The sequence below is a fragment of the Nomascus leucogenys genome, chromosome 13 (assembly GCF_006542625.1).
Source record: "Nomascus leucogenys isolate Asia chromosome 13, Asia_NLE_v1, whole genome shotgun sequence".
Classification (NCBI taxonomy): domain Eukaryota; kingdom Metazoa; phylum Chordata; class Mammalia; order Primates; family Hylobatidae; genus Nomascus; species Nomascus leucogenys.
Window position 1 is genome coordinate 99,040,236 of NC_044393.1, and position 137,960 is coordinate 99,178,195.

The window sequence follows — 137,960 nt, forward strand, 5'->3', positions numbered from 1 at the left end:
ACAGAGCAAGATCCTGTCTCAATCAATCAATCAATCAAGAATACCATAGACAAAACTAACATACAGAAGCCTGATTAGAAAAAGGCATTTGCAATGTCTAAAACTGACTAAGTATTAATGGCCGGGCACCGTAGCTCATACCTGTTATCCTAGCACTTTGTGAGGCCAAAGCAAGAGAATCACTTGAGATCAGGATTTCAAGACCAACCTGGGCAACATAGTGAGATCTCGTTTCTATTTAAAAAAAAAAACAAAACCGACTAAGCATTAACAGAACATACAAGAAAGGAAAGCTAATAGAAAATTAAAATTACATTGACAGAAACATTTAATCCCATCAGAATGGAAAACCTAGGAAAGTATATATAATTGGCATCTGTCATTCATGGCTCCCCAAAATCTTTTGTCTTTTTTTGAGACAGGGTCTCTCTCTGTCACTCAGGTTGGAATGCCATGGTGCAGTCACAGCTCACTGCAGTCTTGACCTCCTGGGCTCAAGCGATCCTCCCACCTCAGCCTCCCAAGTAGCTGGGAGTAGAGGGAGGTGCCACCACACCCAGCTAATTTATTTTTTGTAGAGACAGGGTTTCACTATGTTTCCCAGGCTGGTCTTGAACTCCTGGGCTCACGTGATCCTCCGGCATCAGCCTCCCAAAGTGGTGGGATTACAGGCATGAGCCACCATGCCCCCAGCCTTCCCAAAATCTTTTTTTTTTTTTTTTTTTTTTTTTTTGGAGACAGGGTCTCACTCTGTCACCCAGGCTGAAGTGTAGTGGCATGATCTTGGCTCACTACAACCTCTGTCTCCTGGGCTCAAGCGATCCTCCCACCTCAGCCTCCTGAGTAGCTGGGACTATGGGTGTGCTCCACCACGCCCGGCTAATTTTTGTGTTTTCAGTAGAGGTGGGGTTTCACCATGTTGGCCGGGCTGGTCTCAAACTCCTGGCCTCAAGTGATCCACCTGCCTCAGCCTCCCAAAGTGCTGGGATTATAGGCATAAGCCATCACGCCGAGCCCCCAAAATCTTTTGAACACCTCTTCCCCATGTAAACGTTGCCTTCCTAACACTGGAGGGTGGGGAGGAGCCCACATTTTCGAGCCTCACTTATTGTTAGGGAATGGACATGGGATTTAGGTTCCACTAACCACATATGGCCCCACGACACTTGGATTTAGACCTGAGTTATGTGGGGAAGAGGGAAAGTGCAGAGGTCCCATTGTAGATGTTAGCAGAAGCCGTGCACTGTTGGAGCTGGTGGCTGATGGGGCTTCCTGCTCTAGAAACTCCTGACTGAGGCAGAGGCAAGGGGATGGTCTGCGGTGTCACACGGGAAGTCATTCTTGGAAGCTCATTCTTGAGTCTGTTTCTTCCAAGCTCCAAGATCCTGTGATCTACCACAAACCCCGAATCAATCCTTTTCTTCTTAAACTGAGTAGCGGGGATTCTGCAGCTAATAATTTTATCAACAGATTTGCTCCTACCAGGTGTTAATGAGAATTCGCTTATTCAACAAATATTTACTGTATGCCTTCCAGGGAGACAAAATCTTTTTTCACTAGGAGCGTCTAAGTTTGTGGAGACAGACAATAAAGAAACGTGTGTGTGTGTGTGTGTGTGTGTGTGTGATGTCAAGTGGTGGTATGGGCTATGGAAAAACATTTTAAAGCTCAGCAGATGAGGTCGCTATTTTATATGGGTGGGTCAGGGAGTCTTTCACAAGGTGCCCTTGGAGCAGAGACCAGAAGGGATGAGGAGAGCGCCATGGGGACGCCTGGAGAGAGAGCATTTCTGCAGAAAAAAGGGCAGAGGTAAGAGAAGGCTCGCCTTGTTTTTGGACCGGCAAGGAGGCCAGTATAGCTGGAACAGAGAGAGTGAAAGTTACATCGCTCCCACTCATCGGAAAATTCAACACACACACACACACATATGCACACACACACCTGCCATACATGCACACACACACCTTGCTATGTGCACACACATATGCACGTGCACACACAGACATATGCACACCCTGCCACACACACATACGTGCACCCATGCACACACCCTGCCACACACACATACGTGCACCCATGCACACACCCTGCCACACACACATACGTGCACCCATGCACACGCCCTGCCACACACACATACGTGCACCCATGCACACACCCTGCCACACACACATACGTGCACCCATGCACACACCCTGCCACACACACATATGTGCACCCATGCACACACCCTGCCACACACACATACGTGCACCCATGCACACACCCTGCCACACACAAGGGCCTGGGAGCTATCCTCCCACAGATGTCTTAGGAAGTTGTGCACGTGCCTGAGCTCTTCAAACTAGATGTCGACAGGAACGAGCTCAAGGTGCAGAGGAAACCTTGGGGGCCATCAGCCCTTTACAGGAGGAGAAACAAGGAGCCAACAAAGGCGACCTGGAAGAATGGTCGGTGCAGAGAAGAGGAAGGGAATGGAAGTCATCTTGCAAGTCAGGCGGGCACTGACTGCGCTCGTGGAGCTGGAGGAGGTGGCAGTGGAAGACGTCGAAGGCTGGAGAGAACACAGATTCCAGGTCCGGGGGGGCAGTCAGTGGTGTGTTTTCAAGACAGTGCAAGAGCTGAGCCAGGCTGCGCATGAAAGAGCGCATGTGTGAGAAGCAGACAGGATTGTGTGTCAGGAAATTACTGTCAGGAAATCCGGTGAGAATTGGGAGGGAGCCTAGGGCAAGCTTCTCACGGTAAGGGGGGCACTCATGAAGGGGGCTTCTTCGTTACTCAGAGAAGCTGAATAATTAACACATCCAAAGAGACAACGTGTCATGAACCAGAAGATGTGGGAAGATTTGGAATCTAATCTCCCTTTCCTCTAATCCAGGAGGAAAAGAAGAAAGTGTTGACCTGCCAGGGACACTTGAGCCACCCTGCAGAAGTGGCAGGCTGGGGGATGGCCCCTGCCCATTTGCTAATTACAACATTTCCTCCACCTGTGAATGTGCGGATTTTGAAAACCATCACTAAATAGACCAGTACTCCAAGGCCTAGGAGAGCCTGATCCCACGAGAAACTTAACGAATTTTATTAATATAACAAGTGAATACAATGGGCACAGAATGTTCTTCAGCCTCATGTCTTATATTGCTTCTTTAGAAAACGTTCAGTGCTGGCTACTGTACAGTATCTCTGTTACAAGACAGAGGGAGCCAGCTTGGCAATTCCCCTAATGAGGACAGAGACACTGAGATCCATTGTGATTGCTGTCAATCAACTTGGGCGAAAAGAAGGGGTGCAGCTCACCTTGGAGGAGGAAAGCAGGACTGGGTTACAGCCACAAAGTCCCTGTGGATGGCTGACCCTCCCCCTAAGTTGGGGAGGAGGGGGACACGAAGAGCTGGGTACAGACGAGCTCACTGTACAGAGAGCACCCTGCAAAAGGGAGGCTGAACGCACTGGAGGTGATGTCTCGGCACCCACTCAGGGCCTTTTCTATTGGAAAATAAAAGGATTTTGTAAAGAAAATCCATTGGGACTAGTGCTTTTCTTAGAAAGCTAAACTTTTTGCAGAGTGCCTTATACACCGAGCTCAAATTTAGCCTAATTTGGATCTTCAAAGAAGGAAATCTCCCTGAGAGTGGTTCCAGAAAGGTAGGACTGGGGGGCTTAAGAAGTGGGACGGGAATTAGAATAGCTGTCATGGGGCATGTGTCAGGGCAATGGCAGTGATTACACTACTGCTGAGCTGTCTTGGGTCCTTTTGAACCAGAGAGCGCAGACATGTAGAAGAAGTCAGCAAAGCTGGGACCATCTCCAAAACCATCCCACAATGCAGGAGCAGGGACCTCACAGCAGGAAGCAGCTCAGGCCAGGGAGTGAGAGACCCTCGTGCCTGCATCCCTCTGAGCCAGCAAACCCACTCCCAGAGATGCTCCTCGGGAGGCCATCAGGAAGTTCTCAAAGACATTCTCCCAAGACCCTGCACAGCAGCTCTACACATAATACCAGAAATTCAATACCCACTGAGGATCGATTGGCTAAATTATAGTACAATAGATTAAATAATAGTATTTAAGTGTGAAAAGAGCTAACATTAATAATGGAGATATTTTTTCAATCAAACAACATTCAGAAGGGATTTTCTTAACAAAATCACTAGAAAGAGGTCCACAATACACTGTTGAGTGAATAGCAAGTTTCAAAATGCAATCCTATCTATGTTTTTAAAAATGCGTTACCTATATCGACTAGACCCACAGATATCTCTGAGGACATTCACTACTGTGTAAACAGTGGTTATCTCTGGGTGGTAGGCTTAAGGAAATTTTTTTCTTTATTCTTTAAAATTCACTGATTCATCTGAATTTTCACTAAGTATGTGAGCTACATTTATCATCAGAAAAACACTGAGAAGTATCCGAGGGGAAGACCACCAAGGACCTCGCAGACGCATCACCTTGTGCACTGACTACATTGTAGGGTCCTGTCTCAGCTCTGCTAGTCCAGAAACTGCTTAGCACCTGCATCAGTGAAGACCACCACCAACTCTGGCTTAAACAGACGGGGGCTTATTTTCTACCATGTCCAGAGCAAGGCAAGTGGGGGCTGGGGCAGCTTCTCATGGATATCACCAAGGAGCCAGAGCCTCTTTCTCTCTTCTTCCTCTGACATCCTTGAGTGTGGCTTTTGTCTTCATTGTCGCTGCTGCACTTGCAAGCCTCACAATCATGTTCTAGGTAGAAAGAAATGGGAAGGGCAAAAAGGTTTTCTCCAGCAAGGCTTTACCTTTGTTATCCTGAAAAAGGATACACTCCCTATAAACTTCCACTTACGTTGCATTGGCCAGAACTATGGCACACAGCTCCCCTGAGCTTCAGGAGGGTCTGGAGGGTGAGTATTTTAGCTGGCACATGGATTCTACTAACAGGTAAGAATGGAAAATAGATAACAGTGGCAACTGTCAGTGGCGCACAGCCTCTGTGGGGGATCGCTCTAGCAACGAATGGTTCCCGCCTGCAATAGACCGATGGATGAACCAGGCTCCAGTGGATTCGTTCCCACTCCAACCACCAGAATGACCTTCCCACCAGAACACTGTCCTTCCCAGGATCAGAGAACTGGGACGTAAAATTGTTAAACTAAACATTGCCTGTGAACATGGAATTAGGTCCATGGCAGGTGCTAATATTGGAGGGCATCTCCCCAGCGCTATGATCTGGCCTGACGACTCTCCCTGCCCGAGACATCTGTGCTCCAGCATCCCGGATGCTCACGACACTCAACTTCCACATCCCCCGGACAGTGCTGGGCAGACACCATCAACACCCATCTCTCGGACTCCCCATTTTGTGGGTGTCTATCCCCAAGTCGCCCTTCCTCTGCTCGCATTATTTATTTAGCTTTATTAAAGTCACCTCTGATTTACTTTTGGCCTAGAAGGCAAACTGTCTCCCGCCATTGGCGTTGATTCTAGTAACCAAGCTCTCCTGCGGGCCTTTCTTTTGTCCCCACAGGGGCAGCCAAGGGTTAAGCTCTGCAGACTCATGAAGCCAGCGATGTTGGGCTAGTGAGGGCTCTCTCGCTGTGTCTTGCCAGCATCTCAAAATTCTATCCTCCCAGGAGTGGTTGCAGTGTTAAGGTTTGTTTTGCCCAGAGAAGAAAAGGTTGAGGGGACCCGAGTATTTGCCTAACATATCTGAGTCATTGTCAGAGGCTGGGCTTATGGAGCAGCTGGAAGGAGAAGCAGGACCAACAGATGGAAGGCACTAGAAGACAGATTTCACCTGCAACAGGCACCATCCAGTGAAGTCAAGCATGCTCTGTTCCTGGACAGGGGTCCATCCATCTGGGCTGTGGTGGAGGGGATTTTAGTTTTGCATGGATTCAAAGGAACATTCTAGCAGTAAGGAAAGTACATTCACCACCAGTCCAGGTTTATTCCCCCAGAGTTTTAAATTTCTCCCGTCTTTTTTTGGTTTCCCTTCTCCTTCTGAGAAATTTAGACATCTTTTTTTAAAATGTCCTTACTGCCGGCCTCACCATCACGTTCCTGGTCCCAATCCGGGCCTGAGTGTGAAAGTGTGAACCCTCTTTCCTAATAGGACATCTGAGGCCACCGTGGGATTTGCTAAAGGAATTGTTATGGGGTTCTCATTCAAAGGAAAATGCAAAATGTTGTCATGTTTGTGGAGTAAAGAACTAAGATACGTGAGTCAGCCCGTCAGTCTCCCTCATGTTTCCTGGCCTCCCATGCATTTCAATGGGGCCATGAAACTGGCTCCAAGCAAAGCTCCAAGCTGGTGTGTCTCTTCTGTCTCCACGTGGCAGCCACTCTCCACGTGGCAGCCACTACAGAGGCCACCTGCTGAGAGGGCAGAGTCACAGGATGTGAGCCGCTCGACCCCTGTCATGGCAGGGAGGAGTGCTGCCTGGGACCTTGCCCTAATGAGGAATAAACCATGGTTGAGGTTTATTTCTGAACCATGGTTAAGGTTTTGGAGGTGGCTTACTACAGCAGTGAGCGTGGCTTAACCTAACTAAACCCTTGCCAAGCTTTTTACATATCCTTTAAATTGCATGACCATATATGGGGAGATCCTGTCACTACCACTTTACAGGTGCAGCAAGTGAGGTCCTTTAAGCAATGACTCTGAGGTCACACAACCAGCACATGTTGGAGCCCATATTTGAATCCAAGTCAATCCAACTCCAAAGCAAATGTTTCCCCCACTCTATACTAACTCCCTTTCTTCAAAGAGGATAGTCCCAAATTGATTCTCTTGGCTGGGGATTCTTTTTCCTCCCCTAAACCCCGTCTAGAGAACTCAACTCAAAAGAACTTCTTTATATGTTCAAAGCTCTCCTCTATACCTCACTCCTGTCCACTCTGCAATCCCCTCAGCCAAGAGAGAGCTGGAGGAGCATCCTCCAGCTAGAGAAAACATGACCACGCACCCAGGCCCAGGCCACGCATGCCCGGGCCCCTTGCTTCACCACACAGAAAGCTGGAGGCTGTTTCCCACAAATACAAGTTGACCTAGACGACATGTAAGTCCCATTTTAATGTCCAAGTGCTAGAATTTCATGAAGTAGCTGAAAAGTTATGAGGGCTCAAATGTAGCAACAACAGTGGGATGAACTGAGTCAATCAGGGAGGGAAGGACACCTGGATCTGAGAACGCTGATCAGGGAGGTGAGGGACAGGCTGGAGATGCAGGCAGTGCTGACCAGTGGGGAAATGCCAAGTCTGGGGTCTCAGAAGCCTGATGCAGCTAAGGCCAAGACAGGATGGAGTTTAGGTACGTCTACAGCGAGGTGGAGATGGAAGGAGCCTGCAAGTTATGCTCACCGTAATGTGTGTGCCCCAGGAATGGAGTGACAAGAAGTCAGGATCATCCAGGAGAGGGGGCAAGGCCCAGAGAGCACCAGCCACATAGCTTGTTGGGACTGTGTGTTGCAAGGGATGGCGTGCCTTTGAAGTGCAGTGGCAGAGGGTGGGGTGCCGGAGCCAGCGCAGGTCGCAGTGCCTCCTGTCCTCCTAGAGAGGAGAGAAGGTGATTTTCCAAGAAGGGGAGAGGGCAGTTTGGATCCTATGGTGTGAGACTGCTTCCCCCTTACCTTCTTGGAAATTGCCCTGGACCATCGAGCAGAAAGGAAAACCAAAACACAGTGGCCATACCTGATGAAGCTAGCAGACGGATAAGTCTGAAAAATATCCTCTCCAAATGGAGTGAAGACTGCGCATGCAGGATGAGAGGAGAGAGGCCTTGGCAGTGGCAGCTCAGGAGGATGAGGGTGCAGCCCGCAGAGAAAACCTGGGACTCCTCACTTCCAACAGTGGAGGCAGACCCCAGGGGGCCTCCCGAGACCAAATCAGATTCCGAGAAGCAGAGGCGGGTGAAGGTGCAGTCACATTGATGAGCCCTCTTTGTAGGAAGCAGTCTGTCCTGGGGAAGGGGACCCATGGAGATGCACTACCCAAACCCTGCTTTGAGAAAGGGCCTGTCCCACCTTCTGCAAGTGCCATCAGGGGCGACCTCGAGCTGTCAGCCTCGCCAGGGCTTCTTCAGATGAGGACCACTGCTCATCCAGGTCACACCAGCCTGTGTGCAACCCATATCCAAAGACTGATGGAAGCAGAAGTATCAAAGTTCACCGCATCTGCCCAACCCCAGACAACTCTCTTGTTCCTTTCGGCCCCGGCCTCCTCATGGGTGAGCAGAGGCTGTCAGGCTGCAACCCAGCCCAACAACTGCCTCTGCCCATTCCTGCTTCCCCTCCTCCCTTCCTCAGGCATTGACCCAAGGGCACATAGAATGAGCATCCTAATCCAGACTGTGACCCCTGAGGTAGCAGAAGAGTGCCCCTGCCAAGATGTCCTCATTATAATCCCCAAAACCTGTGAACACGCTACTTTACTTGCCAAAAGGGACTTCACAGGTATGATTAAATGAAGGATCTTGAGATGCTGAGATTAGCCTGGATTTTCCAGGTGAGCCCAGTGTAATCACAAGGGTTCTTATGAGTGGCAGGAATGTCCAAGACAGAGAGATCTGGAGATGCTGTGTTTATGCATTTGAAGATGGAGGACCAGGCCATAAGCTAAGGGATGCCGTTGACCTCCAGGTGCTAAAAAAGACAAGGAAGTGGATTCTCCCCTGGAGCCACCAGAAGGAATATAGCCCTGCAAACATCTTGACACCACTTTATATCTTACAGTTCTGGAGATCCAAAAGGGGTCATAAATCATTTTGCCCACTATGACCCCTTTTGGATCTACAGAACTGTAAGATATAAAGTTGTGTTATTTTAAGCCAAATGTGCATTATTTTAACTTTGCAGTGTTTGTTACTACAAATACGAAAGTAATACACACCCTACGGCAACAGGAGAAGAAAGACTTTGCATTGCAGACAGCTCCATACCTTCCTATCCCTGCTGAGTGGAGAAAAGAAAAAGTTAAACAAATTCCGTTTTTTAAAATATATATATAATTCACAGGTTTATTTGTGCCAGCCTAGAATGGCCCCGGCCCCTACCTCTTATGAACTTCCTGCAAATATCTGGTCCAAGAAAAACTTGTCTGCCTCAAAGAAGGATAATATTTAGATCTATACACAATCTATACAAAAATATTATAGCCTAAAAATGAGAGAAAATGGCAGATAAAAAACACTTGTCAAAAATGTGTTGCAATGAACAGATGAAAAGCATATCCAAATATTTTGCCATGAATTTTTTAAATTTAATGAAGCAACAGTTCAAGAAAGAGATGGTGAGAAAACAGAAGGATATGAAAAGAAAGCTGGCAAAACCCAGGAAAGAGTAGAATCAAAATTTAAATCATCACAAAAATGAAGACAAAACTGGAAGCAGCACGAGAAAGTACTTCGGAACCCAGAAGGGGGAAACGGATTAGACGGGTGAGCGAAATGAAAGGCAAACAAAGAGAGAAAGTGACAGCTATGAAGGAAGGCAGAGGAGCTGCAACTCCCACAAAATTGGAATGCGCGAAGAAGAAACGCAGCCACAAAACAAATATTTTAAAAAATAATTCATGCACAGTTCCCTAATGAGACAAGGCACTTTTTCATGCTTCTTGGCCATTTGGCTGTCCTATTTTGCAACGTGCTTGTTCTGTTCTTTTACTCATTTTTCTATTGATTCCAGTGCCTTTTTCATGTTGCTTTGTAAGGACTCTGTACATTCTGAATAGGAGTTTTTTGTAGGTTATGTGCACTGCACATTATCTTCTTCCCCTCTGTGACTCAGCTTTTTTTCCCTCTCTTAGAGATGTTTTGTTTTGTTTTGTTTTTTGTTTTAGGCAGAGTCACTTTGTAGCCCAGGCTGGAGTGCAGTGGCGTGATCTCGGCTCACTGCAACCTCCACCTCCCGGGTTCAAGCGATTCTCCTGTCTCAGCCTCCGGAGTAGCTGGGATTACAGGCATGCGCCACCTCACCCGGCTAATTTTTGTATTTTTAGTAGAGACGGGGTTTCCCCATGTTGGCCAGGCTGGTCTCAAACTCCTGATCTCAAGTGCTCTGCCCGCCTCAGCCTCCCAAAGTGCTGGGATTACAGGCGTGAGCTACCCCACGTGGCCATACAGATGTGTTTTTAATAAACTTCTATCTTGGAATAATTTTAGATTTACAGAAAACTTGCAAAGATAATGCAGAGAGTTCCATATAGGCTTCACCCAGCCTCCCCTGATGTTAACATCTTAAGTTACCACAGTACATTTGTCAACACTGAGGAATTGACAGTGTTGCAATACTATTAATTAAACGAAACACTCTTCACCACTCTTTCCATTCGTGTCCTTCTCTGTTTCGGAATGCAATCCCGGACACCACGTTTCACTTCATTGTCAAGTCTCCTTAGGTTTCCTCCTCCTGCGTGTGACCATTTCTTAGTCCTTTTTTAGGATCTTGACACTTTTGAAGATGAAGTATTTTGTAGAATGTCCCTTATTTTGGGCTTGTCTGGTGTCTTTGGACGATTAGACTGGGCATATGTGTTTAGAGGCGAACCACAGATGAGAGGCGCCCTTCCCCTCACTTCATATCTGGGGCACGTGGTCTCAGCATGGCTCATCATGGGGAATATTAGCTTTGAGCATTTGGTTAAGGCTTTCCCACTGTAATGTGACTCTTCTCCCCTTTCCATATTCCGTTCTTTGGAAGCAAGTCCCTAAGTCTAGCTCATGCTGAAACTCATATTTCTGGAGGGAGGAGTGTCTACCTACTTTAGAATTCTTCTGTATGGAAGACTTATCCCTTCTTCCCATTTTATTTACATACACAATCATGCATTTATATCAGTTTGTACTCATGGATACTTATTTTATTCTTTAGTTTATAATTCAGTACTATTGTTATTTACTTTACTGCTGAAATTGTTCCAGCTTTGGCCACTGGAAGCTCGTTCAGGCTGGCTCCTGTATCCTTGTGACATGTCCTCGTCATTGTGGGAATTTGTTTGGGTACTCCCTAAAGATGTCTCTTGATAAACAGAAATTCTTTATTTCAGTGTAGTCATAGGAACTAATGTTTTCCTTTAGATTTAGTGCTTCTAGTTTCCTGCTATTACTTTCTAAAGGTATTTTTGTTTTGTCTTTCACAGACAGACTGTGATCAGGAAGCATCACACAGGAGCTTCTGGGGGCAAGTGAGTTCGATTTCTCAACCTAGATGGTGGTTGTCTGAGTGAATCAAGTATGAAAACATGGGCACACTCACCAGCAAGAAATAGGACATGAGCAGCTAGAAGTGCAGGTGCAGGCTAAAGGAAGAAGAAGAAAGGCACTTGTGGCATAAATGGCAGGGGTGTGAAAGGCAGAATCACAGTGGGCTCTGCTATGCTCCAGCGCCCCAGCTCTCCTTCCTTTCGGAAATTGCCCCTCACACAGCTTTGCATGGTTCAACTACCCCACAAAGGAAGAATCACATGGCACGTGCCTGGTCATCCTAGATTAATTCAAGAAGGATGGGCACATGGCCCAAGCAGGGCCAATTTTCCATTTGATGCTGCTGATTTAATTTTATTTCTTTTTCTTTAGAGACAGGGTCTCACTCTGTCACCCAGGCTACAAGTACAGTGGCACTATCATAGCTCACTGCAGCCTCAAAAACTCCTGGGCTCAAGTGATCCTCCTACCTCAGCCTCCTGAGTAGCTGGGACTACAGGCGTATACCATCACACCCAGCTAATTTTGTTGTTGATGGTGGGGGTAAAGATGGGGGGTCTTTATGTTGCCTAGGCTGGTCTCAAATGCCTAGGCTCAAGCAATGCTCCCACCTCGGCCTCCCAAAATGTTGGGATTAAAGATATGAGCCTCTGCATCCAGCCTGGTTATTCTATTTAAGAGAGACAGGGCTTTCCTCATGAGAGCTGCATTTGTAAAGATCACACCTGGAGCTACCAGTCGCTTTCATAAACCCACAGAAAGATACTGCCAGAGAATGAACCCAGCAAGAGCGAAGCAGAGCCAAAGTTGGAGACAGACTGACAGACTGAGCTCTCAGGGCATCAGTTGATCATGTAAATCCAGCCCAACCTAAAACCAGTAATATCCTGCCCTTTTCTTTATAGCAGCCAACAGATTCCCTTTTAGCATAAGCTAGTTGGAGTTGGGTTTCTGCAACTTCCAACATAAAGTGCCTTGTCTAATAAAAATGTGTTCAGAAGACAGAGAGCAAGGCTTCAGTTAATATGGAGGCAGAGTGAGGGGAAGAAATGAGTTGACCTTGAACTTTACCACCCATAGAACAATGGTTCATAGGACACACTGGGGAGTGAAAATTTTAGGGAGCTGGGAAAAGAGAAAATGCCTAAGACAGATGGGGCAGAAGGGGGTAAGAATAAGGCTCAGGGGAGAGCAACAGCCTGGGCCTGTGACATGAGCAGGCCCGTGCCTGGAATGCATCTCCAACAGGCCAACCCCTCCATCAGGCCAGCACTTCAGGTGATCTGAGGACATTCCCAGACGGTGGAATCCTGTGAATGTCCCTCCAGTGTCCCACTCTTTTGAAGTAAAATCACTTTCTTGGTTAGAAGTAATTTGGATGTAATACTGTCATGGTCAAGAAGACACTTATTAAGAAGCTGAGGCCAGGTGCAGTGGCTCATGCCTGTAATCCCAGCACTTTGGGAGGCCAAGGTGGGCAGATCACCTGAGGTCAGGAGTTCGAGACCAGCCTGGCCAACATGGTGAAAGTCCGTCTCTGCTAAAAATACAAAATTAGCCGGGCATGATGGTGCACACCTATAGTCCCAACTACTCGGGAGGCTGAGGCAGGAGAATTGCTTAGAACCCAGGAGGCTGAGGTTGCAGTGAGCCAAGATCATGCCACTGCACTCCAGCCTGGGCAACAGAGGGAGACTCCATCTCAAAAAAAAAGAAGTTGAGCACGTAGTACTAGCAGGATGCAGACCAGACTTGGTGAGGGAAAAATCCACAGCGTTGAGCCCAAATCTGGGCCTCTGTGTCTGCTGCCACAGGCATTTTGTACGTGGGCCCATTGAGAGATCACTGGGATGGCTGGGGGAAGTGGAGGGGAGGCTGACCAATGTCCACAGACTGGGTCGCGTTTACTGAGAGCCTCTTCTGGAGTATTCACATGGAACACAAATATCCTCACATGTTCAGGGTCCACCCACCTCCCTCTTCCTCCGGTTTTTCTATCACCAATCATCCATCTGTGTCCCTGCCAAGCCTCTGAGTCTCTGGCCAAATATTTTCCATTGCCCATGAATTACTGTTGAGCTTCACTCCAGCCCATCCATTCTTCCAGGTAAAGTGTGCGTGCCCATAGACTAGATCTCAAAACTGATTTAAGTAGGAAGAGAGGCAGCAGTGTGGAAAGCATCCATTTTCCACCAACGACTGTGACAACAACATTTTTGCCTGCAGATTGCAATGAATGGTGTTGTGTTTGGGGAGAAACAGGCATAGCCATGGCTTCCTGATCCTGGATTGCAGCTAGTGGGTGATTCTGGCATCCGCTTCCTGGTTGATGGGAGAGGTAGCAGTTCCCTTGCCAGTTCCTTGGTGGTGTTCTGAGAGTGGGTCTGGAAACAGTCTTCCAATTTGGCAACAATTTTATAGGCACTTAATTCTCTGTATTAAATCCTTTTCTGATTTAAACAGCTAGAGTTGGTTGTACTGTCTGCAAGTCAAGTCTGCCTGATACCCCTGTTAGAGAAAGGAATAGAAGGAAAGTAGACTAGACAGATCTCGTTACCAGACGAAAAGGAGAATTAAAGAGAAGGCCAGTAGGAGAGAAGGACATATGAAAAGATACGCAGAAATAGAAAGATGCATGCAGGGACAGATGCAAGTACAAAAATGACTCAAATTGCTATTCATTAAGTCCCAAGAGGATGCTCCACATAAAGGTAAAAGGCTTTGCTGGGGACAATGGCCTGTGGTTGAGAGATGACCAGTTGGTAATACGAAATTGGGAGGCTGACTTGCGAGGCTGGTGGGAAGTTGGTATGACGTTAGTGGAGAATGAATGGAAAGTTGTTGAGAATGGTGGAGGATAGTGTGCAATAGACTGGACAACTGTGACCTTGGGGGAATAAACAGCGAACTCTATCCTAGCTTGGGTCTCAAATATCACAACTTCACTGTGTGTCCAGTAGAATTAAAGTTCCTGGAGAAGCTCCTCAAATCTTTTAAAAATGATACAGAAAGACAAAGAGCATATTAATCATTCATAGGACCATGCCAGCTAGCTAAGAGACTGTTCCATATTTATTGTGAAGCAGCTACTAATGTTCTGAAGACATAAAACACTGTCCAGAAATGGTGAGTTGGAATAGGGTTGCTGCTTTTGTTCATTGTCATTGTTGTTAAAATACACTGATGAGATGTAGGCTTGGTGGTAGAACAAGGGTGGCATGTGTGATTATAAGAATTCTATTTATAAGTCAGAAAAGGTCCCTTGGGATATTTCTAGACTGCCAAGAATTTGGCAGGTGCCCATCAAGAGCTAGGACCCTGAACCATGTACATCCAATTAATTAAATAACCAATGCATCCACCTGGACTGGTGAATGTGACTGATTTACTTTGAGCTGCCAAGTATGTGCCTATAGGCAATGGAATAATGACCCCAGACAGAGAAAATTTATAGCTCTTGGCACCTATTCTGACTCGTTTCCTTCTCAGCCTACAGGAGGGTTTCAGGCTTCTAAAAAGAAACTCATTAATAGGGATTCAGTGGTCATCTTGCTGATGCCAGAGGTTGGAAGAGCTGAGTCTAGGTCTCCTGACTCTTTTTCTGGAAGATTTTTGTTTCTCTTTATCTAGGAAGTCCCCCTATTATATAATTACCTAACCTAAGACCCCTGTACTGAGTTAAATCATGTCCCCCAAAATCCATGTCCAGCTGGTCCCTGTGGACATGGCTTTCTTTAGAAATAAGGCCTTTGCAGATGTCATCAAGAAGCCAAGAATTGCTGGCAACCACGAGAAGCTGGGAGAGGCAAGAAGACTCATCCCTGGACCCTTCAGAGGGAGCATAGCCTGCCAACATTTTCAACTCCTGTCTTCCAGAACTGCCAGAAAGTCCATTTCTGCCACTTAAAACTACCAGGTTTGTAGTACTTTGTTATAGCAGCCCTAGAAAACTTAATTCAACCCTGAAATCCTTATTATGTTTACTCAGTCTGTGCCCTTTGGACACATTGCCCTAAATAGGACATTTCCAGCACATAGGATACAGTAGTTAACTAGCATTTCATTAACATCACCAGGTATACATTACACTTAAAAATTTCTTAATAATTTCAATTAATAAACAGGACCAGATATGAATATTAATGGCCAACTGTTGCTTGTTTGTTTAATATCCTGAAATCAATGCTGGGCATGGTGGCTCACACCTGTAGTCCCAGCTACTCTGGAGACTAAAGCAGGAGGATTGTCTGAGCCCAGGAGTCTGAGGCTGCAGTGAGCTACGATGGCACCACTGCACTCCAGCCTGGGCAACAGAGTGAGACCCTGTCTCTAAAAAGAAAAAGAAAAAAAATTATATATATGTATATATATCCCCAAATTGCCACATAAAAGAGAACAGAACCAGAATAGCAAAACCAAAACCCTTCCTGAAAACTTTTCCTGTTGTAGATCTGTTGAGAATATCTACAACAAATCTGGGTGACAAGGTGTCCCCACAAACTCACAAACCCAAAATATGAATGTGTCCAGGCAAACTGCTGATAGCTTCAAGAGCAGCGTGACGTAAACAGTTGTGCAGGAAGGAGGAAGAGCAGGAAAAACAGCTGGGCCTCTGCTGGGTCCGGGGATCATAACAGCACAGCCCGTCTGGTGCGTGTCCAGGGACTCCCTGCAGGCCTGTCGGAGCGCAGCCACCAACACCGGGCAGGGAGTGTGTAGGTGCCGAGTCAGAGGTGAGAACAAGGGGACCTCAGTAAGATGGAACTGTGCTGGAGTGACCTGGACCCTGGGAATTCGGCACACTGACACACCACAGCTGCCTTCTGAGTCCAAATCCCACACTGGGGAAAAACTGCTGAGAAAAGAATGTGAATTGATTGGGTTGGGGCCAATGGGGACAAAGAGAAGACAAGGCCCAGTTTAAAGTGAGGGAGGAGATCAGAGGGAGAAAGTGCTCAGAATGTGGGGTTCGTATCTTCTAGCCCCGAGTGAAAGAACAGAAACCAGACTCTAGAGTCATAAAGTCCAAAAAAAGTTATCCTAGCCCAACCTTCTCCCCTAAAAGTACAGAAAATTCATTTAAATTAAGCATGAGCAGTGGGAAATAATTTCACATAAATATCATTCTAAGTTAATTTGAGAAAAAAGCGATGAGGAGCCAAATCCTATGCTGCAGACAATGAAGGCTCACCAAGCAGAATGACAGCCAAACCACAAACCAACACTGGCCCTTCAGAGTTCAAAATGAACAAAAATACACAAAGTGATGGACGCTATGAAGACCAGCATGAGTCAGAAGTAGAAAAGATCCAAAATAAGGAAATAAAACAATAGTATGAAAAGAGAGAAGAGACTCAGATGTGAAATAAAAATTATTTTAGAAATGAAGTCTAAGTTAGAAGAACTGTCGGTGCAAATAGACATAGTGGATAATGTCTTAAATGAAATAAAGGATGAAAAAAGAAAAAAGTTTTAGTTAAAAGGTATGAACAAGGCAATGAAAAGAATACAAGAGAAAGTAACAGGAGGTGGACTAAGAAGATGAAGTATTCATATAATAAAAATCCCCGAGAAGAAAACAAAAGCCACAGAACAGAATAATATGGAAAACTAAATTTAGAATTTTCCTGAAATAAAGATACTTAAAACTGCATACTGTATTGGATATGGAAGCATATTGTACAGTTAGGAAAGTCATCACAGGACCGCCAACTGGGACATATGCTAGTGGGACTATCACACTTTGAAAAGAAAAAAATCTTTGGATGTCCAGTTTAACAGATCAAGTTACTTACGGAAGGAAGTGGAGGAAAGATTAGGTTGCATTTAGATTTTTCAGTGGCCATGCTTTATGCCAGAAGACAATGAAGTAAAATATTTAAGTACTTAAGGAAAGACAATGTGAGCCAAGACAATCTTTAAGTGGAAAGGCTATAGACAGATCTTAGTTATGTCTGCAAATGTTCGAGAACTCAGGGAGTGTCACTCTCATGCACTTTTACTGAATAATCCACCAAAGAACAAGCTTAAAACAACACGAATGATTGGAAAGCCGTTCATACAAGGACTGGCTGTAAGTTCAGTGCCAAGATGAAATGATAATTAAAAGGGCAGTCATGTAGAAGGTGATGGCTGTGTTCTGACACTGTAGATAGATTGTAACAGTCAAAAATCTGGGAGGGAGCCCAGCATGGTGGTGGCACCTGTGGCCCCAGCTACTCAGGAGGCTGAGGCAGGAGGGTCACATAAACCCAAGAGCTCGAGGCCACAGTGAGTTCTGATCACACGACTGCACTACAGCCTGGATGACAGAGAGAGACCTCATCCCCTGAGAAAAAGAAAACAGGGGAGAGAGTGGGGAAGGTAGGTAAAAAGTAAAACAAGCTTGCTGGTTGCCTTACAGGTGGAAACAGAAAGTCAAAGAGTATCGCTTCAGAATATATGCCGGAGGAGACAAGGGAGGGAGAAGATGTTACTAGCCAATTTTAATATTGCTTGAAGTAGGGAACTAACAGAAAATAACCAAAACTAGGAAGCTAAAAGTGTCATATAAAGGTATTAGAATAAAGGTAGTCATTAGAACAAAAATTCAAACCTTCTAAATACCAAAAGAAAGCTAATAAAATTGATCACATTGGTATATCAATATAGATATAGATATATGTATACAATGGTATGTATAATAAAACAATGTGACAACTGAGGTCAAACAAATAGATCAGATCAATCAATATATTGGGGCTTAACTCAGCTGTTAGAAGAAAAAGGTATCCATATTGGCAAAAAAGGAAAAATCCAATATTATACTATATATCAGAGGCAATACTAATTCAAAGAGATTGCAAAAGTTTAAAAATAAAAGGATATCAAAATGTTCAATATAATTGAAAGATATAACAGGCAAATAAAAATTAAAAGAAATTATGAGTCACCATCTTGACATCCAACAAGGTAGGATTCAGACCAGAGAGCATCAAATGAGACACAGAAGGAGGCTACAGAATCCCAAAGTCTGCAGTCATGATGGAGATCTAACAGTAAGTACCACTTACATGGCAGTGGCTTAGCAACAACTGTCATGAAGCAGAAAATATAAGAGATTACAGGAGAAATATACAGAAACATGTTGTTTTTTTTAAAAAAAAAAAAAGAATATTTAACACACCTATCTCAATCTAAGACAAATCAACTAGATAGATGCATAAATAGATAGATGATTAGATGATAGATAGATGAGAGAGAGATGACAGAGATGGATGATTGATTGATTGATTGATTGATACAAAGATAATTGATAGATGATAGATGGATGATTGATAGATATAAGATAGATAGATACATAGATAATAGAGATAGGTGATTGATAGATAATAGGTAGATAATTGATAGATGATAGATACATAGATACACAGATAGATTAAACAGATGATAGATAGATGATAGATGATAGATAGATAGATGATAGATAGATAGATAGATAGATAGATAGATAGAATGATAGCCTGTAGAAAACAAAATCATTAAAGTAGATATTATAGGTAAATTAAGTGATGAGGGTGGATGCTGTGATGTGCCGCCCAGATTGTCCTTCTGAAATGAATGTCATAATCCCTACCTATGATGGAAAGTGCCACCAGAGGATGGCCCTCTGCTGTCAGCCCTCCCATGGATTTGCCTTAGCAGGAAAAAAACTGCCTCACCGAAGGTCACACCTCCTTCCGGAGCAGCCCACACTGAGTGATGGATTAACACGGGGATAGAACAGCCAGGCCTGTCATTCCTACGCAGCATCTCTGAAGGGCCCTGCCAGCCCTAGAGGTCACTGTGGGCTCAGCTGGGCTCTCTGTTGAGGTTGAGTCACAGACGGACTTGTCCCTCTACCCAGTCCTCCCTCTTCTCCCTCCTTCCAGTCTCTGTCTCAGAGTCTGCTCCCATGGAATTCAACCTGTGATGGTAGCATACAAATTAAAAAGACACAGATACCATTTCTCATCTATCAAATTGGGCAAAGATCCAAAAGTGTGACAGCATAGTCTGTGGGTGAGGTTAAAGAAAGAAGTATTCCCACATTGCTGGTGGGAACTTTAGCAATATCTTACAAAATTACATATGCATTAACCTTTGACTCAGCAAATCTTGGAATTCCTCCCAAAGATATACTAGCAAAAATGTGAAAAGATGTATGCACAAGGCTATGTATTGTAGCAGAATTTTGTAATAACAACGAAGGACTGGAAACAAATGACAAACACCAGGGGACCGTTTGAGTCAGCTATATCCAAATGATGACATACTACACAGCTGTGAGGGAATGAGGTGCGTCTCTTCTTACTGATGTGGACTCCTCTCTGGATACTAAGTGGATCAAGCAAGGAAGAAAAAAGTACGTATGGATGCTTTCATTCATCTAAACAACACAAGTAGGGAAACTAGAGGCATACATACATACACTTGCTTATTTTTAAAAATGTTGAAAGGACAAACAAAAATACCTTAACTGTTATCTATGGGAGAGGAGGGGAGTAGACAGGCATAGAAACGAGACTTCTTTGAATATACTTTGCTTTGTAGATTCAACTTTAGAATTAAACTTAAAATGCAAGTCCTAAAAATGAAAAGGGAAATTACACAAATGAACCATAATTACGGAACATAACCATGCAAGAAGGAATTATTCCAACCAACTTAAACACAGCAATTTCACTATACATCCCTAGTGGGATATATTAAGGACAAAAAGAACTTCAAAAATATCACAAAGAGATTTCCAGTCACCATAGTGTTAGTTGTGGTGGTTGGTATTACTGCTCTGAGACTATTGTATGTGTGTTTGTTGTGAGATAAAGCCAATGAGTAATGATGTTGGTGCCATTAAGAGTCAGGATTCTCAGTGTGGGGAAAAGGGGATAAAGATGTAAGATCAATGAGATTAAATTAAAACTCTCTAGTTCTGAATTAGAATTAGTGATAACAGCATGAACACATTATATAATGTCTTAAAAGGAATGCTTATTTCCTAGCTATAGCCATTGAAGGGACCCAGACCAGTCTAGTAGTAATGAGAACTCCTAGCTATAAATACATTTCCTGTTAAAAAGAACCAAGACTCGTCAGAGAAATGGCTGTTTCCAAGATCAGGACAGGAAATGTACAAAATGATTTGGTTTGGAACATCTTGTAATATCATAAAACAAGGAAGCTATCAAGATTGTATGCTAAGTACTCTTAACACACACAAGCGCCCACAAGGAAACTCTGGGAGGTTTTGGATCTTTCACCCTGATTGTGGACATGCTATCATGGGCATTTGCATATGTCCAAACTCATTAGATTACACACATTAAATATGTGCAATCCTTTGATTGTCAATTACACCTCAATAAAGCTGTGTTTGGAAAAAAAAAAAAAACCTCCTAGGGTCATGTCAAAATAACTCAGGAACCAACCTGAATGTAAGTTCCCACTGACCAAAGATAGAAACATGTGAGATCAATAAGGATAATAACTAGGAAGGGTTGAAATACATTGTCTTTTTTTCCAGCCTATGAGTTTATAATACCACTAGAGGAATCTCATTCTTCACTTTGGGGAGATGTCAGAGAACCATATTTTGAAAGGTAGCAAATAAAGGGAATGAACTGCATGTTTATATTGCCTTTACTATATGAACTTTACCTCTGGGTAACCAAAGAGTTGCTGAGAGTTCATTTCTCACTATAAGAGAATTCCAGCTACTAAATGAAAAAGGAAGACAGAATTAGAACATCACTATTTTTCAACCTGTAATGAATTAATAGATTTAAGCAACTGTCGTTTATAGCTGCTAAAATCACAAGAAGAGAGGCAGCCAGCTATTTCTGTGTCTCCTGTTGGAATAATACACCACTAACTAGGGAATAATCTTGCCAAAAATTGAAGCCTGAGTCTGATAAAGGCTCTAGGTTTAACTACCAACTTATGAGAAATACGGGTGACAGAGAAAAATGCAGAGTGACCAACCATTCTGGTTTGCTCAGGACTTCCTTGGTTTTAGCAGTGGGTAAAACCAAGACCTGTTGGTCTTGGTTGAGCCACATCATAAGGATACAATCAGCAAAATTCAGATTGTAGAAAACTCTAAAGAAGGAACAACCTAGATTCTTCCATCAAAACCAAACACAAAGAAAAATATGGGGGAGGACCCCGTAGAATAAAAGTACTGAAGAGTCATATCTACTCCTTACAATGTATGAATCTTATTTGGTTTCTGGTTCAAATAAAGAAAACTATTTCAAAAACATATGAAGCTGGATGCAGTGGTGCACACCTGTATTCTCAGCTACTTGGGAGGATGAGGCAGGAGGCTCACTTAAGCCCACAAGTTCAAGTCCAGCCTGGGCAACATAGCAAGTCCCTGTCTCTATAAAATATATGTATGTGTGTATATATACATATACAGAGATATAGATACATGAAACAACTGAAGTTTGATTGCTAACGGAATATTTGATGATATCAGGGAATTACTCTACCTTAGATGTGGTAAGCTATTGTGGCTATGTATTTTTTGAGTCCTCATCTTTTAGAAAAATTGAAATATTTACAGATGAAATTATATGGTGTTTGGGCCAGGCGCGGTGGCTCATGCCTGTAATCCCAGCACTTTGGGAGGCTGAGGCGGGTGGATCACGAGGTCAGGAGATCAAGACCATCCTGGCTAACACGGCGAAACCCCGTCTCTACTAAAAATACAAAAAATTAGCTGGATGTGGTGGCGGGTGCCTGTAGTCCCAGCTACTTGGGAGGCTAAGGCAGGAGAATGGCGTGAACCCGAGAGGCAGAGCTTACAGTGAGCCGAGATCACGCCACTACACTCCAGCCTGGGAGACAGAGCAAGACTCCGTTTCAGAAAAAAAAAAAAAAAAAAAAAGAAATTATATGGTGTTTGGGATTTGCACCAAAATAATCTGGTATTGGGGAGTGGAGGGTATGAGGAAACAAGATTGGATATGAATTGATCATTGTTAAAGTTATGTGATAGATACCTAAAGGATTATTAGGCTGTTCTTAGTGCTTTTGTATGTATTTTAAATTTTCCACAATAAAAACACATTTTAATTCAAAAATGAAAAAATACAAGGGGTGAGGCTCACCTGGAAAGCCGAGCACTTTCCTCCATGAGCCAATTATTGGCCTTTAGCCCTGACGCCCGCACTCCTTTCCATACTTCCCTCTGAATTGTAAAAATTACATTTCAGACTCCCTTACCAACTGGGTTCTGGCTGAGTTTCACCAATGAGAATCAATGACAGGAGAGGAGAGGAGAGGAGGAAGAAGCCACTAAGCTTCTGCCACAACTGCAGCAGGCTACTGTGGCTGTTAGCAGCGCTGATGGCTTCACGGGGACCACAAGAGCAGCTTGCGTTCCGCAGCTCTCCAGCAGCAGCAGTGAGTGTGTGCTGTGGGCTCTCTCCGAGGGGCAGTGGCAGCTTCCTGACCTATTGGCATCACCCTTTCCTCCTGTTCACTGTGACAGCTCTTCTTCCACATGTGTAGCCCATGTTTCCAATAGTCCCTGAACTAAATCCTCTTTGAAATATCTGGAGTAATGTCTGCTTTTATGACTGCACACTGGCTGATACATCATGACACCAGATGACCAGCAGCTATAACAGGTGTAGAGCTGATAAGAAGCTTATGCAAAGAAAGATTGGTATGGGATTGCCAGGAGCTGAGGGAAGAGGGGCTAATGGCCATGAATTCAGGGCAGAATGGCCATGAATAAGCTCTGGAATTAGTCCCAAGCATCCTATGAATGCCAGTGGCTTGTGATTAATCCACAGACCCAGAGAGAGTTCCCTTTGCCTTCCTCTGCTCAGGGGAGAGAAAAGGGTGCTGGAGAAGGGAGGCAGCGTGGCTGGTCCCATACACCCCTCTTCCTACCTCTCTTGACTGCCTCGGGCCAGTGGGCAGCAGCTGCAGCGGTCAGCACGGTGTGGAAGCTCTTCCATCATTAGAGACCTGGGAGCTTTTGTCCATGTGGCTCATCCATCTTGAGAGTGACACCTCACGCTTCAGTCAGCCGGGAGAAGGAGAGGTGAAGGAGAAACTCTCCTCCCTTAAAAAGCACTTCCCAAAAGTTACATATGACACTTTCACTCCCATCCTACTGGCCCAAGCTTAATCACAGGGCAACACCAAGCTGCAAAGGGGGCTGGTCAATGGTCCTTACTCTAGGAAGCCATAGGATGAGCTCAACATTGGAGGTTCCATTACTGAAGAGGAAAAGAATAATGGATATTGGGGCAGGCAATGAGCAGCTGTGGTCACAAAGGGTTGTGATGATATATGTAACCCATGTGTCTACTAGGCCCTCCCTAGACATACGATGTGGAGATTGGCCTGTCTGCCCCACTCCTCCCAGCAAACCCCTTAAAAAGTCACCTTCTGGCCGGGCACCATGGCTCACGCTTGTAATCCCAGCACCTTCAGAGGCTGAGGCGGGTGGATCACCTGAGGTCAGCAGTTCGAGACCAGCCTAGCCAAAATGGTGAAACTCCATCTCTACTAAAAATACAAAAGTTGCCCGGGCATGATGGCGGGCGCCTGTAATCCCAGCTACCCAGCAGGCTGAGGCAGGAGAATCGCTTGAACCCGGGAGGCGGAGGTTGCAGTGAGGTCACGCACCATTGCACTCCAGCTGGGTGACAGAGCGAAACTCTGTCTCAAAAAAAAAAAAAAAGTCACCTTCCATGGGAGGAGGGTGCAGACCAAAAAACTATCTCTCAAGTATTACGCTTATTACCTGGGTAATGAAACAACCTGTACAGCAAACCCCCACGACATGCAATTTACCCACATAACAAACCTGCACATGTACCTTTGAACCTAAAAGTTTAAAAAAATTAAAATATAAAAATTTTTGAAGTGAGGCTGGACACGGTGGCTCACGTCTGTAATCCCAGCACTTTGGGAGGCCAAGGCAGGTGGATCACTTGAGGTCAGACATTCGGGACCAGCCTGGCCAACATGGTGAAACCCCATCTCTACTAAAAACACAAAAATTAGCTGGGCATGGTGGCGCACACTTGTAATCCCGGCTACTCAGGAGGCTGAGGCAGGAGAAACGCTTGAACTCAGGAGGTGGAGGTTGCAATGAGTCAAGATCACGCCACTGCACTCCAGCTTGGGTGACAGGGCGAGACTCTATCTCAGAAATAAATGATTAAATAATTAAATAAAAATGTTTTTAAGTCACCTTCACTAGCATATCTGGGGGCCAAGGGAATGTCCTAGCATCACCCATGCTGGGAGCAGACTGCAGCCATGTGGGGGTGTGGCCGGCTCCTGCCCACCTCCCTCTACCCTGCCCCTGCTCAGTATGCAGCTGTGTCCTCCAGGAAACGTCCCCTCCTCTACTGCCCCAAGCACCACTAACAAACAGCAATGTGTGTGACAAGCGTTTACTGAGGACTAGGAGGGTAACAGAACCACTGGGGAGAAGTAACCTAACACTAAATGTCGAACATCAATTTTCCTAAATATTCATTGGCCATTTCCCACCAAAAAATACTTCCTTGCTGTCCGCAGGTCTTCATAGGCCATGGAAGTCTCTGGATCCTTCTGCCTCTCACTGCTGGGCCTCATCTCTCCCAGGATGCCCTTAAAGACTCAAAAGTGTGCCAGGTGGGGTGGCTCATGCCTGTAACCCTAGCACTTTGGGAGGCCAAGGCGGGCGGATCACTTAAGGCCAAGAGTTCAAGACCAGAGGGCCAACAAGGTGAAACTCTGTCTCTACGAAAAATACAAAAATTAACTGGGCATGGTGGTGCACACCTGTAATCCCAGCTGCTGGGGAGGCTGAGGCACGAGAATCACTTGAACCCAAGAGGCAGAGGTTGCAGTGAGCCGAGATCATGCCACTGCACTCCAGCCTGAGCAACAGAGTGAGACTGTCTCAAAAAAAAAAAAAAAAAAAAAAGACTCAAAAATGATTCCTGGGGTACCATCTCTGACCAGCTCTCACTTACCCAGGCCCCTCTCTAAGGACCTCATTGTTAAAAACCAAACAGACTACAGGGTGCTTCTGAACAAAAGGAGCCATCTCTTCCTCACAGGAATAATCTGCCTTTTCTCCCAGGACATTCAGCTTAAACTACAGTCGGCTTTTAAAAATATTTTTTCTGTTAATATGGAAGACAGAAATGGCTGTTTCCACTTTCAGTGAGAAAATATTGAGGTAGGAGGTGAAACCAGGCCCCGCAGTGGCTTGCCATCGTGTTGCGTAGGGGAAGAAGGCAGCTGGGAAACCCCTCTTCCCAAAAAATCATAAAGAACAGGCCTGGAGCGGGGTTTCCGAGCCTCAGCACTACGGCCATCTGGGGCTGGCTGATTCTCTGTTGTGGGGGCTGTCCTGTGCCTGCAGGATGTTACTGGCGTCCACCCACTGGATGCCAGTAACAACTCATCTACCACCACCCTGAAGTGGGACAACCGAAAGTGCACAGACATTGCCACACATGCCTGGGGGGCAATATCACCCCTGGTTGAAAACCGTGGACTGGAGGAAAGACATGCCTGCTTGGACATAAGAGCAGGACAAGAGAGCCTGGCTTTGTTCCTTCTGACCTGAGGCTGTCCTCGCCCTCCCTTGAGGTCCAGGCCTGTGACTGGGAGCCACTGGCAGGGAGCCAGAGAAGTGGAGAGATGGGTAGGGCAAGGGCCTGGGAGCTCCAGCCAGATGGTAATTATCCAGATAAATATTGATTGAAACAGATTCCACTGTTTCCCTCTTCTCAAAGACATAACACCTTCTGGGGAAATGGATGGGAGCAGCTGAAGGGCTCCGCACCATCCCTCTCCAACCCTGGAGAAAGAACCCCAAGCACAGGCCGCCCAGCACATCAGAAACCTTCACACCCAAGAGGAGGCCGGGCCAGGCACGGTGGCTCATGCCTGTAATCCCAGCACTTTGGGAGGCTGAGACAGGTGGATTTCTTGAGCCCAGGAGTTCAAGACCAGCCTGGGCAACATGGTGAAACCCTACAAAATACAAAAAAAAAAAAAAAAAAAAATAGCCAGGTATGGTGGTGCTCACCTGTAGTCCCAGCAACTCAGGAGGCTGAGCTGGGAGGATCGCTTGAGCCAAGGGAGGTTGAGGCTGCAATGAGCTGTGATCATGCCACTGCACTCTAGCCTGGCTGTCAGAGGGAGACCCTATCTCAAAAAAAAAGAAAAAAAGAAAAAGAAAAATCTGGGTTTTACAAAGCTATGTTCCAACGGTTGGGAGCATCATAGTTCTGCATTTGTGGAATTGAGGGGCCAGAGCTGTGTCCTAAACCCGGCCCTGACTCTATTTCTATGGCCTTGGGCAAGCCACCTACTCCCTCCGGGACTCCATCTCCTGCTCGGCATGGTAAATAGACGGAGCCCTGTGCTCTCAAGAGCCTCCCAGTCTGCCGTTCTCAGCTAACCAGCACCTGATCCTGTGCCCCTCCCAGCCTCCAGTGATCTATCGCTTGATAAGTTTTCTCAAAAGCCCACTTTCCAAACCTGATATTTTCAAGTAGCCAGTCAGCTTTCACTGAGCTCCATGACAATGACAAAAATGGACAGAATTAAAACCCCAGGTTTCTATTTCCAATCCTCAGGGACGGGGATATTCATGAAGACACCTTCGGGCAGTGTCACTCTGCTGCTGGTCCTTCATGCACACCTCTGGAGAAAGACTTCCTCAAACAGACCCTCACTTCATCTCCACCGCAATCTCAGCCCTGGCTGCAAAGAATTTATAGTCGTGTTAGGTAGACAACACTAACACCACATTTCTAGTTTATTTCACCAAAGGTAAAATATTCCACAGTCTCCACAACAGCAACCAGGAAAATTTATCCCCAAAATAACATGTTTTATATCAGGTCTGTTTCATAATTTTAACCCTTAACCTGTGCTTTTAAATTTCACTTTAAAATACAAAAAGATCTGGCCGGGCATGGTGGCTCATGCCTGTAATCCCAACACTTTGCGAGTCAGAGCCAGGAGGATTGCTTGAGGTCAGGAGTTCGAGAGCAGCCTGGCCAACATGGTGAAACCCGCATTACTACTAAAAATACAAAATTTAGCCAGGCATGGTGGCGCACGCCTGTAATCCCAGCTACTCGGGAGGGCTGAGGCAGAGAATCACTCGAACCCGGGAGATGGAGGTTACAATGAGGTGAGATCACCCCACTGCACTCCAGCCTGGGCAACAGAGTGAGACTCCGTCTCAAAAAATAAAATAAAATACAAAAAGAGCAAATCCATCATTTACATCTGGGCCACAGTGTCCCTCCATCTCCCTCTGGCCCGGGAGCACATGGCCATCTGGTTGTGCTGACTGTGCTGGGTAAGCTGACTCGTATATCCAGAGTCCATCCTGGCCCCTCACACTCCTCCAGGTGCTGGTGTCAAGACACCTGTTATTCCCTCCATGTCATTCCCAGGAGCTCCCATGGCTGCATCTCCAAGAGCCAAGTCCCTGCCCCATCCTCCAGAGTCAGTTTCTAAGGACTCCACCTCCATTCACAACTGCACCATTGCTGTTATGCAGCAATTAATGACTTAAGTTGAATTTTCATCAGCCTGGTCCTGTCTGAGAACTTAGCAGGCAACGGGGACCCTGCCAGTCTCAGAGTCTCATTTGTGGATTCCTCCTCTATGTGGGTCAAATGTGTCCCTGAATGATTTCTGAAAATGAAAACAACTCGATAACGTGTTTAGGATATGAGACTACCGAAGCCCCATTGGTAAGTTCCTTAGACCACAGAGAACACAGTATCAAAGTCAGGCTGTGAGCAAGAGTGGGCATCCCTCCGGTCCAGACAACCCTGCCCCTGTGGGCTTTGCAGTAAGAACTGAAAGTTCAGTCCTTTGGGTTTTTAAAAATATTTTTTCTGCTAATATAGAAGACAGAAATGGCTGTTTCCACTTTCAGTGAGAAAACATTATCCAGGTGTGGTGGCACACGCCTATGGTCTCAGCTGCTCGGGAAGCTGGGGCGGGAGGATCACTTGAGCTCAGGAGGTTGAGGCTGCAGTGAGCCATAGTCGCACCACTGCACTCCAGCCTGGGCAACAGAGGGAGACCTTGTCTCTTAAAAAAAAAAATTAATTAATTAAGAAAAACTGTTACAGGGCCGGGCACAGTGGCTCACGCCTGTAGTCCCAGCAGTTTGGGAGGCCCGAGGTCAGGAATTCATGACTAGCCTGGCCAATATGGTGAAACCCCGCCTCTCTAAAAAAATACAAAATTATCTGGATGTAGTGCTGCATGCCTGTAATCCCAGCTACTCAGGAAGCTGAGGCAGGAGAATCGCTTGAACTCGGGAGGCAGAGGTTGCAGTGAGATCATGCCATCGCACTCCAGCCTGGGTGAAAAGAGCAAAACTCCATCTCAAAAAAAAAAAAAAAAAAAAAAGTTACAGGATCGTGTGGCATTGCGTGTCATGCAATGCCACAGAGGATCGCTGTAGACTGACAAGGGTTCATGGACAGGCTTTATGGAGAGGGCTGCCAGGAGCCAGGTCTTGGAGAATGAGGAGGACTTGAATAGGAATAAAAGAAGCTCTGTTGGGCACTTCATAAAAGTGGGACCATGGTCATTTTCTTTTATTTCTCTTATGTGGTTCCAGCTAAATTATGAGCTACTGAAGGGTGCGGTTGCATCCCATCCAGCCTGCAGCAGGACGGGAAGTGAGGGGCCATGCTGCTCTGGACACTCCCGCCTTGAGCAACTTTGAGCCTCATTATCCTCCACTGAAAAACGACAGGGTGGACTGTGCTGTCTCAGAACTTTTCATGACTTTCTGTGATTCTAGGTGGGGCTCAAGGAAAACATTTTAAGTGAAAGCTCTCCTGCCCTGGGTTGGGGTATAAAGTCTCCACGGGGGATCCCAGGCATGGTAAGCACCCACAAGGCCCAGTCTGCTCTGCTGGAGTGAGGCCACCTGGACAGGAGCCTCACCAGCACTGGATCCAGCTGCGGGGCTAACCCAAGACCAAGGACCAAGGAGACGCCACCCACAGGGAATGCTGAGGAGAGAGGCGTGTCTGTCCTGCTGCGTCAGTTACGTCCAACCCGCCAAGCACTTCAGCCACAGCAGCTGCCTCTTTGCTAAAGTCACCTTCAGCTTTTCTGCACTTTTTCCATTTCTGAAGCACAAATTTGGCAGTTACCCAGAACATTCAGCGTTTACCGGTTGGTGAAAGTTAGCAGGAAACTTCGAGGAGTTTGTCCTCAGCAAGCAACACTGTGCCCCAACACCTCCTTAGTCATGTCTGGTGTGACTTGAATCTCTAATAAGCAATGGCACTTGCCAACCCCTCCAAACACTGATCCTTCACCTGATGCCTGAGGTTACAAGAGGATAGGCTGGGCTAAAGCAGCAGCAGCTGCCTCGGCAAGTGGGAAGCTAATTGGCTCAGGAAGGGATATTCCTAAGACCTCGGCTTTGCGAGCCCTGAGCTGAACAGCTCAGCCTACGATCACGCACCACTTCCTGTGCCCCTCTGGACTGCCTTTGAGGGCACCATGACAGAAGCCACTGAGCCAAGCCCAGCCCAACCCTCAGACCTGCACCAGGCTCTGCTCTCCCAGGAGGTTCTGTGCCTCCCGTTCAGCACAGTTCCTTTGCAGCTTCCTCATCCTCGCCAGCTCCACATCTCTGCAACATGCTGCCTCATTATGATGGCTAATTATTATTATAGGAAAACTGCTTGCTAACCAAGACAGAAGCCATACTGCAGCCACTCCTCCCTTCCAGGGCCATGTTTTAATTCCTCCCTGGGGTTCATCAGATGCATCTGGATAGCATCCCAATGGCTGCGGGAGGACTAGGAAAAAGGTCACCAGTGAGGTGGCACTGACAGGGTGGCTGAGAACTTAGGGCTTGAAGGTCTGGGATCATCTTTTAAGTTGTTTTCTGGCCTGTATCATGAGGTAACTTCCCCAGTGCTCACAACGGCCCTTCACAATTTTTTTCTTTTTGGAGACAGGGTATTTTGCTCTGTCGCCCAGGCTGGAGTGCAGTAGGGCGATCGTGACTCACTGCAGCCTCAACTTCCTGGGCTCAAGGAATCCTCCTGCCTCAGCCTCCCAAGTAGCTGGGACTACAGGCACATGCCACAATGCCCAGCCGATTTTTTAAAATTTTTTTTAAGAGCCTGTTGCCCAGGCTAGTCTTGAACCCCTGAGCTACAGCAATCCTCCCAGGCACAGGAACCAGCTGCATGCTTAGGAGCCAGTGCCTGCTGACTCCAATGTCTCACGTGCCTTGACTCAGAACATAAGCCTCGCCCCTGCCCCTCAGGCATCCCCAAAGACATGGACTGGCACTAGGCACATAGGTGCAACCCATTTCTCAGTATCTGAAAGAAAAAGCTCCCCCAGTGCCAGAGGATGGAGGACAGCTGAGTCCCTTCACTCATTGCCATGTCGCCTAATCCTCATTCCTCCATGCTCCTTTCTCCAGCCTGAGAATAACTCTTCCCTAAGGTCACTTAGAGCCCCACAGAAAGCCAGACTTCCCAACAGAAGAGTCATAATCCCAGGGCACCCAGGGCAACTTGACATTAAATAAAGCCCCTCTGCTAAGACTTCCATTCCACCTGGGCTGCTTAAGACCAGGAGACCACCCTAATTTGACCTTCCTGGTGTCCCTAATCAGCAAGTTCCATCTGATTATCTGGCTGCCATCACCTGGTAGAGCAGAAAGGGGAAGCGGAGCTGTCACATATGGTTGTGTTGCTGTGAGAGCCCTCTCCAGACTGTTTCCCTAATGACTGATTTTCTTGCCAGTTAGCATCTAAGTCTTTTGCAGCCAGACCTTATGCTATTGCTAATTTTAAAATAATGGTAAGAGGATCATGCTAAATTCTTCTGCTCTGGTTTCTTAGCAATGTCTCTTGCAGACTTTCAACTCACTTATAAGGTGTGATTATTAACATAAAATAATGAAGCTGATTATTTAAACAAGTGCCTCAGAATGCATTCTCTTTTTCTTTTTTTGGAAGACAAAAGTTAACAACAACAAACTTGAATTGTACTTGGATGTTTAGTAATTCAAAGGGATTAAGAGGCACCTTCTTTAAAATGCTACTGTAATAAAAAGATCAAGATAAATTGAGTTTTGGGGGTGGGAGGGTTGGGTTTTTTTGAGACAGGGTCTGGCTCTGTTGCCCAGCCTAGAGTGCAGTGGTGCGATCTCAGCTCACTGAAACCTCCGCCTCCCAGGCTCAAGCTGTCCTCCCACTTCAGCCTCCCAAGTAGCTGGGACTACAGGTGCATGCCATCATGCTGGCTAATTTTTGTATTTTTTCGTAGAGACACAGTTTTGCCATGTTGCCCAGGTTGGTCTCCAACTCCTAATCTCAAGCAATCCACCTGCCTCGGGCCCCCAAAAGTGCTGGGATTAGAGGCGTGAGCCACCGCATCCAGACTTAAAAATTGAGTTTTCATCGCTTAATACCATGCATATATGCAGCTTTAAGAAAATAGTTACTATTTAATCTTTTACTAAATCAATTTTCACACTAACCACTCTTTAACGATATACAATTATCTAAAAAATGCCTCAAAACAGTCACTTTGGAAAGCCCTGCGTTTTCCATTTATTTCAACATCGTTGAGCACTTGAGAGACACTAACACACCACATGTGTCCTCTTATGGCCCTTATGTTGTCAAGCTGCCAGGACTCCTACAAAGAAATACCTCTTCCTACAGCAGGGTAAGCTGTCACTGAAAAGCAAGTTCAATCAGGTTTCAGTTTCCGGAAGACTGTCCACCACCAGGGGAAAAGGTAGATCCCACGAGCCTGAATCTGGAACTTCAAAGCCCTCGGTGTAACCTCCCTCAGCCTTGACCATCAAAGGACAAATGAACAGCCGCCCAGAGGACGGTGAGCTGGAGCCCTCCACTCAGAGGCCACCTGGAAACTGGAAACTGGGAGCAAACCCCCCTGCAAAAAAGTATCCCCAGCTCCACCTCGGAGGCATCCCAGAGCACGGGAACAGGGTGGGGCCCACAAGCCTCCAGACTGGGGCAGCCACGGACAGGCCCCAACATTCATTCTACAAAATGAATGGTCTTGAGGCTCTCAGTCCAAGTCTCTGGTTTATCCTCCCCACTGCTCCCATTATTCTCTTTCAAATATTTAATATTTACCTTGGTTGTGCTAAAGTAAAAAAAAAAAGATAAGCATTTGTAGCCACATTGCCAGTGAAGGAGTGGGGCTTGTGCTCCCTGGGGAGGCGGGCGAGGAGGCAGCCACAATCCAGAGGCCAAGCCTTTGGGAAGAAGGCGACCTCCAGGGACAGAAGCAAATTTTAGCCCAGCCAACTCTGTCCAGAAGACATCTCCCTTTTCTGTGCAAAATCCTCAAACATGGGGTCTTGTGGGCTTCTTAGTGGCCACATCAGGTGCTAGGCACTGCGCTAGATGCTGGGTGGGAATAGACGAAAAGATGACCAGCATTCAGCCCTTCCCCTTTATGGAGGACAGACGAGCAAGCAGGCAGGATGTGGGGAGCCCCTAACACAGGTGCCAGTGAGTGCCGCAACCGGCTGAGAAACCTGCGGAAGGCCTCAGGAGCAGCAACGTCCACGCTAGGACTGGGAAGACAGAAGGGTCTTTCCACACCAAGGGTGAGGGAGTCTGCATCACAAGAAGAGAGCAAGACAGGGCAGATGCAAGAACATGGTGAACAGGACGGAAGCTCGCATGGCTGTGGCACAGGGCACATGGCAGGGAGGGGAGAGGGCAGGTGACTCTGGAAAGAAAGATGAGAACGTCTGTGCAAAACTGGCACGGAGGGCTTTGCTCTGCAGCCAAGGGGGAGAAGTCTATCTGTCCCTTCAGGACCAGCAGGCGTGTGACTCAAACCACTTGGGCTCACATTCCAGCTCCACTTTCAGGAGCGGGGTATGCTCGGGCAAGTCACTCAGCCTCTGGGGCTTTGGTTTCAGGTGGCTGGAATAATGCTTGCCGCAAAGGGCGTGCTCAGGAAATATCCACTGCTGTTATTTGTCAATGAAATGTGAGAGCTGCCACCACCCAGCTGAGCGGGGATGAGATCTCAGGTAAGGACAGATGCTGGAGACCAGATTGCACCTGGACAGGCAGGCTGGGCATCCCTCCGCGCCTGGGGCTCTGAGCACGGAGGTGGAGGCGAGAGAGGCCGCGCTACCCTCCCACTTCCGTTCCTGCTCCCAGCCCCTGACCAGACTCCAGCTTGGGGCCCTGCGCCAAGCTTCCACCAGGTGGTGACAACCACGTGGATCCCTTCCTCTCTTGCCACAGCTCCCTCCAGCTCCTGTCCTACCCTCTGGCTCTCTTGGTTGGGGAAAACCCTCAGCTCTGGATGAAAGGCCCTTAACAGCCAGGTGCCTAGCCCTGCGGGAGGGGAGGGACTGCACCACCACGGCTTGCCCTTGTCCTCACTACCAAACTTCCTGTCGCTCTGGGAGCCCAGATGAGGGCAGGAGCCAGGAAGCAGGCCTGCCTGTGGCTGGGCAGTGCAGGCCGGAGGATGGGTGGGGAGAACCTGAAGTCAGACGCACCTGCCACCAACTAGGGATGTGACCTCCAGCCAGTCACCGGACCAGCCAGAAACTGACTGTCCTCATGTGGATGCTAACATGCCCTCCACCGGGGTAGGGATTCAGGACACAAGGGCAGAACACCCAGCTGCAGACCGGACCCAGGGACCACCTGGCAAACGCAGCCACTGTGACTGCTGCTCACCCACTCTCCAGCCTTGGCAGGGGAGTCCTGGCAGGGACTTGACAAGGGGCATCTGGGCAACCTGGCCCATCCAGACTGAACAACTGACTCCGGGACACCCATGTATTTCTATCGAGGACCAGCATGGACAGGTTGCCCTCTGCTGGGCCCAGACCCCATCCTGAGCACAGACACACGCACACTCACACACACACATTCACTCCTCAGGAGCACCAAAATCCACACCAGACCTCCACCGCCCAGGCAGGGCCCTCACCTACGGGAAGATAGCTGACCGTGGTGCTGGCATGGTGCCACAAAGAAATAACCGGTGGCACCTCTGCTACAAAGCCAGGAGGGGGGCAAAGGCCCTTTCTTTCTCTCCTCTCTGTGCCCACCAACACCCAGCCCGGCTGCTGAACACGGAGTGGTGGGCATCAGGCGGACTCCCAGGAGGAAGACACTCTAAGGACAAGGGCAGACCATGACAAGGATGAGCTAGCACCAGGGAGCAGGGACTTGGCTCAGCTCACAGCCCAGCATGCAAAGAGCTTTGAATTTCGTGTGTACCTTCACTGCTCCCCGTAAGCCGCTGCCTGGGTCTGTCTCCTGCCCTGGGCTCCAGAGTGCATAAGGAGAGCCACGCCCCACTGACAACAAATCTAGGCCACCCCAGCTAGACCCCCACCTGCAGTGACAGTCACATCAACCAACCAGGAAGGCCTGTGTTAAACTTTCAAACCATGAGCAGAAGCAAGTTCACACTCACATGTGCATGTGTGTACATGTGTGAGACAGATCCTGATGTGCGTGTGTGTACATGTGTGGGACAGATCCTGATGTGCGTGTGTGTACATGTGTGGGACAGATCCTGATGTGTGTGTACATGTGTGGGACAGATCCTGATGCACAAACCTGTCTTTTCTGCCTGGCATCCCTCTCTGTCACCCCTCTCCCCCTCTGACCTGTGGATCCCTTCCTTATCCCTGTCTCTCCCAGGCCCTGGAAAGGGGGAGATCCCTTCCTTCTCTCCTCCCTGCTCTGGGCACAGGGAACCTTCCAGGCTGCTCAGAGACCAACACCCACCCCACCCAGGCATGGGCAGTGAGAACGGCACAGTTGTCTTTAAAACAGTCAACAGCCGGGCACGGTGGCTCACGCCTGTAATCCCAGTACTTTGGGAGGCTGAGGTCGGCAGATCACAAGGTCAGGAGATCAAGACCATCCTGGCTAACACAGTGAAACCCCATCTCTACTAAAAATACAAAACATTAGCTGAGCGTGGTGGCAGGCACCTGTAGTCCCAGCTACTCGGGAGGCTGAGGCAGGAGAATGGCGTGAACCTGGGAGGCGGAGCTTGCAGTGAGCTGAGATTGTGCCACTGCACTCCAGCCTGGGTGACAGAGCGAGACTCCATCTCAAAAAATAAAAAATAAAAATAAATAAAATAAAACAGTCAACAAACCCACCTCCAAGGGTCAGAGGTTTCAAAGACTCAGTGAGAAGCTGCTCTGAGGTCTCTGGAGGCCTTTGGCAGCTCCCTGCCTGCAAACCGGCCCAGCTGGGCACAGCCTGCCCGCTGCCCATTGGCTCTCCACACCAGCCGCGGTCATTGCACCGCATTCCTCCGGGGGCTGCATGTCCTCACAAGCCCAGCAGCACATGCACACACATGTACACACACACAGGCACTTGCACACACACCCCTCACTGTCCCCAAGATGTCTGCCTTGCCTTGCTCCCCGGTCATGGGAATGAGTCACCCTGAAGGTTGTACCCTCTTCAGGAAGCTCCTCTTGAGATCCAGGATCACAGCGGACCAGGGTGATACAAGTGAGGTCCATCTGCAGCCAGACACCAGGTGAGCTCTGGTCAGGGTTGGGGTCACCAGTGTGTCCAGGGCCCAATTGTATTGGACAAGATAAGGCTAAGTTGTGGGTGGGTGGGGCAGCCAAGACTCAGACCAATTTCAAGTTAGGGTCAACGCGGGCTCAGGAACTGGGTGAGGGAGACAAGTGCAGGGCTGCTTCCACAGTCAGTGTGAAGCCAGCTGTGGGAGCCAGGGTGCCTTGCCCAGCAGAGGCACATGGCCCTCAGGGGCTAGACGCCAGGTCAGTGCCCCATCAGGACTGCCTCTAAATGCACGTGGTTCAGGGGGGGTTTTGTTATCTTGAATCCAGGGCCCTATAGAGACAAGATTCTGTCTCCCTGGAGATGACCTGTGTCAGCCCCCAGGGAGCATCCCCACTGCACACACCCAGACCTGGATATAGGGGCAGCCCTGTGGGCCTGGGCATGGAGACAGACCCGGATTCCTGTGCAGCCACACCTGTGCATGTCCAGACATGAATACAGGATACAGCAAGTAACATTTACACCCTCCCAGCACCACTGGAGTCTCCTCAGGATAATTATTTATTATTCATAGTCATCAGCATCTTCATTAATTATTCATATGATCCTTAATTATTATCCTTAACAATAAGAGCAGTAAATAGCAGAAAAGTCCTTGAGGTGCCTAAGGCCCAGGGCCGGGTGCCTCCGGGCAGTTAGACCAGCTAATGCCCTCAGGGCAGTGGGGGGACCACAGGCCCCACCTACTGCCGGCCCTGCCCCTGCCCCTCTCACTGGGGCCCAGGGGACTGCAGGAGAAGATGGTCCCAAGGGCTGGGGGAGGAGCTGTGCTTTCGAGTTCCTCTCCCCTTCCACGGTCAGGGCCTCCTGAGCAGGGCCTCCAAGGGGAGCGGCCCAGCAGCGCCTTGATCCCTGGGTGAGCCACATGTCCACACTGGGCAGCCCCACTAACTGCCTGGGTCCGAGCCGTGTCTGTGCAGGGGCTGGGAGGTGAGGGCCCCCAACTGGCCCGGTAGGGAGAGGCGTCGCGTGGGGCCATCTTGGGGAAGCTCTGGGGCCCCCGGGGGCAGCTCCTCACACGCCATGAACTGGGAAACCTGCAATACACACAGAGCATGGGCAGGCGAAGAGGCCATGGAGGAGGAGGAAGGGGAGGGAAAGGAGCAGGAGAACCCGGGGACACAGGATGGATGGGAGGACAGGAGGGCCGAGAGGAGAGTCAGGTGGGCAGAGAAGCTGGAGGGGACAAGAGCCAAGGCAGCGAGAGCAGGACAGGGGCCACCAAGGGGAGGCACCAAGGTGGGAAGTAGAGAAAGGCACTCTCCGAGAGCAGAAGCCAAACAACAGAGCTGGGAACAGGGAAAACCCTAGGCCCTTGTCTCTTCCCGAGGGAATGTGGCCGCTGAGCCCAACCCAACCTGGAATAAGCAGTCTCTGTGTTGGGACATAAGCTGGGACAGAAAAAGAGACAAGATTCCTTCCCGCAATCCAGAAAGAACTCGGGGACCTAGAAACAGAGGCAGGCTGGCGGCCAGGCATCTGAAGGCCAGGGAGAGGGCCAGGGCAGGCGGGAGGGGTTTGTGGGTACTGAGCGTCTGCTGGTGAGAGCTCTGCGGGGGCGGCTGCGAAGGGAGACTGGCACATTTGCTGACGTGGGCCCTGGTGTCTGCAAACAGGAGCAGGCAGCATATGGGAGGGGGGAGCGGATGCCAAGGGAAGTGGGGAGGGAGCAGATCCCAGGCCGCCTCTGGCAGCCAGAGGAGTCCCCATCATGGACGCGGAGGTTGGCACAGACACCGCCATCCTGCAGAGGCCAGGAACATGCAGGTCCACCCAGGAGAGGACAAGGGGCAACTAAGGCCCATCTCTAGCAGAGGGGGCAAAGCAGGCCCAGGAAGTCCTCCCCTGGAGGCTTGGCCTCTGCACCCTGGGAAATGCCAAGCGCCCTCAAGATGACCCTGTGACAGCCAGTGCCAAGGGCAAGGATGGGCAGGACAGTGAGACCAGGCAGTGTCGCTCAAGGAAGGGACCCGGGACCCTGTCCCTAGACACTCTGGTATGCAGCCTCCACCGCCAGGTCTCGGGCTCAGTCAGTTCTCCTTGGAGAGCACCCGTGGCCGTGACACAGGCGCCACAGTTGGAGCTGGCTCTTCAGGTGATGCTCGGGGGCCTGGCAGTGGAGGCTGTGGACACTAGGGGAGTGAAGCTGCGGGCCATTTAGCCTACAGATTCCCTGCACCCAGCTGTCTAGGGGCTTTGGACGGGGGACTCTCCTGCCCTACCCTGAGCCTGCAGCTCCTGAAGCAGCCTTCCTCCAGGAGGACAGGGGTGGAAGGAGGGCAGGAACAAGGTTCAGGGAGTCTGGGCCACAGAGCCCAACAGAAAGGCAGCAAAGCAGGTTTGGGCTGGAATCAGGGAACAAGTGGGTAGGGGTACATTGAGGAAGCAGGGCTGGAGCTTACCTGAGAAAGCGAGTCCAAGGTGAGTGTGGGGAGGGGGCTGCCGGGCAACAGTGGGGATGTGGAAGTGGGGACAGGCCCCGGGGTGGTCACAGCACTGTAGGCGGGCGGGACCAACGTCATCTGCCTCTGTAGCAGCTGCAGGACGGTGGCCATGTCTGCACTCAGCCGGGTCTCCAGCCTGGGGCAGGAAGCGGGGGATGCTCAGGGAAGTGGGGACACCAGTGACGGCCTCCGCCGGCAGTGGGGAAGGGGAGGGGAGAGGGGCAGCCGGTCAACCCAGGCCCTCTGCGTAGAGGTGTGGCAGCCCCCAGCTCGGCTCAGAATGGAAGAAGGGGATCCAGCTGCTGCACACACAGACAGGCCCTCTCCCTCTACCCGACAACACTGCCAGGACCTGGACCACACTCCAGGGCGTGCCCCCCCACCCCACCTGCACTCCCTCACCTGTTGAGCTGGCGCTGGAGGGCGTCCAGCCTGCTCTCCACATCGCCCCGGGGCCGCCGACCCGGGCTGGAGAGGGGGATGTTGAGGAGACTGGGGGTGGGGGCGGGGCATCGAGGGAGCTCCTGGTACTGGCGGCCCCGACTGTCCCCCCAGAAGCTGAAAATGTTGGACACTCCCGAGAAGGCGCCTGCAGCCAGAGAGCAGAGCTGGGTGAGCGAGGTAGAAGCCCCGCCGCTGCCCCGCCCGGTCCTCCCTCGCCCGCCACCCGGGATACCTGACAGGGGGTTGCAAGTGTCGCTGCTCTTCTCGCAGTCCTCCATCAGGGGCTCCCCACCCGGCGGCTCTCCGGGGGGCCTGGGGCTGGAGAAGGGCATCAGGCGGAGGGGGCTGGAGCTGCGGCCTGGGCCCTCATCCTCACTGCTCTCAGGGCTGGAGGGGCCACTGGATGGGCTCTCCCCCCACGGCCCCCCCGGCCGGCCCCGGCTACTCGGCCCTGCCCCCGCCCGGCCCGGCCCCAAGGCCGACACCTCCCCTGGCTGCTCCATGTCTGTGGGAAACAGAGAATGGGCCTCAGAGAGGGGAGGAGAGCGGAGAGGAGGGGGCGAGGGTGGAGGAGGGGACAGGAGAGAGCCTGAGAGAGGACTGGGCAGGACGTCCTGGTTTGTCCCCAGTCGCTTCTTCTGCTATCTTGCACCCACTGTCAAGCCGACCGAGAACTCCCGGGACCCCCTGACTGCCCAAGCACCGGCAATGGTGCTTCAGGGGTTGGCGGATCTCTGGGACTGTGGGGCCTCAGTCCCATCACTGGCTCCCTGGCCCTCCTTTGTCCTATGTTCTTTCCTCCTCATCAATTCAGGGCAGTGCTCACAGAGACCCCAGCCCTGTGAAGTCCAAAAAGCCTAGGCTTGCCCTGGAGGGTGGAAGAGGGCTTCCTGGAGGAGGTGACAGCTGCAGGGGCCCTGAAAGATGGGCAGCATCTGGACAGCTGCGGTGTGGAGTGGGCACACTGGAGGAAGGGATGGGAAGGTCTGAGGCCTGGGTAAAGCAGACACGGCCCACCCCGCCTTCCGGCTCCCAGCCTCACCTTGGCCCCGCCCTCCCCCTTCCTCCCCTCCGCCGCCTCACCCTTGTCCGTGCGCCTGCGGAAGGACAGCTTGTGCTTGCGTTGCCGACTGAAGCCACCCTCTAACTCCGTACTGCCGGGGGAGCCCGGGATCATGTTGGTCTGGAACCAAAATCAGTATCAGGGCCCTTTGGGTGCTCTCCTGCCCCACCAGGGTCAGGCCCCAAGCTCCCTCCTTAACACAGAAAAAGTAGGGCTGGGCACCCCAGCTCTGGGGAAACCCTTCCCTGCCCCCAGTGTGACTCTGCCCCAGGCCAAGACTGAGTTTGGGACTTTTGTAGCCTGCTCTATGATACCATTTGACAGACAGGGCAACTGAGACAGAGAAGCATCACATTCAATGTCACACAGCAAAGGGGCAGCCACACAGCTGGAAGCAGGAGGATGGGCTCCAGCTCAGGGCAGCCAACTCACATCTCGCAGGTTGAAGGTGATCTCCAGGCTGGACCAGAAGTGGTCGGAGAACTCAGGGTACATGTCCAGCACCTCCAGCAGGTCGTCCCGATGGATCTTGTGTAGGTCACAGTAGGTGAGGGCCCGCACGTCCCCGTTCGACTTGCCAGGCCTTGCATATAGGTTCAGAGGCTCCCCAAAGATGTCATTCTTCCCTGGAGGCCATGGAGAGGACAGGGAGCTCAGCCCCGGGGGGGCGGCATCCAGGCAGCAGGCACCTTCTCCCGGCATCCCCACCCCAGGCAGAGCATGTCCCCTCAACTGGGTCGCCTGCCAGCCGGCCCCCAACTCACACAACCAGGGAAGGAATCTGCCAGCCCACCCTCCTCAGCTCCCAGCAGGCAGGACAGTGCCAGAGGGGCTGGCAGAAGGGGTCAGGAGCCCAGAGTCTCCCAGCAAATGAGACCCAGCCAGCAGGACTACCCCAAACCCCAGGCCCCAAGCACCCTCTTAGCCAATCACTGCACCCTCATAAGCAATGTTCTTCAAACCAAAGATCAGAACACAGTAGTGAATCAAAACCAGCATTTTTTTTTTTTTTACTGAAAGAACATACAGTAGTATAGCTTAGCACAGCACAGAACAGAAATGCTAGAATGAACCACATGCAGTAAGGCCCAGTGTTATGTAGTGAAACTTTGATTTTAGTTGTGTGGGGGTGTGTATTTGTGTTTGTACAGAGCTGAGAAACAAAATCTAAAATGTCCTACCATCAACTATGGTCGAAAGAGTTTGCTATATCTGCCCTGAGGCACACAGGGCCGAGGGAAGGACAGGCAGAGGGGAGGAAGTCCTCAGTGTCCAGACACACCAACCCACCCACTGTGCACAGGCGGGGTAGAAAGGAAGTGGGGGGAGGGGGCAGGACTCCCTTTGCTTTGGATATGTCAAGGGGCCAGGCAGGAGGCTGCAGGGAACCACATGGCCCTTAGTGAAACCAAATGCCGAGCTTCCAGGCTAGCATTTCTTCCTCTACTGCCCAGGCTAGAGCATCTAGATTTGATCCTACTTTAAGGAAGCAAAAAGTGTCTGTTTGTGGCGGATCCTGAAGGGAAGGAGAACGTGGAAACCCCAGAGTTCAGCAGCCCCACCCCACGTGGGGCTCCTCTCCATGGCCCCGCTTGGAGGGCCTGAGTTTAGGTGAATTAAAGGAGCCCAGTGACCCTGCAGGCAGTCCCAGGTCCACAGCCCCGGTGACTGCATATTCAGAAGGCTCGCACCTCTTGAGGCTGCAGAGGGCATTTCCAGTCCAGTGCCCGCCCCCCACCCCATACCCAGGATGGCCACGACGACGTCGCCCCGCAGGATCTCGATGGAGCCCCGGGAGATGAAGTACAGGGCGGTGAGCAGGTCCCCAGCATGCACCAGTGTGTCCCCTGGCGGTGCATGTGTGGTCTTGAACTTCATGGCCAGCGCCCGAAGGCAGCCCTTGGTGGCCCCTCGGAAGGGTTTGCAGTGCTGCAGCAGTGAGCGGTTCAGGTGCAGGCAGATGTCAGCCTGCAGGCACTCAGGGAAGCCCTTCAGCACCTGGGGGCGGGGTGGGGGCAGCTCAGCACACCCTCCCTTGGGAACCCCCAACCCGCACTCCACTCCACCATCCCACCCCTCCATGTCAGAGAAATCTCAACCTCCAGGCCTGGGAGATCTCAGAAGCATCAGGGGGCCCAGTGTCTTGGGAAGGACCTGGGACCCCACTCCAGCTTCACTACCCCTGGCTGAGCACCCTTGGGCTCTAGACCTCCATGTTCTTATTTGTAAGGCATAGAGACCATTCCTGCCCTGGGCTGTCATAAGGATGTAACCCCATCGCCTATGTGACATATACCTCCCACCCCAAAAGGGGAGCTCTCCAGGGAAGGGGTTCCAAGGGCTTCCGTTTCCTCACAGGCAAAAAGGGGCAACGTGCCTCCAGGGTCCTTACTACTGACTGTGACCGCCTGAGACTTGTTTGCTGTGCCAAGAGGCTCCCCTCTGCCACCCCACTCTTCCCAGCCTGCCACCCACTGACCACGCTCTGGTGGCCTCACCGCGTTCATGTCGATGCCGTTGGTGTAGGACCAGGCGTGCTGGAAGTACTCCTCGAGGCGCTGGCGCAGGGGATTGGGGATCTGGTGGAAGCGGATGAACTCCCGCACCCGCAGCATCTGTGTGTGGTAGCGGGCTGTGCCCGAGTACAGCCGCTGGATGATGGCCGACACGTTGCCGAAGATGCTAGCGTACATGAGGGCTGGGGGCGTGGGCACGTGGGGCCGTCAGCCTCTGCAGGGACCCCACCCACCCACAGGGACCCTACTCAGGCCCCGCACCAGGTCAGTGTCTCAGTCTCAGCGTCGACATCCCCTCGAGACGCCCTTGTACATCTGCGCTCCAGCACACCCCGCCCTTCAGTAGTCCCCGCCCTGGTGACCCAGCCCCCACACCATGTCACGATGGTGGCCCCTGGAGTCTCTAAGTCCCAGGGGCCTCACTCTGGCCCGGCTAGCAGCCTCAGTTTCCTCCAACTTGGGTTCCTCCACCGTGGGCTCTCCCCGCCGCCCGCCCCTGGGCACACTCACAGCCAATGAGCATGACGCAGATGGAGAAGATCTTCTCTGAGTTGGTGTTGGGAGAGACGTTGCCGAAGCCCACGCTGGTGAGGCTGCTGAAGGTGAAGTAGAGCGCTGTCACATACTTGTCCTTGATGGAGGGGCCGCCCAGGCCACTGCTGTTGTAGGGCTTGCCTATCTGGTCGCCCAGGTTGTGTAGCCAGCCGATGCGTGAGTCCATGTGCGGCTGCTCCATGTTGCCGATGGCGTACCAGATGCAGGCCAGCCAGTGCGCGATGAGCGCAAAGGTGCACATGAGCAAGAACAGTACGGCCGCGCCGTACTCTGAGTAGCGATCCAGCTTCCGCGCCACGCGCACCAGCCGCAGCAGCCGCGCAGTCTTCAGCAGCCCGATCAGCTGGGGGACAGGGAAGGGGCACATTCCGTTGACGAGGCAAGGGGGGCAAAGGAGGAGGGGAGGTGCTGCGGCCCTCAGAGCGGGCATCAGAGGTCAGATCCCCAAAGACTTCCTAGACCCTCCTCCTAAGAGTTAAAGCCCACGCTGGGCCCAGCACAGGTGTCTCATTAATCTTAGTGCTAGCTTTGAGACAGAGGCAGCCCCCAAAGTGTGGATGAGGAAACAGGGGCACTGACAGGTGCAGTGATCACCCTAGGGTGCCTGCCCACTCCCACCAGCTTCTAGGGCACTTTGGTGTTGCCACAAAATAATGGCCCCTTGGGGTGGACAAATTAGAAAAAAAGTGTCCTGTGTGGCCCTCTGCAACCTGCGAGGAGCTTGTATGGAGAGAAGGAGCATAGGTTTGCTGGGGTACCCACCTTGCCTCTGCAGCTGCCTTGCCACTCTCTCCCACTGTCTTTCTCTCTCTCTCTCTCTCTTTTTCTCTGTCCTCCTCGCCATCCCCTCCACCCCACTACCTCCCACCATATTCCTGGCCTCTCCTCTCCCTGCACCATCTGCCTTCTTGCTGACCCCACCTCCTCAGAGCCAGAGCCGAAGATGAGCAAGTCGAAGGGGATGGCGGCCACCATGTCGATGAGGAACCAGCCCTTGAAGTAGTGGACGGCGATGCGGCCGGGGTGGCTGACCACCTCCTCGTTGGCATTGACGTAGGTGGTGCGGAAGTTGATGAGGATGTCCACAATGAACATGATGTCCACGATGAGGTCTACCACAGCCAGCGGCTGGCAGGCGTAGCCACACTCGGTAGCAGGCGGGCCTTCTTCCGTCTCCTTCAGCAGGAAGGCAGCCGAGTAGGGTGTGAAGACAGCCGTGTAGATGACCAGCAGCAGGATGAGCCAGTCCCACACAGCCTTGAAGGGGCTGTAATGCAGGATGGTCCAGCGGTGGATGCGCGGTGCCTGCAGCTTGTACTCAGGCAGCACGTCGGCGCCGAGGGACAGGACCTGCACCCGGGGAAGGCGGAGGTGTGGGTGAGGAAGGCCATGGGACTTCGGGGGCAGGAGCGATGACAACTCTGCCGGGGCCAAGCAGAATGAGGAAGAGGCCAAAAAAGCTTAAATCAGAACGCCCACCCCTCTGCCAAGCGACCACAGTGAATGGCCACCCCCAGGTTTGGGAATCATGGTTCCCAAAATGCCACACAGCACAGGACTGGCTGCAAACAGTTCCAACAGTTCCCGGCAGATGTGGATTCAGGCCACTCAGCAGAAACACCCAGTGCTGTTCCCCACCGGCAATGCAGATGCAGACCTGCCACTGTGACTGCCCTGAGACGCTGGCCCACACACCCAACCACACACGCCGTAGTCTCAGACCAGAAAGGGTTCCAAGGACAACAGCTCCCAACCTGGGCAGTGGCCCCAGAAGCCATAGCCCCAATCCATTGACTGGTAGTCACTGCAGTTCCTACCAGCCCCTCTTCATGCCACAGGCCCAAGGACACCAGGCAACCAGGATGGGGAAAGACCAAGACACTCCCACCCTCCACTCACACACCTCACTCCCTCAGCCCCCTCTCCACACAGGTCCGGGACAGCCCACAGTCCTCATCCTCCCACCCTCTTACAAAGGGACGAAGAAGGCATAGCCCAGCTGGGAGGAGATGGCACCCAACTTATACAGAGGGACGTGCACACAGGGACTGCTCAGCAGTGACACACAGCCCCTATACCAGCTCACACTCACACTCTCAGCCTCCTCCACAGTCATCAGACAGAGGCAGGCTGGCCATCCGGACCCGGTGACAGCAGGCACGTCCCTCTTGCTCCCCAGGCAAACTAAGAAGAGCTCCGGCCAGCTTCTCCACACTGTCCCAGAAGCTTCTGGGTCTCCCTAGAATCCTCTCTCAGACATGCAGCTCAACCCAAAAGCCCCCTCCCCAAGCTCTCCCTGCCATCCCTGGGCGGCCAGCTGAACCCAAGGCCTTGCCCAGCCCCCATGAATTCCAGAGGTGCTGGACCTGCTCCCAGAAGCACCGACTCCCAGGCCCCCACAGCCTCAGGCTTTTGGGTTGGGGAGGCCATAGTTGATGAGTCCCAAAGACTCCCCTTCATACTCAAGCTGGGCTTGCCCAAGACACCTTCACAGATGGTGCTGCTTGGAGAACATCTCCTTAGAAGAAATAACTAGAAGTTAAGACGTGTCATAGTTAAAGATTTGACCGCCCTGGGGTGGAAACGGGGCCTCCAGCAATACCAGATGGGCTGCGGGAGCAGCTGAGGCCTAAGGCAGGAAGGGAACACATGCACAGGCTCCCAGGCTCCATTTCTGCTCTGCCTGCTAAGTGCCCAGCTCCTTAAGGCAGAGAACAAATGTCCATGGGTGGGTGGCCCTTCAGTGATCAAGTGGGGACTGAAAAAAAACAAAAAAAAGAAAACACTGGCCAGGCCCCTGCTGATAAGGGGGCAGAAGAAGGTAGCTGCCCCTGGATAGGGCTCTTCTCTGTGCCTGAGAGGTCAAGCCTCCGGGCAGAGGTGTCAGGACCACCCCTAACAGCAGTGACCCTACCCCTGAGCCTGCACACGGCATGAGCAACACTGCCCCAGGATACAAACTCACACGTGCATGGGGCACACCTCGTCCTGACAGGGGCCAGTCCCAGCTCTGCAGCCACCAGCTCACCTATGGCCTTGGGCCAGGTCTGTCCCCCCAGCCTGTGGTCCTATAGAATACTGAAGGTGGCTTGCTTAAGCCAAACCCTGGCTCCTCAGCTGTGGGTGGGAAGACCTACCTGTACCTGTCCCCCAGCTGGAAAGAGTGTATGAGCCAAGGCAGAACGCTCAGGTGTGGGGTGGTGGGGGCAGGGATGGGATTCCCAGACTTAGCCCTGAGCCACCTCCCACTCCTCCTCCACTGTCAGCCCAAGCCTGCCCCAGGCTCTGACAGGAGAGCCGCTGGATGGCTCCCAGGAAGTAACAGAGTAGTGCATGGCCCAGCTACCACACCTCGGCTGCCCATGAAGAGATGAGCCAGGTGCCTCAGCCCAGCGCGCCCTCACCACCCACACAGTGGCTTCCGCACATTCCAGCCTCCTCGACCCCCCAAAACAGCACAAGCCTCCCTTGCCCACAGGGTCCAACCCCAGCACACAAAGGAGCCCCAGCGCCTCCATGCCAGGCCCAGCTGCCGCCTGCCGGCTTCTCATGGTCCTACTCACGGGCTCCTTCGTCCCACTCCACCTCCCCACCATCTCTCTGGGCACCCATCTCATTCCTGGCATCTCCCCACTTTGCATTTTGAGCTCCAGGACTGTGGGCCATGGCAGCCACAGGAGCGGGGAAGTCCCGGCAAGGGAAACTCTGTAAGACCAGCCTGGGAGGGAATGAGAACAGGAGCCAAGCGCGGGTGAGCAGGGCCAGGCCCCACGGCTCCCAAAGCCTCCTACTTCCCAGCAGCCCTCTCCCCAGCCTGGAGTCAGAGCCCTCGGGCCAGCCACCTGCCTCAGTGTCCTGGCCCCAGAAAGAAGAGGAAGGACCGGGTGTCACCTACCTCCTGGGCCACGAGGCTGGAGATGCGCACGGCCCGCCTCACCCGGCCTTTCTGGGCCCTGGGCCGCAGAGCCCCTGTCCTGCTCGTCTTCCCGGCTGGGGCCGCCATGGAGGACTTGGCTCCCTGCAGCCTGCCTGCCCTGGGGCCTGAGGGACCGGCCAGTGCCTCACCTGCACCCCAGCAGCAGTCCCAGCCCAGGCTGCACCCCCGAGGCTGACCGACTGGCAGCCAGAGCAGCCCCTGGCATGAAGCCAGGGTGGTTGGGGCTGGGCCCCGGGGCTGGGGTCACCCTCGCAGTAAGCGTGGGCAGCAGCCTGCCTGGCTCGAGCTGCCCATGGCCCCGTGGCGTGGGCCCTGCTGCCAGGGTGCCGTGTTCTGCCCGCCCGCCAGCCCAGCAGCGGCCGCACTCGGAACCTCGGCTCCTCCAGCCGGCCCCTCCTTCTACCAGGTCCCCACCCCCACCACACTAGGCTCCCCCGCCCCGCCGGTGCCCAGCCAGCGGCCCCCTCCCCCGCAGCCCGCCCGGGCTCCTGCAGCGGCGCTCCCGCAGCCTGAGCCCCTCCCCCTCCGCCAGCAGCCGGGCCTGTCACCGCAGATTAATGGTCTCCCTGACACCCCCGCCCAGCCGGTCCAGTGCTGAGCCAGCCAGAGTCAGACAGAGACACCCAGAGATGGAGAGACTGCTGGTGACTGGCAGGAACACACATGCCTGCCGACACATACACACGCACATGCACAGACCCACCGCACATCATGGGCACATGCAGCAAGCACAGGAGCAGGGCAGATGCCAGGGGCTCAGGTGGGAACCAAGAGAGAAGCAAGGGAGGAGGAAGAGAGGGGTAGGCGGCCAGATAAGGGCGTGGGGTGAGGGGGAATGCCCTGGAGTCAAGGCCAGTGGGCTGGAGACCTGGCGGGGACCCAGAGAGCCAGGCGATGGGAGCAGGGCCAGGAGCCCGCCGAGGTAGCAGGGCAGCTCCCTTACATGAGCCAACCCAGGCAGCTGCTGTGGAAGGGGCAGGAGGGGACAGCTTGGGACAGGAGTCCCCCACATTATCCCAGGCTTCTCACTCACTGCAGGGATCTGCACTCCTGACCCACCCACCCCCAGCCGCCAAAGGCTAGGATAAGGTGTTGGGTGGATGAAGCCATGGAGGGGTCGCAGGACCTCTTGCTGCCAGGAGGATCCCAAACCCAGGAGAGGACAGAAGACCAGGCTGGCTAATGCCCCCAAGGCTGAGGGGTCTTCTCTGGCCCAGGATTCAGGGACCTGACCCTTCCATATCTTTGTACCCACCACTATCCGCTCCCCTCCCTATGAGAAGAAAACTTGCTTCTCCCATGCTCTGGGGACATAGTTGGGCCCCTCGAGGCCATCCTGGCCATCCCCACAGGATTGGGGCCCACCCTCTGCCTGGCACATCACCTTGGCCTGGAAGAATCAGGACCCTCCTGTCCTTGACCTCTGTGACCCCTTCTCATTCGAAGCCTCCTAGTTGGCTTGGCCCCTAGTACTCCCTTCACACACCCTGCAGCCAGACCTTTCATGTCCCTCAGGCCACCTTCCCCCCTTGCTACTGGCCCTCTCATGTCCCCAGCCTCAACTGCCCTGTCCTCACCCTGTGCCCTGAAGGCACACACCCCATCCACCGACCTCCACATCTGCCGTTCCCGGCCCTTCCCCAGACCCTCCAGTCCCCTCTCCAGGACTTCTCAGACTGTCCCCTCTCCCCCTATCCCAGCTCTGGAATAGATTGCCAACCCCAACCCTCAGGTCTGCCTCCCTCCAAAAGGCTCTCACTGGCTAGCCCCCTCCACCCGGCTCTGGACCACAGCCCACTCCCACCCCCTCTCCAAGCTCCTCCAAGGTGAGAGGAGAGCCCAGCCACTGGGCGCCTACCTGGGTGACCTTCTCAGTGACATTGTGGGTTCGCTCCTTTATCTTGGGTGCTATGATCTCACGGTCACTGGTGGGCGAAGCCAAGAAGGGGTCGCCCTTGAGGTCCACAAAGTTGAGGGTGATTTGGGGAATCTTGCTAATGGTGCGGTAGCGCACGAGGTCGGAGTCTGAGGTGGAGTTGAGCAAGCCGCTGCGCAGGGGGTGCATGGCCCCTAGGTGGAGAAGCAGCGTGGTCAGGCCAGCAGGCCCGGGGCCCCAGGCCAGGCAGGCCACCCACAGAGCAAGAGTGGAGACCAGGCCCTGCACAGTCAGGAGTCCATGGGGTCAGCTCAGGAGACCAGGGGAGTCACAAGAAACAAGGGAGGTCAGACCCCTGTCCCACTCTAAGGAAGCAGCCAGGAGACAGCCCTGAGACCAGGAAGAGGAAGAGGAAACGGTCTGCCCCGGGACGCTGGCAGGCAGGGGGCCAGGTGGTGTTCGAAGGCTGGGCACGTCTCCTGCCCAGGGCATCCCTGCTCCAGGCCGTCCCGGGACAGCCAGCTCCAGGGGCCCACCAGGGCTCTGGGAGTGGAAGAATGTAATGGGACGAATGGACATTTAATAGCGCAACAGGCCACTTAATGGAATTAAATAAGTGCTTAATGGGATTTCCATCTCCCAGGCACTCAGGACGTAGTGAAAAGGTCGGAAGCCGAGGGCCGAGAATGCAGCAAGCCTGGCAGCAGAGGAAGCGTGGGCTGGGGCGGAACGGGTCCCGCGGCGCCCTCACCGGTGCTGGCGTGGCGCGGTGGCGGGGGCAGCACCCCGGCGCGCATGGCCTCAATGTCGTCGGCCGACGAGGCGCGGCGCACGCTGGCGCAGCTCTCTCGGGAGCGCGTCCGGGCCAGGCTGCAGCTTGAGCCCGAGGCGTCGGGGTTGAGGCTGTGCGCCCGGGGCGATGGGAGCGGGCAGGGCGCGCTGGGGGGCGGAGAGCCGGGACCCACCAGCGCGCGCCGCTCCTCCGCGGGCCCGAGGCCTGCCACGTGGTTGTCCATGGCCGTCACTTCGTCCAGGGCCAGCGACTCGCTGCTGGGTGCCGCGGGCGTCAGGTCCACGTCCACCACCACGGCCCCCGGGGCGCCCGCGCCGCCCGCGCCGCCCGACCGCACCGACGACTCCCGGGCCGTCAGCGCCAGCAGCGCGGGCAGCTTCAGGCGGAAGGTCTTGGCGCGGCCTGCGGGAGAGGAGAGGCACGTGGTCGTGGGGAACACGAGCAGCCCCGGAGCGGGCAAGGCCTGGGAAATGGACCCCCAGCCGCTGGGTAAGGGAAGGAGGGGAACGGGCAACCCCCAATCCCCACTTCCATGCACAATATTTTGACCTCGAGTCTCAAAATCATTCTAGAATCCAGTCATCATAAACCGCCATATCTGAAGCGACACTTCAGGGCGGATTCCATAAATCATCCCTGTCTCTCACACCGGCCGCTGGGTGCCAGCGTCCACATTTTAGACATGAGGAAGTGTGGACACAAAGGCGTCATGTCGCTCTCTGGAGGTCAGCCACGCACAGCCAGTGCATGGGGCCTGAGCCTAAGTGGGCGAAGCAATGCCAGGGGCCCTGCCGTTGGGGGTGTCATCCGATGAACAGGTAGGGCCAGTGTTACTGACACTGTCATTTTAGAGTGTAAGAAACCAAGAGGTGAGCACTTGTGTCATGATGCTGAGGGAAAGATTACAATGAAGCCAAAGGGGGCATCCTGACAGAGGAAGGGGCTCAGACTATTTGTTGTCAAGGGGATGGTCCAGCCCAGGTGGGCATTCCCTCAAAGCCTCTCCTCAGCTAGCCCAGACCCCCAGGAAACTTGGCCAGTCCATGAACCCTTGTTCAGATGAAAGAACCTACACAGAGCTGAGTCCATGGGACACAGCTTCCTACTGAGCAGAGGAGCTGCTCCCAGGTGGTCATGTTCCCCACCCCGGGCTGCTCGAGCCAGGCTGGAGAGAGGACCACTCCCAGGGGATGCTGGGATGGGAAGCCCAACAGATGAAGCTAGGGAAACGGTGCTAGCCCACGCCAAGGACCTGTGATTCTGGGCCCTGTCATTCCACCCCTATGTGTCCATCCTGGGCCAGGGGAACCAGGCCACATCCTCAGGGTACAGGGTTCACTTCCCACCTCCAAAGGGACCCCCCCACCCAACCATTACATCCTCCCTTCCTGCAGAGCATTGACCTTGGACAGCTCACAGCCCCAGAGAAGCAAGACCACGAACCCCTGAGCCTGCCCTAAAGCAAGTACGCTTACCTGGGGCCAGCCAGCTGGTGGGAGGGCCCCGGTGATTGGTGTCATGAGCCGGGGACCCCACCATGTCCTTCTCCATCACCACCTCGAAATTGAGGATGAACATGATGACAGCCCCATCCTCGTTCTTCACGGGCACCACATCCACCAGACATAGGAAGCAGCTCCCTGCAGAGTGGGAGGACATAGCCCCCTTGGCACCCTCTCGGTGAGCAGAGCAGAAAGCCAGGCAGGATGGACCCTGGAACCCAAGTGGGCCCATCCACTTCTGCCTCCCCGTATGGCCCTTCCTCTTCAGGATCTCCTGTCCTGATCCCCCACCCGGCCATGTGCCTGCCGCCCTTATGGCTCCCCTCAATCTGTCTACCCCAGCTTGTTGCTGCCAGGCTCCCCTACCCCTCTCTCTGCCCATATGATTTATCTAGCTCTTTCCCGGGTGCACTTTCTCTCACGCTGGCTATGATCCTCTCTTCCTCCGTCTTTGATCTCATTTCCTCCCTATCTCATTTCCTCATATCCTCCCAGCACCTCTGCCTGTCCCTCACGTGAGGCGCTGTAGCAGTGCTTAAGCCCACAGACTTTAGGCCTATGATCTCTGGGTTCATAGCCCGGATCTGCTGCTTAATCACTTATGCTTTTTTCCTAAATTATTTAACATCCTTATGCCTCATTTTTTCCATCTATAAAATGGGAAGAATAATAATTTTTTCTTTTTAAAATTTTTTTAACTTTTTAATTGACACGATAATTGTATTTATGGGGTACACAATGATGTTGTGATACACATAATGTATATAATTCTTTTCTCATGAGTTATAAAGACTAACCAAGTCAGCACATGCTGAGCGCTTAGGCAATGCCTGGCGTATGCTGCACACTACAGACGGTTAGCTGTTACTATCTGTCTCTCTGTTCTCTCTAGATTAACACCAGCCGTTGTGTCAGCACACAAGATAAGGACAGACGTTGAGAGCAAGAATTTCAAAAACTTTACAGCAATTTGGCATCATCACAATATCCACGCATGTGCTCTTGTATTTCACAGATGTACCAGCCTATAACATATTAGCATTAAAAAAAAAAACTGATCCTTCACCAAAGAGTCTAAGAAGCACTGCTTCTAGATCTTTCATCTTCACCTCGCCTCGCGTTCCCCTCGATCATTGATTTTTTCTTTTCCAGTCTCTCTCTGTCCACCAAAGGCCCTGTACCAGATGAGGTCAGTCCCCCAGGCCAAGCACCCCTGGTCTCCCTCAGCTCCCTGTTGAGCACATGGGCCCCCTGCCGCCCCGCGCCCCCCTCCCAGCCCATGCTGATTTCTGAAGGAGCCCCTTTTAGGCCAAGCACTCAGTTCCTCCTAAGGCCCAGCTCAGAACCTCCTGCCCGCAGGAAGTCCTTAATGAAACCAGAAGGCAGTTAACATCCTGCTCCAGCTCCTCTATGGCCCCCCAGGGACCCACCAGGCAGGCTCCTCCTCTCCCACTCTCCCTAGGGAGCCTCTTCCTTCCTCTCAGCTCCCCCTCTGCTCAGCTGCCTTCTCTGCCTCCCAGTGTCTCCCGTCCCCACGTTAGTGCCTAGCACCTAGAGTCATACGCCCTGGGGCCAGCACTGGCTGGTGGTGTCAGTGACAGGCCATGCTGACAGGGAGGCTGCAAGCATGGGGGAGAGGCAAGAGTGATGAACCATGCAGTCCCACTCCATCTTAGCAACCCAGTCTCCCTTTTTTTTTTTTTTTTTGAGACAGCGTTTCACTCTGTCGCCCAGGGTGGAGTGCAGCGGCATGATCTTGGCTCACTGCAACCTCTGCCTCCCAGGTCCAAGCGATTCTCCTGCCTCAGCCTCCCAAGTAGCTGGGACTACAGGTGCATGCAACCACACCCAGCTAACTTTTGTATTATTTTGATAGAGACGGGGTTTTCACTGTGTTGGCCAGGCTGGTTTCGAACTCCTGGCCTCAAGTGATCTGCCCACCTCGGCCTCCCAAAGCGCGAGGATTACAGGTGTGAGCCACCGCGCCCAGCCTCTCCTCACCTTTCTACCTCCTAGAGCCTCCCTGGCTCACCCCTACTCCTGATCCCAAACTCACAGCAGGGGCGCCGGTGGTGGTGCTGTGAGTCAAGGGAGAGGCTGGCAACAGAGGCCAGCAACCTGGAGGCGACGCCACCCCTGGGACTTGGAGCTGGTGCTTGAAGCCTGACAGTGAGGCCAAGGGGCTGCGTGCTGGGGAGGCAGGGAGCAGGCCAGGTGGGAAGGGCCTGATGCATGGCAGATGGTGGCCAGGCTCAGGGATTCTAACCCGCTGGGGATTCATCTAGGGGAACGAGGTCCTCTGAAACCAGCTTAAACTGGACGGCACTAGGTGAAGGGGCTGGCCAGGAACTCTCCGCCCCACCCCACAGCTCTTCCACTCACCACATCCCAGACCCTCACAGCTCCGCCCGAGGGCCCTGAGCTCTGGGGCTCTGTCTGGGTCTCCCTGCAGCAGCCACTCTTGTCCCCTGACCTCCGGCCTCTGACACTCAGCTGTGGTGTTGGAAGCTGCAGGGGGCTGGGCCCAGCTGGAGACCATTTGGCACCCAGACAGCCTGCCTGGAGTTTATGCCCTAATATGGTGATGGCCGGCAGCGGCCAAAACAGGGATGCGCCTCACCAGGACTGAGGAGAGGCCGGAGACCAGGGAGCCTTAGCCCAAGAGACCCCAGCACCCACCCCAGGGACCACAGCCAGCCAGGCCCTCGAACCTAAGTCCTCAACCAGGGAGCTTGCCTCAGAGAAGTCTAGAGTCCGGAGCCAAGACGAACCCAACCTTCAGAATGGCCTGGAGGCTCTGTCCCCAACACAGGGCCCCAGAAATTCCAACCTTGAGACCTCAGCAGCCCGTCCCCTCTTCAGCTCAAGCTGCTCAGCAAGAGAGCCCAGAACAGTATTCTGAAGCCCACCCAGTCCAGGACCCCACATCTCAAAACCCCCTGCCAGGGTCTCAGAAACTCTAGGTATACGCCACCTCACAGCACAAGCCTGTAACTCAGACACACACACAAGAGAGAGAGACAGAAAGAGAGAGAGAGAGAGAGGAGTGTCTGCTGGCCCTCTTCCTTTGTCGAGATTCAAGAAATTTTTCCTTTCAAAATAACCCTGTCAAAGGCCTGGTTATTCAAAAAATGTGAACTGGAGCCCTGCCTGATGGCAGGGGCTGGGGCAGGGGAGATCTAGCGATCATCAAGGGGATGTGGAAGGAAGGAAAGTAGGGGCCCCAGATAGGCCTGGGCTCTCAGAGGCACTGCCTGCAACCACCCTGCCGGGTCGGCTGGGGCTTCGGTGAACTGCCACATCACCTGCTCCCAGCTCTTCAGCCAGGCCTCCCAGCCAGACGCCATCCCACCACTGGCTGGGTTATGGGGGCGGTGGGAGTCCCTTCACTTGCCCCGGTGCCACCTACTCCAGACCCCTAGGCCCTCGCTCTGCTCCCTTCTCCCTCCAACTCGCCCTGGCTCCTGCCAGTGGCCCAGCTCCCCAGGGCAGAGACGAAGGACCCAGCTGCTGCAGGCTGCAGTTCCGCTGAGAGCCACTCCGTGGCAGGCACAGCCCACACTCCCAAGGCAGCCAGCACTGGGTGCACTCAGGGCAGCCAGGACAGACAAGGAGGGCGGAGGGGGTGCAACAGGGGAGAGGGTTCCTAGTCTCAAAGGGAGGGGGCATGGGCTGTGGAGTCAGGTGGCCTCTGCACATTGCATTAGAATGACTTTGGGCCGGTCACTTAAGCGGCCTAGAGTCCCGGGGCACTCATCTGCAACACAGGGTGATCCTGCCCACCCCCAGGGCTGTAGGGGTGAAATGGCCTAAGATATGTGAAGCTCAGAGCCTGGCTTGAGGTCTCCATAAGCTTGAGACAGAAGAGAGGCAAACAAGGGTGGAGGGAGCTTAGCAATGAGAGGCCCCAGGGCCAGCCTGGCTCATGTGGCTGATGCCAGAACACTCTGCCCTGGCCCCATTCCCACCCCAGCCCCAGCCCCGACCCCACTCCCGCCCCAGCCTCAGCCCCAGCGCTGGCTGAAGACACCTTACTTTGGGTAAGAAAGTTCTCCCTGCCTGGCCCAGGCCTGCTTCCTGGGCCTTCTGAAAGGGGAGGCACCCATGGACGCAACCATCCCTGCACAGGCTCCATGGCTCCTTAGAACCCCCATGCCTTTGGGCCCAATGGCCTGGTGAGGCAGGCAGGCCGGCCATCCAGCAGGCCTCCAGACGCCATGCAGCTCAGTGCAGAGCGGGAGAGCCAGGCCTGGACACATTCCCAGAGCGGCAGGTACAGTGCCATCCTGCTACCACAGAAGGTGTCCATCACTTCTCAGAACACGACGCCGGCTTGCTTTCATTTGGTGCCAATCCACACCCAGCAGTCTACCTGGGGTGGGGGGCACTGTTCCTGCCCAGCATCCCAACCCATCTGCGGTCAAGGGCTCCACCCAATTCCCCGCCTCTGGGCACCACTGGCCTAGGCCAGGCCCCAGGCAGGAGCCACATTTGGCTGTGGCAGGGGCAGGCCTTATCTCCTATGTCAGCACCAGGTGGGGAGGAAGAGGCTGCAGATGGCCCTGAGTGGCCTTGGGCACCTTCTGGGGTCAGAGTCTCCGTGCGCTCCTCTGTAATCCAATGAGGTGCTATCACAGCTTCTTCCCGGGCAGCTCCTCCCAGCCCTCTGCAAATCACTAAGCACATCCATGCACGTGAAGTGTTGAGCCACCATGACCAACAAGACACGCCTGGCACCTGCCCCCAGTGAACCATCCATCCAACAGGACCCCAGTTCGATGCACGGGGCAAGAGGGAAGGAGAGGGAACAAGCCAGACAGGTGGAGGAGCCCCGGGAAACTGAGCCACTCTGCCCCAGCCATGGTGGCTCCTGCACTCCCTCTATTTTGCTGTGGCTGTGGGCAGGTCACCCACCTCCCTGAGCTTCAGGCTCCCTGCAGGTACTTCGGGGACAAGTGATTCCTGCACTGGGTGCCAGATGAGATGACAGATGGCTTTGTGGAAGCATCCAGAACTCTAACAAGGCGGGGTGCTGGGTCCCTGCAGGGAAGGTGACCTCAGGGAGGCAGCCATCCTCGCCCTGGTCGCCTCCCTGCCTCGCTCGGAGCAGGAGGAGCTGTGCCCAGGACAGGCCCAAAGTCACGCTGAGGGCAGGAGGCTGGGGCTCCAGTTGGCCTGTCCGCCCCCAGGCAGGGAGGCTGTCTCCGGAGCAGCAGCCCAGGGCTGTGCAGTGTCAGGTTATATTTAGCCTGGTGGTGGCGACAGGAAGATGCAGCAGGAGCCGCTCCTGGCAGGGGGCCACCGTGTCACTAACACAGCTCTCATGGACAGCCAGGGGCCTAGGAAAGGCCAGGGACATTGCAGGCCCGGGGGACAGTTAGGGAGCCCGAGAGGCCAACCAGTGAATGAGAGAGAAAGAGGGAGAGAGACAGAGACAGGGAGAGAGTGTGTGTGTGTGCACGTGTGTGTGTGTGTGTGTGCACGTGTGTGTGTTGTGTGTGTGTATGTGTGTGTGTATGTGTGTGTGTGTATGTGTATGTGTGTGTATGTGTGTGTGTATGTGTGTGTGTATGTGTGTGTATGTGTGTGTGTGTATGTGTGTGTGTATGTGTGTGTGTATGTGTGTGTGTATGTGTGTGTGTGTGTATGTGTGTGTGTGTATGTGTGTGTATGTGTGTGTGTGTATGTGTGTGTATGTGTATGTGTGTGTGTGTGTATGTGTGTGTGTATGTGTGTATGTGTGTGTATGTGTATGTGTGTGTATGTGTGTGTATGTGTATGTGTGTGTATGTGTGTGTATGTGTGTGTGTATGTGTGTGTATGTGTGTGTGTATGTGTGTGTGTGTGTGTGTATGTGTGTGTGTATGTGTGTGTGTATGTGTGTGTGTGTATGTGTGTGTGTGTGCACGTGTGTGTGTGTGTGTGTGTGTGTGTGTGTGTGCGCTGAATGAGAGACAGACCAGTCCTAAGCTCCTGCCTCCAGGATCTGGGAAGGGGCAAGGTTGAGGGGCTCCAAGCTCAGACCCTGACCCCACAGAAGCAGCATCTCCAGACAGACTCCTCCACCACCCCTTCCAGCCTGAGACCCAGCCAGCAATCTATGGGATCATTTATAGGGTCTTGGGGGCCGCTGTAGTCATCTAGACCCATCCAAATCCACTGCATGTGGCATGCCTGAGCCATCTCTGCCCCGGACCACGGCAATGCCTCAGAAGATCTCTGTCCTCTAGCTTCTCTAAAGCTCTGGGGCCCGGCTCTGCCTCTTGGGTGGTGCACGAACTGGAAGTCCCACCCCCTGTCCTCCTGCTGAGAAGCCTGGGAAGGTGAAACAAGGGCACGCTGATGCCAGGAAGCAGCTCTCCACAGCTCCCTGCACAGGCGCGTGAGTCCCAGGCGGTTGCGCCCCAGCTTCAGCCCTTCCCTCCTGCTCCCTATGGCCCCCACCCCTCTTCCCTCCAACTCCTCCCCAGCCTTCTAGGACCCCCTCTAGAAAGGTTTCCTTGACTGCTCCATCTGACCCACACGGACGCTGCTCTTGGAGAACTTGTCCAAATAATGCCCATCGTCTAGAAGGCCACTGTACATTGGCCGGGCTTCCCCGTCCACCCGAGTCAGAGCCCTGAGGCCAGGGCAGGACTGGCAGTTGCAGAAGAACTGAGGGTGGACTCGGGGTGGTGATCTGCAGTCATGACAGGTGGGGACAGGCAATGTCCCCACCCTCTCAGCTCCCTTCCAGATCCAGGGGCACAGCCCATCCTTTCACAACAGAATTTGCCCATTTCAAGCCCGTGGTGCCCTCCAGCCCGAGTCTGGAGAGCAGACGGAGCAACCATGGGAATTAATGTGCCTTTTGATGAAGCGAAATTCAACCTGGTCATCAGTTTTCATGGAACACAGAGGCTGAGCACCCAGGAACCCAAGGGAAGGTGGTGAAAGCAGGAACTGCACCAGGTGTGAGACTTCTGAGCCTCAGTCCCCTTCAGCCCCCCTTCACTGTGACGCCACACACAGCTTGCCACAGGGTGGTGAAGGTGCACACAGCTGCCACTGTCCACCAGGGGACACTCTGGGGTCTCCTCTAGTGAGTGGTCTGTAGGCTTCTAGGTCTGTGCTCTGTCTTGGCTCCTAGCATATCCCAGAGAGCCTGGTAAGGCCTTGATAAAGCCCTGTCCCAATTCCAGCTCTGCCATGAGTCACAGCTTAAACCAAGAGTTATAATTCCTCATTGACTTGCCCCCCCTCACACACACACAGGACACTATGAAGCACCAACAAACAAATACGAGTGCCAATGAAAAGCCCCCAAAAAGTCAGGTGGAACATTCGAGCCGCAAAACACATGATGATGATCCGAACATAAACAGGAAAAACTGGCATTATTTGCAGATGACGGGGTCACTTGCCTAGAGACCCCCAAGAAATCAACAGATAAACAATCAGAACTAATTAGATCAGAGAGTTCACCAAGGTTGCGAGATACAAGATCAGCCCGCAAAAATATAAAGCATTTTTTTACACAAGCAATTAGGAAATATAGTCAAAAACAAGGTGTCTTTTACAATAGCAACAAAAACTCAAGTGTCCAGGAATTGACCAAGAAGGCAAAAGTTGGAGTCGGGGCAAAAGGGAACAAAACCTTAAACTAGCAAAAAATACAGAACTCATCTGGTAAATGGAGAGACAATCCAAGCTCTTGAGTGGGACAAATATAAAGATGTCAGTTCTCCCCAAATTAATCTATAGAACCAAACTAATTCCAATCAAGAATCTAGTGGGTGTTGCCGGGTGCGGTGGCTCACGCCTGTAATCCCAGCACTTTGGGAGGCCGAGGCAGGCGGATCACGAGGTCAGGAGATCGAGACCATCCTGGCTAACACAGTGAAACCCCGTTTCTACTAAAAATGCAAAAAAAATTAGCCGGGCGTGGTGGCGGGCGCCTGTAGTCCCGGCTACTCGGGAGGCTGAGGCAGGAGAATGGCGTAAACCCGGGAGGCGGAGCTTGCAGTGAGCCGAGATCGCGCCACTGCACTCCAGCCTGGGAGACAGAGTGAGACTCCGTCTGGAAAAAAAAAAAAAAAGAATCTAGTGGGTGTTTTCTCTAAAGTTTATGAAGAAAAAGGGAGGCCAGGCACGGTGGCTCATGTCTGTAATCAAGCACTTTGGGAGGCCAAGGTGGGCGGATCACCTGAGAGCAGGAGTTCGAGGCCATCCTGGCCAACATGGAGAAACCCCGTCTCTACTAAAAATACAAAAATTAGCCGGATGGAGTGGTGCACACCTGTAATCCCAGCTACTCGGGAGGCTGAGACAGGAGAATTGCTTGAACCCAAGAGGCAGAGGTTGCAGTGAGCCGAGATCACGCCACTGCACTCCAGCCTGGGCAACAGAGTAAGACTCCGTCTGAAAAAATAAATTAATTAATAAATAAGGTTTATGAAGAACAAGGGAGATCCACAAATAGCTATGTTAGCCTTTAAAAAACAGAATGAAGAGAGAGGATTTGCCTCAGCAGACGCTAAGACATATGGAAAGCTATAGGTTTTTGTTAAGCTAGTATCAACACAAGAGCCAGTAAACAAGTATTTGGAACAGAACAGAGAGCACAGGGACAGACTCATGGCTATGTGGGAGATTAACCTGATAAAGGCTGCCTCACAATTCAGCGGAAAAGAACAGACTGTTTACAAGATGCGTTGGGAAAGTTGGCACATTACATGGAAAAAATAAAACTGGATCCCTACTTGACACCACATACGGGGTAGTCTCAGGATAGATTATAGACCTAACTGAGAACGGCAAAACAATTAAGAGAACAGAAGAAAATGGAGACCCTCTGCAGCCTGAGAAACTTCAAAAGTACAAACAAACATAAAAATCGATGAATTTGTTTGCATCAAAATTAAGTATCTTTGTTGGATAAATTGAAGAGAGACTGAATGGGAGAAGATATTTGCAATATCTCTTTCCAGTTCAACAAGGAATTAAAATCTGGAATACACTGAATGTTTAACAGTATGCATTTGTATCTCTAGAGTACACAAGCAACTCCTGCAAATCAACAAGGACAAAAGACGGCGAAATCAAAATTAAAATGAGCAAAGGACATAAGCAGGCAATTCACAGGAAAGTAAGCCCAAGAGGCTACCAGGCCTAAGAGATGTTCAGACTCAATAGAAATCAAAGGAATGCAAATTAAAGCAACAAGAAATCACTTTCACCTATTAGATTGGCAAAATTTAGAAAGGTAGATAATGTCGAGAGTGGCCGAGATATGCGGGTATGGGAATCTCGAGCTCTGAGAAGGAGGGTGATGACAGGCATGGCAGTACTTAGTTAAGTGTCCACATGTCCCGCGATCCAGCAATTCCACTCCCGGGCGTGTATCCCACAGACATCCTCACCCAAGTCCAGAAGGGACCATGTCCAAGGATATTCACTACAGCCTCATTTACGATGGCTGGGAGTTGGAGACATTGCGGGGTCCCTCCCCGGGAGAGTGGGTGGGTGAAGCGTGGCGGCCGCATGCCACAGAATAGGCAGCTACAGACTAGATGTCGAACAGCATTCCAGCTGGACTTAAAGCACATTCCCAAGTAAGAAAAGAGAACACCAAAATACAACATATAGCACAATATCATTTACATAAATTAAATCTATATGCATATATCCAGACAAAATACACATTTGCAAGAGCATATGCAAGCAACACATCCACAGTAAGTACATTTGAATGATTGCCTATGGGGAGGGTAATGAGACTGGAGAGTGAGATAAAAGGGAAAAGGAAAAACTAAAATGAAAGAGAAAGGAAAAAGCAATAACACAAATGCTGTGGTTTCAATTATTTGGGGGAGAGGCAGGACCTGGGAACAGCAGCAGCCTGCGGGGAGGGAGGAGGAGAGGCAGGCAGCGTGCAGGATGGGGCGGGGTGCACGTAGGAGCAGGGGTACTGAGGCCCTGGGTCAGGCTCATTTCCCACGATTGCAACAGCACGGGCTAGGAGCTGCAGCCACTTAGGTGACGCCCTGCTTCATAGCGACGAGAATGAGCTCTGGCACTGCACGCTGCTTTGTGGGTGTCTGTCATCTCATTCCAGCAACACCCTCACACCCCAAAGTGCATCAGGGACAGGTGCTATGATCGTGCTTAGCAAACGAGGAATGGAGGTTTGCAGACCCCAGCTAAAATCCAAGTTTCCTGAGGCCCTGAGCCTATCATGCCCCAGAAGGGCTCTCTGGGGGCAAGAGAGCTGGTGCAGTGGCATTCCACGTTGGGCAGGGAGGGGACAGCTAGGCTCGGGTTCCCACTCAGGCACCCGCCAGCTGGGTAAACTTGGGCAAGTGCCTCAGCCTTTCTAAGCAAAAGCTTCCCTCCCGTAAAGTGACGGAGAGGAATCCTGCCTTTCACAGGGCCATGAGGACCACCTGCGGTAAAGCATGGTTCCCCGGTTTGCAAACTATAAAGTGCAGTCACAACAATAAAAGTGCCTTGTGCTGCTGGTCAGGTGGCATCACCCCCACCTCAACTGTGCGCTCTGTGGCAGCTCTAAGATTTTGTCCCCCAACCCCATCCTCCTCGGTCCACCTCAGAGGGTGAAGAAGCTGGGAGCCCCCAGATGCTCCTGTGCCCCACAATGTCCTCCACACGAGGACTCCCAGACACAGCAAGTCTGTAACCAAACTGGAAACTGCTGCCAAGTCACCTGACTGCCAGGAAAGGCTCCTGCAACGCAGCACACTGCCCACCCCATTCATTCATTCATTCAGCAAACATGTGCCGTGCTCCCACTGTGCACTGAGCACGCAGATACAACAGAGAACAAAGCAGATGGGCTGCTCTCCACCCACCTGGAGCTCAAGGCCTGGTTGGGGGAGAGGGACAGGGAACCTCCCCAGTACTGCAGGAGGCGGAGGACCAAGGCTGCCTGGCCCCCAAGGTGTTTCTCATCCTGGATAAGCACCCAAAAAGGAGAGGGGTTTATCTGAGGCCAACCACAGGCCGCAGCATAGAGATCTTTATGGGCAAGACTAGGGACACGGAGGGGACTTTAGGGGAGCACCCCGCATTCATCACCTGTCCCAGCACCCCTCCCTCCTCTACTGACCCTGACTCCCATGGCCCTCCTGCCCACGTCGGGAGGGAAGTTCTGTTAAACTCCCTCACACTAAAGGGCTAAATACTTTCTGTCTCTATACTGGGAGGGGGCGATAAGAGAGAACGTGTTTTTAAAGAAAAAGGAGCATTCTAAATGCAGAAGTTCTCTGAGAGAGGAGTTTCAAGAACCCTTCAGGGAAATACCAACACGTGAAGGGCTTTCTTGGAACCTCCAAAATCACCCCACCCAGGAAGCCACCTCTGGGGAGAAAAGAGGCCCAGTCTCCCCCCTCACACGCCCCCAAGCTGGCCCTTCTGCAGCCCCATGGCCCCCCTCTCCAGAGCTCAAGGCCACCATCAGACTCTGCTCCCATCTCGACAGCTCTTTGCAAATATTTACATAGCTCCTCTCCGGGGGCTGCAGAAGATGCAACACGGAGAAGCCGCCCTCTCGATGCTCTCCAGACCCCAGGGTGGGTCGAGGAGTAGATAGCACCCTTCAATTGCGTCATGCCTGCCTCACCCCTGGAGCAGGACTGGGATATGAAGACTGCAGCCCCAGCAGACCAGGACAGACAGCCGCAGCTCAGGAATGACCCCCGTGGAGCCCCTCCAACAGGCCTCTGATCCAGCTAGAGAAGGGAAAGGTGAAGGGAAGGTGCTGCAGGGCAAGAGGCAACTGGCTCGCAGGCAGGGCCCCCATGGACCCCCGCCTGCACCTGGCAGCCCTGCAGATTCTCCCACTTGGCCCTGTCTCCAGGCTGCACCAGGCCTTGGCCAGAAGGATAGGAACACCCCTGCCCCACAATGAAGGGCACTTCCCTGATAGCTTCAGTCCCACAGGAAAAGTTCTCCTGTGTCTAAGCCCCATCCTCTGGGATCGCTCTGGTCTGCCTCCTATCTCAAGACGACAAAACTCACTTATGCACCAACCCCTGTCCCACCTGCCTTCCCAGCCTCAAGGCTCCCCTTCCAGGAAAAGCTTCTTTCATCCTCAGCTCAGACCTAGGGGGCTGAAAAGAAGCAGAAACTGGGTGTCTGAGCTGGGGAGGGGTCAGCCATGAAGGAGAAGGTGAGGCGTGGTGGTGACAGAGCAGGGTGTCTGATTTAAAGGAATGGGCACAGGAAGAGATGAGAAAGGCGAGGAAGAGGACAGGACAGATGGCCTTGGGGGACGGAGAAGGGCAGGAGGCCCAGAGGAGTGGGGCTGATCACAGGAGGTACTGAGGATTTCAAGGCAGTCTGAGGTCCGAGGCCTGTAGGAGCACCTGGGGTGCAAGGGGTCCAAGGCTGGGGACGGACGGAAGCCCGCTGGGCATGGGGCCACCTCTGAGGCCCTAGGCACAGTGCACTGGGGAGCAGGCCTGGACAGCAGGTCCCCACCCCCTCCCAACAGCCGCAGCATCAGCTGTTGCAGTGGGGGCCCTCTGACCCTGTTACCATGGCAACCGGCCTGCAGCTGGAGTGGAGAAGCCAATAGACTCCTCTCCAGAGACACCACCATCCCCACCCACATACAAGCTCCCGGGGACACAGGGACATGGAGCCAGGCCAGGCCAGTCGGAGGTATGAGCAGCCAGACAGAGCCTTCCAGATAGAGGCTCCGAGGGGTGGGGGACAATGGGAGAGAGGGAGAGAGGCAAGGAGCAAGGTTCCGGGGTGCTGAGGCGAGGGAAGAAGACAGGCGGAGGCACCAGAGAGGAGATAAAGACCAAGGGACAGAGAGTCAGCCAGGCCGGCAGAAGACAAAGGCAGGGAGATGTGGGGAGTGAGAGAGGAGCCGAGAAGGTGGGCACAGTCAGGCTGGCTGAGCATGGTGGCAGGGAAGCAGGGAGCAGAGGCAGGAACAAAGAGCAGAGAGGATGCAGGGGGACAGAGAGAAGCGACTCTGTGAAGACTGGCAGAGGAGGAGCCACAGCCCCCATGGCCATGTGGGAGCACAGGTGTGGACCCAGCCAGCACCTGCTGCCCGGGGTGCCTTCCCAGGGCCTTGTGGGGATGTTACCGCCAGCCAGCCTCACACCACTGGACTCTGCCCCCAATTCCACCTTAATCCCAGGCCTGACTTCAAGGGGCACAGGGCCAGTGAGCCCCAGGCACCTCGTGTCTCTCCCTTCAGCTCACACTCCCCCAGTCTAGCCTCCCCACCTCCCAGCAGTCCCAGCAACTAAATAATGGGGCTGTCTGGCTCCAGGCCCTGACACTGCGCAGAGCAAGGCTAGAGGCACCAACACAGCACAGCTGTCCACGGAGGCGCCTGCCAGCAGAAGGCTCCACCTCCTGCCCAGCTCCCCCTACCCGAGGCTGGCCCAGGCAGAGACCCTGAGAAAGGCCTGGACAGAAAGAAACAAGGGGTGGCACAGGCATTCCTCACCTCCGCCTCCCTACTGGGCCCATGTGTGAGTACACACACAGGCACGCACACACGCAGCCCAAGCCAGGTCCCGGGGATCACAGGAGGGACTGAGTGTTTCAAAGCAGAAGAAGCGGAGGCTGAGGAAATCTGTCTGCATCACCCCAGGCCTAGAATGCCAGGATACATGGGGTCCTAGGTGGCCAAGCGCCAGGCCAGCCTGTTGGCCAACAGGAGACACCTGAGCCCCATGAAAACTAGGTGACAGTGAAGAAGGGGACAGACACAGATGGCTGGCATAGAGTTTTCTGGGTCACGGCCCCATTTTTTGGAGTCGTAACCTGGAGAGGGGACGAATTTGAACTTGGGCTGGGGATCTGGGTTCTAATCCCACTCCTTCCACTGATTCACTGGTCATCAGACCTCTGCTTCTCCGTCCTTCCACCTGCAACTCGAATGGGCTGGATTAGGTGATCCCACAGTAACTCCTCCCCAGAAGGGGGCCCATGGCCATCCTCCCCAGAAGGGGCCAGCCTAGACTGGGAGGGAGGGCCAGCTCCACCTAAGAGCACTCCACACATACCACAGCCAAAGGAAAGAGCCCTCGGCCTCTGCTGCCAAGAGGCCAAATCCCCAGCACAGCTACATCGTAGTGGGACTGGCACCATGTTTACAGAGCACGGCACTCTCTTAAGAAAGCTCAGCACCCTTGTGAAGGTCTGAAGCGAGGCACATTATCCCAGAAGTAGAAACAGGCCCAGGGAAGTCAACCAACTTGTCCAGTAGCGTATAATTTCCAGCATTGTCTTAGACACAAACCCAGAACTTACGGGTTCTATTCTCTTCATTACACCTGTGGTCGGCAAACTTTTAAAATAAAATTTCACATGAGATAATGTACAGCATACAGATAGACCTGCAACTATCTGGTGTCGTTTTCAATATATGACAGACAGAACAGAGCGCACAGGGCTCTGGTCAGACAGATGTGGGCTCCGTTCCCAACTGCTATTTTCTGGCTGTGTGACTGTGTGAACTTCAGTTTCTTCATCTCCCAAAATGAAGACAACAGTAGTGTCTACCTCCCTGGGTTGTGAAGAGTGCATGAGATAAGAGAAGTAAAGCATTTGGCCCAGTGTCTAGCCCCTAGAAACCATCCACTGCCTTCAGGGTTTGAGTCTAGTCTCACAGCCCCTGCCTCCTGCCAGTTAGAACCCTGATTTGCTGTGAGCAAACCTTCTTCCACAGGGTGCAGGGACCATGCCCCCTCTAGTGCCGTCCAGTAATGCCACAGACTGTGCACGCCTGCAAAAGCACAGCCTGGAGTATGCAAGGCTTTGCAGGGCCACCCCAGCCAACCCTGAGCACACAGGGCTGGCACATGGGGCTGGCTGGCCTGGTCCCAAACAGAAAGCAGAGCGTGCTGTCTGCAGGAGACAAGCTCCCTGAGGGCAGGAGCCTCATCTGTCCTGCCCATCTCCAAGAGCCTAGTGCCTGCCAGGCTCACAAGGGTTGAGTAGATGCTTATGGGACACACGCTAGGAAGCGGCAAGGTTTGCACGCGTTCCAGAGCCGCCTCTTCAGCAGGATTCTGCCGACAGGACCCCAGTCCTCCTGCTCTGCCCGCCCTGACCTGAGCCCACCCCAACAGGGCATTCACGGTGTGGGAGCAGCCCCACCCGGGGCTCTGTTTATCCGCTCTCCGGAAGCCCAGAGCAGCTGTGCTGGGAGGCGGTGGCTGAGTAAAGACACCTGGCGCAGGAGAGGGTGGCAGGGCGGGGCGCTCGACAGCTGAGACAAAGGGAACTGAGGTTGCGGGGAGAGGCACTCACCTCCCCCAGGTGCTGTTGAAGCGCAGGGCAGGAGGGGGACAGCAGTGACAGCCAGAGTCCTGCAGCCCTCCTGTCCCTCCATGACATCTCCCAGACCTGTCACCTGGCAGCAACTGCCCTAAGGTAGCTAGGGGCCTGTGCCCGGAGGTCAGCGCCCAACTGCCAGCCTGACCTTTAACCTCCATCCACGCACGTACCTGCCATCCCAGCTCGGTCTAACTCTAGTCCAACTTGCTCTAGGGGCCCACACCTGCCCAGGGAAAAAAAAGGACCAGAGGAGCCAGACCCACAGCCTAGCAACTCCTTTGCCCTCCTGAAAACCATCTCAGCAGAGTGAGGTGCAGGCCCCGAACGGCGCCTCCCACAGGCACACCGCAGGGCCCCCGCCCGCGTCACACCCCCACAGAACCCTGCCCGGGCTCGGGGCGTTCTCCAGCCTCCCCCACACCCCCACGCACCCTGCCCCTCGCCGTGGTCCCGCCCCTCTTGACCCCGCCCCGGCCCGCGCCTACCATCTTTCCGGTAGAAGGCGATCTCCACTTTGCGCTCCTCGGCGCCCAGCAGTGCCTGCGCGATCTGCGCGGCAGCGCGGCGCTGCGTGCGCGGCCCGTGCAGGAAGTCGCAGGTGCAGGGTCGCTGCATCACCTCGGCCCGCGAGTAGCCGCACAGCTCGCAGAAGCCGTCGTTGCAGTAGATGACGGCGCAGTTCTCCACCCGAGCGTTGGCGATGATGAACTTACGGCCTAGGGGGGCGGGGAGGAAAGTGCGCGTGAGCGGGGACCCCAACCTCGGAGACTCCCAGCCCTTCCCCACATTCTCCACTCACACAGCCGCCCGGGGACGCCCCGCCACAGGAAGCATGGCTGGGACTGGGGTCCCCAGCAGGGGGCGAACGCAGCTGTGCGTGTGCCCGGATACAGGTGCCTGGCTGGCCCGGCCGCGCGGCGCGCCCCCTCCTCCGCCTGGCCCGCGGGCTGGCTGCGTGGCTTCCCCCGGGCAGGCCGCCAGCAGCCCGCCGCCTACTCCATGCCCGAGGCTGAGGCCAGCCTGGCGGGTGTCAGCAACGCGTGTCAGCAGCCGCGGCGGAGGGATAAACACTGGGCCTAGAGAGGGAGCCTGGGAAAGGCCAGAGATGGCGGCCAGGATTCCCTTTGCACCGGCTCTCTGGATTCTGCTTTTAATTTCCCTGCTCTCCAGACTGGGGGGCGCTCCCTGAGCCACTCCTTATCCTGAGGCTCCCTAGGAAATCACTCCCCAATTATCTGAGGATCCTACCAGGTCAGTACCCCCTAGAACTTCTGCACACCACCCCCCGCCCCAAGGGCAGTCAGGAGCTGAGGGGTGGGTGTGCCAGAGAGGATGAGGGAAGTTACACGTTGAACACCTAGGACGCTGCATCTCATTTGGTCCTCTGACAACCCCATAAGGTAGGTGTCATTATCCTCCTTTTACAGATGAAGAAACCAAGGCTCCAGAGAAGTTCGGCACCATGCCCAAGTCTTGCAGCTTGTAAATGACAGCGCCAGCTTTTGAACCTTGGTCTGCCAGAGGCAGAATAAGCTGAGGGTCACAGGCAGAAGCCCAAGGTCATAGGAAGCAAAGAGAGGGACCTGCAGCTCCAAACCCTGGAAACACCTGGAGCCTGGGAGGGGCCTGAGACTTTGGCCCCACTTGTAGGAAAACAGACCCAAGAAAGGGGACCTGCCCAGGGATGTGAGGCCTTCCTCAGTTTGGCCTCATCTTGGATGAGCACCCCCATGGTTCCATTTCGGCCAGACTTGGCTCCCCGACTCCAGGCCTGCCCAGAGAAGCCAGGCTGGTGAGTGAGCAGCAGGCAGGCAGCTGCCTCACCTGTGCCAGGCAAGATGCTCCTGGGATAAGAGCTTTTCATAAACAGAAGTTTCCGGCCACTTTGGCCTTTAATGCTGGGGCTTTCAGTAGCAGTTGGAATTCTCCCCCTCCCCTCCCCTCCCCTTCCCTCCCCAGCAGGCATAGCCCTCAGGTTGCAGCCCTAGACAATCCTACGTGCAAGGCTGGGCTGCAGCAGGGCACCCTGAGGTAGGCCCAGGCCATCGGGACTTGGCCTCCTCCCACCTTTCTTGGTTCTCCCTTCCCCTGGCCCCTAGAAAGTTGCCTTTTGGAACTGGGTCATCTTTTGGCCAGTTCCCAAGGCCCCCCAGACCTCCCAAGCAGCCATCAATTCCAGGAGTCAGGGCTTCCTGTCACCTGAAAAGACCCCCTAACTCAGCCTCCAGCTCTGCCACAGTCCAGGGCAGTCCAGAGGCCCAGCCACACACCCCAGCTTCATAGAAGAAAAACCACCCCTTGTCCTGCCAGGCCTGGGAGAGAAGAGCAAGTTTCTTCGAAGGCATGCCTCACCCCCCCACACACCCTTCACTGAGATCCTGGAATACAGGGATGGGACAGAAAGCCTGCCCCTCCTCCACAGACCTGGAAACTGAGACCCAAAGAGGGAAGAGTCACTCAAGGTCACATGGCAGTCAGTGGCAAAGGTAGGGCTAGAAGCCAGCACCCCCCTACATCCATCCCAGCCTCCCCGTGGGCCCGCCCACAGCCTCCCCCTGGGCCCACCCCTACCTCTCAGGGAGGCCCTCAACCAGTGTCACTGTCTCCACCCCCTCAGGATCATCTTGTTCCTCCGCTTCACACAATACTGACCATCGGACTGACCCCTCCTTCCCCCAACCACCGTTACAAGCACGCGTTGTCCTGTGCTCACGGGGTCATGGGCAAGGAATGTCATCCTCTCCCAACTCCCAGGGCCCTTGGCAGTCACACCCACAGTGGCTCATGCAACCTTAGGGACAGGCACATGAATGCTGCTTGGGTGCAAACCCACACCCAGGACATTTGCCTAATCTGGGACCCTTCTAGAAGCCTCCCTACCAGGCAGGCATTAGGGGTGCTGTACTCCCGGTCCCCATAAGGGAATTAGGTGACAGTGCCCAGGGCAAGAAAACCCACAACTTGGGGGTACCACAGAGAGCTGCTTACCCTCAAAGCCCAGCTCTAGCCCCAGGACACCCTATCTCCACAGAGCCGACAAGCTCGCAGCCTTGTCAAAGACACCTCCCCACCGCCCATACAGGGTCTAACTCATGGGTGACACATGGACTCGGTCATATACACACAGCACACACAAGAAGAGATTATGGGCTGACCCTGCATCCACGGCTTTTCAGTCCTTCAGGCACAACACAGTCAAGACCTGGCAAGATCAGCGTGCGCGCTGGGATCCCAGGGTTTGGGTCATACACACTCTTATGCCCTTGCACACAGCCCCATCCACGTCCAGGCACCCAGAGTTGGGGACACCTGCACACTCCATCCCACATCCCTTCCCTGCACACTCAGCGTGTCACACACACTCCGATCCCAAAAGCCTGAGCTGAGTTTCCCGCCCCAAGCCCCAACCCCAAACCCTTTGGCCCGGTGCCCACGGCCCCGGTGCACCAAGCCTTGCCCCCGCCGCCCCCTCGCCAAAGCCTGGGGCCCACCAGGCCCCATTGACTCGCACTTGGCGATGCACACGGCCCGGGCACGCCCCCCCATCCACACTCGGAAGAGCTCGGCCCGCCCCCAGAGCCCCCTCCCCGCTCAGCCCCCTCCCCCACTCACTCTGGCCCTCAAACTTGCGGATGATGGTGTCCAGGAAGGTGTTCTGCGGCGCGACGTGGCCCCTCCGCACCGGCATCCTGAGCCCATGGGCGGGCCGGGCGGGCCCCCACCCACCCCGGCCCGGCCCGGCCCAGCACTAGGCTTCGGGTGGCCCGGCCGGGCCGTGGTCCCCGCACCCCGCGGCCAAGCCGAGCACGGGCGGGGCCAAGACTGGACTGCGGGCGCCGGGTCCTCGCTCGGCTCCCGGCTACCCGCTCCGGACCCCGGGCCCGGCCTGGAGCCGCCTGAGCGCGAGCCGCCCGCCGCCGGCACACCTGTCTGCCGGCCCCCGCCGAGCCGCGGGGCCCGCTCCGCCGCGTCCTCGCGCTGCGCTCCGCCCGCCCGAGCCCCGGGCTCCTGGCTCCCGCCTGCCGCCGCGCCGACAGCCGCTCCAGCGCCCGCGGCTCGGGCAGCGCCTGCGGCTCGGCCCGGCCGCGGAAGGGTTAATGCGGCGCGCGCCCCTCCGGCTCCGGCCCCCGCCTCCCGGCCCCCTCCCGCCTGCCGCGCGCCCGCAGCGCCGCCCTCTCCCCCCTCGCCCGCCCCACGGCGCGCGCCCGCCCTTCCCATTGGCTGAGCCGCGCCGAGTGCTCCCCCAGCGCCAGCCCCTCGCTCTGCCAAGGAGCCCCCGGGACTCGCGCGCCCAGAGGGGGAAGGGACCCTTAGGCAGGGGGAACTGTGAGGACAGGTGCCATGGCCGGCTTGTAGGCGGCCGGAAGGGGGGGAAGGGATTCCACCCCCACCCCAGATTAGCGGCTAAGAAACCTGATTTGAAGGGAAACGGCGGGTCCTTATGCCCTGGTTCCCCACCACCCCGAGCACTAGCTTGGTATACACAGCATGCGCTCAGTGCCTACTGTGGGTGACCGGGGCAAGGCCTGGGCCCTCGAAGACGAGCCCGGGGTCGAGGGAGACCCTGGAAATAGGAAAAGCAAGACAATCTGGAGGCCCCAGACCAGCAGAGATCTGAAATAAGGGAGGGTGAAACTTGGGGCACGCCCCCTGCCCCAACACACACACACACACACACACACACACCACACACACACACACACCCACAGACAGAGAGAGAGAGAGAGAGAGAGCCCTCTGTGGGGCTCTGCATAGGAGCCGCACAGAGGGACATTCTGACAGCAGTTGCGGCCTCCTAGCTGCAGGATCAAAGAGAGGTCCCTGAGCGCGAGGTTCCAACCGGGGGATCCCCGTGTGCGAGCGGCCCGCCCTCCCCCGGCAGCCAGGGGCCAGCCTTGCACGCCCAATCGGCGGGCTCGGGGCCCTGCGGCGGCGGCCGCGGCCCAGCCCCTCGGAAAGCCCTGGCCCAGCCGCAGGCCCCTCCCCCCCGGCCAGCTGGCTCCTCCAGCTGCGGCTCCCTTATTTAGGCAAGGAGGCCTAGGGATGCTCAAGGGCAGGCGGGGTGTCTGCCCGCCGCCTGCTCATCGCCTGCATGGGTCTGAGTGAGGGTCTCCGGGCGCAATGTCCTCGGACTTTGCAGTCAGGCAGGGCCCCGGGAAGGCCAGGGCGGGGAGGCGAGTGTTGACAGCTGAGTGGGCGGGCGGGGAGGGAGGAGTCGCAGCTGAACAGCCGAGGGTCCCCTCCCTGCAGCCGGATCAGAGACCTGTCTAGATGGATGGGGCCATGTGGGGGCTCCTGAGGGCTTGCAGCTGCCTCTGTCCTTGGAGCAGGGGCTGGGTCTTGTCACCAGCGAGAACCATCATGGGGGGAGGGGAAGAACAAAGGGCAGGGAAGGAAGCGGAGTCCCGAAGAAGGAAGGCGCAGAAAGAACTGTCGTGGTGAGACCACCCTACCCGGACTCTCACCTTCCACCCAGGAGCAAAAAGATGCAAACACTAGGGCCAAATGGGGCCACTGGCCAGCAGATGACACTCTTTTTTATTTGCTGGTGGGTGGGCAGTGACTCAGGGAGGCAGCCAGTGGGAGAGAAGGAGGTGGCTCCACCAGCTGATGCTAAAAAAGTCCAGAGGCTCTTGCCTGTGCAGTTATTCCTTAGGCCCTCTCCACTGCCAGCAGTTTCCTCACTCACCCCCCAGGGGGCCCAGGGCCTTCCACAGCACAAGCTACTCCTCCTTGGTGTATCACTTGGCATCAGGTGCATCAACACATCTGGGTTCCGGGTAGAACCTAGTCCATGACTGGCCCAGCCCCCACCCCACCCCATGGCCATCCCTGGCTGCTGGGTTGCCTGCCATGAATCCAGGATGATTCATGTGTGAGTGAAGTGTCCTCCTGTCCAGGCCAGGGCATGGAGAGAAAGTGAGCAAAGGCCAGCAGCTGAGAATGGGCATGGGAGAGCGAGAAGGGAAAGGGACATCTGTAGCCTCCCCCTCTCTCCAGACCAAGGGAGAGGGAGAGCTAGGCCCTGAAGGGAAGGAGCCACTCATCTGAGCTGGCCAGCTGTCCTCCACTCCTGTACCCATGTTGCTGGGGCAGGCCTCTGCTCTTATCCCAAAGAGAAGACAAAGGAGTCAGAGGAGCCCTTCATCCTCCCAAACAGAGAGGAGCCCAGGCACAGCATAGCCCTCCTTCTGTGCACAGAGGCAAGAAGAGAGCTGCTCCCTCAAGATGAGGAGAGACAGACCTCTCCCTCTCTCCCCCAAGCCCACTCCACATACTCAGAAGTCAAAACCGAATGTAGATTTCTGACTTCCTTGGAGGCTCAGGGTAGAGCCTGAAGGCAGACCCACTTAGCCGCCCCCACACTCAAGAATTGAGCTGAGGAAGAGAAGCTGTGAGAGGGGGCAAGCTCTCCCCAAAGCAACATTTCTGGGCCTCAGATGAGCTGATGGAGAAGTCCCCACTGCCATCAACTTCCCACCTCTGCTACCCCCAGATCTGGGACAAAGAGAAAAGTGCCCAACCCTAATACCAAGAGCTGGGCTGTTAAGCCTCTAGAATCTGCCCCACCCCCATCTCAGCTCCAAGAGCCATTTCAGAGACCATTCCTGGGAAGAGCTCTCCCGCACCCTGCCTGTGACTGAGGGAAGAGAGAGGCTACAGTGAGATATCCAGGCTCCTCCCAGCTCCCAGAAAGAAAGACTTTAGGGAGAAAAGTCTGCAGAAAGCATCCTGCCCACCCTGCTCTCTGCTCCTGCTCAGTCCGAAGGCATGGAGCCAGGACATCCTGGAAGGAAAAAGAGAAATGGAAGCCCGCTCTGCCAGAGGTCCCCCAAGGAGCGGGCTGGGCAAGACACCATCAAAGTCAGGCCCAGGAGAGCCTGGGGTTACCCACAGGGGACTGGGAAGCAGTTCCAGTCGGTTGGGCACAGGAGAGACAGCTTACAGAGCAATGGTTCCTGGGAAACCCTGGGGGAGGAAGAACAGCGTGAGCAGGTCCCTTGATGCTTGAACATGGTGGGGTTTTTTGTTTTTCTGTGCAACTGGGTCCCCAGAATAGAGATTTTTTTCAGATATGAACTGGAGTTGGAGGAGAAAACAATCAAAGAAACAGCATGTTTCCCCTCCAGAAGTGGATGATCAGGGCATATTGATAGAAAGAAGGGAAGTAGGAAGGAAAGAAAGAAGGAAGAAAGGATGGAAGGAAGGAACCCGCCTGAAACCCCTAGCCAGGAGCCAGGACGCTCTTCACTCATCGCCCTCTGCAGCTCCACATGTAGCAATCCCACCAACCCCTGGTCCATTCCAAGGTCTTCTCTGGATAAACTGATCCCCACCTTTGGTGGGTCATTTTCCCTGCCTTTGTGGTGTCAAAAGAAGCAAGTAAGGCCCTGGAGACTAGGATTCAGGAGATCTGACTTCTAATTCTGGTTCTGCTACTAGTTGCATCGACAAGTGTTTACTGGGGGCTTTCTAAGTACTGGGCCCTGTGCCAGACACTGCTGGGGGACAAGAGGGATAAGCCAGGATCCCTCCTCCAGGGATTCACAGTCTAGTGAGTTTTGAGGGAGACGGTGGGCAGACAGAAACTGCAGTCTGCAGTCAGTGCTGTGGGATTACGAGGAGGTGTTGGTTAATTTCAACTGGAGGAGTCTTGGAGGGCCTTGCCAGGGAAGGAGATTTCAGAGCAGGTCCTTGAAGGTTGGAGATGGGGCAGGGCAGAAGCATTGCAGATAGAAGAGACAACATAAGGATATATAAAGAAAGGAGAATGGAGATTGGGTCTGGGGACAAAATAATTTGATGTGGTGGCAGTGGAGCAGCAGGCTGGCACCATTTGCAGAGGGCTGAGGACTATGAATTTTATTCTGTCTGCAAGGGGGACACAGTAGTGGCAGAAAACAGTAAGGAAACAGTAGTGGCAGCTGAATGCAGAATCCATGAATGTAAATATTCTGTCTGTCTTTGTACAGACCCTGGCAAAGAGTAGGTATCCAAGAAAGGTTTGTTGATTGAATGAAACGTGTATAATAGTTTGGAGAAAATGAGGTGGATATGAGGTTTTTCCATTACCTATTGCTGCATAACAGCCATCCCAAGATCCAGTGGCTTAATTGGATATATTTTGCTCATGGATTTGCAACTGGGGTAGTTTCCACCAGGACCACTTTTCTCTGCTTTACTCCAAACTAGAGACTGGAAGATTCATCTACTTACGTTTGGTGGTTCGTGCTGGCTGTTGGCTGGGACCTCAGCTAGGACTGGGGCCAGACAGGTACACGAAGCCCTTCTGTGTGGCCACTTGGCTCCCTCACAGCATGAAGGCTGTGTTCCAAGGGCCAGTGTCCCAAGAGAAGACCAGTCAGCAGCTGTATCTGCTTGAGTAACTTAGCCTTAAAAAATCACATAAAACAACTTCTGCTGTAATCATGGCCCATCAGATGCAAGGAGAACAAACACAGACCCCCACCTCTCAGTGGAGGGGTGTTGCTGTCACACTGGAAGAAAAGCATATTGTATTGGCACGACCACCTTGGGAAAATATCATCTGCCACATAGAGAAATACAATAGTCCAAGGGAGAGATGCCCAACACTTGAACCAGGTCAGAGGTGATGGAACAGGGCCCATTTGTTGTGTAACTTTAGGAGTACCACTAAATCTCACTTGCCTTACCTGTAAAATGAGGAGACCAAACAAGCTGATCTCTGAGATCCCTTCCAGCTCTAGCAGTGAGTGATTCCTTAATTCCACACAGCAACACACCCACCCATGAGTGGTTCCTCCGTTTCTCCTCAATAGCCATCTTCACCTCCACCTCCTGCCTCTGCTCTCTCATCCTGGGTGCACTTGGAGCCAATGGTTACTCCACAAATAGCACCATGATCCATCCTGCATATTTATATCAGACTAAAAATAAGTGGTGCAGGAGACCCCTTAGGACAAGATAGAAGCCCCCGAGACTGATCAATCTCCCATTTTATCTGCTGTGTTAGCATCACAGTAGCATCTACTGGAAACCACAAACACAAGGAACTCATTATCTAACCGGGAAAAGAACCAGTAGGCATGAAAAAACTTGGATATGAAATGTCAGAAGAACAATCTGGTGATGTTGAGGATACATGGAGGGGTGTTCAGAAGAAGGAGGGCTCTGAGTGGGCTGGGGCAGCTCGGAAAACTTCCCGGGCGATTTTGGTCCTTCTGCATGGTAAGGGCTTTCTCAGGTACAAAGGAAGGCGGTGAACATCTTCATAAAGCAAGATCCCAAGAGGAGTCAGGTGTGGGTTTCCCTACCAACCTATACTTACCCCCAGATGAGAAAGAGAAGGGGCCAGTTTCAGTTTCCTCTGCCTGAAAACTTAATAGTCATCTGTTCCTTTGATTTAAGGACTGGGATTTTTAGACACAAGAAGGGGCTTCAAGTGAGGCTCCAAAACTTAGCAAGTACTAGAAGCTCCAGAATTACTATATAGGATGGACTGATGGGGAGAAAGAATCCGATTATAAGGAGGCCAGGACATTTGTCTGGAGGTTGAATTTGCATGTATTCCTTTTTAAATGTATTTACTAAGCACCTAATATGTATCTAACACTATTCTAGAAAATAGGTTGGTTTTGTTTTAAAAAATGCCCTGACAGTTTGCAGAACTAGTGCACTGTTTTGACATATATTAGGGGGTTTATTTTTGAGTGGCTTCGAGGGATTTAAAAATATGAAGAACCAAGACATGCTTTGGGCTACCTTGCCAGGAAAGCTGGCCCTGGAGGAGATCCCAAGCTCTCTTGGCTACTCAATGCCTCCAGCCAGGTTGGAGCTTTATCTCTGTCCAAGGTGCTGAAAACACTTTACGGCAGGCTCGGCAGAAAACCAGGGAGGGCAGCCCAGGTGACAAGACTGAGGCACTCTTCAGGACACAGTGCATTAGATGGTCACCCCAAATCCTGAAAATGCCTCTGGAGCTGGACAGTAGCTCCTGGAGGCAGCACGGGGTGAAGCAAGAGCTGCGTTTGCCAGTCAGTGCTGAGAACACCATGTCTCACGCATTTTCAGAGTGTGCCTTCCTCCCTCACTCCCCTGACAGCCATCAGGAAAAGATATGAATAAACCCCTGAACTTTACACTTGCAACTCTTGGGATTTCCTTTGGGAGTTTCTGTTGCTTTATGAAATATTAGAGCCAGAAGCAAACACTTTCGTATATTAGACAATAAAACAGAGATTCACAGTGACAAGGACTCTGCCTCAAGGTTATGCCACAAGTTAGAAACTGAGCTGGACATAAAATAGTGTCTCCTGGTTCTTAGTTAAGTGATTTTTCCACCACACCAGGCCAGGTGGGAGATTACATACCACATATAACAAGAGCTAAAGAAATTTGAGATATGTGTGTGAGAGAGAGAGAGAAACCAGAGAACTCTAGATACAGAGGTGGCTCTGTCAACTCTCTAGAACTTTTGCTGTTCATTCTGCTAATATCAGGCAGAATTAAGAGCCTACCCCAGCTTGGAATAAAAATGCTAACCCAACACTAGCTTCATATCCTAGCCCATCCCAAGGATCATCAGCTACTGAGCCAGCCAACACCAAGGACCTGAGAAGAGAACTCAGGTTCAAATAGGTCTTGCATGGCCAGGAACAGTGGCTTACACCTGTAATCCCAGCATTTTGGGAGGCTGAGGTGGGAGGATGGCTTGAGCCCAGGTGTTCAAAACCAGCCTAGGCAACATAGTGAGACCTCATCTCTACAAAAAGAAAAAATTAGCTGGGTGTGATGGCACACACCTGTAGTCCCAGCATTCAGCAAGATGAAGCAAGAGGATTGCTTGAGCTGGGTAAGTCAAGGCTGCAGCTAGCTGTTCACTTTTCTTTTTTTTTTTTTTTTTTTTTTGAGACGGAGTCTCACTCTGTCTCCCAGACTGGAGTGCAGTGGCGCAATCTCGGCTCACTGCAAGCTCTGCCTCCCGGGTTCACGCCATTGTCCTGCCTCAGCCTCTCCGAGTAGCTGGGACTACAGGCGCCCGCCACCACGCCTGGCTAATTTTTTGTATTTTTAGCAGAGACGGGGTTTCACCATGGTCTCCATCTCCTGACCTCGTGATCCGCCCGCCTTGGCCTCCCAAAGTGCTGGGATTACAAGCGTGAGCCACCATGCCCGGCCTAACTTTTCTTTTTCTGAGACAGGGTCTCACCCTGTCTCCCAGGCTGGGGTGCAGTGACACAATCATGGCCCACTGCAGCCTTGACCTCCTAGGCTCAAGTGATCCTCCCACTTCAGCCTCCCAAGCAGCTGGGACTACAGGTGTGCGCCATCATGCCTGGCTAATTTTTGCATTTTTTTTCAGAGACAGGGTCTCACTATGTTGCCCAGTCTGGTTTTGACCTCCTGGGCTCAAGTGATCCACCCTCCTCAGCCTCCTAAAGTACTGGGATTACAGGCATGAGCCACCATGCCCAGGTGCAGTGAGCCGTGATAGCACCACTGCACTCCAGCCTGGGCAACAGAGTGAGACCCTGTCTCAAAAAGCAAAAACAAAAACAACAAACAAACAGGTCTCCCACTCCATCATCTCCCTGATAGACCCACAAACAATTATCCATCGCTTTCTATGTGCCCCCCACTGAGAAGTGCTCCTAAGGAAATATGTGATATACGATACAGTCCCTGGCCTTACAAAATTTGCAATTAGTTGAGAAGACAATATTTTCACCCATGATTAGACAACATTACAGGAGCCAAATACAAATAATGGCAGCTGACAAGAGAAGTTACATATTCCTAGATCCCAAGTCTAAGAAGTGGTGTGGACCATGAATGCTTTTTCTTTTTCTAAAAATGTTATTCATTTTTGTAAAATAGAGACAGGATCTCCCCATGTTGCCCCAGCTGGTCTCAAACTCCTGGGCTCACGCGATCCTCCCACCTGGGCCTCCCAAAGTGCTGGGATTACAGGTGTGAGCCATGGCGCCCGGACAGACCATGAATGCTTTGACTTCAGGGTCTGAAGGAATCGTTTTAAGGCCAGAAGGATAAGGGAAGGCTTCGCAAGGGAGGAAGGCTTAGGGAGAATTTGGCTGAGCTGTCCCTCTGGGGGACCAGCAGTCCAGTACAGGGCCAGATAGAGCCAGTGAGGGTGTGAAGGTGACGGCGGAGGCCGATCGCAATGCTGGGGCGCTAAATGTCCAGGAAAAGCGGATTCGATCTTTCCCTGCTGAAGAAGAACAGGCCATGAGAGCTCCCCCTTCTGGATCCGCGCGGCAGAACACCATCTCCTCTAGGAAGTGGGCTCAGCAGTGCCCAGCGCAGCCCGGGCTGGTGTTTAAAAAACCAGACAACAGACTGGGAACCCAATTTCCTGGGAGCCCCAGGGAAGACTTAGGTCATCATCAACAGCAAATATGTCAGGGACGCCTCTGGGAGGTCACTGGGAGTCAGGGGCATATAATCCATTTGGGGAGAGCAGGAAAAAAAGACAAGTCACCAATGACTGAAGGTTCGCCAGGGCTTGGAGTCAGGATTTCCACATCTCACAAATCAGCAGCGGGCTCTAAAGGCTGCTTCTCCCACCCTGGTCTGGAGAGAGGGCCCAGCCCCTCCTGGGGGCACCTGAGAGGGTTCTGTGCAGACGATCCCAGTGACAGTTGCTGTGGAATTTCCATGCTGGGCACACTTGAGGCCCAAAGCTCCGATTCCCAAGAGGCGCCACAGCAACCATGCCAGGAAACTGGGCCAGGCTGAGGGTGGCAGGAGAGGGAGACGGGAGGAGGCAGGAAGGGGGCAGGGCCTGTCAGATGAATCCCTGACAACCATCTGTCTCAAGTCCGAGGTAACCTTATATCTTTGCCTCAGCAGATAGGATGACTTTGTATGTAGGGCCTTCAGAGCCCAAGACAGGGCACCTATGGTGAGCATTCAGGAGGCCTCAGCTTGCCCCTGAAACCCCCTCGTTCTCACTCTGGATCCCCGGAATAAAGGACAATTTCGGCCAGGCGCTGTGGCTTATGCCTGTAATCCCAGCACTTTGGGAGGCCAAGGCGGGCAGATCATGAGGTCAGGAAATCGAGACCATCCTGGCTAACACGGTGAAACCCCGTCTCTACTAAAAATACAAAAAATTAGCTGGGCGTGGTGGCAGGCGCCTGTAGTCCCAGCTACTCGGGAGGCTGAGGCAGGAGAATGACGTGAACTCGGGAGGCGGAGCTTGCAGTGAGCTGAGATCATGCCACTGCACTCCAGCCTGGGCGACAAAGCGAGACTCCCTCTCAAAAAAAAGGGGGAGTGGGGGGAATTTCAAGTTCCCACGGATGGGAAAGCCTTCATATCCACACAGATGCTCTTGGCCCAAATTAGCTTTGGAGGGGCAGGGCCCAGATGAGGAGGCTGGTCAGTGAGGGAGCCCAGGATGCACAACCCATGGGCAACTGCAAAACTGTGAGAGGGGGAGCTCCCCAGCCGGGGAGCAGGGAGGGGGCACGAGGAGATGCCGCCCTGCCCTCAGGTGGGCTCCCTGGGGCAGAGCCTGGTGAACCTCTTCCAGAGACGCTTCTGCCTCCTGGCTGACAGACTGAGTGACCTGGAAACCCAAGACCTTACCCTGGCAGTGGCAGGGGTCTGCCAGCCTCTGGGGGCTCCTGGGAGTCTGGACCAACTTCCACCTTCCCAAGGGAAATGCAAGAATCTCCAGGCCTTGATCAACCTTCAGGTTTAGATTCTTCCTTCCACACCACTGCCCCGAGAGTGTGTGTGTGTGTATGTGTGTCTGTGTGTGTGTGAGAGAGAGAGTGCACACATGCATGGATGTATGTATGTGTGTGTCAGTTTGTTCAGGCTGCTGTAAGAAAACACCATGGACCGGGTGGCCTAAAGACAACATAAATTTATTTCTCACAGTTCTGGATGCTGCAGTCTAAGATCAAGGTGCTGGCAGATTCCATGTCTGGTGAGCACCCACGGTTCATAAACAGCGCCTTCTCACTGTGTCCTCACATGATGGAAAGGTGGGGGATCTCTCCGGGGTTTTTTTCTTAAGGGCACGCATCCTATTCAGGAAGGTTCCTCCCTCACGACCTCAACACCTCCCAAGCACCCCGCCTCCTAACACCATCACCTTGGGGGCTAGGATCCCAACTTATGAATTTGTGGGGAAATCAAACGTTCCCCGAAACGTTTGTGTGTGTAAGAGAGTATGCATGGATGTATGTGTGTGTGTGAGAGTGTGCATGCATGCATGTATGTATATATGTGTATGTGTGTGCATGCATGCATGGATATATGTGTAAGAAAGTGTGCATGCATGCATGGATGTATGTGTGTGCATGTATATGTGTATGTGAAGTTACCTCCTGAGTCTTCAGTTTGACACACCCCATGTGGTCTGTGCAGGAAACAGGGAGGCGCAGATTTGTCCCAATCTGCTCCCCTGGGGGTGGGCCCAAATAAGCCACCTTGGGACCCCAGATGGTTGGTGTAGACCCATCACTCGATGCCGTTGGCTCCTTTCCCATCCCCTGGGTCTCCCCCTCCCTTCGTGGTGTCTGATCCCACGACTGCGCTGGAATCGCTCCTCCTCGGCTCTCTGCTGCCCTCATGTGGCTGTCTCAAGAAGGGCTGGGGCTGCCGGGGGCGCCCAGGATCAACACAGGAGCCCCTTCAGACTGGCAACCCTGTCCACAGCCCGGAACCCTCAGCATCGCAGAACCCGCCCCAACGCCCTCACCAAATGCTGAGCACCAATTCTGCAATCTGGAAGCTGAGCAAATCTCTCCGCCCCCCAGCACTCAGCATGAGTTACATCCTCGGGAGGGGGAGGCCTGGCGGCAGCTGCTCCCCACCCCTCTCCCGCTTCTCCCGCCTCCCTTCCCTCCTTTCCCCGCTCCCCACCCGTCCTTGCCAGCAGGCAGGAAGGAAGCTGCTCATAGTGCAAGGGTGGGGTACTTCCAGCTCACACTGAACAGCCCCGGGCTGGGCTATAAAGAGTCAGGGACTTCCGCTCAGTCACCCCTGCCCTCACCACCCAGGCCCCCACGCACACACCCCAGGCCCAAGGCCTTCCCTTCCCAGCACAGCCCTCCAAGGTCAAGGCGTCCCCCGCCCAGCCCTGCACAGCACTCTGGTCTGAGAGGGAAGGCAGGGGCAAGATTTGCCGCCTCTTTTGCGTTATGGAGGGGGCAGGGGGCACAGGGCACAGCCCTCCCCAGGGAGGGATCCCTTACTCACCCACAGAAGGCTGTCACCTTACCCCTGGGGTCTGGGCCGGCCCTCCCCGAGGCGGGAACACAGCCATTGTCAGGGACAAGGGGGCTCAGTTCCCAACCACATCATCTCCAAAGCCCATTCAGCTTCAGATCTCATGATTTAAGATGGAAATTCTTTCAGCCGAACACCAAACATCCAATCTTGAAAACTGTTTTTTCGGAAAGTCCTCTTTAAAACATGGTTACCAATATGAGCAGTCAGCCACTAAGACGCATGGGCATCATTCTTGGCAGGGTTGCAGGCATAGAGCAAGCCAGCACCAGGCAGAGCCCTAGGGAGGGCAGGCCTCCTCCGACAGGTGGGAGAATCAACTGTTCTCATCAGAGCACCTTAATGGAAGGCAGGACACTCAGGACAACACTAGCCACAGCCCAAGAAAGGGGAAGCAGGGAATCCCCTGTCCAGAGAGCATTCACCTCTGACTTTTTCTGTTTGACTTTTTTTTTTCCTCCTTTTCTTAAGACCCTGCCATGGCATCCTCTGCCCCAATTCAAACCCAATCCAGGCCTACTCTGACCCTCAGCTTTCAGCGCTGACTGTACTGAACTGGACCCCATCCTCCCTGTGACCCTCAGCCTTCAGTGCTGGCTGTACTGAACTGTAACCCTTCCTCCCTGTGGCCACAGAGTGCTCCTTCTTGGACTCCTCCCATTCACCTAGATTGACTTCTTTCTGCCCACACAGACCCATCTAGCCTCAGCCAATTCCCTTCTCAGTGGCCCCTCTCCGTTGCCTCCAGAACACAACTTCCAGTCCCCAGGCGGCTGCACACATTTGCAACAAAACAAGCCAATGTATGAAGCAATCCCGCTCAGTGCAGGAGCTCAACCCAGCAGAAGATCCCCACAGAGAGGAACTGGCCTGTGTCTTCCAGAGCACACAGGTTCATTTAAGTGAGAACCCACACTCACAGCGCAAGCTGCCCAAAAACCACGACCAGGAGGGCCCAGAGAAAGAGCTGTCCCTGGGGCCTTGGGGACAGAGTGACAGCCACCCGGGGAGCATGGAGAAGGGGACGTAAGGAAGACCTCACAGAGGAGTCATCCTGCGACTGTGTTGGTTGGGTCCTTCAGGAAGCAGAGTCCCAGGAGTTGGAAGCATAAGAGGAATACTGGGGGCAATGCCTGAGAAAGATAACAGGGACCAGGAGCAGGAGTGGGTCGGGCAGGGGGAGGATCAGGCCCACAATGCCGGGCTCACACCTGCAGAGGAGGGGAGAAGAAGAAGGGCCTCACATCAGCCCAGCAGGGGATGGTAAGCCCACAGATGCCCCGGGGCTCATTTACTGTCTAAGTGTTAGAAATAAATTTTCGGTGCCACAAAAGAAATAGCACTCAGATATAAATTTTCTCAGCAAGGCAATTTTACTTCTATAGAAGGGTGCATCTCACAGATGGAGCAATGGTGAGAGCACACCTGAACAAGGGAAGGGAAGGGGTTTTTATCCCTAAGGCAGGTAGCCCCTACTGCTGTGTCATTCCCCTATTGGCTAGGGTTGGACCACACGGTCTAAGCTAATTGTGATTGACTATTTTAAAGAGAGCAGGGATACGAGCCGGATTGGCAAGGTAAGTAGTTTGGCAGGAAGGACGGTTACAGAACAGGTGACTCAGGATGACTCAGGTCAGAGCAGGTGACCAGTGGTGACTCAGGTCAGAGCAGGTGATAGAAGCTAGGAGGGGGTTGTTTACTGAAACTAGGGGCAAGGAGACAAGGAGAACATGGAAGTTAAACTTTAAAATGAAGAACAAAGCTGAACATACTGATGCATTGCTTCTTTGGAGAGGATCTCAGAACTCATTGTACTTAATTTACAGGCTAAAACCTTAGAAGAGGAATTTATTATATCCTACACAAGCCTCCAGGGAAGCACATGGCCTTGGACTGAAGGCTGGCATCTGGAAGCTGTCAGCCACCAGCACCTTCTGCAGCAGGTACCTGCTCTCTAGGAGGGAGGCCTGGGTGGTGTACCTCCAGAGCTGCCCAGGCTGGGCCTCAAGGAAGAGAAAGATTTTCATTTGTCAAAGGGGAAAGGGAGAGGTGGAGGGAACAGCACAGTAGCGGCCCAGGGGCAGGGACGCACAGGACCATTAGGGAGACACGAGAAAGCCCATTTGTCTAGAACAGAGGATTCAAGCAGTGCACCGAGGAAAATGAGGGCCAGGCCAATGTGTTGGGGTAGCTTTGGCCTTGGCTGAGGGTTTTGGGTAGTGCCAAAGCGTGAGGTAAGCCCTGCTTTCCAGAGGAATCTAGCAGAGTGTGGAGCCCAGATGGGACTGGAAGGCCTGGGAGGGGTCAGGAGGCCACAGGGACAGGCCACAGCCAGTGGTGCAGGCAAGAAGACAATGGCCGTCCATGGTGGCTCACACCTGGAATCCCAGCCCATTGGGAGGTCAAGGCAGGTGGATCACCTGAGGTCAGGAGTTCGAGACCAGCCTGGCCAACATGGTAAAACCCTGTCTCTACTAAAATTATAAAAATTAGCTGGGCATGGTGGTGGGTGCCTGTAATTTCAGCTACTCAGGAGGCTGAGTCAGGAGAATCGCTTGAACCCAGGAGGCAGAGGTTGCAGTGAGCTGAGATAGCACCATTGCATTCCAGCCTGGACAACAAAAGCGAGACTCCGTCTCAAAAAAAAAAAAAAAAAAAAAAAATTAGCCAGGCATGGTGGTGGGTGCCTGTCGCCCTCAGGAGGCTGAGGCATGAGACTCACTCCGGGAGGCAGAGGTTGCAATGAACCAAGATCACACCACTGCACTCCAGCCTGGGTGACAGAGCAAGACTCTGTCTAAAAAAAAAAAGGACAGAAGGATGTCAGCATCTGATGCTGCCTGTCACCTTGACCCTGCGGATGCCAGTCACAGCTCCATTAACTGGGACCTAGGAAAATGAGTCATCCTCGGTCATGCACATTTCAAGTGGTGGCTGAATATGGAAGCCAGACTTGGGATCTGTTGTCTCCTCCAGCATGGTGGAAGATGCCTGAAAAGTAGGGGCTGGATCCCATCCTCTGCCTCACAGGGAAGGCGAGGTGGTGTGGTGGGGTGGGGCCTCAGGCTTGGGGCCATGGGACAAAGCCCAGGCTGAACGCCGCCCTTCCATCTCCCTCCTCCTGAGACAGGGGCAGCAAGGCACACTAGTGTCCAGGAGCAGCTTATGAGGCCCCTTTACCCTCCACCCTCCAAAACTGGCAGACCCCACCTTCTTGGTGTGACCCCAGAGCTCTGAGCACAGCCCGTTCCTTCCGCCTGCCTGCCCCCCACCCAGGCCCACCCCAACCTTATCTTCCACTGCTTTTCAGAGGAGTCTGGCCAACACAAATCCTCTTGTTTGTTTGTCTGTCTGTCTGCTGCTCCTAGTCTCTGCCTCTCCCAGTCTCTCAGCTTCCGTTTCTTTCTTGAACTTTCTCTCAGTCTCTGAGGTCTCGAAATCACGAGGCTTCAACCCCTGTAGACCAGATGCCCAGCTAGTGGCCTTTCTCCAGCCCCTGAGATGGCACAGAACTACAAACCCCAGCATGCACTCTGGCTTGAAGTGCCTGGAGAGTGCTGGTGCACCCCACCTGCATTCTGGGAACTGTAGTTTCCCTAGCCCCCCATGCTCCCGCCAGGGCATCAAGCTCTTCCCTGGCCGGCTGACCCTGCCTCAGCCCTAGTCTCTCTGCTGACCTGCGGCCCCGGGAAGCGTGCGTCACTGAATGACAGGGTGGGGGTGGAGGCCCTGGAAGGCAGCTTCCTGCTCTTTTGTGTCCCCCACTTGAGTCATGGGGGTGTGGGGGTTCCAGGAAATTGGGGCTGGGAGAGGAAGGGATACCCTAATGTCAGGCTCAAGGACAAAAAGTCATTACATCCTTGCTGGGCATCTATCCCCAAGAACCCAAAAGGACTCAAGGGTGGGGATCCAGGAGCTCTTGTATGTATGGGGGGAGGTGAAGGAGAGAACCTGCATGACCCTAGAGGTCCCTGTGGTCACTGAGAGTGTAGGCTGCCATCCCCTGCTACAGAAACGGTGCTCACCTTCTGCCCGACCCTTCAGGGAAAGGCACACAGGGGTGAGGCCAAAGGCCCTTCCGTCTGGTGCCACATCACGGAAGGGCCTTTATGACCCCCTGGTGGCTTTACCCTGCCACTCCCCCACGCCCCAGCCCCCACACTGCAGCCCCAGGGCTCTGCTGGACACCTGGGTTCCCACTTATCAGCCTCAGTCCTCACAGCGGAACCCAGGCGTCCGGCCCCCCACCCTTCAGGCCAGCGGGTGTGGAGCTGAGGCTTTAGAGCCTCCCAGCCGGGCTTGTTCCTGTCCCATTGTGTATGGGACAGGGGCGGGGCAAGGGCCAGCACTGGAGAGCCCCCTCCCACTGCCCCCTCCTCTCGGTCCCCTCCCTCTTCCTAAGGAAAAGGCCAGGGCTCTGCTGGAGCAGGCAGCAGAGTGGACGCACAGTAACATGGGCAACTTGAACAGCGTGGCCAAGGAGCCTGGGCCACCCTGCGGCCTGGGGCTGGGGCTGGGCCTCGGGCTGTGCGGCAAGCAGGGCCCAGCCACCCCGGCCCCTGAGCCCAGCCGGGCCCCGGCATCCCTACTCCCGCCAGCGCCAGAACACAGGTAAGGGCCAGGCAGCTAGGAGCCGGTGGGCAACAAGGGTGGTGTCAAGGCCTGAAGCCTGGGGCTGGGAAGGTCTGGAACCTGTAGCTGAGCTGGGAGAGCCAGGTCACAAATGCAAAAGGGCTATCGATGTGCATAGAACAGGACAGTCTGGGAGGCTCAGAAAGGAGACCAAGATCAGAGTCGGCAGGTGAAAGCTGGGAGTAAGGGTGCCAGCTATAGAATCCGGCCAGGGTTTGAATGCTGCTCCACTGCCAAGAGCTGTTTGACTTTGAGCAAGTTACTTAATCTCTCTGAACCTCCATTTATATAAAACGGAGATGTGGCAATACTTACTCCGTGGGGAAGTAAGTTTCTAGCTCACAGCAAGCCTTCAACAGCAGCAATGATTATTTAGCTGGAGAAGAAAGGAGCTGACAGCAGTGGTTACAGGAGAGAGAGAAAGTGGGGTCTCCCAGTAAAGGGAGAGAGTTGGGCAGGAGACTCAGGCCCTTGGGGTAAGTGGGCTGAGAAGACAGAGCCACCAGGCTTTTTCCCCCTGCTCCAGCCCCCTCTCCTAGTGGCTGTCACCCAAAAACTGGACCATGCAGTTCCCACAAGAGTCCTCCCTGGGGCAGAGGTCCCAGGAGGGAGGAAGGACCTGGAGGCCTGGTGGGGTGCCAGGCCGGGGGCAGGCTGGGGCTGCAGGCAGCTATGCGGGGAAGGCTGAGGGCTGGGGCCCTGCTGCTCAGGCGCACCCTTGGCCTGGGTCCCTCCCTTCCTCCCTGCCGCTGGTGGCTCTGGGAGGAAGTGATAAGGCCCGCGAGGCTTCCCTTCACACATGGGGCTGCTGTCAGGAGGGGCTGTGAGTGTGGGGGGAAATCAGGGCTGAGGAATCCCTGCAGGGCTTCCCTCCACTCAAACACCAGGCTCTGTCCCACTCAGGGTAGGGCTTATAGCAGCTTTGCGGGGGGTGGACACCCCATCTCCAGAAGAGGTGAGGTGGGCGCTGCAGGTGGGATGCGAACTCAGCCTCAGGGCAGGGGTTCAGGAGCTCAGCACCAGCAGCCCCTGCAGCCCAGGACCCTGGTCTGGATAGGGAGGCACAGCTTGCCCCTAGCTCCTAAGGCATGGGGAACGTCAGAAGGCATGTGGCAGGTGGGCCTTGAGATTGCCAGTGCTGTAACAGGGGCCTCCGGGTGACATCTGGGGAGGCCGAAAGGAAACAAACTCTTTCCTGATGACCCTATCCCTGGCTCCCAACAGCCCCCCGAGCTCCCCACTAACCCAGCCCCCAGAGGGGCCCAAGTTCCCTCGTGTGAAGAACTGGGAGGTGGGGAGCATCACCTATGACACCCTCAGCGCCCAGGCGCAACAGGTGAGCCCGGCCTGCCCTGTCCCCATCGTCTCCAGGTAAAGGGTAAGTGAGGCCTGGCCTCAGGTGGGGCCGGAGAGGGAAGCTCAACCCTTCTTTGAATTGGTCTCTTGTTTCCAAAAAGAGGAGAGGATTGGGAAGAACCAGAGGAGTTGAGGGACATGCACGGGACTTGGGTGACCCTCAGCCTCCAGCCTTACCCCCTGCCCTGGCTCAAGCTCTCCCCCCTCCCACCCCTGCACCCTTCCTCCCTCTCCCCATCCCACCCCTGTACCCCTCCCATCCCACCTCTAAACCCCTCCTCCCTCTCCCCGTCCCACCCCTAAACTCCTCCTCCCCCTCCCCCATCCCACCCCTGAACCCCTCCTCCCTCTCCCCATCCCACCTCTAAACCCCTATTCCCTCTCCCGATCCCACCCCTAAACCCCTCCTCCCTCTCCCCATCCCACCCCTGCACCCTTCCTCCCTCTGCCCCCATCCCACGCCTATACTCCCCCTCCCTCTCCCCTATCCCATCCCTGCACCCCTCCTCCCTCTCCCCATCCCACCCTTGCACCCCTCCTACCTCTGCCCTGTCCCACATTTGCACCCCTCCTCCCTCTGCCCCCGACCCCTGCCTGCATTCCTCCTCCCTCTCCCCATCCCACCCTGTACCCCTCTCTTCCCATTCCACCCCTGCACCCCTCTTCCCTCTCCCCCTCCCACCCCTGCACTCCCTCCCTCTCCAGCGTCCCACCCCTACACCCCTCCTCCCTCTGCCCCATTCCACCCCTGCACCCTCCTCCCTCTGCCCCCTACCCACCCCTGCACTCCTCCTCCCTCTGCTCCCGTCCCACCCCTGCACCCCTCCTCCCTCTGCTCCCGTCCCACCCCCGCACCCCTCCTCCCTCTCCCCATCCCACCCCCGCACCCCTCCTCCCTCTCCCCCGTCCCACCCCTGCACCCTTCCTCCCTCTGCCCCTACCCCACCCCTGCACCACTCCTCCCTCTCCCCATCCCACCCTTGCACCCCTCCTCCCTCTCCCACCCCTGTACCCTTCCTCCTTCTCCCCGTCCCACCCCTGCACTCCTCCTCCCTCTCCCCCATCCCACCCCTGCACCCCTCCTCCCTCCCCCCACTCCCATCCATCCCACCCCTGCACCCTGGCCTGTCCTGACCTTTGCACTCCCTCGACCCAGGATGGGCCCTGCACCCCAAGACGCTGCCTGGGCTCCCTGGTATTTCCACGGAAACTACAGGGCCGGCCCTCCCCCGGCCCCCCGGCCCCTGAGCAGCTGCTAAGTCAGGCCCGCGACTTCATCAACCAGTACTACAGCTCCATCAAGAGGTGACAGCTTCCCGGACGCCACAGCCTCCCTTGTCCCACTGAGGCCCCAGAAACCCCGTGAAGACCTTCCCATGACCCACTCCCTTCCCAGATCCTAACACCACGTGGGCCCCTCCAGCCCTCCCTCAGCGCTTGCACAAAGCCTGGAGGAGGGCCTCCCTGTCCCACACAACTTCCTGCTTGTCCCCTTCGCACCCCTTTCCTCCCCAGGAGCGGCTCCCAGGCCCACGAACAGCGGCTTCAAGAGGTGGAAGCCGAGGTGGCAGCCACAGGCACCTACCAGCTTAGGGAGAGTGAGCTGGTGTTCGGGGCCAAGCAGGCCTGGCGCAACGCTCCCCGCTGTGTGGGCCGGATCCAGTGGGGGAAGCTGCAGGTGCGGCCGGCCAGCGAGTGAGAGACCCGGGCGCTACCAAAAGGGGAGCGGGGTGGCGGGGCAGTTTCTAAGGCTTCCCCAGGGCTGGGAGGTCCCAAACAATGGGGGAGATCCTTGCCTGTTCCCTTAGAGACTGGAAAGGTAGGGGGACCGCCCCACTCTCAGCACCCAGGGGAACCTCAGCCCAGTAGTGAAGACCTGCTGCTGCAGGCCCCAGATGAGCCCCCAGAACTCTTCCTTCTGCCCCCCGAGCTGGTCCTTGAGGTGCCCCTGGAGCACCCCACGTGAGCACCAAAGGGATTGACTGGGTAGGATGGAGGGGGCCATCCCTGAGCCTCTCAAGAAGGGCCTGCAAGGGGGTGCTGATCCCACACCCCAACACCCCCAGGCTGGAGTGGTTTGCAGCCCTGGGCCTGCGCTGGTGCACCCTCCCGGCAGTGTCCAACATGCTGCTGGGTATTAGGCCCTATGGTAGTGCCTTGGCTAGAGGAGGGGAAAGATGTCTAGACCTGCTGCAGGGGTGAGGACAGCTGAGTGGAGCTTCCCTGGGCGGTGCTGTCAGTAGCAGGAGCAGCCTCCTGGAAAAGCCCTGGCTGCTGCTTCTCCCCCAAGAGAGAAGGCTTCTCCCGCCAGGCCAGTCCAGTCCAGCCCCTCACCCATACCCACTGCTCCCCTAGTTCCCCTGCCTCAGCCCGCACCCTCCCTCACACCCCAGCCCACAGACTCGGGGCTGGCCTTGGTTACTGGAATGCTTGTGACCACAGTACTAAGAGAAGCAAGCTGCCCCATGGGGGACTTGCTGCGTCCCTCCCTTGACCCCAGGCTGGTGGTCCCTGCCACTCCCCTGCCCCTGTCACTGACACACGTTTCCTCCTCCGTCAGGCAGGAGTGGGACCTCCCAGCCTCCTCCTGGGGCCTCCACTCAGAATGTCAGGATGAGCAGGGTCCTAGGAGGCCCCTGGTGCAGCCTTCCCTTCCCACCATCCATGTGCTCAAAGAGAATCAGATGGCTGGCTGGGTCACCCGTCCTTTCTTGAATGCCACGGATCATGGGGGATTTGCTGCCCACACTCCTAGGCGGCCTCTTAGACATCCGTTGGTGCCTAACCCAAGCATCAGTTTGGCAGAGGCTGAGTCCCTCCTCTGTATTGGATACCAAGTCAGCTTCCGTAGGGATGGGGAGACACCTGGCCCAGGGAGGAGATGAGGAGCAGCCCGGATGGTGCTACGTATGTCAGAGAGCAGGGCAGGAAGGGATCAGTGTGGATGCCAGTGGTCAGGAGGGTGCCATGGAGTGAACCATGGCCCCTGCCTCCTCACCAGCAGCTCCTCTGGGGCTGATACTCAAGACCCCCCGTCTCTCTCCTCAACCTCTTCTCCCGCTGCCTCGGCGGGCTCAGGTGTTCGATGCCCGGGACTGCAGGTCTGCACAGGAAATGTTCACCTACATCTGTAACCACATCAAGTATGCCACCAACCGGGGCAACCTTCGGTGAGTGTCCCCCACCACGCCAGGCCCCAGCCTTCTTCCCCAAGGCGGGGAAGGCAGGGCTCTGACCAGCTCTTTCCCCATGCATGCCAGCTCGGCCATCACAGTGTTCCCGCAGCGCTGCCATGGCCGAGGAGACTTCCGAATCTGGAACAGCCAGCTGGTGCGCTATGCGGGCTACCGGCAGCAGGACGGCTCTGTGCGGGGGGACCCAGCCAACGTGGAGATCACCGAGGTGGGCACCGAGGGCCACCCATGAGGGTGTCCCCAAGGTGGAGAATGAGGAAACCAGTGGGAGAAGGCTCGGGGGATCCAAGCAGGAAGAGGGGAGCCTCGGTGAGATAAAGGATGAAAAACACTGAAGGAGGGGTGCCTGGGTGGTCACGGAGACCCAGCCAATGAGGGATCCTGGAGATGAAGGCAGGAGACAGTGGATGGAGGGGTCCCTGAGGAGGGCATGAGGTTCAGCCCCAGGCCCCCTTCTGGCCCGCTCCCCACAGCTCTGCATTCAGCACGGCTGGACCCCAGGAAACGGTCGCTTCGACGTGCTGCCACTGCTGCTGCAGGCCCCAGATGAGCCCCCAGAACTCTTCCTTCTGCCCCCCGAGCTGATCCTTGAGGTGCCCCTGGAGCACCCCACGTGAGCACCAAAGGGATTGACTGGGTGGGATGGAGGGGGCCATCCCTGAGCCTCTCAAGAAGGGCCTGCAAGGGGGTGCTGATCCCACACCCCAACACCCCCAGGCTGGAGTGGTTTGCAGCCCTGGGCCTGCGCTGGTACGCCCTCCCGGCAGTGTCCAACATGCTGCTGGAAATTGGGGGCCTGGAGTTCCCCGCAGCCCCCTTCAGTGGCTGGTACATGAGCACTGAGATTGGCACGAGGAACCTGTGTGACCCTCACCGCTACAACATCCTGGAGGTGAGGCTCGGGGTGGGGCTCGGGCACCGAATGTCCCTGTCCAAGGTGGGAGTCTGGCTCTCACTCCATCCCCAAAATGCCAGCCACGGGGACAATCAGAGCAGGTTCAGGGTTGCCTCCTAAATGGGAACTGAGGACAAGCTCTAGAACCACTGAGGCAAAGGGGTAGTGGGTGGGAGGGGTGTGTGTGGGGGTGTGAGTGGGTGAGTGTGAGAGTGTGGGTTTGTGGGGTGTGTAGTGGGTGAGTGCGAGTGTGGGTTTGTGGGGTGTGTAGTGGGTGTGAGACTGTGGGTTTGTAGGGGTGGGTGAGTGTGGGTGTGTGGGGGTAGGTGGGTGTGGGTTTGTGGGTGTGTATAGGCAGTGACTGTAAGAGTGTGGGTTTGTGGGGGTGACTGTGAGAGTGTGGGTTTGTGACTGTGGGTTTGTGGGGTGTGTAAGGGGTGAGTGTGGGTGGGTTTGTAGGGTAGGTGAGTGTTGGTTTGTGGGGTATGTAGGGGGTGTGTGTGGGTTTGTAGGGGTAGGTGAGTGTGGGTTTGTGGGGTGTGTAGGGGCGAGCGTGAAAGTGTGGGTGTGTGGGTGTGAGTGTGGATGTGTAGGCGGTGAGTGTGAAATTGTGGGTTTGTGGGGGTGGATGCAAGTGTGGGTTTGTGGGTGGGTGTGGGTGTGAGTGGTGGGTTGTGGGGGGTGGGTGGGGTGTGTGGGTTGTGGGTGGGGGGGTGTGGGGGGGGGGGGGGGGGGGGGGGGGGGGGGGGGGGGGGGGGGGGGGGGGGGGGGGGGGGGGGGGGGGGGGGGGGGGGGGGGGGGGGGGGGGTGGGGTTTGTGGGTGGGTGTGGGTGTGAGTGGGTGGGTTGTGGGGGTGGGTGGGAGTGTGTGGGTTTGTGGGTGGGTGTGGGTGTGAGTGGGTGGGTTTGTGGGGTGGGTGGGTGGGTGTGGGGTGGGTGGGTGGGTTTGTGGTGGGTGGGTGTGGGGGTGGGTGGGGGGTGGGGGGGTGGGTGTGGGTGGGTGGGTTTGTGGGGGTGGGTGGGAGTGTGTGGGTTTGTGGGTGGGTGTGGGTGTGAGTGGGTGGGTTTGTGGGGGTGGGTGGGGTGGTGTGGGTTTGGTGGGGTGGGTGTGGGGGTGGGGGTGGGGGGGGGGGGGTGGGGGGTGGGGGGGGGGTGGGGGGGGGGGGGGTGGGGGGTGGGGGGGGGTGGGTGTGGGTGGGGTGGGTGGGGTGGGTGGGTTTGTGGGGTGGGTGGGGTGGGGGTTGTGGGTGGGTGTGGGTGGGTGGGTGGGTGGGGGGGGTGGGGTGGTGGGTTTGTGGGTGGGTGGGTGGGTGTGGGGGTGGGTGTGGGGGGGGTGGGGTGGGGGTGGGGGGGGTGGGGGGTGTGGTGGGTGGGGGGGGGTGGGTGGGGTGGTGGGTTTGTGGGTGGGTGTGGGTGTGAGTGGGTGGGTGAGTGGGGCATGGGGATGGGTGTGAACATGTAGTTGTTCTTTCAGGCATAGGACCCATAGCTCTAGAGCTTTCATCAGATTCTCAAAGGGGACCTTGACTCGGAAAAGGTTAAGACCCATTTTAGAGATGAGAAATTAAAGCCTGGGGCTGAGGAGCGACTGGCCCGAAGTCCCTCTCTGCTCTGAGGTGCCTTCACAGGCAAAAACCTGAACCAGCCCACTAGGCAGCCAGGCCTCCCAGTGGACACCACCCACCTCACTCCTTCCAGCCATGCATGGGAAACAGAGATGATCTCCCCACCCCACCCCCGTCACCTCTGTCCCTACCGATGCCACACACCCTTCTGTCCCAGGATGTGGCTGTCTGCATGGACCTGGATACCCGGACAACCTCGTCCCTGTGGAAAGACAAGGCAGCAGTGGAAATCAATGTGGCCGTGCTGCACAGTTACCAGGTGCACAGGCCCAGACTGGCCAGGAAGGCAAAGGGTTTGCGTACGGGGGCAGCAGGGATGGGGGATGGAGGAGAGGCAGCCATTTAGAAACTAGGGCAGGACTTGGACAGGCAGAAGAAGTTCCGTAGTCCCAGTGCCATGGCGCACACTGGCCTGCGGTTCGGGGACAGGGCAGGTACTATTCCAGGTGCTGTCATCTGGTGGTTTACTGTGTGCCAGGGACCCTGCTGTTTACGGCATGCCCAGTCATGCTGATTCTCAGGGCATACTGGGTATCAAAGTTTGTGGGACCCACTGGATCCTGGAAACAAATACCAGGATCAAGGGCACACCAGGAGTCGTAGTTTGAGGAAGCCGGGGCCTGCTGAGAATTTCTGTGGGTTGTTTGGTTTGGGGGCCAGGCATACAGATGCTGGAGATTAGAGCTGCTGTTGCATGTTGAACTCGGAGCATGACCATGCATGATGCAGTTTGGGGTGAGGGTGACATTGTGGTTTGAGGGGACACAGGGTGTGTTAGATATGGGGTAATCTAGGGCACATTTGATTCGGGGTGACCTGAGTGGTAGAGGAAGAATGGGCGAGGTCTGTGGGTCTGGTTTGAGCCTTTGCCCCTCTCTCTCCCTTCCAGCTGGCCAAAGTCACAATCGTGGACCACCACGCCGCCACGGCCTCCTTCATGAAGCATCTGGAGAATGAGCAGAAGGCCAGGGGGGGCTGCCCTGCAGACTGGGCCTGGATCGTGCCCCCTATCTCAGGCAGCCTCACTCCTGTCTTCCATCAGGAGATGGTCAACTATTTCCTGTCCCCAGCCTTCCGATATCAGGTGCCCACCCTAACTGGCTCTGCCAGCCTGGGCCCAGCTCTAATTCTAAGCAGCCCCTGGGGACCTCTAACCTTTCCTTTTCTTTACCTCCCCTCCCAACCCCATCATCTCTCTGCAGCCAGACCCCTGGAAGGGGAGTGCCGCCAAGGGCACTGGCATCACCAGGAAGAAGACCTTCAAAGAAGTGGCCAAGTGGGTACCCTAGGAGCACCGCTCTCCACCACACACCCTGGGGGACCCTGCCCCAGCAGCGTTCTAGGCCTACCACTCAGTACCCCAAAACTCTGTTGTGAGGGGGTTGAACCCTTGCCTGGGGAGGCCCTGCCTCTGTGCACCTGGGACACCCTCACACCTTCCTCTCCCACAGCGCCGTGAAGATCTCCGCCTCGCTCATGGGCACAGTGATGGCGAAGCGAGTAAAGGCGACAATCCTGTATGGCTCCGAGACCGGCCGGGCCCAGAGCTACGCACAGCAGCTGGGGAGACTCTTCCGGAAGGCTTTTGATCCCCGGGTAGGGCTGAGCCCAGGGGAGCAGGGAGCTAGAAAGAGGGGGCTCTATCAGCATCTCCAGGGGTACCCTGGAGGACAGGAAGTGTTACAAGTCAGGACTCATGAGGAACCCGGAACCACAGGTGTTCAGAGATCAAGTTGGGGCCTGAATCTTGCATTGCCAGGGAGGCCAGAGTGAGGAGGACAGGGCCTCCGGGGGCCACAGCACCCAGGACATCTGTCTTCCCACCCACAGGTCCTATGTATGGATGAGTATGACGTGGTGTCCCTTGAACACGAGACGCTGGTGCTGGTAGTAACCAGCACATTTGGGAATGGGGATCCGCCGGAGAATGGAGAGGTGAGAACTTCCAGGAAAGGGGCTGCTGGGAATGAGAGAGACTCAGAATTGGAGTGACTGGGCAGGAACCCTGCCCAACACACACACACACACACACACACACACACACACACACACACACACACGCACTCCAGGATGGAAAGGGAGATGCTAAGAGACCCCCAGAGCCTGAAACCCCACACAAGCCACACTCCCAGCCCACCCATGTGGCTGCCTCCCTACAAGCACATTTGCTTAACTGCGTCCCCAAGTCATTTCCATTATCAGCGCAAGTTTTTAATACAAGGAAGGCACGTCCTGGCTGACCAAGAGGTTAGACTGTGCTCGGGCACTGACAAGAAAAACAGAGATACGTCACTGGGGGCGGCTTCTAGGATGCGGGTAATGTTTCTTAATGGGATACTGGTTACACAGGTGCGTTCAGTTTGTAAAAATCCATAGAGCTGTACATTTACAATATGTACAACACTATTCCAGCATTTTCTTTTCTTTTCTTTGTTTTATTTATTTGGGAACCTATTTATGTTGCCCAGGCTGGCCTTGAACTCCTAGCCTCAAGACATCCTCCTGCCACAGGCTCCTTTTCCAAAAGAAGAAATAGAGCTCTGTTTAGATGCCAACACAGATTAAATAACTTCACTTTTTAAAAAGAAACATAAAGCTAGAGTACCATCATTGAATTCCTTCTCTTGCAAGCTTAGGTATCTCTGAGGTGCCCCAGGCTAGGCTCATTTCTGAGTTTTACCTGCTCCAGCTTCTAGGTGTTAAAGGCCTTATTAGCACTAAGTACTTCCTCAGTACTCTTTTTTCTTTTTTCCTTTGAGACAGGGTCTCACTTTGTGGCCCAGGCTGGAGTGCAGTAGTACAATCACGGCTCACTGCAGCCTCAACCTCCTAGACTCAAGCAATCCTCCCACTTCAGTCTCCCAAGTAGTTAGGACCACAGGCGCATGCCATGATGCCTAGCTAATTTTTGTATTTTTTGTAGAGATGGGGTTTTGCCATGTTGCCCAGGCTGGTCTCTAACTCCCGGGTTCAAGCAATCCACCTGCCTCAGCCTCCCAAAGTGCTGGGATTAGAGACGTGAGCCACTGCACCTGGCCCTCAGTATCTTAAGCAAGTTTGAATCTGGTGAAAGCCTTTTTGCTGCCTTAGTGCCCATTTCAGCCCTCATTCTGACCTACCTTTTAAAGAAAAATAGCACCAGCAATTGACTTTTTTTTAGCATAAAGTTGTATAGACACCCATATAACCTACAGCCTTCACAAGGCATAGCACATTTTCATCACCCTAGAAAGTTCCCTCATCAGTTCCTCACGTGAATCCCTTCCCAGTCTGTCTCCCTGCCAGAAGTGTCTGTCACCACAGATTAGTTTCACCTGCTCTAGAACGGCACCTAGATGGAAGCACGCGGTATTACGGCGTCTCCTGCTGAGTCTGTTTTTGAGGCGCACCCGTGTTGCTGCGTGACTCAGTATTTCACTCATTCTGCTGCTGAGTGCCGTTCATTGTGTGAATATCCCCAGTTTGTTTATCCATTCTCCTGTTGGTGACACTTGGGCTGTTTCCAGGTCGGGGCTATTATGAATAAACCTGTTATGAACATTCTTGTACCCGGCTTTTGTGGGCTTATGTTTTTATTTCTCTTGGATAAATACTAGGAGTAGAATTCATAGGTCATAGGGTAGATGCATGTTTAATCTTTCTCTTTTTTAAAAAATAAAACTGCCAGGCCAGGCGCGGTGGCTCACGCCTGTAATCCCAGCACTTTGGGAGGCCCAGGTGGGTAGATCACTTGAGGTCAGAAGCTCAAGACCAGCCTGGCCAACATGGCAAAACCCTGTCTCTACTAAAAATACAAAAATTAGCTGGGCATGGTGGCGCACACCTATAGTCCCAGCTACTCAGGAGGCTACACGGGAGAATTGCTTGAACCTGGGAGGTGGAGGTTGTAGTGAGCTGAGATCACGCCACTGCACTCCAGCCTGGGTGACAGAGCAAGAATTCTACTCAAAATAAAATACAAATAAATAAAATAAAACTGTCAAACAGCAAAGCAAATTAAAACTGCCCTTTAAGATCTGTGCAGTTCAATGTATGTTAATTTTATCCCAAATTTTTAACAAATCTAGGAATACAGCTCACAGAAAACGGGGTATATTCACTAAAAATAAGGAATATTTATAGCAAATTTGTTTGTAATACCCCACACTGGAAACAATTCAAATGACCATCGACAAAAACATAAATTGTGGTATATTCAAGTGCCATATCACACTAAGTGTGAACAAAACACAACCACACACAACAGTACAGGTGAATCTCAAAAAATGTGAAGAGAAAAAAAAGCCAGACCAAAGAATACATACTGTACTACAGGGTTCATTTTATATAAAGTTCAGAAACAGGCAGAACTAACCCATGGAGTTAGAAATTAGGAGAGGAGTTAGTCACTGAGTTGGGGGGGGCAGTGACAGGAAGGAGGCACGAAGGTGGCTTCTAGGATGCGGGTAATGTTTCTTTTTTTGTTTGTTCGTTTTTGTTTTTGAGATGGAGTCTCACTCTGTTGCCCAGGCTGGAGTGCAATGGCGTGATCTCGGCTCACTGCAACCTCCGCCTCCCCGGTTCAAGCGATTCTCCTGCCTCAGCCTCCCGAGTAGCTGGGATTACAGGTGCCTGCCACCACGGCCAGCTAATTTTTGTATTTTTAGTAGAGACGGGGTTTCACCATGTTGGCCAGGCTGGTCTTGAATCCCTGACCTCAGGTGATCCACCCGCCTCAGCCTCCCAAAGTGCTGGGATTACAGGCATGAACCACCATGCCCAGCCATGGGTAATGTTTCTCGATGGGATGCTGGTTGCACAGGTGTGTTCAGTTTGTGAAAACTTATAGAGTTGTACATTTACAACATGTGTGCACCTCTGGACTTGTGTTGCACATTGACAAAACATTCAAAAATAAAATTCAAATCGTGCTTGCTAACCTGGCGAACTTGGGAACCAGCACCCAGAGGCATCTGCAGTTGAGCACCAAAGGCGGTTCCTTCCAGCTTGCTTCCCCGGGGAGGTCTGCTTGATGCTGCTTCTTCATGGCAGCACAAACAGGGCCATGGTCTTCTGAGGAGGGTGACCTGCACAATGTCTGCTAGTGACCAGGACACTGCCGAAGGAACTGAGAGTTTGTCTACCCATGAAATCCACTAAAACAGGAAAGATTTGCCCTAGCCATTGTTAGCCGGGAGTGAGGAAAGAGCCGTGCCCTCCCCTGCAGCTGCAAGGATGATCTGCCTGCCCCAACAAGTGGGGATTCAGCAACTCCACTTCTAAGGATTACCCGGCTGAAGCATTTAAAAGTGGGAGCAAGGCACACGTACAAGGGCGTTTGAGAGCACTGTTCCCAGACCACCGAGCTGCCCTTCAGTCTCAGTGAAGTACAACATAGCCACTAAAAAGACTGAGGTCATGTTTTGGGAAATCCAGGCAGGAGGATCGCTTGAGCCCAGGAGTTCAAGGCCAGACTGAACAACACACAGTGAGACTCCATCTCTTCAGAAAGTTTAAAAATTAACCAGGAGTGGTGGCACGCACCTATAGATCTAGCTATTAGGAAGGCAGAAAAATCCCTGAAGCCCAGGAGTTTGAGGTTACAGTGAATTATGATGGAGCCACTGCACCCCAACCTGGGCAACAGAGCAAGACCCATATCTAAAAACAATAATACTACTTACATCAATATTGTTGTATTGACCTGGAAGGATGTCTGCAATAAATTATTGATTAAAAACAAGGAAGTACAGGATGGTACCACTTTTACTTAAAAAAACTATAAATATGCACATGCACATAAGTTCAAGGAAAAAGGGCTGGAAGGTTAACACCTGTCAATGGCGCATATGCCTGGAGGGAAGATGGGGTGCTCTTTCTCATCACTTTACACATTTCTGTAATGTCATTTTTCAAAAACATCAGATCGTTTTTTTCAAAACAAATAAAAATTAAAAGTTACAAATCAATAATAATGAGGGTCAGCTGGTAAAGTTTTCAACTTCTATGTAGTTTGAAATGAAACAAAACTAACGCTGATGCAAACACTCCCCTCGCCAGAGCTTTGCAGCTGCCCTGATGGAGATGTCCGGCCCCTACAACAGCTCCCCTCGGCCGGAACAGCACAAGTGAGTTGGGTGGGAGTTTGGGGGAGCTGGGGGAGCTGACGCATTTGGAGACACAAACAGAAAGGGAGTCTGAAAAGCTCTCCCTCTGTGCCTCGAGTCGTTTTCCCACCAAAAGCCAGGGCTCCAGGATGCCCTCCCTTCCAAGCTGGAACGGCAGTCCAGACCTGCCTGCTTCTGAGGGCCGAGACAATCCTGAGGTCTTCAGAGAGAGGGGTGTGGTGTGGCAGGGCCCCAGGCTCGGAACCCCAGGGATGCTGGCCCTCAGCCCCTCCCAAGGGCGGGGCCTTTCCTGTCCCAGAGGCAGAGACCCTGAAGCTGTCCCTGGGGCTGGGGCTGGGCCTAGGCTATATCCCCAGGGCTGTAACAACCTTGTCTTTGTCCTCTCTTGCCAGGAGTTATAAGATCCGCTTCAACAGCATCTCCTGCTCAGACCCACTGGTGTCCTCTTGGCGGCGGAAGAGGAAGGAGTCCAGTAACACAGACAGTGCAGGGGCCCTGGGCACCCTCAGGTCAGGACCTCACCAAGAGGGGTGCAACGGGTGGGCAAGCTGCCTGGGCAAACGTGGGCTGCGAAGGGAGCTCCAGTGACAACCCCTGCACCCCAGGTTCTGTGTGTTCGGGCTGGGCTCCCGGGCATACCCCCACTTCTGCGCCTTTGCTCGTGCGGTGGACACACGGCTGGAGGAACTGGGCGGGGAGCGGCTGCTGCAGCTGGGCCAGGGCGACGAGCTGTGCGGCCAGGAGGAGGCCTTCCGCGGCTGGGCCCAGGCCGCCTTCCAGGTGAGCCCAGCCCAGCCCCTATTCTGACTCCTCCCACCTGGGATGCCTCCTCCTGCCTCACTCTGCCCTGATTCTGTTTGGTTCTTTGGTCCCTTCCTGTTCCTTCCAAAATCCACTCTCATCTCTCCATGGCATAGCCAGCTCTTCTGGGTCAGGGGCAGAGGATGACATGGCCCTGCCGACCAAAGGGGGTGCCTAGCCCAGGCAGAAGTGCAGCCGAAAGAGAGCAGGCAGGGAGGGCCCTGGCAGGAGGGAGCTTCAGCCAGGCACAGGCTGGGCCTCATGAGTGGGCACACAAAGGGAGGGGGTGCAGGGCAGGGCAGGGGACCCCACTCAGGATGGGCAGGATGGAGGGAGAAGGAAGGGACGGAGAGAAGGTCAGACAGAGGCAAGGGCTGAAGCTGAGGCCAGCACAGAAGCCACAGGAAGTCAGAGGCCAGACAGCCTGGGGCGGTGCCTGCACCGCAGAACTGGTCTGGGGCCAGGGGCCAGGCAAGCAAACACAGGGAGAGGTGGATCCCTGGGGGCTGTGGCTTTTTAAGCCTGGGCTTCCTCAGGGGCAGTGCTGCCTGTCTGGGGATCATGTCTGCAGTTGACAGGGGCTCGGTCTCCCCAGTGCCACACTGTTCAGGGCAGTGCTGCTCTCCCGGGGCCCAGGCTGGAGGTCAGCAGATTTGCCTTGATTGGAGGAGGAGGGCATCCTAGGAGGAGGGGGAGGGGGAGGGCTACTTCAGGGACTGGGAGGTCAGGCTGCAGAAACACATAGGGCCCTGATTGGGAAGAAGGGAACGGAAAATAAGACTTAAAGAATTTAAACAAAAAGAGCCATTGGAGCGGGATGAGACCACATAATAAGGTTTTGGGAATGGGACTTTAGAGGCGTAGGATCCATTACAGCATCACCAAACCAGAAGCAGGAAGGCTGAGCTAAGCAGAGCGGCAGCAGTGGAGATAGGAAGGAAGGGAGGGAGGAGGCCGAGGAAGGAAGGAGGAGATATAAGACTTCACACACACCACAAAAGAAAGATTAACGGGATTTGGTGATATGAGGCTCAGCCAATCACGGGTGAGCCCTGGATTTCAAGCCTGGGACTGGCCCAGCAGTTTTCCAGCTGTGTGCCTGACCAGGAGTCGACAGGATCCACACCCTCCCAGGGATCTGCCCCGTGGGGTCCCCTCTGCCGCCCGAATTGTGCGTCCCTTCCCAGGAGCACTTACTATCTGCACGCACTTTGTAGAAAGCTAAGGGCTTTACATAAAGTATCTCATTTAATCTTCACCAGAACACAACGAGGTGTAAAGATGGGGAAACTGAGGCATGTCACTGTAAGTACGGGATTCGGAATTTGAATGCAGGTCTGAACACACAGACGCCTTCACAGAGCTACTGTGTACCAAGCACTATGCTTCTCGGATCACGGGATTAACACGCACTAGATAAGGAACGATGCACCAGTCAGGACGTGCAGAGAAGGAGCCAGCCGGGTCCCTGGGCCCAGCGGCCAATCCATGAAATGGGCTGGCGGAAAAGGTGCTGTCGTTGGCGCTGGCCTCAGCCACTGGGGCTGCCAACCCTCCAGGAGCAAGATGCAGTGAAGCCGCCCAGGCGCCTCACTAGGGCGACCCCTGGTGGCAGGAGGTCCTCAGCCCTCACCGGCCTATCCCGCAGGCCGCCTGTGAGACCTTCTGTGTGGGAGAGGATGCCAAGGCCGCCGCCCGAGATATCTTCAGCCCCAAACGGAGCTGGAAGCGCCAGAGGTACCGGCTGAGCGCCCAGGCCGAGGGCCTGCAGTTGCTGCCAGGTGGGCCGTGCCCTCACCCTAACCCGGCTGGTTCTCTGAGGCCCCCACACCCCGGGAGTAAAGCACTCTGGGGCCAGGCCCTGCTCCCTAGCCCAGGCTGCCTCGTTTGCCCCTCCCCGCCTCCAGGTCTGATCCACGTGCACAGACGGAAGATGTTCCAGGCTACAATCCTCTCAGTGGAAAACCTGCAAAGCAGCAAGTCCACGTGAGGACGACGGCTTTACCGCCCCCCCACCCCTGTCCTGTACACCCTGACCCTGGACCCTCCTCCTCCCACATTCTCCCACCCCCACCCCTCTCTGACTCCCCATAAGTGCCCCTCTCCCCACCCCCAGGAGGGCCACCATCCTGGTGCGCCTGGACACCGGAGGCCAGGAGGGGCTGCAGTACCAGCCGGGGGACCACATAGGTGTCTGCCCACCCAACCGGCCCGGCCTTGTGGAGGCGCTGCTGAGCCGCGTGGAGGACCCGCCGGCGCCCACTGAGCCCGTGGCAGTAGAGCAGCTGGAGAAGGGCAGCCCTGGTGAGGGGCAGCCTGGGATGCAATAGGGTACACCAGCCCCATGCCCAGCCCCACCCCCGGCCCCAGGCCTCCAGGAGCTCAGGACCCGATCCAGGGGGTGGCCACCTCCTCCACAGCTCAGCAGGCAGGCTCAGAGCTGGCTGTGCTGCCCACTGCCGGGCTAGCCTTGTTGCTGGACCATCCCCACACCCTCAAATGCACCCCCACCAAAAGGCTGTCCCCTCCCTCCGGGCTCTTCTCCAAGGCTCCCCTAGCAATCTAGCTTGCTCTGGAGCTGGCTCTGGGGCTATTTGCTGCCACATCAATGCCTGGGCTTTATTTAAAATAAGGGGGTGGAGTCAGAGGCAGAGGAGCCCAGACCAACCCAGTCCAGCCAGGGGCCCCCAAACAACACACTGAGGCTACCCAGATAGGCCCACCCCGCTGCTCAAGGACAGGCTCTCTAACAGTCACCAAAATACAAACATCAGTCCAGGTACTGCAGTCCTGCTGGGCCCTGTCCCCAGAGCTCCCTGTGCACTATCCCCAGGTGGCCCTCCCCCCGGCTGGGTGCGGGACCCCCGGCTGCCCCCGTGCACGCTGCGCCAGGCTCTCACCTTCTTCCTGGACATCACCTCCCCGCCCAGCCCTCAGCTCTTGCGGTTGCTCAGCACCTTGGCAGAAGAGCCCAGGGAACAGCAGGAGCTGGAGGCCCTCAGCCAGGTTGGGGCCCACCCCAGTGAGGCACAGGGGCTAGAGAGACGGGATGAGCTGGGGGGGCCCCAGTGGCAGGAAACCCCCATGCAAAGTCCCCCCTGGACTTTCTTCTCCTGGCCGACATGCACTGGTGCTTTAAGACCCAGCTCCTCAGGGAGGAATTCATGGATGGATTCTCCAGGTCTTACAGAAAGCTCTATTGGCCTGAACTGAGGAGGGAGAAACCCTAAAGAGGCTCGGGGGGGAGGGGTCAAGAAGGGAGGTTACTAGGAAGGGCTGTGGGGCCCCCAACCCACTGCATCCTGCCCTTTCAGGATCCCCGACGCTATGAGGAGTGGAAGTGGTTCCGCTGTCCCACGCTGCTGGAGGTGCTGGAGCAGTTCCCGTCGGTGGCACTGCCTGCCCCACTGCTCCTCACCCAGCTGCCTCTGCTCCAGCCCCGGTACTACTCAGTCAGCTCGGCACCCAGCACCCACCCAGGAGAGATCCACCTCACTGTAGCTGTGCTGGCATACAGGACCCAGGGTGAGGCAACGAGCAGCAGCAGGCCTGGCCACAGCAGGGGTGGGACCGGCCTCTCTCTGGCCCCTTACCGGCCTCTCCTTCCCACCCCCAGATGGGCTGGGCCCCCTGCACTATGGAGTCTGCTCCACGTGGCTTAGCCAACTCAAGCCTGGAGACCCTGTGCCCTGCTTCATCCGGGGGTAAGTGAGATGGAGGACTTGGTGGGGAGCTGCCCAGGGTCAGGGTGGCAGCTTTGGTGAGGAGTGAGGATTGTCACTGGTGAGGGGTGTTACTGGAAACAGGAAGGAGCTCTGTAACATGTCAAGGATGTGGTGTCATTAGGTCACTTCAGAACTCTGGCTAAGCTTTGGCTCTCTCATTCATTTGGACTCAGAGTTCTGCCCTGAAACTGCAGCTCTCAGAGCCAGAGCTGGGATCAAACCGGCTGGCCCTGTGGCTTTCTGAAAGCTTCTGTGTTCCTCTCTATGTCCCTGGGCTGTCTGATGTTGGGCAGCATGGCACCTGGGAACTACAGTCACTGAATCCTCACTCAATCCAGGGAGAACTACTAGTTAGGGTTAAGACGACCCTTGGCCTTGGTGTCACCAAGGACTCAAAGAAGGCAAAGTTTCCCCCCTCCAAGAGATGGAGTCTTGCTCTGTCACCCAGGCTGGAGTGCAGTGGTACAATCTCGGCTCACTGCAACCTCCGCCTCCTGGGTTCAAGAGATTCTCCTATGGCGTGAACCTGGGAGGTGGAGCTTGCAGTGAGCCGAGATTGTACCACTGCACTCCAGCCTGGGCAATAGAGCCAGACTCTGTCTCAAAAAAAAAAAAAAGAGATTCTCCTGTCTCAGCCTCCCAAGTAGCTGGGATTACAGGCACCCACCACCACGCCCAGCTAATTTTTGTATTTTTAGTAGAGACGGTGTTTCACTATGTTGGCCAGGCTGGTCTAGAACTCCTGACCTCATGATCCTTCCGCCTCCGCCTCCCAAAGTGCTGGGATTACAGGCATGAGCCACTGCACCCGGACCGAGGGTGAAGGATTTTAAGAGACCCTTCCTTCATGCTGTGTCCAGAAGTCTTGCCCGCTCTTGCAGCCAGGAACCAAAAGTCCTGGTAGGACTGAGAACAGTTCCTAGGCTGCCATCAGCTGGGCCTGGTGACTCAAATCCACCCAGGTGGCTAAATTACAAATAAACCGTACCCATCTACTGAACATAAACTAAACACCACTATTAAGGATACTTAAATAAACACACTCAGTGAACCCATTATGAACTGAAAGTGTCTTTCACCCTTCCCACATTTTCTAAATCCCCTGAGTCATCTAAGTATTCTTCAATCCAAAATGAACTATATTTCCTTTGGCGCAATCTCCAGAAACCAGAGATCCAAGGAGTTTCGGCAAGTAGAGTTCCTTTTTTTTTTTTTTTTTTTTTTTTGAGATGGGGGAAGTCTCTTTATGTTGCACAGGCTGCTCTCGAACTCCTTGGCTCAAGCAATCCTCCCACCTCGGCCTCCCAAAGTGCTGGGATTACAGACGTGAACCACTGTGCCTGGCCCAGAGTTCTCTTAATAAACCCATCATGCTTCCTACGAGCCAGACACTGCTTCAAGGACTTGAGCTTGGGTCCTCCTTGCCCCACCCACCCTGCATGGTGAGAATGGTGGGGCAGGGAAGGCAAAGAGGACCTGATGGAGTGTCTGTCCTGCCAGGGCTCCCTCCTTCCGGCTGCCACCCGATCCCAGCTTGCCCTGCATCCTGGTGGGCCCAGGCACTGGCATTGCCCCCTTCCGGGGATTCTGGCAGGAGCGGCTGCATGACATTGAGAGCAAAGGTGAGGCTGGGGACTAAACGACTGCCTGGAGGGAGTCACAGTCTAGGGACAGAGGGGTGGGGCTAGAAGGCAGTAAATAAATAGGAAAGAGAGGGCAGGAAACAGAGGCCACAAAGCTGAAAAGACGCTCATGAGACCAAGGGGAGGGCAGGTACTGAAGGCAAGGGCTGGGCCCTGTGTGTCTAGCTTCCTGGTGCCTGGTACATAGTAGGTGTTGACTGGATTAAGGACAAAGGAAAATAGAATCTTCGAAGGGATTAGGGCTAAGACTCAAAGAAGAACTGCCCAAGGTGGATTCTTGACTGTGCCAGAGCTGACCGAGGTCTGTCCAAGACCTAAGGATGCTACAAGGTGTTCAGATTGAGAATGGGGTGCCCAGGGTGGTCTGTCAATCCAAAGAAGAGGGCTGTGACTAGGAGGAGAGTTAAAAGTGTGGGAGAATATGAAGTGGGAGCAGGGAAGGGGACTGCGATGTCACACAATGCAAAGGGCATGGAATTCTGAGTCCCAAGCCGCGCATTCTAGCGCAGCTCCACCAGGGGCCACCACCTCACCCGCGCTTCCCTTCCCTCTGTAAATCAGGGCTGTACAGGGTCTCTGCGAAAGCATTCTGCACTCTCTTAGAGATGAAACAGCCAAAATAATGGTGGCTTCAGCCCAAAACGCTGGGCTGCCAGGCTGGGCGACGGTGGCCTGTGGGGAGGCCCCATTAGCACTGTGCCCCGGAGAAGAGCCTTCCTAAGCGCGGGGTTGCTTGCAGGGCTGCAGCCCACTCCCATGACTTTGGTGTTCGGCTGCCGATGCTCCCAACTCGACCATCTCTACCGCGACGAGGTGCAGAACGCCCAGCAGTGCGGGGTGTTTGGCCGAGTCCTCACCGCCTTCTCCCGGGAACCTGACAACCCCAAGGTGTGAGACCCTGAGGGCGCAATGGTAACCTGAAGATAGGGAGACAGGGGAGGACTCGCGCTCTCCAGCGGGGCACACCGACCATGGCCCTCCCGTGGCCTCCCACGACCACTCAGCCGCCCCTGCACACTCTGGCCCACCCTCGTGCCCCTCTAGGCCCGCCTCCTCCCGCCCCCGCCCCGCTCCGCCCCGCCCCTTTGGCTCTGCCCCTCTTGACACGGTCCCAGGGCACGCAGGCCCCACCTGGCCCGCTCCGGAGACTTTCACGCCCAGGGCCAGCCAGCAGCCCCGGGCTGCGCCCCCCCGCCCATCCCCACCAGGGCCCGCTCTAACCCCGCCGCCCCGCAGACCTACGTGCAGGACATCCTGAGGACGGAACTGGCTGCGGAGGTGCACCGCGTGCTGTGCCTCGAGCGGGGCCACATGTTTGTCTGCGGCGATGTCACCATGGCAACCAACGTCCTGCAGACCGTGCAGCGCATCCTGGCGACGGAGGGCGACATGGAGCTGGACGAAGCCGGCGACGTCATTGGCGTGCTGCGGGTGCGGAGGGGCGGGGCGGGCCTGAGGCGAGGACCAGCGCCCGGGCGTGTGGGGTTCCTGCTAAGGTCTCTGAGTCGGGTTCTGATCCACTGCGCTCTTTTCCGACAGGATCAGCAACGCTACCACGAAGACATTTTCGGGCTCACGCTGCGCACCCAGGAGGTGACAAGCCGCATACGCACCCAGAGCTTTTCCTTGCAGGAGCGGCAGTTGCGGGGCGCAGTGCCCTGGGCGTTCGACCCGCTCGGCTCAGACACCAACAGCCCCTGAGAGCCACCTGGCTTTCCCTTCCAGTTCCGGGAGTGCGGCTGCCCGACTCAGGTCCGACGGACCAGGATCAGCCCCGCTCCTCCCCTCTTGAGGTGGTGCCTTCTCACATCTGTCCAGAGGCTGCAAGGATTCAGCATTATTCCTCCAGGAAGGAGCAAAACGCCTCTTTCCCTCTCTAGGCCTGTTGCCTCCGGCCTGGGTCCGCCTAAATCTGGAAGGCCCCTCCCAGCAGCGGTACCCCAGGGCCTACTGCTACCCCTTTTCTGTTTCTTAGGCGAATGTTAGATTCCTCTTATCTCTCTCAGGAGTATCTTACCTGTAAAGTCTAATCTCTAAAGTATTTATTATCGAAGATTTACCGTAAGAGACTGTGCCAGATGTTACGAGAACTACTAAAGTGCCTAACCCAGCTCATGTGGATTACAGTTTTTTTGGGGTTTTTGTTTGTTTGTTTGTTTTGAAATGGAGTCTCCCTCTGCCACCCAGGCTGGAGTGCAGTGGCGTGATCTCAGCTCACTGCAACCTCTGCCCCCCAAGTTCAAGTGATTCTCCTGCCTCAGCCTCCCCAGTAGTTGGGATTACAGGTGCCAGCCACCGCGCCCAGCTAGTTTTTGTATTTTTAGTAAGAACGGGGTTTCACCATGTTGGCCAGGCTGGTCTTGAACTCCTGACCTCGTGATCCACCCGCCTCAGCCTCCCAAAGTGCTTGGATTACAGGTGTAAGCCACTGCGCCCGGCGTGGATTACAATTATAAAATGACCAGATTTCTGTTTTAACCTGTGCAGTTGTGGGTATGTGGCGGGGAAAGGGGTCATTCTTTTGACAGAGAGTCCTACACGCCACTTGACCCTGTACTCTGAAAACATGGTTTCCAGCCAGTCTGGGCTGCTCCCCCGTGCAGTTCTCAGGCTCGTGATCGAGAAGGCAGGTGCAGCACTCAGCTGCCAGGAGTGGGGCCTGCCAGAAAGAAGAGTCACAGAGATGTGCAACAGCCATGAGCAAGCTTTACTGCTTATTTCATACAGGATGGGGAGCCACACCCACATCCTGAGACATCACACCCATGCTGAAGTCCAAAAACATCAGCCCTCCCGTCTTTCCACTCACAAGTCCCCATCCCCTGCAAGCCCCAAGGAACCTGAAAGTGCTGCTGGCAGCCGCCAGCATGACGAATCCACAGCCTTAAAGCCCACCTGCCTCACTGTCGCCCTTCCATTTAGCTCGGCCTCATCCTTGACCTCTGTCCCCCACCTTGAGGAAACTTGAGGACTTCTTCCCAGGCAACTGCTCCAGGACACATTCCAGTTGTGGGTGTCTCCCCTTATCCCCTCCGGGTGGAGACCATCTCTAAGACTTGTTTCCAGATGCCATCAGCATCTCCTCTCCTTTCCTACCTTTTCTCTGTTCTCGGGGCGAGTTCCTCACTGACTCCCAGGTCCTGCCCAACTAAAGCACCTGGGCCTGTCATCTATGGGGCCTCTAACAATGACTCCTTGTGTTTTTCCACTCCACCCTCCAATCTCCTGTGGCTACGGAAGCCAGGGTACCTGTGGGAGGAGATGGCTCTTAGCAAGCAGTCCAGGGGTCGATTCCAGAGATGACCACCTCCCATCACCCCAAATACCCACCACTGCTCCCATCGCTTCAAGTCTGACTCCGAACCAACTACCTATGCAGTCCTTTCTCCCTCCCCTCACAGGAGGCACTACTGACCCTGAGGAGTCGTCTCAGTCAGCGCAAGAGGCCCGGCCAGGCTCCTTCTGGGTGTCTGTGGTCACCTGAAACCCTCCAGGGAACAGATTCCGGGCCCTCTGGGTTCCCCACTGTTGTCTGGGGCTAGAGGCAGGACTGGAGCCTGGTGACAAAGGCCATCAGCTGGGCAGTTCCATGATGCCCAGTGTCCACCAGGCTCTGTCCCCTGCAGGCCCCACCCTCCTCACCATCACTTGACCAGGATGGCTTCTCCTCATCAGGCGAGGGTGGCTGTGAGGGGCTGGAGCAGGGCCTGGACAGGATGGAGGCTGCAGCCTCGCCCCACGGCTCCTGCTGCTGCTGCTGGTGAAGCTGCATGGAAAGGAGGAGGAATGAGGGCCGCCCCCCAAGGAGGGCAGGGCCAAGTACCTGGGCTAGAGGCAGAGGGTTTTTCAGCCTCCTCCTGCGACTCTGCTAGACCCTTCTGTAGACTCCGCCCCGCCTCAGTCTCCATGTTGTTCACCTGCCTTCTCCCACATTTCTCCTTTGGGCACCCCTCTACTCACCTGGTGCAGGTAGATGACATGGAGACTCATCTCGGCAGAAGCAAGTTCTGGGAGCTGGGCCAGCTTCTGGCCCCCAGTGCCTCCTGGGGACACAGAGCTGGAACACAACATGAAGCAGGTCAAAAGACATGCCCTCCTCCCACCACACCCCAGAGGGCTCCCCTTCTGAATCCCCCCACAGCGCCCCAGCTCCCCACTCCTAGAGGATCAGCCCACACCCCTGCATCTCAGCCTCCACTCCTCACCTGGGGTCCTGGGCAATTCGGGAAATGGAGGCAAGGAGGCTGGCTGTGGCTGCAGCTGGACAGGGGGCTGTCGGGCTCAGATCTCTCGGGGGCAGGAGAGGGTGCACGAAGAGGTTGGCCAGGAAGGCCTCAGGCTGGGTGCAAGTGGAGAGGGAAAGCCAAAGAGGAAGTCAGAAGAGAGGACAGAAAGGGAGTAGGGAGGAAGCGCAGAGGCCTAAAGAAGGCAGGAGAGCAGGCTTGGGGCAGGGGCTGGTGAGGCAGGTTACTACCTAAGGTGAGGCTAGAGGGGAAGAGTTTGGAGAGGAGTTGTGGGGGTGAGGGCAGAAGGGGAGGCCAGGCTTGGGACTCACCAGGGGCGAGGTGCAGTTGCTGAGCACCCCCGGGGTGGAGGGGCCGCGAGCCGAGGTGGCGCCCCAGGCAGCTGCATCTTGTTGCACTCGGCCCCAGAGATGCCCAAGAAACTTAGAGCTGTGCCCTGGGGGGCGCCAGAGCGGATGCGCCAGGGAGAACCGCATCAAAGAAAGCTCAGTCTTGCCGTCCTCCGCACGCTGAGACAGCGAGGCCTCAGTCTGTCCCGCCGAGAGCCACTGTGAGCAAGGACAGTCTTTCAGGTGCTAAGAACACTGAGCCTTATGGGAACAGGTGGGACAGGAAATACTGCCCCATCTTCCACGTGAAGGAAACAGACCACAACGGGGACTTGTTCACCATCACCCAAAAATACAGCAGCAGTGCAGAACCTGGGCCTGTCATCTATTTGTCACCCCTGGACTGCTTGCCAGCTCGGGGATAGGGCTGAGCCTCAGTGCTTTGCCCAGGGTGATCCTGACAGCCTTGGTCCAGGCACCAGTCATTACTCAGCCCCACCCACGGGCCAAGCCCATTCCTCACCCCCAGGTGGTCTTTGTTCCCATTTACTGACATTACTATGTGCCAGCAACTCCATTATGGGCTACACAGACATTATCTGTGTCTTCACAAGCCTGGCCTTGGCTGTGCTCTGGAGAGCACATTGCCATTGTTGCCATCTGACAGATGAGGGCACGAGAGCACAGGTAGCAAGCAATGGAGCCAGGGCTGGAACCCAGGTCTGCTCCCGAGAGGCAAGCAAACTCCTACCCGACCCAACCCCTCAGGGCCAGGGAACAGCTCTGACCTGAGGGTGGCCGTGGCGCTTCACATCCATAAGGGCAAAGGAACAGATGTCCCCAACCCCAGCCACATCCACAGTGAAGTGATGAAAAAAGTCGATAATCTCCAGGGCACGAGGGCGGAACCAGAAAAGCAGAAACAGCGGGGTGAGGAGCGGGGACAGGAGCTCCTCCAGGAGGGAGACCTGGGGAAGCAGCGGTGAGGCTGAGCAGGGGTCGCTGAGGGGCCCACGCGCGTTATCAGGACCAAGCAGTCCCCAGCGACCCTCGCCAGGGCAAGAAGCCTCCCCACCCAGTCACTCCCTAGACTCCTCGTGTAGTCCGTTTGTCCCATGCCCTCTCCCAGACAGACCCTCCGCGCAGACAGAACCCACAACTTCCTCCTCAGCCCGCCGTCGCGCCCACCCTCACCGCTCGGTACTGTAGCAGCTGCGCCATCTGCCGGTAGGCGCGGTCCCTGCCGCCGGGGCCGGGCTCCTCCGGGAGGTAGTGCATGTGGGCCAGGGCTGTCTGCAGCAGGAGCTGCGGCCCACGACCCTGGCACTGCTCTTCCGGAATGAAAGACCTGAAAGGCGGGATCCGTGGGGGGAAGGGGCCTGCGGTTAGGAGGACGCGCGGTCGGATGCAGGGCTAGAGGGCCCCAGTGGTGGGAGTGGTAAGGATTAGGGGGGAGCCTCTCATGGCCCCAGATCAGAGAAACCAACACACACCACCACCCCGGGCATCTGCCGTCGCACCTGGCCACGGTGGCGGTGACCCCGAGCGCGGTCATGGCGGTGAGCACGTGCTCCACAGCTAGCACGTCCTCGTCGTAGACGGTGAGCACAAGCAGCGCGGCGAAGAGTGCGCCCGCGAAGAAAACGAGCTGGCGGGCCAGCAGCGCGCGCAGGGGCGCGGGGGGCGCAGCGGCGCGCAGGAAGGCGGTGGCGGGGCGGTAGGCGCGGGCCAGGCGCGCGCGCAGCTCGTGCGGCAGCTCGTTGAAGTGGCGCAGCTGCAAGCGCGCCAGGCGGGACCAGCCGCGCGCCCCCAGCGCGCCAGGCTCGCGCCGCAGCAGCTCCACGTGGCTATAGAAGACGTGCAGAACCTGCCAGGCCAGCACCAGCGGGCTCAGCGCCAGGTTCAGGGCGGCCAGCAGCAGCACTGTGCGCCCCCAGCGCGCTGCCAGGGCGCCCCGCTGGTCGCTGCGCTTGTAGGCGTGCGGCAGCTCCCAGCCCCCGCGGAAGAGCGAGAAGGGACCGCGGAAGAGCAGTAGGTCGACATTGAGCGCCAGGCCGCGGCTGAGGAAAGCGGCACTGCCTCCCCAGGGCAGCGGGCAGCGGGCCGGCAGCAGGCCTTTGTTGGCCAGCGCCACCTGGTAGTTGGTGTAGCGCAGGATGCGGTGGTGGATGTCCAGCTCCGTCAGGGGCCGCGGCTGCACGCACAGGCCCCCGCTCCGCTGCAGCGCCAGGAGGCGGGACTGCACCTCTGCCCAGGGAACCGAGCTCAGCTCCTCCTGAAAGGGGCACTGATGAGAGCCAGCGACCCCCCATTCCTCTCCACAGTGATGCTCAAGCTCCACACCCCTAAGTGTGCGGCCTGAAAACCCGTAAACTGAGTTTGCGATCACAAACTCGCCATGGCCAAGCTACATCCCTCATCGTCCCCCTCTCCCACCTTTCTCTTTCTGCCCTCCCTTAACCCTGTCACTAACAAGGGCATGCCCTACTTCCTTCATCCTCTTCTAAACTGCCCTGTTCCTCATCATCCCTGCCATTCATGTGGCCAGTAGTCATGTACTTCCTGGTGACGCCTCCAGGTGCTGGACCTGGCTTCTCAGCTCCTTAAGGGCCTGAGGCCCCCTCAGTTGTACACACAAAACAGAATGGCTGGCCGGGGGCGGTGGCTCACACCTGTAATCCCAGCACTTTGGGAGGCTGAGGCGGGCAGATCGCCTGAGCTTAGGAGCTCGAGACCAGCCTGGGCAACATGGTGAGACACTGTCTCTACTAAAAATACAAAAAATAGCAGGGCGTGGTGGTTTGCACCTGTGGTTCCAGCTACTGGGGAGCAGAGGCTGCAGTGAGCCAATATCGCAGCACTGCACTCCAGCCTGGGTGAAGGACCCAGACCCTGTCTCAAAAGAAACAAAACAAACAAAAAAACAAAAACCAGAATGTCTGGCAGTTCGTGGGAGAATCTCTCCTTCCCATTTCCAGTGCACCCACCAACTCTGGAACAGAATCCTCCCCACCTTCTGCCTGGGCACGCTTTACACTCCCAGCCGCACCCGACTCCAGGCCATCTTCAGCTCTGTCACCTGAAGCCTTCCCAGGACCTGGGCTATGTCCACATCTGGCAGTGGGGCACTGTCAGATCTCATTTGGAGGCTGCAAACCTCACTTCAGCCCAGTTTCACTCAGCTTTCCCAGTCCAGATTAGTCAAGTCCCCCAGGCTGGCCTCTCCAGTCCATCCCAGTGTCTTCCCTTCCCTTCCCCTGGAAGGAATAGGGGAGGAGGGGAAAGAAGGGAGGAGGAGAACGAGACGGGTGAGCAGTCTCCCGCCAGAGCCAATCCGAGGTCCAGCTTCCCCTCTCACCACCTCTGCTTCCCTGGCTTCCTCCCTCTCCTCTGCTCAGGGGCCTTCTAAGACCTCTCCCCTTGCTGCACATAAAGGCTGTGCAGAGGGCTCCGGACCTCCCAGGGGAGCAAGGGAAGCAAGCTGCAGAAGGCTACCTTCAAGCTGTGCCTCAAAGAAAGAACTTAGATACAGAGGAGGGAGGAGCAAACTCAAGATGGTGAGGAAACAAAGGGCAGAGCATAAGCAGTGGACAGTGACAGGCCAATGCAGTGGCTTCCTGCAATGCGGGGGATGGCTTTGAAGGCTCTGTTTTAGGCTGGTGGGTCCATCTCCTCACTGCAGCTTCCAAAAGCTCATGGCTTTTCCCCACCTTCCTGCACTAGGGCTTGGAATGTGCTCCCCTCCCCTCCTGTCCTGCCCTTTGAAGCCAAACCCAAATTCCTCCAGCTCTGAAAAGCCAGATGACTGCCCTTTCTCTTTTCTCTAATCAATGTTTTTAGCACAAACATGTAACTATATATCATCTTATATGAGCCATCTAAATAAACTAAACTCCCTTAGCGTGAGGGCCATGCTCTCTAAGTGGTGGTAGCCCCCTCCTGACATTATTCTGGGCCTAGGGCAGGTGTCAATAAGACCTCGCTCTTTCTGCCTTCTTTCCAGTTGGCCCTTCCATCTGTACAGTCCCACTTCTTTCCCTCTTCTCTGCCCACCCTCTCATGGCACCCTCCACACAGACACAGCCACCCAGCTCACCGGGGGGATGTGCAGGGCCTCCCTGTAGAACACCTGGATGTCCCAGTAGCTGAAGAGGTTGCAGACTGAGCGAAGCAGCTGGACCAGCCAGAACCCCGCAGCCAGGACCAGGAGGAGGACCAGCAGCGGGCTGGAGCGGATCCTGTATGGGGTTGGGGGAGAAAGGTGGGCACCTGAGAAAGAGGCAGACCAGACTTCGGGAGCGAGGAAAAACCATCATGAGGAGGGGGATCTAGCTAGACCAGCAGCTCTCAAAGTAGGGCCCGGGGCAGGGGGTGGGTGCTGAAGTGGCCTTCACAAGTGTGCAAAGTCAAACTTTTTCCAAATAATCCTAATGCTTTCTGATGTTTTCATTCTTGTTCTCTGAGTGTGCAGTGGAGTTTTCCAGAGGCTACAAGACACATGAACATGTCACATCACACTGACAGCTGATGAAATGTGTGCTTGTACACTCTTTCTTTTTTTGAGATGGAGTCTTGCTGTGTTGCCCAGGCTGGAGTGCAGTGGCGCAATCTCGGCTCAGTGCAACCTCCACCTCCCGGGTTCAAATGATTCTCCTGTCTCAGCCTCCAGGGTAGCTGGGACTACAGGTGCCCGCCACCACACCTGGCAAATTTTTGTATATTTTAGTAGAGACAGGGTTTCACCATGTTGGCCAGAATGGTCTTGATCTCCTGACCTTCTGATCCGCCCGCCTCGGCCTCCCAAAGTGCTGGGATTACAGGTGTAAGCCACCACGCCTGGCTGCACTCTTACATTTTAAATTTGTTCTCAGCTACGATTTCCTTCTTTTTTTTCCTTTTTATTGAAACAAGGTCTCTCTCTGTTACCCAGGCTGTAGTGCAGCAGTAGAATCATAGCTCCTATCTCCCTGCCAAATAACAGCCCTGGTACAGTTCTGGTACAGTTATTTGGTTGCTTGGCAAAGAGAACATTACAATCCATGCATTCAGGGAGGAAGGTTGTGAAGGCAACAATGAAAATGAATCGTCTGCTGGGAGGGAGGAGGGTGTAGGGATGCTGCAGTGATCAGAGACAGTCACTGTCTTAGCCTCCTGACTAGGCATAGCTAGGACTGCAGGTACGCGCCACCAAGCCCAGCTAATTTTTATTTTTTATAGAGATGTGGTCTCACTTTTTTTCTCAGGCTGGTCTCAAACTTCTGGCTTCAAGCAATCCTCCTGCCATAGCCTCCCAAAGTGCTGGGATTACAGGTGTGAACCACTATGCCCGGCCTAATTTTAATTTTTGATAAGGTAAAATGTAGATAGATAACGACTCCCATAAACAAAAGCTTTTTAGGATTCTCAACTAATTTAAAGTGTATTAAGATACACTTAATGCACTTTAATTAAGATACACTTAATAGGCCGGGCACAGTGGCTCACACCTGTAATCCCAGCACTTCGGGAGGCCAAAGCGGGTGGATCACCTGAGGCCAGGAGTTCCAGACCAGCCTGGCCAACATGGTGAAACCCTGTCTCTACTAAAAATACATGTGGTGGTGCACACCTGTTATCCCAGCTACTGGGGAGGCTGAGGCAGGAGAATCGCTTGAACCCAGGAGGTGGAGGTTGCAGTGAGCCAAGACCTCACCATTGCACTCCAGCCTGAGCAACAAGAGTGAAACTCTGTCTTAAAAAAAAAAAAAAAAAAAAAAAGATACACTTAATACACTTTAAGTGCAACTTAATACAACTTAAGTACAACTTAATACACTTAAGTACAACTTAAAGTATATTAAGTGTATTTTTGGTCCTAAGACCAAAAGCTTTGAGAACTGCTATCTAGATCATGGGACAAAGTGGGGCTCCTGTCTACTCCTCTACCCGCTGCTCATGCTTCACCCCCAGGGCCCCACCAGGTTGTCACTCACCTCTCAGCACACTGGGCTGAGGGTAGGATGGCATCTGACAAGGTCACTTTGCTGTGGAACGGCCCAGGTCTGGTACGGTTACTTGGATGGTTGGCAAAGAGAACATTGTAATCCACGCATCGAAGGAGGAAGGTTGTGAAGGTGACAATGAAAATAAATTGTCTGCCGGGAGGAAGGGGGGTGCCGGGATGCTGCAGTGATCAGGGACAGCCAGGTGGGCTCCTGCGCTGGCCCCCAGAGTAGCCCATGGTTATCCTCCCCGAACCTGCCCCTGCTGAGGCCCTGGGCTGCTTGGGAAAGCATGGGATGGAAGCAGCTGGCACAATTAAGGAAGCAAAATGACAGAAGGAACCCATGGGCCCAGGGGACCGAGTTCCGGGCCTGGGCTAAGCATCTCACCCCAACTGGAAGACATCCTCCAGCAAGATGCAGGCAAAGCCATTCCGCTGGTGGTAGCTGTAGATGTGACTGCATGTCAAGGAACAAGCCTGAGGCACGGGGGGCCTCTCCTGAGGACGCCTCCCCTCAGCCCCAACAAGTCTCCCACCCATGACGCCCTCACGGAGTCTCCCTGCCAAGAACAGGGCCAGCTCCAAGAGGACCTTCCCATGCCACCTCTGCAGGCCTAGCGCAAAGGATATCTTGGTGAAGAAGCTGTCCAGGTTCTGGATGTGATGCCAGGAGCCTGGGCACAGAGGGGAGAGTGTCGGCCCCTGGCATGTGATCAATTCTCCACGTTCTCAACCCGCTGCCAGAGGCCCAGCCTGGGGTAAGTACCGGAGCTCCCAGGCACCACTAACCCGCTCCCACCCACACCCACACACATACCTCGGAGCCCTTCAGGGACGTGAAGCAGGGGTTGCTGCTCCTCCCCGTGGATGGGTGAGTCTTGGGACCCCTCAGGGTCACAGTCCTCCAGCCGCTCATAATCCTGTTCAGGGATCAAAGGGCCTACCCGCAGCCCAGGAGAGTCCTGGGGGCACTGGTGTGAGGGAGGGGGAGTTGCCGAGACTAGGGGTGGGGTGGAGTGGGATCCCCAGGAGGGAGATGCAGAGGCAGGTGTCATTGCAGGTTGAGCCTGTGTTGGGGGGGTGGCTGGGGTAGGGAGAGCACTGTGGCAAGGCTGAGAAGCCCCTGTCCCCTGTGGCACTGAGCAAGGGGGCCCTGCAGTGGGAGGGGAAAATGAGGAGGCGGAGCTTCTTGTATGAGGGGCAGGGGACAGAGAGAAGATGGAGATCCTCCCTCCCCCAGGTCCCCGGCATGAAGGAGGAGGAGGAGGTGGCAGCGGCATGGGGAGGAGGGGCACCGATCCGGGCCCCAGGTCTCCCCACCGCCCCAGCCACCTTCTTCTCCCCCCCCAGCCCGTTCGGCTCACCATCAGGCCACGGCTTCTTCAGAAAGGTTGGAAGGATGGGAGCTGTTGCTGCTTCCACAGAGGTCTGTGAAACTGAGCTGGGACTTCAACAGGAACAATGACAACAACATTACTAGGTGACTCAGCCTAGGCAGGCCTCAGGCGTCCCAGCTCTCAGTCACCTGTCTGATCACTCACACCCCTTCCAGGGCAACACAAGGCCAAATCCCTCAGGGCGTGAGAGGGGCATCAGTTTAAGAGGAAGGGCTAAAGAGCACACTGAGATGAGAAGATTCCTATTATCTCCATCTTCAGACCTTGAATGAATGAAAGATAAAAAGAACAGCAGCCAAAATGACAAAAGCAAAAAGCAAAATCACGTTAGAGCCAGGCGTGGTGATGTGTGCTTGTGTTCCTGGCTACTCAAGAGACTGAGGTGGGAGGATGGCTTCGTGCAGGTTACACTGGAACAGTATAGGTTACAGTGAGCTAGATCTAGCCACTGCACTCCCGCCTGGGAAAGATCCTGCCCCCTGCCACCCCCCCCAGAAAACATCCCATTAAAGGATTGTAGCTGGGCGCGGTACCTCACACTTGTAATCAATCTCAGCACTTTGGGAAGCCGAGGAAAGAGGATTGCTTGAGGCCAGGAGTTCAAGACCAGCCTGGGGAACAGAATGAGAAGACTCCATCTCTACAACAAATCTTAGGGCCAAGATGTTAACTATTTCATTTCTTAAGAGTGTACCTCCCCCACTTCCCTCCACACACACACCACAGTGATCAACAGGGAAATGTTTTGTGACCAAAATAGAAAAGAAGTAGTAAAGGGGCTAGGCATGTTGGCTTACACCTGTAATCCCAGCACTTCGGGAGGCCCAGGCGAGAGGATCACTTGAGGCCGGGAGTTCGAGACCAGCCTGAGCAAATTAGGGAAACACCATCTCTACAAAATCTAAAAAACAAACAAAATAATTTTTTTCTTTTTGAGACAGTCTCACTCTGTCACCCAGACTGGAGTACAGTGGCCCAATCTTGGCTCACTGCAACCTCCGCCTCCCAGGTTCAAGTGATTCTTCTGCTTCAGCCTCCTGAGTAGCTGAGACCAGAGGTGCGTGCCACCACACCCAGCTAATTTTTTGTATTTTTAGTAGAGATGGGGTTTCACCATGTTGGCCACGCTGGTCTTGCACTCCTGACCTCGTGATCCACCCGCCTTGGCCTCCCAAAGTGCTGGCATTACAGGCGTGAGCCACCGCATCCGGTCAAAAATAAATTTTTTTAAAAGAATAAGAAAAGGCTGCATGTTTTATTGGTCTGAGGGGCTAAGGAAGAGAAGAGGGGAGCCTGACTTTGCAGCCAAGTTGGAGAAAACTAAGAAGAGGAGGTGAAGAAAGGAAAGGCAGCTATCTTGGATTTGAGAGTTGGTTTGGAGAGCTTAGCGTAGAAAATTGGGGTTCTCTGAAAGTTCCATTCCGTTTCCATCCTTATCATTTTGAACTGTGACATTCTCTCAAGTCCGGATCCCACTTCTGGGACCCCCCTGAAAAGCATCAGGGCTGAATCAGAAGGGAGGACAGCTGTGAGTCTGGGACTTGGAAGGATAATTTGAGTACCCAGGGAGGAGCTGAACTGAGTTCCTTGTTGTCACCTCAACAAGGAGGAGGAGACCCAGGCAGCTGGTCTGGTGGCTTGCCCAACACCATTCTTGAGGCCCTGAATCACCAGGTTTCCTTCTAAAGCCCATTACTGAGATGCTGACTCAGCCACCAGGTGTCAAGGTCTCTAGGGCTTAGGCCTATGGGCTGATGTTGGGGCCAGTACCCCTGAAATGGAGAGATGGACACTGTGCTTCCCAGATTGTTCACTGGAGGCAATCATGGAATCAGCCACAAAACTTGAATCCAGATGTGCCTGCTTTTCTCCTTCTGTGTGGGATATTGTAGTAGTAGCTCAGGTCTTGGATGCCTTTATCTCTGAGCAGGAGGCAGAGCTATGAAAACAAGACCCTGTTGCCGGGCGCGGTGGCTCAAGCCTGTAATCCCAGCACTTTGGGAGGCCGAGGCGGGCGGATCACGAGGTCAGGAGATCGAGACCATCCTGGCTAACATGGTGAAACCCCATCTCTACTAAAAATACAAAAAATTAGCTGGGCGTGTTGGCGGGCGCCTGTAGTCCCAGCTACTCGGGAGGCTGAGGCAGGAGAATGGCGTGAACCCGGGAGGCAGAGCTTGCAGTGAGCCGAGATCGCGCCACTGCACTCCAGCCTGGGTGACAGAGCTAAGACTCCGTCTCAAAAAAAAAAAAAAGAAAACAAGACCCTGTCCTTCTAGAGGTAGCAAAATGGAATCCCACATTGCAGAGGGGGCCAGGAAATTCCCATAATCTTTCTGAGACATCTGTCAAGATGGGTTATGTGGGGTGTTGTCTAGTCTGTCCCCCACCTCACTCGCCCAGTGTCACTCAGTATCAGGGCTATTCCACCATAGTCACAATAGGACCCCCCCATACACCAAGAGCTCCCCAGCTCAACCCCAAACTAATCCTGGGACATTGTCCTACCTAGTTTCACCCTGAATTCATTCTCATTGACAGCCTCCCTACCACCACTCCCAATTCAAGTCGATTTATTATAAAGGGCACTTTTCCTTGCCAAGCATTTGGAAGGGACGAAGACAGATGAATAAAACAGAGCCACTACCCAACAAGAAGCTGCAGCCCAGTGTGGAGACAAATACGCAAACAAGTAATTACAGGGAAGAAATGAGTGGTGCAAACTCTTTGGCAGGAGCCTGAGGCAAGTCATTCTGACCCCGGTGAGGAAGGTATCTGCGAGGCAGAGAGATCTGAGGCTGCGCCTTGATAAATTACAGGCCCTCCCTACCAATAGTTCTCAGTGGCTGAGGCGTAGGGCAAGAGTGTCAGAATCACCGGGGGAGTTCTTCCCCAAGTACACGTGACTGTGGGGAAAAGAAAGATCAGATTGTTACTGTGTCTGTGTAGAAAGTAGACATAGGAGACTCCATTTTATTCTGTACTAAGAAAAATTCTTCTGTCTTGAGATGCCGTTAATCTGTAACCCTACCCCCAACCCTGTGCTCCCTGAAACATGTGCTGTGTCAACTCAGGGTTAAATGGATTAGGAGCTGTGCAGGGTGTGCTTTGTTAAACAAATGCTTGAAGGCAGCATGCTTGTTAAGAGTCATCACCACTCCCTAATCTCAAGTACCCAGAGACACAAAACACAGCGCAAGGCCACAGGGACCTCTGCCTAGGAAAGCCAGGTATTGTCCAAGGTTTCTCCCCATATGGTAGTCTGAAATATGGCCTTGTGGGAAGGGAAAGACCTGACCATCCCCTAGCCCGACACCCGTAAAGGGTCTCTACTGAGGAGGATTAGTAAAAGAGGAAGGAACGCCTCTTTGCAGTTGAGATAGGAGGAAAGCTTCTGTCTCCTGCTCGTCCCTGGGCAATGGAATGTCCCGGAGTAAAGCCGATTGTATATTCCATCTACTGAGATAGGGAAAACCACCTTAGGCCTGGAGGTGGGACATGCTGGCAGCAGTACTGCTCCTTAAAGCATTGAGATGTTTATGTATATGCACATCAAAAGCACAGCACTTTTTTACCTTGTTTACGATGCAGAGACATTTGTTCACGTGTTTACCTTCTGACCTTCTCACCACTATTATCCTATTATCCTGCCACACCTGATAATGATCAATAAATACTAAGGAACTCAGAGGCCGGTGCCGACGTGGATCCTCTGTATGCTGAACGCCGGTCCCCTGGGCCCATTTTTCTTTCTCTATACTTTGTTTCTGTGTCTCTTTCCTTTCCAAGTCTCTCTTTCCACCTAACGAGAAACGCCCACAGGTGTGGAGGGGCAACCCACCCCTTCACGTGACAGATGTCCCAGCAGTTCTGACGCACCTAGGTGAGCGGGGTGGGTGGCAGGGCATATGTACGTGTTTTGAAAAAACTCCCAGTCGATTTTTGTTCATTCCTCCCCCAAAAAACGCGTTCCACACGCCCTTGAGACGACGGGACATCTAGAGATCCTGGAGCCTTGGGAAAATGGCCCGAGGTCGGCGGTTGACACGTTACTATGGAAACTCCATAGCTTGGCGTGCCAGTCAGGGCACACCCTTTGGACGTCACCCGGAGCCGACTGGAGCACCTGGCAAAAGGCAGGCCCACTTCCTGCTCGGCTCCGCCCAGAGCAGGGGGCGGGCGGATAGGCGATTCTCTCCAATCACAGTTCCAAAAGGAGGGGGCTGACAACATATCCTCCAATCACAGCTTGAAATGAGATTGATGTGTCTTTTCACCAATCACCGCCAAGGCTCGAGGGGGTTGTCGGGATGGGGGCGGGAGCCAACATGGATCCCTCAGTGGGATGAGGGTGAAACTGCTATTGCCGGTGGCTCCTGTTTTCCCGCCCCAGCATGCTGGTGCATTTATTTCGGGTCGGGATTCGGGGTGGCCCATTCCCAGGCAGGCTGCTACTGCCCCTCCGCTTCCAGACATTCTCAGCTGTCAGGTAAAAAGGGAAAAACCTACTCAGCGCGGGCCATTGACCGGCCGGCAGGGCTTTGCCGGCCCGCCGGGAGATGGAGTCCACGGGCTTGCGCGAGGCTTGCTGGGAGCTGTAGGCCAGGCCTACCGGGGTGGAATGTCACTCCGCGGGTGTTGGCCTCAATTATTTATAGTGACACTTCAGGCGCCAGCAGAAGGCTCATGCGTCTGCAGCCGCGGTGTCAGCCAGAAGGAGGGGACGCTCGGGGTCAGTGACCACGCCCAGTCCGCACTCCCGGCTAGGGGTCCCCTTTCCTGGCCCTGGAGTTGATTGGGCGATTTGGACGAAAATTCTTACTAGCATCGAGACATTTAATGTAGTGGTGCTTCCAGGATTCAAAGTGAGTCGAAGAAGAACTAGAGATGTTCAGCAGGGATAAAGAGCCAATCTAATAGGCCGGGCGCGGTGGCTCACTCCTGTAATCCCAGCACTTTGGGAGGACAGGAGTTCGAGACCAGCCTGGCTAACATGGCAAAACCTCGTCTCTACTAAAAAATACAAAAATTTGCCGTGACTGGCGGCACGCGCCCGTAATTCCAGCTACTTAGAAGGCTGGGGCAGGAGAACCGCTTCAACCCGGGAGGCAGAGGTTGCAGTGAGCCGAAATCACGGCCACTGCACTCCAGCCCGGGTGATAGAGTGAGACTCTGTCTCAAAAAAAAAAAAAAAAAAAGAGTCAATCTAATAACTTGTACATGTGTGTTTTTGGCAAAACACTCTACACGGGTTGGTCAAGAGAGAGACAGACAGACAAACGGGAAACAAACAAGGACCCTGAAACTACAACTCGAATGTAAATGCTTTATGAGAAGGGACTGATTCCTTTTTTCTTCTTTTTTTTTTTTTTTTTTTTGAGACAGAGTCTCGCTCTGTCACCCAGGCTGGAGTGCAGTGGCATGGTCTCGACTGACTGCAACCTCTGCCTTCTAAGTTCAAGCAGTTCTCATGCATCAGCCACCCAAGTAGCTGGGATTACAGATGTGCACCACACTCGGCTAATTTTTGTATTTTTAGTAGAGACGGGATTTCATCATGTTGGTGGGCAGGCTGGTCTTGAACTCCAGACCTCGGCCTCCCAAGGTGAGCCACCTCACCCGGCCGTCTTTTCTAATCCTAGAGTGAATTACTTGGGGGCCAAACAGATAGAAGATTCCCAAGGGCGGGTGGATGTGGAGTTGTGTCATTTGGAAAGCCCATCTGACTGATGGAGAGCAAGAGCTGGATCGAGCTGGAGCTGGAAGTCTTGGTGCTGGGAAGTAATCCACATGCTCTTGGCAACGACCAGGCCTTTCTTAGAGTCTTAGTTTGGAGACAATGCAAGAAGCTGGAAAAAGACCATGCTAAATTATTGATAAAAACAGTTCTTAGGAAAGAGTAAGGGTGTTGATGTCATTTAAACCAGAGAGGAACCCAAGGAAAGACATCAAATAATATTCAAGTATACATGTGTTCATTAGTCAGCATTTTTCAATAGATCATGAAATGAATTTAGTTGCTCAGGACCATTTAAAAGTAAGTATAGTCTGGGCACGGTGGCTCACGCCTGTAATCCCAGCACTTTGGGAGGCCAAGGCAGGTGTCAGAAGTTCAAGACCAGCCTGGCCAACGTGGTGAAACCCCATCTCTGCTAAAAATACAAAAATTAGCCAGGTGTGGTTGCACGCACCTGTCGTCCCAGCTACTTGGGAGGCTGAGGCAGGAGAATTGCTTAAACCCGGGAGGCAGAGGTTGCAGTGAGCCGAGATTGCGCCGTTGCACTCCAGCATGACACAGCAAGACTCCATCTCAAATAAATAAATAAATAAATAAAAGTAAATGTAGGCCAGGCACAGTAGTTCACACCTGTAATCCCAGCACTCTGGGGGGCCAAGGCAGGCAGATCATTTGAGGTCAGGAGTTCAAGACCAGCCTGGCCAACATGGTGAAACCCCATACAAAAATTAGCCAGGTGCAGTGGCTCACGCCTATAATCCCAGCACTTTGAGGGGCTGGGGCAGGCAGATCACTTGAGGTCAGGAGTTCGAGACCAGCCTAGCCAACATGGTGAAGCCCCGTCTGTACTAAAAATACAAAAATAACCAGGCATGGTGGTGGGCACCTGTAGTCCCAGCTACTCGGGAGGCTGAGGCAAGAGAATCGCTTGAACCTGGGAGGTGGAGGTTGCAGTCAGCCAAGATAGCGCCACTGCTCTTCAGCCTGGGCAACAGAGTGAGACTTGTCTTGAAAAGAAAAGAATCAGAATACATGTTAAGAATTAGAGAAAATATTATTTTGTGAAGGATTTCCATTTTGTGTGGCATGTATGTGTTCATTGTACTGGGTTGCAAGTAAGATATGTTTCTTGCTGTAGGCCACAGTAAGTCTAAACATTTGCAAAACCCTGTAGTAGTTAGGTCAGATTGTCCTGCACCTCTAATGAGGGCATGCATTTGCTCAACAAACATAAACATTTGCGGAACATCTATTATGTACTGGAGTTCTGCCAGTGCTATCTAAGATATAATTTCCTGCCTTTCAGAAACACATGGCGTAATGGGAAAACTGGACAGTTACACAAGGCAGAAGGAGGGTAAGCATCTCTATCTTTACGATAGAAACAAGAACACAGTGGAAAACAAGACATAAAAACCTGGCAGTTGGAATGGGGTGGGAGAAGGCCTCATGTAGGCAAAAGGCACAGGCCTTCCTGAAAGCAGAGGAAGGATGAGATGAAGACTGCAATTAGAAGGGTCTAGGGATGTGAAAGGCCATGATGGTAAAGAGAAAAGCTCACACTCCTTTTGGAACTGTGATTGGAGAGAATCGCCTATCCGCCCGCCCCCTGCTCTGGGCGGAGCCGAGCAGGAAGTGGGCCTGCCTTTTGCCAGGTGCTCCAGTCGGCTCCGGGTGACGTCCAAAGGGTGTGCCCTGACTGGCACTCCAAGCTATGGAGTTTCCATAGTAACGTGTCAACCGCCGACCTCGGGCCATTTTCCCAAGGCTCCAGGATCTCTAGATGTCCCGTCGTCTCAAGGGCGTGTAGAACGCGTGTTTTTGGGGGAGGAATGAACAAAAATCGACTGGGAGTTTTTTCAAAACACGTACATATGCCCTGCCACCCACCCCGCTCACCTAGGTGCATCAGAACTGCTGGGACATCTGTCACGTGAAGGGGTGGGTTGCCCCTCCACACCTGTGGGCGTTTCTCGTTAGGTGGAAAGAGAGACTTGGAAAGGAAAGAGACACAGAAACAAAGTATAGAGAAAGAAAAATGGGCCCAGGGGACTGGCGTTCAGCATACAGAGGATCCACGTCGGCACCGGCCTCTGAGTTCCTTAGTATTTATTGATCATTATCGGGTGTGGCAGGATAATAGGATAATAGTGGAGAGAAGGTCAGAAGGTAAACACGTGAACAAATGTCTCTGCATCGTAAACAAGGTAAAAAAGTGCTGTGCTTTTGATGTGTATATACATAAACATCTCAATGCTTTAAGGAGCAGTACTGCTGCCAGCATGTCCCACCTCCAGGCCTAAGGTGGTTTTCCCTATCTCAGTAGATGGAATATACAATCGGCTTTACTCCGGGACATTCCATTGCCCAGGGACGAGCAGGAGACAGAAGCTTTCCTCTTATCTCAACTTTCTTTTTTTAAAGCCTTTCCCCATCAGTAAGCTCATCTAGATCTAGATCTCACCATCCTCTCCTGACTGGATAACTTCTGCTCCCTACAACCAGTCCTGTCTGCCTCCAGCCCATGCCCCCCTGCTATGATCTTTTTTTTTTTCAAGACAGAGTCTCGCTGTGTTGTCCAGGCTGGAGTACGGTAGCACAATCTTGGCTCTCTGCGACCTCCTCCCAAGTTCAAGTGATTCTCTGCCTCAGCCTCCCAAGTAGCTAGGACCACAGGCACACACCACCACATCTGGCTAATTTTTAGTAGAGACAGGGTTTCAACATGTTGATCTAGAACTCCTGGCCTCAAATGATCCACTCGCCTCAGCCTCCCAAAGTGTTGGGATTACAGGCGTGAGCCACTGCGCCCGGCCATGCTATGATCTTTAAAATGCAAACCTAATCTTGGCACACCTCAGCCTAAAAATCACCATGACCCTTATTGCCCCCCAAGTCCAGGAGCTTTATAAGAACTAGAAAACTGCCCCTCCCCAAAGTCTCATGTCTCTTTTCCCTTCTTGTAGGTCAGGCTTCAGCCATACAATTCCTGAAATTTCTCTCCCATCCTTTCTTACTGCAGACACCCACACTTGCTTTCCCTCTGCCTAGAGCTCTCCCCTTTACACTCCACCCCCACCTGTGCCTGGCCTGTTCCCCCTCAGGCCTCACCTAGAAGGCCTTTCCTGACTCCCTCTGAGGAGAAGGAGGAGCAGGGCTTCAAGCTGTTTTGTGCCTCTGATTTCCAGTTAACTGTGAGTCTCCCACACTCAAGCATGACTGCTGTGAGGGGAGTTACTTCAGCTGTCATGTTCATCTCCATCCTCTCCATAACCCCGAGCAGAGTACCTGCACACAGTAGGTTCAAAATGTGTAGAATAGGCCAGGCGCAGTAGCTCATGCCTGGAATCCCAGCACTTTGGGAGGCTGAGGCGGGTGGATCATGAGGTCAGGAGTTCAAGACCAGCCTGGCCAATATAGTGAAACCCCATCTCCACTAAAAATACAAAAATTAGCTGGGCATGGTGGCTCGTGCCTGTAGTCCCAGCTGCTCAGGTGGCTGAGGCAGGAGAATCTCTTGAACCTGGGAGGCAGAGGTTGCAGTGAGCCGAGATCATGCCACTTCACTCCAGCCGGAGTGACGGAGCGAGACTCTGTCTCAAAAAAAAAAAAAAAAACACAATGTCTAGAATAGTGGAATCGATATTAGCATTTTATAGATGTGGCAGCTGAAGGAAAGAGAAGATAATTGGCCTATTCAAGATGACAATATAAGTTATTAGAATTTTTATTTTTCTCTGTTTCCTCCTTCAGCCGTGGAGAGGGAATATGTGTCATGGTGCCCCAGGCCAGGGAGGGGAGGTAGGGTAATGGGCCTGGGACATCAGAAGACATGGCACACTGGCAGAGTAGAGCCAGCCTGGGTGCTGGAGTCAGACTGCAGACTTGGTTCCCTGCTCGTCCCAGTTCTGCTGCCTGGGGACAAGTTATTTCAGCTCTCTTACCTCCACATGATTTTTTTTCATGTGTCAGGTGAGAATAATGGCACCTCCCTCCCAGGGAGGTGAGGATCAAGGGAAGTAGCCCATTAGCTCCAGGAGGTGGGGCCATGTCTGCCCTGGTGGCTGCTGTGAGCAAGTCCAGTGCCGGGCACAGGAGCAGCTCTCTTTCCTCACCTCTCTGCACCGTGGTCCCTTAAACCCCCGGCCCCTTCCTGTCCAGGCAGTGTGTGGCCATCTAACGTGCCATCCAGTTCTTCAGGCTGTCATTCTGTCAGAGCCTGGAGTGGAAGCTGCGAGGGCCCTGGCTGGCTGGGTGTGTCCTGAGAGACGCCCAGGGGAATAAGACTTTTTTTTTTTTTTTTTTTTTTTTTTGAGACGGAGTCTCGCTCTGTCGCCCAGGCTGGAGTGCAGTGGCGCAATCTCGGCTCACTGCAAGCTCTGCCTCCCGGGTTCACGCCATTCTCCCGCCTCAGCCTCTCTGAGTAGCTGGGACTACAGGCGCCCGCCACCACGCCCGGCTAATTTTTTGTATTTTTAGTAGAGACGGGGTTTCACCGTGGTCTCGATCTCCTGACCTCGTGATCCGCCCGCCTCGGCCTCCCAAAGTGCTGGGATTACAAGCGTGAGCCACCGCGCCCGGCCTGGGAATAAGACTTTTAAGACTAGATTTTGTGCTCAGCGTCTCATTCCTCTGCGACTTTGCCCATGGACATGTCTTAGAAACTGAAGTTGCTTCAGAACAGCCCTGAGAAGGGCAGGGGTCAAGAGCCTGAAAGAAGAGGAAGTGCTGCTTCCAGAGAGCTCGGCCAGAGCCCCATGGGTGTGCTGGTCAGCTGGAGGGCAGTCAGAGCCTCGAGCCATCCATGCCTCTCTCTCCTTACAGGTACTCTGATGGCTACCGCAGCTCCTCCCTCCTCCGGGCCGTGGCCCACCTGCAGTCCCAGCTCTGGGCCCACCTCCCTCGAGCCCCTCTAGCTCCCAGATGGAGCCCCTCTGCCTGGTGCTGGGTTGGGGGAGCCCTGCTAGGCCCCATGGTACTGAGTAAGCGTCCCCACCTCTGCCTTGTGGCCCTATGTGAGGCAGAAGAGGCCCCTCCTGCCAGCTCCACACCCCATGTCGTGGGGTCCCACTTTAACTGGAAGCTCTTCTGGCAGTTTCTGCGCCCCCACCTGCTGGTCCTGGGGGTAGCCATCGTGGTGAGGCTTTCCCCACTTCTCCATCCTGGGGACAGGGCAGGACCCAGAGCTGCAAAGGGATGGCATTCCTGCCTCGCTGCCTCTCGGGAGAGCTCACGGGAGCAGCGATGGCTAGCCAGGGGTCCAGGGGTGCCAGGAGCTTCAACACTGGGTGGCTGGGTGGGCAGGGTTCCGTGGGGGCTGGAAGCTAGGGTTTGAACCTCTGAGAGGCACTGATGTGTCCACATGACCAGCCACAACCTGGACAAGAGCAGGGCTCAGTAGTGGGAGAGGAAGGGCCAAGATCTGGCTGGGGATGGGGAGAAGTGTGGCTCCCCCACTCAAAACATTTGTCCCCTCTGTCTCCCCATTCCAGCTGGCCTTGGGTGCGGCACTAGTGAATGTACAGATCCCCCTGCTCCTGGGCCAGCTGGTAGAGATCGTGGCCAAGTACACGAGGGACCACGTGGGGAGTTTCATGACTGAGTCCCAGAATCTCGGCACCCACCTGCTTATCCTCTATGGTGTCCAGGTACAGCCAGGAGTGGGGCTGGGGGCCGCTGAGGAGCCACCCGAGACATCCCTGAGTGCACTGGGCTCTTCCGCAGGGACTGCTGACCTTCGGGTACCTGGTGCTGCTGTCCCACGTTGGCGAGCGCATGGCTGTGGACATGCGGAGGGCCCTCTTCAGCTCCCTGCTCCGGTACTGCCAGCTGCAGGGTGCAGAGTTGGGGTGACTGATGGCCCGAGGGGTCTGGGGGTAGGGCCTCATCCTGAAGTAACGTCTCCCTCTTCTGCCCTCCTTGTTGGTCCATGTCCCATGCCAGGCAAGACATCGCCTTCTTTGACGCCAATAAGACGGGGCAGCTGGTGAGCCGCTTGACAACTGACGTGCAGGAGTTTAAGTCATCCTTCAAGCTTGTCATCTCCCAGGTCAGTGGCCCGGTGGCCCCCACCACATCCACACACACACTTTCCCATGTGGACTCACCAGGCCAGCCCTGCCCGCCCCAGCCCTGATGTTGGGCTGACAGGCGCACGCTGACTCGAGAAGGCCACTGCCTGGTGAGGGCATGGGTGAGGGACCGTGGAAGTTCATGGAAGGAAAGTGTAGAGGCAGTGTCCAAGGTCAGGACGGGCTGCTTCTCCACTGCTCTGAAACTGAATCTTCCCTGGAAAGCCTTCCCAAGCACTCAGACAAGAGTCTTTCCTGGCAAGAGCAAAATCACTTCGCCTGCCTTGTCCCCAGAGTGCCTGGATTGCTGACAAGTATTGAGCATGCGCAGTGGCCTACCGAACACAGATGCCCTCCCCTTATCCGCCCACACCGACTCTGACTGCTGGATCATGCCACACACTGGCCTAGGCGGTCACTGGTGTACCCCCATGCGGTTCTCTTTGTTCAGTTCCTAGAACAGAAAGAGAAGCAAGCTGGGATTTGTCTAGGGGAAGGATGCCACAGTTCATAGCATTCTCACTCGGCCCCTTCAGGCCTGCTGCTCGCACCCCGACTGGCCAAGTTAGGGTTATGTACTGTGACTGGTGGACTGCCACTGGGCCTCCCAGGGGCCAAGACCTGGGCCTTGGCCTTGGGAGTGCAGAGCTACAGCCAGCTGACCCTTGGAAAAGTCCTTCCTGTCATGCTGCGGACGCCGTAGCCTCCCGCCTTCCCTCCCACTCCCTAGGGGCTGCGAAGCTGCACCCAGGTGGCAGGCTGCCTGGTGTCCCTGTCCATGCTGTCTACACGCCTCACGCTGCTGCTGATGGTGGCCACGCCGGCCCTGATGGGAGTGGGCACCCTGATGGGCTCAGGCCTCCGAAAATTGTCTCGCCAGTGTCAGGAGCAGGTACCAGCATTCCTGGCCATCCTCTTCACCCTCCCGACACCGTTTCTCTTTCCACTCCCCGGAACTCCTCCCTGTCCCCATCCTGGACTCCTCGTCCCGTTTCCTGGACTCCTTGTCCCATTTCCTGGACTCCTTGCAGATCGCTAGGGCAATGGGCGTAGCAGACGAGGCCCTGGGCAACGTTCGGACTGTGCGTGCCTTCGCCATGGAGCAACGGGAAGAGGAGTGAGTCCTGGGAGGGCGGAGCGCAAAGCAGAGATGCCCCCCACACCCTGCCTACCCTTCGTGCCAGCCCAGCTGCCTCCTGAGTGCACTGGTCTCTCTCACCAGGCGCTATGGGGCAGAGCTGGAAGCATGCCGCTGCCGGGCAGAGGAGCTAGGCCGCGGCATTGCCTTGTTCCAGGGGCTTTCCAACATCGCCTTCAACTGTGAGTGAGCCATTTGGGGACTGGAGGGGCACTTGTGGGCTGGGGAGGAGCTGGGAGCAGCCAAGGCAGGCAAAGGCCCGCCCTCCATCTGCTGGCTGCCTGCATTCGCCTCGGGCCAGCTGCTAACTCTTGCAGGTAAAGGGAGGGTACCGATGTCCCAACCCAGCTATGGGACTCCATGTGGAGCCCTCAAGGAGGCCATGGAGGCATGCCCACCCCGACTTGCTCTTCCGAGGAGGAAGCCAAGGCTGGGACCAGTCAAGGGCCTCACCTGACTCTCCCAGTCAGCAGTGGCAGAGCAGGCCCAGGGCTGTTTACTCTGCCCTGGCTTCATCCTCCCTCACTTCCCCTCTCCTGCAGGCATGGTCTTGGGTACCCTATTTATTGGGGGCTCCCTTGTGGCCGGACAGCAGCTGACAGGGGGAGACCTCATGTCCTTCTTGGTGGCCTCCCAGACAGTGCAAAGGTAAGTGGGGGCCGTTCCCATCGCTACAGAGCCCCCTGCCACCCTCCAGAGCCCTGCTGGGTTAGGGGACACGGGTGCCAGCCTTCTCTGGGGGCCGACTGCTGTGCAGCTCCAGGCCTGCCCAGCTTCCGCAGGGATGCATAGGTGGGGAGAGAGAGCCCCTCAGGGCCCATAACAACCCTCCCGGCTGGGGCAGTGGCGCTGCAGCAGGCAGGTGCTTGTCATCTTCAGCCTTCCAAAGGACCTAGAAGTTTCCTTGACAGGCTTTTTAAAAATCTGTTTTAACTGTGGTAAAGTACACAAAACATAAAATGCAGCATTTTAACCATTTTGAAGTGTGCGGCTCATGGGCAGTGGGTACACTCACGTTGCTGTGTGGCTGTCGTCACCGTCCGCCTCCAGAACTCTTACCTGGCAGAGCGGAAACTATCCCCATGAAACGTGAATCCCCATTTGCCCTCCCCCAGCCCCTGGCACCCACCATTCCACTTTCTGTCCTTATGATTTGACAACTCTAGGGACGTCCTGTAAGTGGAGTCGACTATATCCTTCTGTGACTGCGTTTTGTCACTCCACGTTGTGTCCTCAGCTTCCTCCGTGTTGCACCCTGTCCGAATTCCCTTCCGCTGCAGGCTGTGACATTCCATGCATGGAAGGACCATCCTTGACAGGCTTTGTGAGCTGCCCTTCCCCATGCCTGCCACTTCCAGGGATGACAAGCTGACCCTTGTCCCCAGACACCCCACCCTTATAGCTTATTGCTTTGCATTGGTCCGAAACCACCCGCTCAGCTGAGCCTCTGGGGTGACCAGAGCCGATCGCCAGACAGCCCAAGGCGGGCCTCCCCGCTCCTATCTCTTTCCAAGCTAAACACAAGCAGTTCTACGTAAATATGTTACGGTAAATAATGAGATAGTAAATATGCTGTAACAGATCATCAAAGGGTGAAGACCTGTCCCACCAACCGTGTATCACCTCTGCCGCCCCATCCCTCCCCCACGAGCCCCCTGCTCTTCCTCCGGGGCCCCCACCCCATTCTGCCGAGGCATGTGTCCTCGCCCTGCTGCATGGTGCACCCCTGCGTGTGTGTCCGCCGGATCAGAATCCCTCACTGCAGGGTGTACTGTCCCAGGAAGGGGGAGGCGGATGGAGACAGGCTCCCATTTTCAGCCCCAAACCTGACATTCCACAGAGACGTTCCTCCCATTTCCACAGCTGCATGGACACCCTCGTGGGCCCCATTTCTGCTCGATGCTCCCTAGTCTGAGCACCTTTGGACCCTTTCTGGTCCTGGGCTCAGGCCTCCTGGGCAGCCTCGTCCCCCCTCCAGCCCAGGGAGCTGTTCTCTCATGGCTTTGGAATTCAGATGCTCTCACTGTGATAGAGATGGGGTCTTGGGGGTGCTGCTTCCACCACTGCCTGCCCTGCTCAGTGCTGACCCACTTCCCTTGACCAGAGTTTTGGCCTCTCTGAACAGGAGAGTCATTTTAGTCCTGAGGGCCCATAAGAAGCCCAGTGGCGGCCGGGTGCAGTGGCGCACACCTGTAATCCCAGCACTTTGGGAGGCTGAGGTGGGCGGATCATGAAGTTAAGAGATCGAGACCATCCTGGCCAACATGGTGAAACCCCATCTCTACTAAAAATACAAAAATTAGCTGGGCGTGGTGGTAGTGCCAGCTACTCGGGAGGCTGAGGCAGGAGAATTGCTTGAACCTGGGAGGCAGAGGTTGCAGTGAGCTGAGATTGTGCCACTGCACTCCAGCCTGGCAACAGCAAGACTCCGTCTCAAAAAAAAAGAAGCCCAGTGGCTCCCTTAATAAAATCACCCCTTCGCCCTCTGTGGTGGGCAGCGGTGGGACAGTCTCCCTGTGGGGAAGGTGGCTGCACTGTCCAGCCCCAACCCTCCCCCTTCGGGACCTCCACTTCCCCTTTAGGGCCTGAGACTCTGACTTTGCCTCCCACGGTACTGCTTAGCCATCCAGCAATTTTATGACACACACAAGAACCCCCAGGGGCTTGTCTGTGCCATTTCGCTGGCTGCTCCCACAGCCATAGGCCCTCGACCCATCCTCTTGGGGGTCCTTCTAGCCCTGCCTATGTGGAGATTCTTCCCCACTCATCTTGGGGGGATTGGATTTGTTGCATAGAGCAGCTGGTGTGTTTCCCACTGGGTCCTGCTAGCTAAGCCAAGGGCCCATGCATTGGCGCTGGGGTCTAGCAGAGAGAAGGCAGAGAGAGGAGAGCAGGATGGCCCGGCCTACCTCAGGCAGCCTAACCTATGAGCCCATCCTGAGCACTCCTGATGGAGATGGGGAGGTGCCCAGACAGACAGCAAGTGGGGCCCAGCCGCCTCATCAGAATCAGGGCCAGGCTCCGCCTGGGAACAGGCCTGTAGCCTACAGCCCATGGCCCCTGAGAGCAGGGTCATCGCACTCTAATGAGTCATGTGCATTTTGAATTTCAGTTGCTGCCCAGCCCCTTTGCCAGGCCCTAATGTCTTCCAGATCTCTGGTGGAGAATGTTCCTCTGCTCATCAACAGATAGCTGGCTGGGCTGGCTCCTTCCTGCCTGGTGCCTCCGCACTCCCTTTAGCAAGTGCTGACTGTGTTGAGTCCACTGGGACCTTTTCCTTTTGGGTTTCGAGGCTCCTGCCACTCACCCCAACCCTAGTGCTGGAAGAAGTGAGGCTGCAGCTGAAGGGTTGCTGGGGAGTAAGTCTTTCCTCTTAAGGAGGGGACCAGGCATGCACACACTGTCACAGGTCAGCCAGGCCAGTCAGGGACGAGTGACTCACCTTCCTCAGCCTCCTGGCAGCTGGCCAGCCCTACCCTGGCCCTGCCGGGACGAAGGCGGCCACCCACTGTCTAGACAGATAACACCGTGGGTATACTTACCTGCAGGGCAAGCTCATGAGAAAAGTTTTTTTCTGGGAATTTTGTTTTGGGGTCTCCGGAGAGTTCCCCCGTGGCCCAGTGTCTTCTGTTTTCTTCTTTCTCCAAAAAGATTTAACATCACTTCTTCCACCTAAATGTCAGCCAAAGTCATTGCTTCCCCAAGAGTCTGCAGCATTAGATCTGCTCTCCCCTTGTGGGCCACGCACCGTTGATCTCTGTTCACGGTGGCGGCCTCCGCATCCTCAGGGCCGAGCAGGGAGTCCGTGGGTCAGCTGGGCTCCCTTCCTCGTGGGCTGATATCACCCCTGCTTGTGTGTACAGGCCTCACCCTGCAGACCACAGGCCAGGGCAGTGGAGGACACCCACGGAGGCCTGTGCCTTCACTTACACGTCCTCCTGGAGCACCCCCTCCCGGGGGCTTGGGCTGAGCAGAGGGACAGCTGTCATCCTCATCTGGCCAAGGAGGGAGCCAGGGCTCAGTGATCTGGTGTTGCTACGTCCCAGGGCTCCACGCCCCTGTGGTGCAGGAGCAGTCTCTGCATTTGGCCACAGGCCACCTGCTTCCTTGCTCCCGTGCCCCACCATGGCTTCCTTCCCCTCCTCTCTGGCTCTTCTTGTTCCCATCCATTCCAGCCCTCTCTCATTTTTCTGACAGGTCCATGGCCAACCTCTCTATCCTGTTTGGTCAGGTGAGTGGCCGGTAGGGTGAAGGGTCTGGAGTGTGGAGTTTGTGCCATGTGCATGCCGCTGTGGGAGCTGCCTTTTGACTGGGTGTGGGCGGGCAGAGGAGCTGGGGAGACCCCAGCCCAAAGCCACGGCCACTCCCTGGAGATGCTGTGGTTACCCCCACTCCTGCCTCCCTGCAGACTTTGGATCCCCTCCCACAGGTGGTCCGGGGGCTGAGTGCAGGCGCCCGGGTCTTTGAGTACATGGCCCTGAATCCCTGCATCCCACTGTCTGGGGGCTGCTGCGTACCCAAAGAGCAACTGCGTGGCTCCGTTACATTTCAGAACGTCTGCTTCAGGTCAGCACGGGTGAGCAGGCATGGGAATGGGTCCCTGGGCTGAGGATGAGGCAAGAGGATTCCGGGGGTGGAGGTCTGGACTAATGCTCCCCATAAACAGGCCCTCTCAGAGGGCTACAGGGAGACTTCAGGAGGGACCCGGGCAATGAGGGCTGGGAGCCTGGTCTGACTGGGGGTCTCTCGGCTCCTCCCAGCTACCCGTGCCGCCCCGGCTTCGAGGTGCTGAAAGACTTCACCCTGACGCTGCCCCCTGGCAAGATCGTGGCCCTCGTGGGCCAGTCTGGGGGAGGTAAGGGGAGCCCACCACCTTCTCTTCACCCTCTGACTCTTCTCTAGCAGCCACTCAGAGCAAGGCTGGGAGCAGTGAGCCCCTAGCGGGATCCCTTCCTCTACCACCACAAGGGGTCTTCTTTCCTGGGACAATCCCCAGAATCCCTGGCCTCCCTCCCTCTCAACCCACTTCCCTAGGAAAGACCACCGTGGCTTCCCTGCTGGAGCGCTTCTACGACCCCACGGCAGGCGTGGTGATGCTGGACGGGCGGGACCTGCGCACCCTTGACCCCTCCTGGCTCCGGGGCCAGGTTGTCGGCTTCATCAGCCAGGTGCGGGGCCACATGGGCAGCCCTTGGCTCCCACTGCCTGTCCTCCCCTGGGCCCTGCCCCTCTTAGTCCGCAGGTGCCTTTTCTTTCTTTCCCGCCCTCATCCTTGCTGCTCTCGGGAGAGCCCTGGCCTTCTTCACATGTCCTCGGCTGTTGTCTGGGTGAGGCATCCCTGTCCCGGGAGCAGCCACAGCTCTGCCTGGTCTCCCAGAGCAGGGACGCTTTGTCCCCATTTACAGCCGTCTACACAGATGGGGAATCCCTCAGATTCTCTGCAAATCCCATAGCATCCAGGTCTAGAGAAGCCTATGGTGGAGGTGCTGAGCTGCAGCTGTTCTCCCTCTGCTTGAGGTGGCACTGCCCAGCGAGGGTCCACCCTTCCCTTTGAGGGCCGTGAATGAAGAGGGCACGCCTGCTGTCCCACCAGGGAGAGTGCCTGTGCAGAAGAAAGGCAAATGCAAGCCCCCAACTCCCAGCTCCCTGCCCTGCCAGCTCCTTCCACTCCCGCTCCTGGGGAGGGGTTCTGGGCCCTTGGTAGGAAATCGACCTGTCCTTCCCTTTTGGGGGCCACTCTGCATCCTCACTTCACCTCTGACTTTGAATGTCTGATTCTTCAAGAGATCCTAATCTAATCCACCAGATAGACTATCCCAATGTACATGGTGGCCCCTCCAGTTTCTGGGCAAAGAGAATGTTTCTGTGGACTCTGTCTCCATAACCCCTCACCCACAGGAACCCGTCCTGTTTGGGACGACCATCATGGAAAACATCCGCTTTGGGAAGCTGGAAGCTTCCGACGAAGAGGTGTACGCAGCCGCCCGGGAAGCCAATGCTCACGAGTTCATCACCAGCTTCCCTGAGGGCTACAACACCATTGTCGGTGGGTGCTCGGGTCTGCCGGGAACCAGGTGGTGAGGCACTGGGACACAGGATTCTACAGGAGCAGTGAGCAGCCCAGTGGGACTGAGGGCGGCAAGGACAGCTGGGGAGAAAGACAGTTGTGTCAGGGAAGACCAGAACCACAGCCAAAGGGGACAGAGTTGTTCTGTGGGGACAGGGGAGTCCAGGCCAGTGTGGTTCAGAACCAGCTGACCAAGCAGGCTGCAGAGACAGGACGGGCTCTAGGAGGAGCTGGAGAATGTGACAGAGGGCATATGACAGGCCCCTGGCCGGGGACACAGTGATGCATGGTGTCTGGAGTCCTCACCGAGTCTAAAAGGCCGCCACTTCCCCAGACTGAACAGAAGAAATGGGGGGCTGCCTCCTCTCCACCGTCCATCCCCCTCTGGCTCCTATTTCTTTCCTGTGCTTTTCATCTCTAAAGTCGTTTCTCCTCGTTAGAATCGGGGTGACAGGATGGGCCCCAGGAGAGGGCTGTGGTGGTTCTGAACTAGGAACACGCAGCCTGGCACTGCAGGGCGTGCACCTTGCAGCTTGCCATGCGGAGCTCCCAGGTCTTTTTCCAGCCTTTGGGGCCATGTTTCTCAGCCAGTGTCTTGGCTCTGTTGCACAGTGTTTCAGCACTTCTCAGGATGCAGAGATACCTGGGCTTCTCAACTCTGGTCAGTCTGAGTCCAGCCTTCTGAGCTGTGGGGCCAGTGTCCCCAGCCCAGCCATCGTGTTCTAGATGCCTCCTCCAGCCGTGTTGATACACTGTCCAGATGCCAGCTGTCCTCACTGGGTGCTCTCCCACATCTCTTTTGGGTGGCACTTTCCTTGTGTCTCTGATTTTAGTACTTTCTGCTCATTTGGGCCTTCTTGGGGCTGCGTCCTTACTGACCTGTCACCCTGCTGTCACCTGGAGTCACTGGACCCCAGAGCCCATGTTTGGGTGCTGGATGTTCCCCACAGCCACAGAGACCCGGGAGGCTGGGAAGGTGGCTTGGAACTGCAGGCACAGGGCAAGGTGTGGGTCATCCTGGCCTGAGGCACTGCCATGGCTGGGGAGGGGCATTTGGCAACTCCCTTGGAGTGCACCAAGCCCTGCTGGCAGGTGTCACGCCACCCTCAGAGGCAGGGCAAGTGTGCACAGTGGCTGAGGGACCCAGAGGTGGGATGAGCCAGTGCAGGGGCAACCCAGAGGAGGAGGGTGCACAGTGTGGGGTGGTGGGTCAGAGGCAGGAGGAGGGTGCACAGTGTGGGGTGCTGGGTCAGAGGCAGGAGGAGGGTGCACAGTGCGGGGTAGAGGGTCAGAGGCAGGAGGAGGGTGCACAGTGTGGGGTGGGGGGTCAGAGGCAGGAGGAGGGTGCACAGTGCGGGGTGGGGGTCAGAGGCAGGAGGAGGGTACACAGTGCGGGGTGGGGGGTCAGAGGCAGGAGGAGGGTGCACAGTGTGGGGTGGGGGGTCAGAGGCAGGAGGAGGGTGCACAGTGCGGGGTGGGGGTCAGAGGCAGGAGGAGGGTGACAG

General features: G+C 54.6%; 4 protein-coding genes across 14 annotated transcripts in view; 2 read left to right on the forward strand and 2 right to left on the reverse strand.

Annotated features, from left to right (window-relative positions):
- Positions 1 to 36,312: 36,312 nt before the first annotated feature.
- KCNH2 (potassium voltage-gated channel subfamily H member 2) lies at positions 36,313 to 70,415 on the reverse strand. 5 transcript variants are annotated; one of them, XM_030826148.1, is made up of 15 exons: positions 69,879 to 70,415; positions 66,752 to 66,982; positions 50,934 to 51,098; positions 49,417 to 49,860; positions 48,648 to 48,859; positions 43,774 to 44,202; positions 42,808 to 43,195; positions 42,280 to 42,479; positions 41,527 to 41,779; positions 40,214 to 40,407; positions 39,802 to 39,901; positions 38,951 to 39,223; positions 38,677 to 38,863; positions 38,233 to 38,410; positions 36,313 to 36,867 (listed from the first exon to the last, which is right to left on the reverse strand). In XM_030826148.1, exons 1-15 carry the CDS (start codon positions 69,952 to 69,954, stop codon positions 36,718 to 36,720), a joined length of 3,480 nt encoding a protein of 1,159 aa, XP_030682008.1. In that variant the 5' UTR covers positions 69,955 to 70,415; the 3' UTR covers positions 36,313 to 36,717. The 5 variants fall into 5 exon arrangements, with proteins under 5 accessions (XP_030682008.1, XP_030682007.1, XP_030682009.1 ...); XM_030826147.1 differs by having other exon boundaries at positions 50,928 to 51,098; XM_030826149.1 differs by lacking the exon at positions 69,879 to 70,415 and adding an exon at positions 67,066 to 68,199 and having other exon boundaries at positions 50,928 to 51,098.
- Positions 70,416 to 85,918: 15,503 nt separating this feature from the next.
- Positions 85,919 to 107,610, forward strand: NOS3 (nitric oxide synthase 3). 4 transcript variants are annotated; one of them, XM_030826153.1, is made up of 26 exons: positions 85,919 to 86,123; positions 87,369 to 87,480; positions 88,657 to 88,805; positions 89,016 to 89,178; positions 90,579 to 90,670; positions 90,761 to 90,902; positions 91,168 to 91,307; positions 91,412 to 91,586; positions 93,371 to 93,472; positions 94,103 to 94,297; positions 94,416 to 94,489; positions 94,665 to 94,809; positions 95,044 to 95,148; positions 99,253 to 99,320; positions 99,713 to 99,829; positions 99,926 to 100,100; positions 101,770 to 101,902; positions 102,029 to 102,107; positions 102,238 to 102,425; positions 102,955 to 103,127; positions 103,436 to 103,646; positions 103,738 to 103,825; positions 105,347 to 105,468; positions 106,229 to 106,377; positions 106,726 to 106,920; positions 107,029 to 107,610. In XM_030826153.1, the coding sequence occupies exons 1-26, from the start codon at positions 85,966 to 85,968 to the stop codon at positions 107,188 to 107,190; spliced, it is 3,612 nt and encodes a 1,203-aa protein (XP_030682013.1). In that variant the 5' UTR covers positions 85,919 to 85,965; the 3' UTR covers positions 107,191 to 107,610. The 4 variants fall into 4 exon arrangements, with proteins under 4 accessions (XP_030682013.1, XP_030682014.1, XP_030682016.1 ...); XM_030826154.1 differs by lacking the exon at positions 93,371 to 93,472; XM_030826155.1 differs by lacking the exons at positions 85,919 to 86,123; positions 87,369 to 87,480; positions 88,657 to 88,805 and having other exon boundaries at positions 89,172 to 89,195.
- Positions 107,611 to 108,175: 565 nt separating this feature from the next.
- Positions 108,176 to 117,545, reverse strand: ATG9B (autophagy related 9B). 2 transcript variants are annotated; one of them, XM_030826158.1, is made up of 14 exons: positions 116,863 to 117,545; positions 116,676 to 116,719; positions 116,434 to 116,498; positions 116,035 to 116,196; positions 114,159 to 114,300; positions 111,583 to 112,337; positions 111,257 to 111,410; positions 110,851 to 111,030; positions 110,045 to 110,281; positions 109,695 to 109,828; positions 109,450 to 109,546; positions 109,132 to 109,255; positions 108,905 to 109,046; positions 108,176 to 108,738 (listed from the first exon to the last, which is right to left on the reverse strand). In XM_030826158.1, exons 1-13 carry the CDS (start codon positions 117,410 to 117,412, stop codon positions 108,919 to 108,921), a joined length of 2,772 nt encoding a protein of 923 aa, XP_030682018.1. In that variant the 5' UTR covers positions 117,413 to 117,545; the 3' UTR covers positions 108,176 to 108,738; positions 108,905 to 108,918. The 2 variants fall into 2 exon arrangements, with proteins under 2 accessions (XP_030682018.1, XP_030682017.1); XM_030826157.1 differs by having other exon boundaries at positions 108,176 to 109,046.
- Positions 117,546 to 121,763: 4,218 nt separating this feature from the next.
- ABCB8 (ATP binding cassette subfamily B member 8) overlaps positions 121,764 to 137,960 on the forward strand; it is a 20,994-nt gene continuing 4,797 nt past the window's right edge. For 2 of the 3 annotated variants that reach the window (XM_030826159.1, XM_012512187.2), the window contains exons 1-15: positions 121,764 to 121,931; positions 124,486 to 124,536; positions 128,004 to 128,316; positions 128,672 to 128,827; positions 128,904 to 128,998; positions 129,123 to 129,228; positions 129,981 to 130,142; positions 130,282 to 130,367; positions 130,473 to 130,570; positions 130,931 to 131,036; positions 134,586 to 134,619; positions 134,818 to 134,954; positions 135,149 to 135,243; positions 135,423 to 135,556; positions 136,287 to 136,434. In XM_030826159.1, the coding sequence (XP_030682019.1) occupies positions 121,837 to 121,931; positions 124,486 to 124,536; positions 128,004 to 128,316; positions 128,672 to 128,827; positions 128,904 to 128,998; positions 129,123 to 129,228; positions 129,981 to 130,142; positions 130,282 to 130,367; positions 130,473 to 130,570; positions 130,931 to 131,036; positions 134,586 to 134,619; positions 134,818 to 134,954; positions 135,149 to 135,243; positions 135,423 to 135,556; positions 136,287 to 136,434 (1,816 nt within the window). In that variant the 5' untranslated portion in view covers positions 121,764 to 121,836. The remainder of the gene's footprint in view (positions 121,932 to 124,485; positions 124,537 to 128,003; positions 128,317 to 128,671; positions 128,828 to 128,903; positions 128,999 to 129,122; positions 129,229 to 129,980; positions 130,143 to 130,281; positions 130,368 to 130,472; positions 130,571 to 130,930; positions 131,037 to 134,585; positions 134,620 to 134,817; positions 134,955 to 135,148; positions 135,244 to 135,422; positions 135,557 to 136,286; positions 136,435 to 137,960) is intronic. The other variant, XM_030826160.1, reaches the window with a different exon arrangement.

What these genes read in the sequence shown, in the direction of transcription:
- KCNH2 (XM_030826147.1), bottom strand. Translation starts at nt 69,954, where the DNA reads ATGCCGGTGCGGAGGGGCCACGTCGCGCCGCAGAACACCTTCCTGGAC. An exon ending in CTGCGTCATGCTCATTGGCT is followed by an intron (nt 42,480 to 42,807) that starts GTGAGTGTGCCC and finishes CCACGCCCCCAG; the next exon opens with CCCTCATGTACGCTAGCATC. An exon ending in CGTCGTCGTGGCCATCCTGG is followed by an intron (nt 40,408 to 41,526) that starts GTATGGGGTGGG and finishes CATGGCCTCCAG; the next exon opens with GGAAGAATGACATCTTTGGG.
- NOS3 (XM_030826153.1), top strand. Translation starts at nt 85,966, where the DNA reads ATGGGCAACTTGAACAGCGTGGCCAAGGAGCCTGGGCCACCCTGCGGC. An exon ending in GCTGGAGAAGGGCAGCCCTG is followed by an intron (nt 102,426 to 102,954) that starts GTGAGGGGCAGC and finishes CACTATCCCCAG; the next exon opens with GTGGCCCTCCCCCCGGCTGG. An exon ending in ACGTCATTGGCGTGCTGCGG is followed by an intron (nt 106,921 to 107,028) that starts GTGCGGAGGGGC and finishes CTTTTCCGACAG; the next exon opens with GATCAGCAACGCTACCACGA.
- ATG9B (XM_030826158.1), bottom strand. Translation starts at nt 117,412, where the DNA reads ATGGTGAGCCGAACGGGCTGGGGGGGGAGAAGAAGGTGGCTGGGGCGG. An exon ending in GAGGATGTCTTCCAGTTGGG is followed by an intron (nt 116,197 to 116,433) that starts GTGAGATGCTTA and finishes TCCTCCCGGCAG; the next exon opens with ACAATTTATTTTCATTGTCA. An exon ending in CGAATTGCCCAGGACCCCAG is followed by an intron (nt 109,547 to 109,694) that starts GTGAGGAGTGGA and finishes GTTGTGTTCCAG; the next exon opens with CTCTGTGTCCCCAGGAGGCA.